The following is a 128,472-nucleotide window of genomic DNA, read 5'->3' as shown; positions in this document are numbered from 1 at the left end:
TTGGGGCTCAACCCTAATAACCAAAAACAAGTATTAATTTATGAAGACCATCACATTTTCATTTCACATCAATGTTGGACTGATTTTTTTAGAAAGAAAATTCAAACATAGAATATACGATTCTTCAATAAGACTTTTTTCTCTCGAGAATTACACTTTAATTGGAACTCACAAGTAGACTACACCTTGGAATATTCTCATCAAGGTAAATTAGAGGAATAAAACACAAGAATCATTAATAAATATTTTTATTATTAAAATACACAACATTAGATTTCAAGAAGATATGCATCTCTTCATGTAAGTCTTACTTCATTTAATTTGTCTTCTTTCTCATCCAACCTTTTTGGACATCTCTCCTCTGTCTGAAACTTTGTTTACGGTCCTTCGTTTATATTTTAGAGATTCTATGCTCAAGAGGGACTTTTTTGACCTCAAATGACTTTTGAGGCTCTCCATCAAACATACGGTTATGATAAAAGGAAAAAATGTAAATTTTCTAGCAATTAGTACTAATTTTCTAGGAATTAGTACAAGTTTCTGTGAGCTATTTTTTGGCTTGCTCCTTCATAAAGATTCATATTGTAATTGATGTATTCATCTCTGGCTATAATTGGCATATCTCTGATTGTTTTTGACGACAAGGTGGTTGAATTTTGGGTTGTTTTCTTCGGTGGCTTAGCCTATAGAAAAGCTAGTGTGGCATTGACTTACGAAACTCCAACGATCAAGTTAGTGATCTATAAGTTCAGAATTTGATTCCTCTTTATGGTAGAGTATGCCACCTTTTATAGACTTGAACCATAATGCATTCGGAACACTAAGATCTCATTTGTAGTTGCTCTTCTATTAACTCATGCATGCCTACAATGGAGGCACTTGCCCCAACAAGAATTTTCAAAGTTTATATAGTAATGAGTTATTACAATAGATATTAGTAATGAGTTATTACAATAGATATTAGCGGCGAATAAAAAAAAGAGAACTATTATTATCACACCAACTTTTACTAATGCGACACTAATTATGTGCAGTTCTTTGGGTGTTGATTGATTCAGCTTCCTGAATTTGTTTTCAGCTTCTGCTGTCAAAATCTGCTGTCAGAAGCTGAAACATTGAAAAGCTTGTTTGATAGAGCTTTGTGAAAGTGTTGTGCTGTTGACCAAAATCTGGTAATTACTGTTTGATATAGCTTCAAGAATCTGCTGTATTAGGGCAAAATGATCAGAATACCCTTAAGGTTGATAGTGCACCTAGAATGCATTAGAAATTACTAGAATACCCTTATAAATAGATATAATTACACTAATCCAAAATAAGAGATAGAAACCATTATGTGTTCCTTTAGAGAATCACAATTTGAAGTTCTAATTTCTAAACTCGTAATGACTGATTTTTTATAGAATGAGGTTGGAAGTTATAGAATGGACTGATTTTTTATAAGGATGATCTCCTCACCAAAAAGATCATCTTCCTAAAAAAAACTCGGCCCATTTGAAAACTTTTAACCCTATAAAACAAAGGATTGTCACCGGATCCCAACCCATATATATATACTCAATAAAATTGATTTTAATTTTTTTTTTTTATAGTTATTTAAGAAAACAAACAAACTTTACTCTCAAAACTCAATTACTAAATGCTACAATCACATAATCTCTTTTTAATATCAATAATGAATACTTAAAATCGAAATCATTAAAAAATACATCAAAGCCAAATTTTATTAAAAAGTGGCTAATTGATACCCGATCTCAAACGAGTCACGATGAAGTCTGGATTAAATCTCGAAAGTAATGTTCTTATTTCTCTTTATACATTGAGGTTCCAAGTCCAACTATCTTCAACAATCCTTTCTTTAATTAGAAATAAACAACAATATTCCAAACCAATTTTTTTCCTTGTCAAACAGGCCCCTGGTTTGGGTCATTCTATAAACCTTCAGAATCCAAACAGAAAATTAAAATTAAAATTATCAACATATAATTACATAAAAATAAACAAAATTCCTTAAAAAAATACGAAAGAAGAGAATACAAAGAATGATATTGTTACCTTGAACTTGCGATGAAGATCCTTTAAAGGCATTCAAATGGTGCTGCAGAGAGAACTCCCTTAAGTTTGATCTAAAATTCTGTAAAAATGGATGGATTCTGATATTTAAATCAATGGGCTTAAACAAATCTGAAGTAAAATCAATGGTGTTGCAGAGAGAACTCGTCTTCATCGATTTCGTCACCGTCGCTAGACATTTTCGGTTTTGCTTATTTTTCTTCTTCAGATCTGAAGTTTAATTACTTGCGCAGCTGTGTGAGATTTCTGCCGACAGAGAAGAGGAGAAGAGAGAGAGAGAGAGAGAGACAGAGGAGTGCGATGGAGGTTCTGTCGACAGAGAGAATAGAGACGAAGAGGGCAGGGGTAAAATGGTCATTTCAAATGAACCGTTTTCGGTGTTTAACTTCGTCCGCAAACGCGAAAAAAAAAAAAAGCGGGCTTCAACCGCATCTCGAATTTGCGTTTCCAAACGCAATTTGAAGATTGTGTGCTTTAAAACGCGGCTTTTCAACGCAAACGCAGTAAAATCTGCGTTTTGAAGCTGTATCAAACAGTTTGAATTGGTGTGGCATTAGTAAAAGTTATGATGATGATGTAGTGTATTAAGGTGCATCAAATGCATCAAATCATACTTACGGTAGGTAGTTATGCATTTATATAACTTCTTGTAACTTGTTCTTCCAAAATGTGTGTTTGGAAATGGTAGCTGGTGAGAGTTAGACTGACAACTCCCCGTTTAAAATTCTAATTGGTTGTTTGCTTGACCAATTCCAAGGAGTTGCAACCCCATAAAGTCCTCTAACTCCCATCTTTAAAAGAGTTACAACTCCCACCTACATAAATTGGATGTACATAAACTCCTCGCAAAAATCTATTGTCATAAAATACCCCAAAGATCACGAAAGCTTTTTTTTTTTCTCTATCTCTCTTCCTGCCTTCCCCTTCCACCATGTCTCTCATCTTCTCTATCTTTCTTCTTCTTCTTCTCTCTCTCTCTTCGTCCCCAATTTCTCACTGGATTTTTGCCTCCACTCTCTCTCTCTTCCCTTCCCTTCCCTTCCCCCATGGCTCATTGCCACCCCAACTTTTTTTTTATGCCCTTCGTCCTACTCTTTGATTTTTACGAGTAAGGCTAGACATAGTCTTACTAACTTAGTAAGATTTCAAAATTTATTAAGGATTGTTGAACTCAGCTTGTGGCATTCAATAGCATGATCTGATGCCACACAGATGAAAAGGACAAAATTCTATGAATTTTAAAAAAATACTTAAATTTCACCATTAAATTTTAATTTTAAATTTGGGAGTTTGGTAGCCCTCCATTGTCAAAACCTTGGATCAAATCCACAAGAAAATGTTTTTATTTATTTATTTATTATTATTTTTTTGTATGAGTTTTTCCATGAAATCTAAAGTGCTATGGTGATGGATTTCCAATGTGGTAATCCATTTGAGTTCAATCACCCTTGGTACAGTTTGAAATTAAATTTTACCAAGTTAGTAAGGATAGTATTTTTCTCAAATCTCAATATTCAATCTTATCCCAAAAAATGGGTTGACTCACCTAGGTCATCTTGTATATAAATCATTTAACTCACTTTATATTATTTATAATCTAAATTCATATTTAAATAATTATAATTTTTAATAAAATAAAATAATTATAATATTTTAATCAAAAAATCATATTTATTTAAAATAATAAATATTTAAATTAGCAACAATTAATTATTTTTATCAAAATATACAAACCCACTTTGACTCGGTTGAGTTTTATCGTCTAGGACGATATGTTTTTTTAAAGTAACAAAGGAGTCATATCGAATCTCAATCGGAAATCAAATACTATAGCTCATTTGACAAGTTAGAATGAACTCCAACAACTCCAATTCCCACCCCAACTCCAAATCCAACTAACTACCGCTTCCAAAAACACACCCTTAATGTAATCCTACGGAGAACAGGAAATAGACACATGGGTAGTGGGCTTGATAGCAAAATCATCGAAGTTGGTGATGATTTGTTTTCATGAGTTGACTCAATCAAAGTTGGAATCTTTTGAGTTCATATTGTAAGAGTTGATCCTACGTGAGGCTTATGTGTGAAGCCTTTGTGGCTGAGCTCTTATGGTCTCATCACTATTCCGTTGGAAAGTGCTTGGTCTCTTCGGGTTGAAATCATGGGACTAAATCATAGGGTCAAACCATAAGGTCAAATCATAAGTTTGAACCATGGATCGAGTCAGAGATTGAGTTATAGGGTCAGACCACAGAGCAGAGTCATAGGACTGAATATTTGATACAAGTCCCTTGACCTTAGTCTTTTTATATTTGATTGAGCCTTCAAGCTTAGTCAAGTCATAGGACAATTTAAGCACCCACATCTTCAACCTTAAAATTTTATTTCCTTGAGCCTTCAGGTTTTGGGCCTTTTTATTTTTATTTTTTTATAATTGAATATCCTTGTAGATGTCAGACCGGGAAGTCTCGGGGCATGTGCAACGCTCACTAGGGTAGTGAGGGTGCACCCTTGTAGGTGGCCTTTAAGGAATTAATGCTCATATTGGGTATCGAACTTTCAAATTTAAAATTGCGATCTAACAATGAAAATTAACTTTTTTTTTTTGTCAAAGGTCTAGGAATATTTTCCTCTATAACCCTATGGCATTAGACTATGAATGTTTTTAGATGCCAACAATTGATGGCGGAAACTTTCTTTATTAACTTAGTAAGGCAAGTGTTTTTTTTTTTCTTAACAAATCTTGACGTGAGATCTAGGGGCGGAGCAAGTAAGGAGTTGGTGGGGGCAATTGCCCCCACAGAACTTTGAGACACCCCTATATTTTCAACTACTTACATGCTCCATTTGTCCTCACTCCCTCACCTCTCTCCCTATTTGCCCCCAACACCCTTACCTCGCTCCAATTTTTGCCCCCCTCCCCTCCTTCAATTTTTTGTCGATGGCATTGCCTCTTGACTGGGCCTTCTCATATACTAATTGAAAATGACCTAAATATCCTTTTCTTCAACTTCTAAGCAACTAATCATAATTCATCCCCACTACACGAAAATCCTAGCTCCGCCCCTGGTGAGATCCACCTTTTCTTTTAATGTAAATACTTATAAAACCCTCGGTATAATGAGTATTTGATTAAAAGAAATGATGATATTATAAATATTTAATCATTTAAAATAATGTAAATCCCACTCCAAGATTTGTTGAGTAAGAAAGTTGATATCATAAGAGAGATTTTGTAATAAAAATGCAACAGATAGATATACTCAGTAAGCTATTAAATTGACTTGACTGAGTTGAATTCTCTAATTTTAAAGCATAATAGATTGAAACATGTTTCATTAACAATATGTAGTATTTAGTATATTTTATTATGTCATTTATAATATATAAAAATTAATCTTTGAATTCTTCTGAATGGTTGAATAAAAATATCACTTATTTCTCCTCATTTAGATTGCTAAGCAAATCAACTAATATTTTTTATTGTTCACATTAAAAAGAAAAAAAAAATACTAATTATAGTTCACATTTCATTCTAATGACCCTAAAAATTACAATAACTTGTATCCACAAGGCTAGAAATGGTCTCAACATTAGCTTCTTTGAAGCTTTCCAATTCCTTGAGAGCCAAAGATCTCAACCTCTCCACCATTTCTAACAACCCCACCTTATCCTCTCTTCCAACCCCATACAACATCATCCCATGTATCATACCAACATAGAGCCCATACTTCCTCAATTTCTCAATTTCCTCCTCACTACCCCCTCCTAAGATGGCCCCACATGCAGCCCCACATGAGTAGAGCCCACCTTCCTTCTTCTTATAAACTTGATCCATCCATCCCTCCTGGCATAATTCACCACCTTCTGATCTAGTACAAAGCATTTGTATATATTGACCATCTAACATACCTTCTGAGCCCATGGCACGTGTAATCTCGAGGATCACCCTTAAAATCTTATCTGAATTATTGCCCGTGGGGTCATCCGATCTAGCCAATAACTCAAAGCCAAATGGCAAGATACCATCGCCTGTGAGAAGTTCAATGTTGGCGGAAAATGCATGATGGGCAGTGGGCTTGGACTTAGGCTTGGGCCGATCCGTTAGTGGGACGTGCTCATGGGTGAACGCTGCAGCATGGATGAGATGTAGTGCGGAGGCTGCTGCAATGGCTTGCTCTCTTTGGCCTCCGACAAGCTCGCACGCAGCGATGCATAAGGCCGGGGCCATGTTTCTTGGGGCAGCAAAGACTAGATGGTGCATAGGCTCAAATACAGAGAGCGGTGCGCGCAACGGGATGGCCCGTTCAAGATGGGAGTCGAGATCGGTGTTTATGGTGGTCCAATAAGATTGGTTTTGGGCCATGGAGACCCTCATGGGCCTATAAGATTGTAATGGACATTGGAGATTGGTTCTAGAGAGAGAAGAGAAGCTTAAGCTGTTGGTGACATGAAGCAAGGGTACAGCCATGGATGGAGAGAGGGCGAGAGAGGTGAAGTTTGGTTTCTAAAGATGGGCTCTTTAAGGTGTTAGGTTTTATTATTTAGAGAGTAGAGAAAAGGTTATAAACGTGTTTATGAATGAAAATATCTTATATTAGTAATGTTTTAGGTGGGCCGGCCAATACTTTTCAATCAACTTTTCTTATGAGGAGACCTGTCGTTTGGTTGATTTAGACAGACATATACCCTCAATATTTTGGTGAATATTTGAGTTACCCCGTTGTATTTTCAAACTGATGATTTGCCCCCGTTGACCTCGGTCGTCACTATAAACTTCTGAAAAAATTAATTAAATAGGTTCATCTTTTACTTTGTACCAAAAAATATTTTGATTTGTCTTCCAAAATCAGGCATCTTAAGTTTATTGGGTAACATTTTTTTACTCAACTCTTCAACCTAAAGATTTTATCTCTTTCGACCTTCAGTTTGATTTTATTATCTTCTTCAATCCTGAGATTCTATTTACATTAACTTTCAAAGTTTTTGAAAATGTAAAATATTTGGAGTAGAAGATGATGGAATTTTGATTGAAAAATCAAGAGTTTTCAACGACAAATTATGCTGAGGTTGAAAACAATGGATAATGGATTAAATTTTAAATTCAATAAAATAAAAATAATTTACCGTGGAAGTTTATGAACTTAAAAATGATTGATATTGAGAAGATAATCGAGATTTTGAAAAGAAAAATCAAGGATTTTTTTTTATATAAGTATAATATATTGCAAAGAGGAAAAACGAAAACAAAGAGGCCGAGAAAGGCTCACAAAGAACAAGGAAAAGAAAAACACAACACCACTAGTTACAAAGAGAGTCTCATTTAAAAATAAAATCATCAAAAGAAATCCTTGCGAACTCTATGTTTAGCTTCGACCTTAGGTATAGGAAATCCAAGATCTCTTAAAAACTTGCATGAGAGCTTCTGGTCTTGTCATTGAACACCCTGTTATTTCTCTCGTTCCAAATCCTCCAAGCAATAGCTGAAGGGAGCATAGCCGACAAGTAACGTTTTCTGGTGTGAAAGACGTTATTGGACCACTCATCCAACAAAGAGAAAAGTTACGAGGAAGGACCCAATTAATACCAAATAAATCAAGGAAGTTTGACCAAATATTATAGGAGAATGAGCAATAAATAAAAATATGGTCAACCGATTCCCTTTCCATCAAGCAAAGGGGGCAACAGTTGGGAGTGATCCAATCCCGAACAATCAAGTTATCCATCGTAGAAAATCAAGGATTTACAAGTATTGCATGAAGTTAATGGGCATTTAGGTCATTTTCTAATTAATGTATAAGAGAAGAGAAAGGCTAGCCTTACTGTCATAGTAAGATTTGAATCTTACTAAGAGCTGTTGAGCTCACCTTGTGGCATCCAAAAACATGATCTGATGCCACAAAGATGTAGAGGATAAAATTCTATGACTTTATAATAATAAAAAAACTTTAAAAACTTATTTTTCTTTGTACAAATTTTAATTTTAAATTTGGGAGTCCAATGGGAGTTTAGTATCCGTCTGTTTTCCAAACCTTGGATCAAACCAAAAAAAAAAAAATTGTTTTTTTTTGTTTTTTGGATATAAGTTTTTCAATGAAATTTAGAAGGTTGTGGTTCGGGTTGGCAAGGATCAGTTCAATATTGGATTAGTGTCACTTCCATACCAATTTGAAAATTTTTAAAGATTTATCTGATCTGAACGGATTAATGAATATGTGAACAAAATCCGATCTATTTCATTCTTAATTTGAAATATAAATTTTTTGTTTAAAAAAAAATCTATTTTCCTATGACAAATATAGAGGGAAATCAAAAGACTAAAACATTTTATCTATATATATTTATATGAAATTAAGAATAATAATAATAAATTATTGAAATATGTTCAGATCGGATTGGGGTACATCCAAATCCGATTTTCATATTTTTTGGATTGGATCTGTTCAGACATCAACTATATTTCGGATCATTATCAACCCTAGTTGTAGTGTTGGATTATCCATTTGGTAGTTCATTTGACCTCAATGACCCTTAGCAAGATTTGAAATCTTATTAAGTTTGGAAGGTGTTACTCATAAGAGAAAATTTATGTCTTTGACAGGGGTGTCTCAAATATTCATCAAAATGTGAAGGGGTCTTTATAAATTATGTTGACTAAGTCGAACAAAATTTTAAAATTCTAAAATCGATTGAAACATGTTTCATTATCAAAAGTTTTTCTTCTCTTTACTACTCTTCTTGGACTATAGTGTGGTGGACCTAAACCCATGGGATAAACGTGGTCTTGTTTGGGGTCTCCACAAGATAATGTGTACCAATCCCTAAAAAGCTACTTTTAAAGACCATTGGAAACGTCGTTTTATTAAAACTTCCACATTTATCACACTCTAGTTTGGGCCCACTATATTTTAGAAATTAACGTTGTGTTTGGATGGAGAGAAATAGAGAGAGAAGAGAAAATGAATGAATTTCTCTTAATTCTCTTGCTTGGATTGTTAAGTGGGGGCAGAGAAGAGAAAAAAATATGAATTTTCTTTATCTTTAAAAGTGGAGAAAAAAATGAGAAATCCTTTTAAAATATTTTATAATTCTAACTTTACCCCTAGATCTCTTTTAAAATATTTTAAAATTCCAAAGTTGTCCCAAGTTCTCCCCTATCAATCCAAACATGATTGAGAGAAATTGAGTTTTTCTTCTCTTCTCTTATTTTCTCTTGTCTTAATGAGTTTTCGTCTCTCCACTTCTCTCAATTCAAACATAACCTAACATTGTGTTTAGATTGAGAGAAATGGACAGAAGAAGAGAAAATGAATGAGTTTTTCTCCATTTCTCTTGTTTGGATTGTTAAGTGGGGAAGGAAGAGAAAAGAATTGAAGAGAAGAGAAAAAAAAAAGTGAGTTTTCTCTCTTAAAAGTGGAGAGATTTGGAGAGAAATGCTGAGAATTCCTTTTAAAATATTTTATAATTTACTCTGCCACTAGATCTCTTTTAAGACATTTTAAAATTTCAAAAGTGTCCTTCTCTCTTATCAATCTAAACATGGTGGAGAGAAATTGAGCTTCTCTTCTCTCAATCAAAACAAAATATAAAAGTAGATGAAATATCACTCTATCTATACAATCTGTTGCATCAAGAAAGAGATATATCCAACTAAAAAATAATTCTTTAATTTTTGTCAAATTCAGGGTCAATCAAGCAAATTGATAGTTGTATATTTGATTTCTTTTAGAGTGAGGGAAATCAAACCGTAGATTATCTAAATCTTGGGGTTTTATGTTGTTGATCTTATAAATCTTCATCTAGATTTGATTCATATTGTTGAATATGATTCATGTGTAACTAGACACAAATGTAACTCTTGGTGATTTTAATGAAAGGAGGGTATCATATCAACCGGTCAACCCCATCTTATCGATTAAAAAAAGATTAGAAAAATCTAATTTCATTATGTATAATCTTTGAAATGATGCTATTTGGATCCTACATGGTTGATAGCTCTAAAAATTATGGGCTTTTTAGTGTTTTGTACTTGGAATCGTAAATGAGCATTTCGGACTCCATCGATTGGAAATGTGGACATAAAAATCCTTAGAAGCACCTTCTTAGCTTCTAATAATTGTTTCAATTCTCCCCGTCGATGTCAAATTTGTTAGCTTCTTTACCTTTGGTATTAGCCATTTCAAAAGATTTGGCCACTTATGTTTTCGTAACCAATCACTGCCTACTTTCCTTTTACGAAAATAAAATTAGTTGTTATATATTCGAAAATCAACTTCTTCTACTTCATCCAATCCTACTTCTTATGTTTATTATACATATGTGATCAATGTTTTCACATGTGTGAGGCTTATGTCTCAAGACTTGCCTGATAGTGAGGTCATTAAAACACCATGGGACGTGATGAAAGAAATATAAAAACATCAGACACATATTTGGAAGAAGTTCCCAAAAGGTTGGGACGTAGCCAACATTTTCTTATAGGATAGACGAGATTGAAGAGCTTGAAGATGATTGATTTTACATAAACGTCAAGAGAGAGGATCTTCTATAGCAATCTTTCAATACTTGAGAGAAAGCACCACCTTTGGAAAAGGAAAAAAAAAAAACCTAATACTTTAGTCATATAAATCAAAGGTTGATGAGGCATAGGGATACATCACACCTTTTTAAAGTCTAGTGTCGACGAATCAATTTCATTCCCCCTTTATCCTTATTTTTCTAAGACTAATCTCTTTTATTTTAGACAACGTAATCAAACCAAATATTAATCTTCTTTGTTGGCAATGATCCCTAGGACTAACGATATTATATACAAAGAAATAAACAAAAAAAATAATCAAGAAACCCAAGATTAATTTGCATGGCGTGACCAGATGATTATGAGATCCTTTTACTATTTTCATGAGAAAATGGTTAAATTCTCTTAATCTTATTCCCTTTCAGAGAATTGAAAGTCTTCCTTAATCCTAAAACTAGCTAACTATGAATTTGTAGTCTGGACAATTAAAACACGAAATTATTCATAAAGAAAATATTACAAAATTGAGGAAAAAGTCAACACTAAAATAGGTGAATCACTCTTGTGTAATATTCATTCTATCGAGTTTAGTCTTACATCGGATACTCATTGGCTTGTTTCTCTCTCCTCAAGAGCTCCTAGGACTCTCCACTCATTGCAAATTGGTTTTGACTTGTGTCCCAAATTTATCACATTCTTCCAATATAATACCATCGAAGAGAATACAAAGCACAAACATTACGTTTTCCATAGTTTTTCCAAAATCAATCATATTGTATAGAGTGGTGTTCGGAAGCCTTAAAGAGAGCCAAGCATTTTTTCAATGTATGGGTTAAGAGTTTTGGAATGGGCTGATTTTTTGTGAGAATGATCTTTACAAAAAGTGGCCAGTCCATGATTCTTCAACTTGTAAACTAGGGTTGGAAGTTTCGGAACGAGTTGACTTTTGGTGATGATGATCTCTTCTAATCATCCTCCATAAAGATCATCCCGAAACTTGTAACCCCTATTTTGAAAAATGTTTGGCTCTCTTTAGGGCCTCTAAACGCTTCCCTATTGTATATTGTTTTATGATGCTCTTTCACCTAAGAGCCTTACAGACCATTAATGTGCCTCGGCCCACATCTCCATGTTTAGAAACATTGTCAGGAACCATCATTTAATGGTTCATTTTAGGACATGAGAGACATCCCTACAAAATGGATGGTCCCTGGTCTTGATCATCCAATTAGATCAATTTGTGTCACAATAGGTCTTTAAGGTGGAACCCATTGAATGATGGGTCACAGTCTCCATATCTGTGCCACATATAAGTCTCTGCTGGTGGTAGACTATCCTTGGCCTTCAACAAGTAGGTATTGTAGGTTTTTCTTCGTAGTTAATTTGTTTAGTTGAAAAAAAAAACAAAAATGGGAGCACCAGAGGACAGAAGTGGTTGTCCCAACTTATCAGAAAAACCAAAGTATCACACAAGAGATTTTGAAATTTTCAACACTAAAACCTCTCTAGACTTTAGCAATTATTTTGTTTCAAAATTCATACATTAATGTCATCAATTTGAGAAAACTAAAGATATAAAACTGAAAAAAAAAAAAAATTACAATATAGAGTTATAGAAAGAGTGAGAAGGACCCCATAGCACCAAAAAGGAAGAATGAAATTCTTGGAGACCCATTTTGTATGTTAGTTTCATGGATACTTAGCTCCATAATATTAGATTTTTGTTGTAACTCATAAAATTATTAGATTTTCTCATAGAGTGTTGAGTGGTCTCATTTTCATAATTGCAACTTTGAAAAATCAAACAATTTGTTCTCTTTCCTTCACTTGAATCCTCATCTATCATTAAAATTATGTCACAAAAATATGGGTTTCACTAAACGAATCCATTAATTCTATCTAAAGCAATGTCATTAGATAATTTAATGTAAACCAAAAAGAGTAACCACAAGGGCTCAAAATTATTACAAAACTAGGCACACGGAATGATTATAATAATCAAATTAAAATGTAAATAAAAAAAGTATAAACGCAAAAAAGGATTTACGTGGTTCTATAAGATTGTCTACTTCCACGGGCGATGACGAGATCCTTTCACCATCTCTGTGAAAACCAGGATTACAATTTATCTCAATCTCACTTCCTCTAAAAAATGAAAATCCTTCATAAAAATCCTTGAGTTTGCCATGGATATGTAGACCTCAAAATACAAGGCTCAAAACATAACAAAGATTAATAAAGTTATCCTTGAGTTTTCATAAATTCTTTGGTGTGCAAGTGTTGAAGATCTCCATGTGTTAAATCACTAGAGAAACAAATAAAATGCAACTGGAAGCAAAATAGAATTACCTTTGAAGTTGATTGGTCCATAGGACGGAAAGAAAATTTATGAATTTCAAACCAGTGGCACGTGATATTGGCACGGCTCAATCAAATAACAGGACTTGCACCATGCGAGCACCGTTTTCTAATTGAACCGGACCAATATCCCGTTAAACCGATTGATTTAACATCCTCGAATTCATCATTTGGTTTCTAACATTACTCGAAGTCCACCTGATTCATAGAAAATAAAATCCCAAGGAAGAAACACAAAATAATCCTTATAAAACAGGACATAAAAAGCACAACAAAAGATGGAGAAAAACATGGGTTTTTGACATACAAACAAATTAAACTTTCTTATATCTAAACTAAAACTAATAATGTGTAAATGACTAAAAATCGACAAAAAGACAGAGAAGGATGATCCCTTCAATGATGCAAAAGAAAAAAAAAAAAAAAGAAAATTAGGAGAAGAGGTGTGTGGGGGAGATGGTCCATGAGATTCACTTTATGAGAATGGAGAGATGTGGCAGATGGGGTAGCTTTGAAGAAGCTGCATTGAATTCTACAACGACCCAACAGCAATGGAGGTTGGAATATTTATTTTTAAAGTTAGAAACAAACTAGAGCTTTAAATTTGTATTTATGAGGTGCAGAGGGATATTGTACTGGTTTCACGGACCAAGAACCTATGATCCATTTTTTTTTTTTTTTCTTTTTTCAATTTTGGCTGTTTGTAGATTAAAAAAATTTGCTATGAGCCTTATTTTTCTTTCTCAATAATTTAAGTTTAATAAAATGGTAATTTTCAAATCTCTGTTGTGTAAATGTCATGTATTTTATTGCGTTACCCAAAGTTGCCGGGGGGTGGATCCCCCTTTCCGAATTTTTAAAAGAATATGAAAAGGGTAATCGTGTAATATTTTCTTAGGGAATTTTTTATTTTTGGAGGTTTTCTGTTTTGGGGAGTTTTACTTATTTTAGTAACTCTCAGTTATATAAATAGAGATCTCTAAGACTATAAAACTTAAGAGAGAAAATAGTAATTGTTCTTATTTTGTTCCTTAGACGTTAGCACACTGCCAAACCACATAAATCATTGTGTTATCTTTGCTATTGTGATTTTTCACAATCTCTTTTAAACCATCTCATGCCATATTCATGTGCAATCCCATCTCGATTTAAAATCTCAATTTGCATCTCATTTGGATCTTGTTCATAAGTGATACGTCTTGGTCTCTAACAATTTTTAAAGCCCATTTCATATTTGTGAACCTTACTAAAATAAATAAATATATATATATATATATATATATATATATATAGGGTCCCTTTCAGCAACAAACATTTTGGCAAAACATTTTTCAAAACATGGGTTAGAGGTTTTGGAATGAGCTGATTTTTGGTGAGGATGATCTCTACGGTGAGGAGATCATCCTCACCAAAAATCAGCTCATTCCAAAACTTCTAGCCCCATGTTTACAAGCTAAAAAATCGTGAACCGTCCATTTTTTGTAAACCATTTTTGATGGGTTAGAAGTTTTGGAATGGGCTGATTTTTGGTGATGATGATCTCCTCACCGTAGAGATTATCCTCAACAAAAATCAGTCCATTCCAAAACCTCTAACCCATATTTTGAAAAATGTTTTGCCAAAATGTTTGTCAAAATGTTTGTTGCTGAACATTTCCCATATATATATATACATATTGATGCAAAAGAAGAAGAAATTAAATTATGGTTTTAATATCTCATCTCCTTTACAAATGATATCATGATGAATTAAGCGAACCATCTCACTCCCGGGAGATTTTTAAAATCATTCCCTTCACCAATTAATTCTATCTCTAGAGCAAGTGGTTTTATATATATTAATGTTAGTTATTGTAGGGAATTAGAAATTCACTACTAATCTCGATAGTGTAACATATCAATTCCAACATGTCTGTTGGGCAACGTGTGTCTTTGTTTAAATTAAGAAGGTTTAGCCTTATTCAAGAGTAAGTCAAATTCCCCCGTTCAATTCTACCTAACATTACAACAAGAATGATGTAGCACCCCAAAATTGCACAATACCAGAGACCGCGATCTGAGGAAATTGAGAAAAAACAAGAAATAGTAAAAATAGAAGAAAGAGAAAATCAAGAGAAAAATTATAATTTGAAAAGAGCAAATGATCGAAAATTCAAAAAAATAAATAAATAAATAAAGTGAATGTAATAATTTTTTGCGTTTAGTAGGAAATCGTAGATTGATTTCCATTAGACATTTTATTTGCATGAACACTAGTTTTCATCTCCAAGAATAACTCGAAGATCAATTACTATGTACTGTTCACTCATCCTTGCATCATTCCACGTCTTAAAGGTTAATCCCGAAACCTACTAAGAGGGGTCCTAAAATTATATCATTTAATAAAATTAATCATTGAATTCTTCTGAGTGATTCCGTCAATAAATATTGATCTAGTACACAACATTGGTAATTAAATATTGATCATTTATATATGATGGATTTGTGTTTTAAACTTTTAATGATGTTTATTGTGTTTGATCTAATGTTTGGTACCACATTTTGATTGGATTAATGGATTTTGTTGGAGCCATTTCGATTTTAGTCTCTCTCTTTTTTGGACATTAATGTGTCTGATTTGTTTCTTGAGCTGCGATTGTTGTAAATTTGGTGTTTGATCGGATCGGATCTTTTTAGATTGATTAAACATTTAATCAGATCAGATTCAGTTAAAAAAAGTATTGATCTGATTGGATGGGATTAAATCTCGATCATAGGATAAAAGCTTTGGATTGGTAGAAATTTGACACTGATTTAGTACCGATCCGATCCATTGTTAGCCCTATACCTGGTCCTAACAAGTCTAGATCGGGCTTCAATTGATTTTCGGATTCTACAAAAAATTTAATTCATGCATTATTTTGAAATCATTTAGAGTCATTTAATATATTTTTTAATTAAAATATGAATTCAATCTCTATCGTAATTGAAAAAATGGTTAAAAATAAAAGTAAACATTTTTATTTATAATATATTTAATTATCTTATTTGAATATAATTTATATAATAAAACACAATGGTGGATCCCACACTCTTTATCCCACACAAGAAGAAAGGTGGGGATTTAATTTTCTTACAAATCTTAAAGATACTTTAATTTTATCGTCTTCCTCATTTCTTCTTTTTCCACGAACACTCTTCCAAGTTTATCATCTTTTCTCTTCTATCTCTCTTTCCAAGAATATTCCATTTAATTTTATTATATTTCATTTACTACCTTTTTCCAATAATACCTTATCAATTTCCTCTTCTCCCTCTTTTCTAATAATGTCACTCTAACTTTATTATTTTTTCCTATTTTACCGCCTTTTAACTTCAAAGAGATTATGAGACATTAGCAAACTCTATTATACAAATAAAGTATACTAGTGAGTTGAGTTGTTAGGTCCTAGTCCAATCCAGATTTAACAAATTGAGAAATTTTAATTGTAAGATCAAAATCTAGGCCCTAATCTCTTTTGTGTTTTTTCAATTGGATTGGATTAGGTTAGCATGGTAACTAGGTTAATAAGTATCAATTTTGTTTTGGAACTGAAGTATCCATACCTCTTAGAGTGCTTGACTAATCCTCAGGGTGCGTGCAATCCCCCTCCCGCCCCACATGCTTCAAGTAATTTCTGGGATAAAACTCCGATGTGGCTTAAGGAAGGATTCAAACTTTATATCTCTACTTAGTGAGGCTCAATAGACATTATTAATTTAAAAGAGAGATGATATTGGCACCTCAATTTTTACTTATTACATCCTAATTAAAATAAAGAAAATAAGTGAATGATTCAGAAAAAGTAAAAGTTGAGATGCTAAAAGAAGTTCTCTCTCTCTCCTAGATGATTAATGCTAGAGTGACCTCAGTGGGGGACACTTCGACATGGTGGCACGCACATCTCCGTAGATGCATTTTCTTGAGATACAAGTAAAAGCATCTACGAACATGTGCGAGCCACCATGTCAAGGTGTCTCCCACTGAGGTCACTCTAGCACAACTCTTTCTAGATTTCTATTTTTGTAGGTTTAGGATCATTTATGAGTTAACGCCGAAGGATTGGCTAAATGGCAATTTTGGGGATAAGTAATTAATGCATATATGTGATGAGTTCGATACCCAGTATGAGCATTAATTTCTCAGGCGTTACCCGTGAGAGTACACTCTCACTTACCTGGTGTATGTGATGTGTGGGTGTTGCACATGCCCCAAGACTAATCCTTGACAAGACCATGTTTTGTGGAGGGCAAAGCCTAGATACAAGTCGGATCCGCTCTCTACACGGATGCATGGTTATAAATATAAAAAAAAAGATTATTTCTTAGCCCAATCATAAATCGTAAACAATTATTGAAATTGTTTGAACAAATGTTGTATGTTGGATTGTTTAAGGAGTGTATTTTAATCTTTAATTGGGGGTGTGATTAATGATTAAAGAAATCTGGGGTGTAATAAGTAAAAGTTGTGGTGCCAATAGCAGCTCTCATTAAAAAACAGGTTTTCAATTATTGGAGTTATTTTGTACTTCAGGAGTTAGTTTGCAATCAAACTTCCGATCTCCTTTGCGCCCGGCCTCGTGGGCCCTCGTTTCGAGTGTAGATATTAACCTGAACAGATATTCTGGCTGTTGGATTCAACCAATATCATCCATGGCTTTAAAAAAATCCAAGATAATTAAAGAGTCCAGATCGTATACACCTTGGGTGGACTGTGGAGGAAGGGCAAAAATTCATAAGAAAATGCCACGTGGCCATATTCCGAAAGTCGTATTGCAATATAACTCTCGTAAGTACTACATCAGATATATATAGAAAGAGGTTTCCTTGTTTCATAGGCAATCCATCTTCCCTTTCGCTTACGTCTTGGTATCAGAAACCCTAATTTCTCACTTAAAAATCCCCAACTCCTCTCCATTGACATTGACAAGGCAAATTCTTCTTTCTTTTCGTTTCGAATTCGATTGTGAGTTTTTTTTTTGTGCTTTTGTCTCGTTTGGATTCTTAGGGATTCTGAATTCTTGTTTCTTTTTCACTCTGCTTTGCTTGCAATCAATCTTGCCTTAATATTCTTTTAATGTTTGAAAATTGTAGCAGAGATCATCCATGGCGTCCAAAAGCCCCTTCAAGTTGGAACATCCCCTGGGTTTGTTCCCTTTTTTTCCCCTTATCTATTAAGTATTTTTGTTGGATTTTGTCTGCTCCTCTGCATAAAATTGCGATTTTTCTTGAAGAATCCCAAATTGGGTATTAAGGAAAAACTAGGATTAAGGAGTTGGAGTTGGAGTTGGGGATTCTTTATTGTTGTTAAAAGGGAAATTTGATTTGCATGTTAAAAGCATGATTTATTTATTGTATGTGTTCAAGATCCATCTTCATCCACTAAAATTTTTCATGTTTTTGAAGCTTAATAGATGATCGCATCGATCGGAAATTGATCTTTAGGTAATGTTTTGGTTAGTGAACAAACCAAAACATCCATCAAAGCCAGTATTTTAGTGATAAATATTATTTAATACATCTTTCAGGTTATAAAATTGTTCTTATAATTATTTGTTTTAAATATTTTATATTTTTGCATGTTTATACAGAGATGGAGACAACAATTTGTTGAGAATACATTAAGTTTGGAGAAACTTCTCAATTTCATTATGAGTTAAGGTTCAAAATTTCGTCTGGAATATTTTTCAGGGACAAAACCTTGGTTCAGAGTGACCTAGTCAGCATGGTCACTTACTAGCCACTAGGCATGGCCCTTACTGGCTTAGGCTAGACTGGGCTTGCCTCTACTGATTTAGAAGTCATAGATCATGAAGATTTTGGTGCCCTTTGCTGGGCTAAATATGCATTGGTTAATAATTCCGTTTCTGTTTAGCTATCCAACTCCTTCAAGTAGAGAATCAAATGTTTCTCATGTATAATGATTGAAGAGCGGAGAACTACCTCTCTCTTAGCTTGGTTGGTCTAGGACAGCATGAACAAAGCCAGTCAGACATCTCTCATGTGTCTATCCAACATCTTCTTATTCAATAAGTGATAAGCTTCCACTTTATAAAAATAAAAATAAAAACTGATTAACTTCTCTCTAGTTTTTTGTTTTTTTTTAATGTGATAACACATGGTTACATAAAGGTTTTCTTTGTGAAATGTGGAGATATGAAGGCAATTGATGCATTATTAATCCTTTGGATATATATATATATATATGGGGGGGGGGGGGGGGGGGGGCGTTCAATGGCTAACTTTTTGGCAAAACATTTTAACATGAGTTAGAGGTTTTGGAATGGGCTGATTTTTGGTGAGGATGATCTCTACGGTGAGGAGATCATCCTCACCAAAAATCAGCCCATTCCAAAACTTCTAACCCATGTTTACAAGCTGAAAAATTGTGGACCGTCCATTTTTTGAAAACTGTTTTTTATGGGGTTAGAAGTTTTGGAATGGGCTGATTTTTGGTGATGATGATCTCCTCACCGTAGAGATCATCCTCACCAAAAATCAGCCCATTCCAAAACCTCTAACTCATGTTTTGAAAAATGTTTTGCCAAAAAGTTTGCCATTGAACGCTACCCTAATATATATATATATATATATTGCTTTTTTGCTGTCTAATTTGAGCTATACCACATTGGTGAGTGGTGATTTTGAAGAGCTTTAGTGAGTTATACCTAAATAGTTCCATATGGCCAGTGTGCCTATATCCACGACCTTTGCTGGCTTAGGCTAGGCTGGGTTTGCCTCCACTGGTTTAATAGTTCTGTGATGAAGCCCATGATGCAAAAAACACTTGTGCTTTATGATATAATACCTAAATAGTTCCATATGCCCAATGTACTTATATCCACATGACGCAACACATCAATATGCCCAATTGAACCATTTAGGTACCTATAACACCTAAATACTTCTTTTCTTTTTCAGAAATACTACACGATACTTCTATGTAGTATTTTTTTATATATTGTACATTAGTTATAAGTTATTTCTTAACTCCTAACAATTTGCTTGTTTGTCTTTGAAAAAAATGTAAATAACGCCTTATAACATGTGTTATTGTAAATCTTTGCAATATTAGAGGTTTTGTTGCTTTTGGCTTGATGTGGATACAATAAGAAAACGATACTTAGCTTTAGATATAAACTTCTCAAATCCTAACAATTTACATGTTTGTCTTGAACAAAAATGTGTAAACGATACATCATAACATGTCTTATAGTAAATCTTCGCAATGTCAGACGTTTTGTTGCATTTGGCTTGATGTGAATAAAATAAGAAAATGATACTTAGCTTTAGATATATAATAAAAGTTGCCACACGCAAATCAAATGAGAGACCCAAAATGCAAAGAGAAACTGGTAAAGCTGTTTTTTTCCCCAATATGGGTTTGGGTTTGAGCTGTTGAACACCATGAAAGGTGGTCTTTACTAGAGCAACACACCTTAATAAACTAGCTATTTGTCTTTTTGATAAATTTTACTTGTTTTATGTACATAAAGTAATCAGTTGAATCAACAATTGGTCTCACTGACTTTATGATAAAAACAGCCAGCTAAGTGATTGACTCTGTAATAATAGTCTTGTGAATTTTCTCTTTCTAAATTGGTTGATTAACCATGTTTTGAATCAAACTGTCATGCATCTGACATATTTGGAACACATCTCATGACGCATGTGGTGCAGTTTTCGACATCTTTTGTTAACCTCAAACCTCCTTTGAAAAAACTATGCTAAACCCTTCGAATATGTGTGCTGGAGTAGCTCCCTTTTTGTACCAGTATTGGATGGATTAACATCCTGAGTTCAAGGAAAGGTTCCTTGATATATGTTATTTGTAAATAGTTTAGTGTTGGTGAGTGAAACTAGAGAGTCATTTGAATTGCAAACTAGAACCATGAGGTCATACATTAGAAAGTAGGGGTTTTAAGATAAGCAAGATGAAGATAGAATAAATAGTGCAACTTTAGTCTGGACCCGTCTAGGGATGAAGCACTAGCTAAGATTGGTAGTCAAACAATACCTCAAAGAGATCAATTCCATTATTTAGGTTAAAATAAGAAGGATAAATTGATGAGCATCTGACATATAGAATGGTATTGAGTGGATAAAGTGAGGGCACTTCTGGAGTGTTATGTGATCGATTTGTATCCATTGAAATAAAGGGGTGATTTTGCAACACAACAATAAAACCAGCTGTGTTTTACGGAGCTCATTGTTTAGCACTCTGTGAAGGAACGATGATGCAAACAATTTTTTACAAAAATGATTGGACGATTGAAAGACCAACGATGCACTTAGAATCATAACTGATCAAAACAAACTCAAAGACTGGAAAGGAAAGTCATTAACAAGGGAAAATAAAGGATTACATAGGTAGATTGACTACCGTAGCTGTCAGATATGTTGGACTGCAGCCTCACTAAGATGATTCGGCAGAAACATTATGAGAAAATTCTCAAAAGAAAATAGCTGAACTGGTAGGGACATCCATCCCTTTGCTCCAATTTATAGATGAAGCAGATGAGAAAAATGATCTAATTTGAGGTAAATTGGATTTCATAATTTCCCTTTGATCTCATTTTCTAGGATTCCTAAGTTCAACTCACCAAATACTTTTTTCAATCCCCATAAGAGTTTTTATGACGAGTTTCTAGAATTCTTAGAGAATTCCTCAAAAAATTTCCCAAGCCATGCTCTCCAATTGGCTCCATGTCCTCACTTGTGTCTTCTTGGTGCTCCCTTGAGCTTTGACAGTGTTTGTTATCTTCTTGAACATCAAAATTTTGATGCTGAGGGAGGGAGGGAACTGAAATGATGACTAAATTATTAATTATTTTCAAGGATTTATATGTTATATGAAACCATTTACACCTAATCATGGGACCACCGTTGGATCTTTGGATTGAACTAATATCTTGAAGAGAACAGCTTGCCCCCTGTTTTGTCAAAGAATCGAAGTCCTAGAAAATCCAATTATGTGAAGAAGTTGGTTAAATATGGCCTTTGTACCAAACATGGGCATTAATTTTATGACATCTATACTGTAATCATGCCAGTGTGAGCTAAAAAATGTAAAAGGTTTGTTACTTAGTATGACTTTCTTATTTTATTGTTTATATTTCTGAAGTTTGTGTTCTTCTACATGTCAGAGAGGAGGCAGGCTGAAGCTTCTCGCATCAGGGAGAAGTATCCTGACAGAATTCCAGTAATTTTTTTTTTAAGACAAAAAACTAAAAAAAAAAATCTTGTACATATACTGCGCTCATTCTATATTATTTCTCATCTAAGTGATTTTGATATATAGGTAATTGTGGAGAAGGCGGACAGAAGTGATATCCCAGACATCGATAAGAAGAAGTTAGTCGGATCTTTACTTCTATCATAACTTCTGAAGATCTATCCATTTCAATATAATTTTTCTCTATTTTGCTATATTTGCATTCATTCTGTCCAAATGCTGACTATTATGCATTGATGATGTATTGCTTGAATTGTTTAAATCTTTTGACACGATATCTGTCTGGCACAAGCATCTATTGATTTTTCAGTCCTATTTTATTGGGAACTATGCTACTGATATGACTGTTAATATGCTTTTTTATTTTTAATTAGTAGAAATTTTATTGAAGAGAGGACGAGGTGTCCTCAAGGAAATACAAGCAAGTCTACACTCTCTCGTTACAAACAAGATCCCACCTAAACAAAAATCTTCAAAAAGGGAACCTCTAAACTGCTTTTACACCAAAAGAACACTAAACCCAAAATGCTTGAGATTAATTAAGCATAGTCTCTTGGACAAGACTATTGTTTTTTTTTTTTTTTTTTTTTCTGTCGTTTCACATATATATTATTTTTATTTTTTTATGAGTAAGCTGGACTTGAGCAGACCCTAAACCGTTTGGATTTTTTTTTTAATGATGTATGCAGATATCTGGTTCCCGCTGATTTAACTGTTGGGCAATTTGTCTATGTGGTCCGGAAGAGGATAAAGCTGAGCTCTGAGAAGGCAATATTCATATTTATCAAGAACATTCTTCCACCCACTGGTGAGAGCAAATACAGTTATTACTTATATTCTGATTAAATATCCTCTTTTTTTTATAATGATGTAATTTGAAAACATTGTTATTGGGTCATTGCAGCTGCTATGATGTCGGCAATCTATGAGGAGAACAAAGACGAAGATGGTTTTCTTTACATGACTTACAGCGGTGAAAACACATTTGGTCTCCAAGTGAAATCCATATAAATAAAAAGTGATGGAAAAAAGATACAAAAGAGAAGATGTATATTCTCTGAAATCCCCTCTTTACTTACTCTTGAGACATAATCTGTGCAGCTCATCGTTTCTTATTTTAAATATGGATAGAAGACTTACTTGCTTAGTAATCTTTTGATAACAAAGGAAGCAGTTTGAATGTTCTTATGGCTTTACAAGTTTGATGTCAATGAATGAAATTGGTTAATTCTTCTAGTTACATCCATTTCTTTCGGTACTAACCTCTTTATACAGGGAACTGCCCAAGGATTCTGATTTCTGAGATTTGCGCTCCGCTTTCATGTAAAGCCGAGAAGGGTGATCTGATTGCCCCCTCAGATACCAATTGAAGATGTTTAATGCACCTGTAAATCTCTCAATGTTATGGAATATTTGTCAAATTGGTTGGATGACTGTGGACTATGGTTTAATTCTTAATTCAGTTGGACTAACGTATATTTATTAAAAATTCCAAAATATAAGAAGAATCGATTTTTTTTAATATACAAAACATGGAGTCTCCACTTTTTTGGTCTGGTTTTTGTAACACTGCAATGAACCAATTCTGAGCTATGTGAGAAAGTTTAGGAAAGACTCACAAAATGCACCTCAATCGGAACTTACTTGGCAACCCTTTTGAGAACATGTGGAAGGCAACAGAGTGCGAGTAGTCTGGAAAATGCCCTCTTAGAACCATCGTTTTTAGTGCAATCTCAATGTAAGCTCGTACACCAACAACAAGTTTGTACTAAGAAATCAAAAACCTAAACATTATTATAAAAAAAAATTGATTATCATGGGTATCCTCACCCTTCGAGTGAGATAAATCCCAAGGTCGCACGCACCGCCCTGCACCTAAACATTTCGGTTCAATATTTGTTCCATTCAATCTCGCTTGAACCGGAGCCATCCTTATAGCCTCACAGTGGTAAACATGTACTAATTTAATTTAAATATAAGTTTGACTTGATGTGTGGATGGATCTTTTAGCAAATGGAGTATTGGACCCATCCACAAAATACCTCAAGATACACTCTTTTGGCCCATTGACCCATTGATTTTTTTTTTGGATGGGTTAATATCCAACAATGGAATCAAGCCATTTTTAAAGAGTGATTTTTAGCAATTAGATTTTAAATGGGCCAAAAAGATTAGGGTCCGTATCGAACGGTTAGTTTATCATCGTATAGGGTTCCGTTAACTTACTATTTTAATTTTTAATTGGATTAGAAAGAAATTAGCAAAGTGGGTTGTTTTCCAAAGACATGTATAATTGAGTTGCATTAGCTGTTATCAAGAAAAGTAAACCTTAGTGGGCAAAAGGTTCTCCAAAAGGATTAAGGTTGAAACACAAAAGAGTAGAAAATTGGCGTGAGAAACATCGAAACCAATCAAAAAATGCAAAATAAAATAAAGAGAATATGACAAATGAATTTACATGGATTGACAAGATTGCATATGTCCACGGACGATGATGAGATTCTTTCATTATTTCTATGGAAAACCAGCTTACAATATCTTGATCTCACTCGCTCAGTAAAACTGAAAATATCCCTTATAGAAACTCTAAAACAAGTTTACAAGTCACTCTTCATATACAATCCATTCTACCCCCAATAATTTCACCAAGGCACAATTGTAACACTTTTTGAGTTTGGAGGGGTTTTCATCTACTTTGTATGATAAATATAGACAGATAAATCCATTGAAAATAGTTTTAAGAAATAAGAGTGCTACTATTGCTGCGCCAGCTTTTTCTAACGACACACCAACGGTGTGCAATTCTTTAGTGATTTACATAGGAATTAATGTGGCATTAGTAAAAGTTGGAGGGGCAATAGCAATTCTCTAAATTAAGTCTCCAAAACACTTACTTTAGCTTAGAGCAATAATAGTTAGTAGGGCAATGGAGAGAAACTGATGACATACATCAGTACTATCCAAAAGTAGGGGAATATGTTAGTTTTAAGCGCAAAAAAAAAAAAAAAAAAATTTGATTTTTCTGGTCGAAGGCAGTTAGAATCATCCCAGTGGGTAAGTTAGTAGGTCCAATCCATCTTTTTTGGTCTCATGATTCTACTCAGTACCACAAAAATGAAGTACTTTGCTCTTATAGGGCACTATACCTATCTCTGCTACATTTAGAACAAAATTAGAAATTTGAGAAGATTCCCACATGTGGAGAGAGAGAGAGAGAGAGAGAGAGAGAAAAGAGAATTGAAGGAACACAAGGGTGATGTGAAGCTCATTTGTTTAATGGCTTAAAGTGATGGGTGTGCCCTAATCATTGCATGTATTCTGCATGGAACCATGGACACCTTTTTACCCTTTAGTCATGCAACCTTCATGCTTCTTGAAAACTTTTGAAGGAAAAAAAATAGCCCTAAATGGCATTTTAGGAAATTTAATTTGAAAAGCATTTTTATAAATAAGTTTATTATGTTGAAAATTCTTTAAAATTTTTAAAAAAGAAAACAATTTCTTTTAGAAAATATTTTCAAGGAAAAAAGTTTATAAGACAACCATCCAAGCTTCAACTTATTATTGCCGCAGCTAGTGGTCAAGCGCTTAGATATGAAAAATACATATAATACCATGGTTTAAAACTCCATCGAGACATTCCGATTTTGATCAAGGCTGAAATAATACATTGATCTAAAAACATTGAATATTTCTGAAATGTTACAGATTTTCATAAATTTGTCTTTTAAGTATTTAAGAATGTTTCAGTCGAGATCATCTTGATTATTCTCTTAATTGAAACATTTCCTCGAGATGAGATTTTAAACCATGTATACCACATTCACATTTTTTTTTTATATATATATTTTATTTTAGTTTTATTAGTTTCACAATTCAATATAGGGTTTTACACTCATAATTTCAATCCTCTAATAATATAATGACTTTCATAATACAATTGAAAATTACAAATCAAATCCAGACTTTAATGAATAAGCAAACTAATATATTATAATATAATCTTCTCAATTGTTTCAAACAAATCATTCTCAACTCCCAAGTGTACCTTAAAAAAAGATCAATAAAACTGATTAAATAGGCTTAGAAGATCCCAGGCATGTTGTTCCATGCACCGAGACTCCAGTCGTGATCCGTCGTGGTGGTGCTAACTGGTGGCAAGGATGATATTAGTTGCTGCATTTCAAGGCCAATGTCGTCCTCTGTCACAGCTGAGGATTGCCCATTGGAGGTCTCGCCACAGTTGCTGTACCCCAACTCAGGAATTGACACGTTAGATGGGATGATATCAAGCAGGCTCGCCAACTCATCCTCCATCGAATAGAACTCGTCCTCGGGTTCTTTCTTTCTCTTCATCCCTGCATGAATCAAAGAAGAAAACTCCATTTTTTATGTATCTAGGATTCAAACAAAAGGGAAGAATGTATTTGAGTGTCACATTTTTACAACAGTAACAATTATTACAAAAGAGGACTGATGAGAAGAGATTCTGATAAATGAGATATTTTAATAGTGTTTATGGAATGATAATGGTTAATTGGTTACTACCCATCAAAGAAAAAAAAGGTTAATTGATCATACAAATTGATAGATTTGGTTAGTTAAATGAGCTTCAAGTTAGAAGTTCAAAGAAAGAGAACATATAGAACAGGAACAAAAACATTCCATGATGAGGAGAGAAATAAACAATAAGAAAAAAAATAAAATCAAAGAGATTATGAAATAAAAAATAAATAAAAAAGAGTTCAATTTAGAATCATGGAAGATTGATATAAATTATAACAAGTTGAACTAATTCATCACAAGGAAATACTTTTCATGATATTCTAAAATCAGTTGAATCTGCCATGTGAGAGGACTCAAAGTAATCGTAAAACCAAGAATCAGAAGAACTCACCAACGGAACAATGCGTGGGGTTCAAATCATCCCACTGACTCGCAGATCCTAGAGGTATCGTATCAAGGCTCTCCCCGAAAAAAGAACTATATGGTGGAGCATCGATGATCGATCCATTTAATCTGAAATTTCCTTCTATCTTTGAATCTTGACAACCCAAGATAACTTGATTCTCCTGCAAAAGAGCATCTAATGGCTTGCTATCATCGCGTGTCAACGGCATGAGAATGTTATAATCATTGGGGTTGCCAAAGGCAGCGGCGTTGACCGCTGGCTTGGGCATTTGGCTTGAAGGGAGCTCCAATTTTGTGGAGAAAAAAGGACCAAAAGAAACCAGACCATCATCGGGTTTGAAAGGGTTTTGGGGAATTGGCGATTGATTAAGGCCATATCGATGTGTCTGAAGACGTGGCATATGGGGAGCATTGCCCCCAAAGTGCTTAAATTCGTGAACGGGAGGCACAGGAGAAAAAAGGGTACTATTGTGATGAGTGAAGAGAGGGGTCGTGGTAGGAATAGTGATCGGATCGAATAAGGAAAGAGGATACCCGTAATTGGGTTTCAATTGATGGGATGATGAGAGCTCAATTGGAAGTATTGGTGATGGAGAATTGAAGGGCTGGTGAAATTGGAAATGGGTTGCTTGTTTAGGTAAATCTTGTGGGTATGGTGATAGCCCGGCTCGTTTTCGCCGCTTTATTCTTGTGTTCCAGAAGTTCTTGATCTCATTATCTGTCCTCCCAGGTAACTTCAGAGAGATTTGCCAAATAAAAAGTAATTAATGAACAGAAGAATACAGGGACAGAAACCCATAGGTAGAAAAAAAAATGGAGCAAATCAGAAATAAACAAAAATAGAGAAAAAAGTTATTAAGGATTTAAAGTTAACTAGAAATCAAAGAAATTAGAAATTGAGAAATTGATTGAAAGACAGATAGATAATAATAAAATTTTATTTTTTATTTTTAAAAAAGTAATTAATGAACAGAGCAAAACAGGGGCAGAAACATTAACACATAGAGATAAAACTAGAAAGAAAAAAATAATGGAGAAAATCAGAGACAAACAGAAAAACAGAAACAGTTATAAAGGATTTAAGGGTAACTAGAAATTAAAGAAAAATTGGTTGAACAGATAGATAATAATAATTTTTTTTCTTTTAAAAAAGATGAAGAAGGAGAGGAGATGACATACCAGAGAGGCCATTCGAGCCCATTTGTTACCGAATTTGGCATGAAGTTCAATAATAACATGTTCTTCATCAGGACAGAAAGAACCCTTCTTGAGATTAGGCCGAAGATGATTAGCCCAACGAAGACGACAACTCTTACCACATCGAAATAGTCCAGAATTCTTCTGAACAGAATTCCAATTACCCTCACCATGCTTCTTCACATACTCTATAAGAACAGCATCCTCTGCAGCTGTCCATGGCCCTTTCTTCAACAACACATCACCCTCACAAAGAACCAAAGGTGCTTCATTTGTCTTTGTTTCACTATTGTTGGGCATCTTCCTTCTTACCCTCAAAAACCAAACCCCAACACTTTTTTCTCTATTTGAAGATGTACTTGTTATGGGTTTTCTGCCTTTTGTACATTGGCGGATTGGGTTTTGAGAAACTCCAAGAGATTAGTCTGAGAGAGGAAGAAAAATAGAGAAATGGAGAGAAAGATAAACAGAGTTTCTCTGTTTTATTGAGATTTTGAAGATTGTTATCTGTGGGGTTCTTCAGATATTCCTTAGAAATTAGAGACGTGTAGGACCCACAAGAGCTTCTTCAGAGGGCCAGCTATTTCGAGGTTGCAAAGCTTTCATCTAGCAGTCATTGGTCAATCCTCACCGTTCATTCTAGACTATTAGGGTTTTTTACGCGTTTTCTTCCTCAGCAGTTTTGATTTTTCCACCTCTTTCATTTTATGCTTTGATTTCAAATTTCAAACATATACTTTTCATTTTTAATTTTCTTAGGTTGTAACTACGGCTGTCAATGGATCGGTTCGGATCAGATTGGGGTTGATTTGGTAAAGGTCCAATAAGGATCGTACCCTATCAGATCAGGTTTTTTTATTATCAAAAACCAATATTAAGATCCAGGATCGATCTATTAACAATTGGTTCAGACCAAATTAGATTTTATATACAAAATCTAAATAAATTTTATACATCTTAACAAAAATATAATATAATTTATATATTTTCTAATATATAATCAGAATCCAAACCATCGGTCCAGACCCAAAGTTATCAGATCATAACGGACGAATTTCGGGTCTGACAGATCCATTGAGAACCCTAATTGTAATTAAGGTTATCAATGGATTGGATCCAGTTCAATCTTTAATTTCTCTCGGTTATCAAAACCATTAATTTTTCTCAATTCTAATTTTTATCGGTTATGATTTCATTTTTAAATCAATAGAGTCATAAATGTCAAAAAAAAAAAAAATGGTTTTGATTCTTAATCCATTTGATTCCAAAATAAAAAGGGGGACCAAGACCATTTATCAATTTTGATTAAATTTGTAGTCACTGACACCCTTAATTATAACTTTAGGCTTTAAAAATTATCCGAGTTTAAATCATCTAGTAAGATTATCAAATATGAATCGTCCTTCATATCAACTCTTCCAATATTTGATATTTTAAGATTATCAATTTTGTAATTTTTAATAATGAAAGTGTTTATCATCGAAATAGAAATATGATCTTATGACCACCTTTTCTCTAAAATGATCGGACTATATGTACATATATATTTCATATTTGTTAAAAGTCAGATTCAATGGATTATGGGTCGACCCAATTCATTTGCTGCTATAGATAAGGATGTGAAGTCAAGTCAAGTCACCATTCAAAAAAAAATGAAGTCAAGTCAAGTCAAGTCAATAGAAGCTCACCTGTTCACCAAACACACCATGCTTTTTTCTTGAAAAAAAGTCCGAAGTTCAATATTACATCTTTGACAGAGTCATTCGTTCTTTGTTATCTCTGAATTTGAAATTCAAACTTTCCCTTCTTACCATGTGGGTCCTTTTTAGAAATTTGTTGGGATAATAAATCAACCCAATGAGATAATCACAACCATCCGATCAGCTGGAATCTTTTTAATGATCAAGTCCAACAATATACAAAATGGTATTTCAATGGTTAGGATTCTATGATTTGTTATGTTTTTCAATTAAGGAGATAGTCCAAGCAAGCCCCCTAATTAACAAGTTAGCTTAGGATTTTTGTGATCAAATTAATAACTTTATCTTACTCTTTTTTTTTATAATCATTTTAAGAGTTGATCTATTATATTATTTTTTTCAATAATACTCTTATTCAATTTATCTTCTAGTGAAAAAGGTAAATATACGTTAATATTTTACATAATAAATATATTTATTATGTTCTTAATAAATGTATTTGTTATGGAGCAATTGATTATCAAAATATTTACTACAAACAAAGGATTTAAAATGTTCATAACTTTTATTAAGTAAAAGACAATTATTTATTAGAATAATGTAAGTAACATTGTGACAGACATCGTGGGGGACATTGGTGTGCACAGAATCATAGATGTTTTCATCAAGATCTCACTTGTTTCTCGATGAAAAATATCTATGCTTTTACCACGCATTCACGCCAGTCAATGTCTCCCACAATTTTACTTCAGTACGATTTTATTTATTATGCAAAAGACTAACATGTCCTTTCTTTTTTCACTACAAGACAAAATGGATAAATGTATTATTAAAAAAGAATTTGGTGAAGAATGATAACGTCCAAATAGGGTCTTGGACGTTAGCATTCCCCATAAATATAATATTCAATATTGGAGTTTTTATCTTCGAGATAAGTATCAATGGAATATGTATTATAGGAATAGATATAAACTAGAATTCACCCGTGCCTATGGCATAGGCATTCTCTTTAGAGTAAGGGAGTAAAAAAGGAAAATAATAAAATTGGAGGGGTATTATTAAAAATCTATTTGAATACTCACATTACCCCCATTTTTATTTTACTTTTACCATTTAATTGAAATATAACTCTTCAACATTAAAGAGTTAGAAAAGTCTTTAGCAAGATTTAATTAATTCTTAGATTACACCTCAATTTGTTAGTAAAAGAATGAGTTTTAAACAACAATTAGGTAATTTGGTTTTATATGGTGGATAAAGTCCCCCTACCTCAAGATAACATCTGTATTTTCAAGTTGATGACATGCATCTTGACATCAGTATTCTCTTATAGACTAATGAAAATTGATTTAAATACCCAAATTTTCAACTTCTAATGAAAAGCCCTTGATATTATTATTGAACGCTATTATCTTCAAGTTCTTCAACCTTAATGGTAAATTATTTTTAGTCTTTTCAACCTCATCTTCTATCAGAGATTCAATTGAGCCAGCATATGGAGAGACATGGTTTGCTAGGGCAAGTCAGGCAATAGAGCAGTAGCTTTCTTTCCTTTTCGCTTTTAAAAGAGATCTCTTATGGGCATTCACTTAGCATACTTTTTAAGGATTGTATGTGTGATCTCTATATCGACACTCTATTTGCTATGCAAAACTTATCCTTTGAACGAATGGGTCATTCCTTCAATTTGTCCCATAAAAAAAGGGGAGCGGGAGGAGCCTTACTACACTACACCTGGATCATAGCTTCATTCATTCATTGAACCTTGGGGATAACTATTAGCATTCAGACCGACTTTCATGCTAGTTCTTGCTCCAACATGAAAATGAAATTTCAGGGAAGGACAACGTACCATCATACTTTTTGTTTCGTCGAGCCTTGCTTTGGTATCTAGTTTGATGGTTGCACGTGCAAAAAATATAGTAGCTCATATGCATTTCCTACAAGAAAAACTTAGTTAGCGAAAGCCTATGCGCGCTAACTAGTTGACCACACTTTCTGATATGTTTTGGCCACGTTCGTTTCCACTTTGAAGAGGAAAGTTTGGATCTTTCAATCTTATGTCACATGTTCTTTAATCCCTTGGGTTAGGATCAAAGCGTGGTTTTGCACACTATTGATTTGAAGCCAATTCCATGAATTTCTTTCCCCTACCCCCTTTTTAGTAAGAGATAGTTTGGGAGCATTTTCAATATGATTATTTTCCTCTTTGTTGAGACGAAAAAAGAACCTAACAAACGGAGGTTGAAAAGCTGCTAATTTCATTGGCACTAATGCTAATGGAGAGTTACAGGTAAATGCTCAATACCCAACTAAACTTACAAATTTGATCATGATCAAATGGATGAGAAAGAAAAGATTTATAAGAGCAACCCCCCATATATAATAAACATAAATGTTTTACCTTTACGGGAGTCAACTTTCCCTTACATGAATACGTTATCTTCAAAACTGCGTAGCTTCCATCACTTTGATCGGGGGTGAGCGTCGTCAAGTTTTGTTGAATATATATATAATAAGGGAAGGTATTTAGCGGCAAGATTGTAAATATTGTTTTTATCACAATGGGTTTGCTTTCAGAAAATTTAGAAATCTGAAACTTGAATGGGAGTTTTGAATTCCCATAGAACCGTAGTCTAACTAGACATGGCTTTTTACAGAAGTGTTTTAAAACTTGAGAACTTGCTCATTCTGACTTCTAGATGATACTCGTTTCTTTGTGTCTAGATATCTCTTCCCCTCCTTTTTGTCGATTCTTCAACCCAAAAAATGATTGAATGCGCTTCCTCCCCACATTCAATTGTTTCTTCCTTAGTAGCTTCTCACCACTCCGTAGAAGGCAGTTTAGCTAACGAGAGGGGATTATACGATAAGGGTGTTGAGCGTGGCTTTTGAGCCTACGCCCCCTACATACACCACTTCAATGGATCTCTAGCCCCCGTCTTCGGACCAAAATAGACCCGTTTCCAACCACACCTAAACCTCTTTAGAAAACTTAGGATTTTTCTACTCAAAATTCCATCTTCTTCGACCTTTTCAAAAATCTTATCTTGTTCTTGAGGTTTGAAAGTTGAAATAGATAGTATTTTGGGGAAATTATTCAATAGGTTGAAGATAACCTAGTTTTGAGAAGAAAAATCAAGAATTTTGGCTAACATGTTGTAGGCATTAAGGTCATTTTCACCGTTCTATTAGAGGATACCAAGATCAAGGGGTCATGCCTTCAGCTTAAAATCATAAGAGGTATTTCAAATATTCACCAAAATGTGGAGTTAGAAAAATTAAAATTATCTTTAAAATGCTTGAGTAGCATTGAAATTGACATCGTTTCACACATTGGTGTGCACATAACCATAGATTCTTCTCACTCGTATCTCAGTGAAAAGCATCTATGATTTTATACACACATTCACGTCAGCAATGCGTGAAATGATGTTGATGTCAATGTCAATATTACTTCAACATTTTCATTTAGGTAACTGTTGAATCAACAATCCTTTCAAATAATCCAATTTTATATGAATTGAACCAATTTTCTTATACAATCATTCTTAATAATATTGGATTTAAAACAACTTCAACATAGGGACAATAGCATCATTTTCCTACAGATTGTGTAGGCACCACTTGTTTTAACTTTGAGTACTAAGATTAATATCCATTTCCGAAAAAATGATCAACTTTTAATGAATTTAGGATTCCAGCTCACTGTTCATTTCAATTACCAAAATGTGAACGATAACCAATTCGGAGGTTTAAAGTGACTAATTGTAAATAGTCATTTTAAATCTGCAAAATTGTCACTTTAAAACAACTAAATTCGTTACCGTTCTATTTTTTTTTATATACTGAAAACGTGGTCATTCACGTTTTGGTAATTCAAATGAACAGTTAGCCGAAATCGTCAATAACTCATTTTCAGCTCACGAAATGGTAATCCACCCAGTGGTCACATTATCACGACTCATAATTATTTGTCTTATAAATGTGTTTCACAATTTTATATACATGAAATTATAAGCAAATTTAAAGAAGAATAAGAATATTAACTAAAATAATTTTTTTTTATAGTAATTTTCAACAAAAGAAAACATTTAAAGTTTTAATATAATCTTTGTACGACAATACAGTATTACAGTTAAACACAAAAAAAAAAAAAATGAAGTAATTATTTATTTTAAAATATTTTTAAATTATAATCACATTAAGTTTCGGTCGAACAAATCGGGTTAGCCGATACTTATGCTTGAGCCCAACCCGATTTGAGTCAGACATTTTTTTTTATGTGCAAACCCAAGCTAACTATGCCCAGACCTGACCAAAGGTCTGGTTCAACCCAGTGGGGTCAGGTTTGGCCCGCCCAAATTGCATCCCTAGTCCCAACCCCCACTGATTTAAATTAAATATCATAATTAAATTTTTAATATTTATATAATATGAAAATTTCTAGGTCGGGCCGGTCAAACTTGTCAGCCCAACCCATCCCAACAGTTACACTGGCCGGGCTTGGTCTAGGAATTTGAGACCCAATAAGGACTAATTGTTTCAAACCTAGCCCCACCCAATAAGGACTACAAGTAAAATGAAGTCTTTTATCTAAAAGTTAAAGATCTAAATCTTTCAACAAAAGTTTAGAGCCTACACATTCACGTCTAAATTGTTTAATTACAACTCTTTAACTTCCACAAAAAAAAAAAAATATAATAATAATAAAATAAAATAAAATTTATTTTTAATCTAATTTCAAGCCCGACATGAAACCCAACTTGATAGGCCCTGTACCAAGTCCGAATCCAAATGGGTTTTAAACTTCAGTCCAACTTTTTTGCTAAGCCCGACCCAAACACGAGCTGGCCCATTTACATAGTTAGTTGTGAGGTGGTGTGCAAGTTAAGCAAACATTAGGCATCTATAACTCTACCCACAATACCTTTTTAATGGCAAAACAAGAATTCGATGAGTAGAAGTTACGAACATGGGAACATTGATTGAAATTCATAAATTGTAGCTTAGTATGTGGAGCACTAAAAATAAAGTTTGAATGGGCCCACCTAAACAGGTTAAATCATAAAATGATCATCAGTATTATTGATGATTTGATAGGAATGGTGTACATAGGGATATAGATGGATTCATGGCCAATTGAAATACCAAACCATATAATTAAAAATAAAGTTTTTGAAGGATGATTTTGGTTGTTTTTTCACTTGTAAATAAAAGGACACTGATAATTTTACAGAGATTGAATTGTCACACATAGTCACCAAGTCGGAGAATAGTGTTATTTTGGTTTTTTTATTTTATTTATAAAAAAAAAAGTGTTTAAAATGTAAAAGTCGTGTTTAAAACATTAAAATGTGTTTTTTTTTTTTTTTTCATAAAAAAAAAAAAGTCAAGTTTATTTATTTATTTATTTTTATTTTTTTAATTGTTAAGAGGTACGAAACGTGTTTTAAACAAGACTTTTTTTTTTTACTATGGACACACCAACAACCCAATTCATATGACACCAATAAAGATTTGACATATATCTTGGGAGGCTCTAAGTAGAAGTTGGTGTGGTAATAAAAGCTCCCAATTTTTTTCATAAGTTTAATATAATTATTTATCTATATTGTTTTAAATAACATTATAAAACAGTAAATAATGACCATTACATATATATAATACATGTGAGGTTACAGCTTAAGGTCACTCTAGCACGATTCAATTTGGATTCTTTGTCATGGAAAGATCGATTTGTAAGTTTTAACTTCCAAATTTCAAAATAAAATAAAATAAAGTAATCTTTACAAAGAGAGTAGATGGAGTGTAAAAGATAAACTTCCCAAGGAATTTGTTACTTTGCTAGGTTTATTTTTATTAGGTATAAAAAAAATAAAAAAATAAAAACAATTTCTTAAATCTAAAATCTAATTATTAAATATTTAAAGAGTGGTGCCGGAATGACCTCATATCGCACTTGTTGAAGTCCAAGTGGATACCAATCATAGATGTTTTTCACTCGTATCTCGATGAAAAGCAATTATGACTCCCATGCATTTTCACTTCAACAAGTGTGATACGAGGTTCCAGCCTAAGGTCACTCCAGCATTATTCATATTTAAATCATGCAATCAGACCATCATCCTATTCATTGACCCAGCCAGCTCAGTTGAGTCACCGGTCCAGTCAATTAAATCATACGGGTCAATCATTTTTCGGTAAAATGGGTTTTTATCATTAACCCGACCAATAAAGATTCGTAAATCCAAATTAGCCAATCCGATCCGAGCCAATGTTTCGATCCGAGTTTTAAAACATTTCTTCAAACCATGTTGCAATTGTATAATTTATTAGGAAGTAAAATGCACGACGATGGTAGTTTGAAAGTGAAGACTAGCCTTACTAACTTAGTAAGATTTCAAATCTTACTATGGGTCCTTGAGCTTACCCTTGTGACATCCAAAAGCATGATCAGATGATAAAGAACAAAATTCAATGAATTCCAAAAAAATAAAAATCACCATTGAATTTCTATTTTAAATTTGGGATTTCGATGGAAGTTCAGTAGTCATCCATTTTCAAAACCATGGATCAAGCTAAAAAAAACTGTTTTTTGAAGTTTTCTTCTTTTTTACCTGAGTTTTTCCACTAAATCTAGAGGTGTTGAATTGCCGATGTGATAGTCCGTTCAACCAAACCGATCATTAGTAAGATTTTAAATCTTACTAAATTAGTAAGAAAAGTGTTTTTTCAATCAAAATATCATACCCCATTATAAGAATTAAGAGCATTCGCTTATTCAATACCAATAATTGATCTCAACCACCAAAACTCCTAATCATTTTATATTAGAAAGATCCTATTGCCACAGCAACTTTTACTAATGCCACACCAATTCCTATATAAATCACCACTTTAGTAAAAGTTGGTGTGGCAATGGTAACTCTCTTATATTATTATATAGACCCACCACCCTATGTAAACAAATGCATTGCACCCAAATTCATACTCCTTGGATGAGAACTTTCTAATTCCCTCCATAATCATGGAATGTCTGAAAATTTAAATTATATTAATAAATTGTCACACAATTTATCTTTAAAACACTACTTATTTTTAAAATAAAACTGTCAACCTCCTTCATCCCAAAGTCAAAAACCATTAAAGAAATGTTTTAATACATTGATTATAATAAACTAAATCCACAAAAAACCCAAGATTTCAGGTCCCACTCTTCTTCCCAACATTCCCTCTCTCCTTCTTGTGTCTTTGTATATATAAAAATACTCCCTCTCCCAGTCTGTTTCAGCATATCTTTATGTACATTTTTATTGAGTGGGGCCAATTCTAATCAAAATCAATTACTCTATTTGGTCTTCCTTGTGGACTTGGATTTCTTCATCTTTCGACCCTTTTCATCGATACTTGTCCATGTGTAATCACTAGGAATTGCAAATGGGTCAGTTTGATTAGCTACTGAACACCGTTGATTTTGCTTACTTGCGAAACTGTTTGTCCTCCTCAACCAAGAAGATGATGATGACGACGACGACGAGAATGATGAGTATTTCTCTGTTTGTCTTTGCTTTTGTTGTTGTTGTTGTTGTTGTTGTTGTGGTTCTTCAGGAAGACTTTGAAGAAAATGTCTGGGACTCGAGAGGGGAGTGAAAAACTGTTCAGATGGTTGTAAATCAACAAACTTTGTGAATGTGATCACCACTCTAACTGTGGGTACCACTGGAATCGCAACCTGCATCACAAATCACCAATTAAATAAAACAAATGTAGGATCCACCTAATATAACCAATAAATGAAATTATGCATAGGGCTGTCAATAGGCTTTAGATTAGCTCTGTAACTCGATTGGGTCTAAGTCGACTAAACCCAAACCTGATTCTAACAGAATTAAGCTGATCTCCCATTGATTTTTCGGAATCTACATAAAAATGTTAAATTCGAACATTTTCAAAATCATTTGAAGCCATTTGAGATTGTGTTAAGTTGAAAATAGGGACCCAATCTCTATCCTAGTTGAAAAATTGACAAGAGTTGAGACTAAACTTATTATTTTATTATAATGTAATACAATTATTTATTTCTTGTTATAAAACGTCTAATTATACATAATATGCATACATGAAACGGGCTGTGACTACTAACCCCAACAGTATAAATATAAATACACAATACAATGATAGGGATTTATGCATATCACGAAAATACATATCTTGAAGATGCTTATCTTGGATTACTCATTTACATAAGGGGAATGCTAAGTCCAAGACCTCATGGGGAAGGTTAGCATTCTCCATTATATATTTTTTTCCAATAATATCCCTTATCATTTTGTCTTATAGTGAAAATGATTAAGATATATTAATCTTTTACATAATAAATACATTTATACATTTATTATGCCCTTAAAAAATGCATTTATTATGTTGGCAGTGATTGTCAAAGCATTTCCTTAAAAAAAAAATATTTAAATAAAAAAGACTAAAATACCTTTGACATTTATTATATAAACAAACATTTATCATATAAAAGACGAATATACCCTTATCTTTTTCACTAGAAGACAAAATGCAAAAGGGTAATATTGGAAGGTGAATTTGGTGGACAATGCTAAGGTCGGCGTGACAGCTTGGACATTAGCATTCCACTTTACATAATTGGGCATCAATTTAAGAGAGCTTCTATTAAAACACCAACTTCTACTTTTAACAAACCAATCTAATGCAGAAGATCCCTTTAATTTCAAAAGGGATTGATGTTCCAACAATAAAAGTTGGTGTTCCAATAAAATCTCCAATTAAATGGTGTAAAATTTTTGTAAGCTTAAGATTAAGACTGAGAATCTTTTCATGGGTTGGCCGGATTCTTACAGCTCACTGACTTGTCAGTGAACCCTGTCACACTGGATATTCACTCGATTTTGAAAAAGTGAGGAATTTCAGGATGACACGGCAGATTAGTATAGATTAATTCTCCTCGAGATTCTATATATCTAAATCTAAGTGCCATCCCAACAGCCTGCACTAAAGTAAGGGGTTTACTCGAGAACGACAGCATTATATTTAATAAATGATCCCCAAACACGCAATTAAATATAATTAAGACAAAAACATACCAAGTAGATGGTCAAGGTTTTTAAAGAGCCCAAAAGCGAATGAGGGGTCCATCGAAGAAGATATTATTTGTACGGTCTTGATCAGAGATCGCATAATCTCCATCAATTTTATAGGAAGTTGAGCCGGTCTAGTACACCCAAAGCACCAGTCAACGACACGATACGACACGAAAAAGACAAAAAAAAAACCGAAACGTGTCGGGATCACGAAATATTCATCATTAGGTCCCACATCTTATGATCGTTGATGAGACATCAATGTCCCATCACACTAATCAACGGTGCAGATGGACCCCACTAAAACTTCTGATCTCTCGATTATCAAGAAAAGTATCGAAAGAAGTTAAAAAAAAGCAATAGTCAGAGATTCATATGTGGACCCATTTTTGTTTTTATAGTTTTCCAAATTTACCCTTACCTTTACAGGAAATGTACCGGGCGGGAACTTCGTTGTCAGCAATTCTCTGAGACGCCGTACGGCCTTAACCTTGTTGGCCAGAATATCAAGTAACGGCAGAAGTTCCTCCGTCTTTAACGGAAACTGTTCCGTTAACCAAACTGACGGCCGTAAACTCTTCACGTATTCTCTCTCCTTAGTTGGTGGTGGTAACACTGACGGAACACGTTTCCGTTCCGTTACGGGCGCCGCCACATCGAAGCTTTTCCTCCCTATCGAAACCCACTCTCTCTCCTCACGAACAAAGCTACTGTGTCTTCGATGATCTGACGAGAAACCGAAATTTGGATTCTCGGCAACCAAAAACCCATCTTCGTCCTCATCGAGCTCCAACGGTAAAACCTGTTCACCACCGGCAGAATCTCCGGCTGTTTCTCCGGCGACTTTCCTTGTTCTGAAACTGAACACAACGTTGTGGATCTCAAAAACCTTAGCTTTCCACTCTCCGACGTTTTCCGTCCTCTCTTGTCTTCTCCAGTTTGTTCTTCCGACGAGTTCTGCTCTGGTGACATCCATTCCAGGCCGGTAGACACTTGTTTGGGAACAGAATCCGGCAATGTCAGATTCCGACATTGGACCTCCGGCGTTCTCGAATGCATCGAAAATCTTCCGATCGTCGCGATTGAGTACTAGTAGTGATCCGGAAGGGAGATCAAGGTCTCGATCTCCATCTCCTAGAAACAAAAAACTCTGATCTGCACGTTGGATCTTCAATCCATCGAATCCAGCAAGAGACGTATCTGCTCGAAGATTACCGTCTCGTTTCCAGATCTTATACGTGTCTGAAGGAGCGATCTTGCCAACAAAGGGAACGATCGAGCTTTCGAAATGGAAGGAAATCTCCATGTAGAAGTCTCGCATTCTGCGAAGAACAGCGACAAGGCGAGGGAGTCTCCGGCGCCATTTCGACCAGGCGGATCGGTGATGAAGTCGGAGGAGAGTTAAAGAGATTTCCGAGCTCCGGCGACAGACGGCTTCTTGTAAGGGATTCCAACCGACGGCATTCTGGAGTGAAATGTCGGCACCGGCGGAAGCGAGTGTACGTGCGGCGAATGAATCGTTGAGACGAACAGCGAGATGGAGAGGGGTTTCACGGTTAGGGACATTACGGGAATCGAGGATGGAGGAGATCTGATCAGCGAGTCGTTCTTGTGAGAGTGAGTCTGACTCAGTGTGAATTTTGGATGGATCGGTGAGTCTTGGGAGAGAGGAGACGAGTCGAGAGAGGGTTGTGTGGTCTCCTAATGCTACGGCGTAGTGGACCGGACTGTGAGCATAGTCTTCTGTCCGAATCGCCATTGAGAGAGAGAGAGAGGTCTGATTCGGTATACTGATCAGGTTTTGAAGGTTTTTTGGGTTTTATTTTTGACTGTTTTACAGTTGTTGAGTTTTATAGAAGAAAGAGGAGAAGAGATGATGGTTTTGTCTTTATCTTTTGGACAGTGTTAGCGTTAGTCTACGGCAGACTGTCGTCTCGTGGTATAGACCATTTGAATAGCCTCGAGATTCTACACAAAAGAGATAATGGTACAGGAGAAAGGACGCAGTCGAACGGACGGGGTGGACAAAATTTATTTTCTAATAACAGGGGGGAGGGGGGGACTATTCGGCGCGACTTTTTGGAATTAAGGGTGAAACCCTTGGTTTCATCATAATTCTATTTCAGTACCTCATTAAAATGTGCCCTTCGATACAAAGTATATAGTCTATATATATATATATATATATATATATGTGGGGTCCCGTTCGGCACCCTAAGTTTTACCACACACTTTAACAAACGCGTTTTGTCCTACATGGGTTAGAAGTTTCGGAATGGGCTGATTTTTGGTGAGGATGATCTCTATGGTGAGGAGATCATCCTCACCAAAAATCAGCTCATTCCAAAACTTCTAACCCCATAAAAAATGATTTACAAAAAATGGACGGTCCACGATTTTTCAACTTGTAAACATGGGGCTAAACATTTCGGAATAGGCTGATTTTTGGGGAGGATGATCTTCTAATCATAGAGATCATCCTCACCAAAAATCAGCTCATTCCAAAACTTTTAACCCATGTAAGACAAAAAACGTTTGTTAAAGTGTGTGGTAAAACTTAGGGTGCTGAACATTTCCCATATATGTGGGCATTGATGGATGTAGCAGTTGAACGACAGGCATCTCGTGTCCATTACTAACTCATCAATCATGATTGAGATTTGTAAATCTTCTAATGATTAGTTCTTCATATATCCAATCCATTATTATATATCTTGAACATAATGTTGTATTTGTCAAACAGACTTTCCGACGATCAAGTTAATAAGTTAATATTCAGTAAATAAATAAGTAAAAGTATAATTATCAAAATAAGATATTAGAATGCAAGAGCGAGAAAATAGAAATGTGTTTTTGTTTAAATCCCATTTTACCTCTATTGAACATGCGTTGCTGTTAAACTGATCATTTATTGATGAATTGATTTTCTACCATAAGAATGTTCTTTTTCACGATTGTCGATAAATTTGTGTTTTTGTGTTTATCAATGAAAGATCGTAAATGCCAATAAAATGTGGTTTTGATATGAATAAAATACTACTTGGTATCTATCATAGTTTTTATTTTTTGATAGTATAAAATTATATTCCAAGTTATTGACGAAGTTGTTTTGCTTTGAGGGTGTAATCGAAACTATCCTTAGTGTTATTTTTGTAAAAGCTTTTAACATTAGACCGAACATATAAAAATACTTAAACCTAGGAATAATTTTTCTGATCTACTTTAAAAGAAAGTTTTGAGGTAACCATTACATCTTAGAAATAAATTAATTTCTAGGTATTTATTTTTATAAATTTATTTGTGTTCTTTGATCAAGTTTGATTTATTATTCATTGGTGAGGAAACACATGTCTCAATTTGAAAAAGCTTAGAAAAATATAATCTACAAATTTCTTATGGGCCCAAATCTTTTTTTTTTTTTTTTTTGTTTTTAGCATTACTTCCCCTCACAAGGAATTTCTTCTTATTTCAATCGTTTTCAAATAATCCATTGGACATTAGAGTGTTCTTAAATTTTTTATGAACTGGAATCCACAACAAGATGATTAGCATTTTGATGACGAGTATGTCAAAATCATTCAAAAATATCCTAATTGGATAAATACTAATAAGTTGTAATAATCTAAAATCTTACTTTTCTTTTTCATAGAAAAGTTTTACAATAATTCTTTTTTAATTTGTATTTTAGTGAAAAAAAATGGAGAATTTTATTATCTTTTAAGCAAATTTCATTTCCATTAAATCTAACCACCATTCCGCAACAATTGTTATTATAATACACTTTGGACCTAGAGTTTATGGGTTTTCTTTCAAAGTTGCTTGATATTTCATCTTACACACTCTTGAGGGCTGGTGCTATTAGACTCCACCATCAAGACCATGAAAAAAAGATGATTGTTGATGAGTATAGTGTCATGATGTTGAGTACAATTAACAATTTTGACGAAGAATTTTTTCTATAAAAGTCTTGAGGAAGAAGTGGATTTTGAGAGCATTGTAATTGACTTTGATATTGGATTTGTTTCCATTTCGAGCGATGCTATTTTTGGTGAGGAACGTATCAATAATGATTATTATATGCTACCCTTTCATGATTTCTCATACAATAGTCCTTAACATTGATATTTACTGCATCAAGGGAAATGAACAAGTTAAAATATCTATTCTAGTCCAATGTTGAAAAAACCCACCGAATCATTTCACTAGGACTGAAAGAAAATATTGGATAGGATTGTTGTAAGACTATAGGACTAATAATATAATCATCATTTGAAGATGCCAAATTAGCAAGTTAGTAAGATGTATAGAAAGTGTTCCCACGCCTTAGGTTCGACTCTTTTAGTACCCGACTTCATGATTACCTTCCAATATATATAGTATCATCATTTTGTAATACGTAGGAGCTTTTTGTAATTACTTTAAAATAAGATGTTAAAATTAAGGTTGGAGTTCGTTCTTCCATCACCATCTCCATCGGGTTGTCTAAGCTTAGCTTCATGATCATAATTGTAATTGTAGATCTATCTCTTGATTCATCACCATTTAATTTTACATCATAGTGGGTTTTTATAGGAATATTTTTAAAATATGAACATGAAAGGGATTTTTTATGAAAATCCGTACAACTCTAGGATCTTCATACTCTATGATCGAAGAAGAATCTTTTGTTTTTACTTCTATTAATAGTAGAAATTCGTTAACAGACAATCATTCATTAGTCAATTATTATTGTCATCTTTTTGAGTATGTTTACAACCTAACGAAAGACCACTATTCTTCGATAATCATTCATTAGAAGATTACTATTATCTAACTTCTAAGCACATGACCAACCCTTGATCTTCCTAATAAACAAGAAATTATAGATTTTGAGTTTGCTAATCTACAATGTTCCAAGAATGTCAAAGAACTTATTTTACTTCTATTGATAACATGCATCATTACTTGCAGTCATTTGTTTAAATATTATTATTATTAGTATGGTGGTGATGGTTAAATTACACACATCCATCGAGATCTGTGTAGCTCCTAATAATTTTGAATTATAACTTTTTTCCAACTGCTTCTTCATTTGTAGGTGAGTCAATGTAATACCTACCAAAAATGTTGAGATGCGGAAGTCATTGTTTCATAATTGAAAACTCAAATAGCAAATGAAAGTTTAAAAAGTAATTATGTGTAAAATGCCTAGATGATCAACCCCCTTAATTTTTGTTTAACTTATATTTATACTGGTAAAAGAAAATAATCCTTATGTAATGAGATGTCTTATGTGGAAGGCATGTGTTAGTTACGACATGTCTTGTGATATAAGCTTCATTGTGATCAAATATTCATTTAGCGTTTTCAGTAAACTTGTACAATTATATATAATGTAACATTAATGAAAATTAGACATTTATTTTAATCAATGTGTTTGAACACAAGGTGGTGTCAGAATCTTGTTTTATTTGGCTTAAGTTTACATCTCGAACTCTTCTAATCGGTATCTTACTTGCCAATTCTGAGTTGATCTATTCCCTTTTTACATCTTATTATATTTATGTTTTTGGTCGGATATCTTATTCTCCAAGTTTATTTTTGTCTTCAAAAGATGTTTGTTCACTTAAGTGAGGAATTTATTTTGTCAAGATGATAAAAGTTAATATTTCATTCTTCAAGTAAATTACTTTGTCAAGGTGATTATTATCAATATTATTTCAATTATCGTTCCCTTTGATATGCTCAATGATTAATTTTTTTGAGCATTATGATTATCTTATTTCCTCTAATGAATATTCAACTCAAATTGGTAATATAATTAATTCAAAATTATCTTACATGTGTTATCATCTTAAGGTGCTCAGAAAAATGGTATCCACAACCTTTTTGAGCACATGGACAACCTTGATCTTACTAACAAACTTGAAATGCACATATTTTAGGTCTGCTAGCTAATCGACCATGTTGAGGAAGAATATTTTTTTCCTTCTGCTGATAACAAGCGTCAGTTGTTGATAATCATGGATTTTGAATTTATTGATCTATCATTAGACAATTATTATTATTATTATTATTATTGTTATTATTATTATCTTCCTTTTGAGCACATTGTCAACGCCAATGTTACTAATAAAAAGAAAAATCCATGCATTATAGTATGATGATCTACCATGTACATTATGAAAATGAAGAAAAATAACTTTTATTTCTATTGGAAATTGTAGATACTAATTTTCAACCACATTGGAATAGTGATATGTATCTCATTGGGATTAGTGTTTTTATGAACATCTTTCTTAATGGGAAAATGTTGAACGGCCTTCATTGGACATTGTGTTCAACACTGAGATGATGTGTTGGTGCATAGAGAACCTTAGATTTCCTTATTTGTATCTCAATGAAAGAAATGTGTGGTTATCTGTGCACTATCATGTCAGTTCAGTGTTGAACATAGTGTCCAATGAATGCAGTGTAGGTCGGCTCTTCTTAATAACATTCGTCTTGATACTTATGTAAAATGCCATAGCACGTCATTATGCTTATTTACTATGTGGTATTAAAGACATTAATTAGTTCAAAAAATCTACACCTACCAAATAAGACTATATTACTAGAATCTTATTGTGCTTATTTACTTATATCAACATTTACGTTCTTTTCTTAATAAATATGCAAACTTCTCAATAGCTAAACTTAGACATTCTTATGGCAGAAAATTAATTATATATTAATGATGTGTTTGAAAAGGAGACTTCACTGTGAGAATTGAACATTCAAGAGTTCAATTCTCATAGTTCTCTCAAATGTTGAGGATGAGAGTTTATTACAGCTTTGGTCTTTGGTTGGTTTGAGAATTAAACCTATGTTTCTTCCCCAAATTGCAAAATCAGAGTTAGAATTAAGGTTTATCATGAAAACCCATTAGGGTTTGAAGGGTAGAAGAGTAGTTTGAATTAGGGTTTATCATGAAAATCCATTAGGGTTTCAAAGGAAGTTGGGATCTTCTTGGCATTGGCATATGTGATTGTGAGATATTGGAGAGTAGATAGAGATTGTGCTTGGTGATAGACGTGAAACAAAAACCAGAGAGAGAGAGAGAGAGAGAGTGTGTGTGTGTGTGTGTGTGTGTGTGTGTGTGTGTGAAGTGTTACCTGTGTTGTGGAAGGAGATAACTTGAGAGTTGAATATACAACTCTCGCACAAGAAAGTTGTCAACATTCACCCCTTAGGGGTGAATGTCGAGAAGACCTTTTCTAGAGAGTTGGAGGGTTTGGTGAGTTGGTAACTTGCACCGGTTGACCATCCCAAACACACATAGAATCAATTGATATTCGCTAGTTACAGACTTTCACGCATAACAAGTTATTATCAAGCATACCCTAAATGATTTCACACCAAAACCCATATGGAAAATAATTCACATGACATTGCTATTAGAGGTCTAATATTTGCAATAAATATATTTTGCAAGAATGAAGAAATGTGTTTAAAACTTTCCACGTTAACTTCTTTCATTATTGTTCAACTTCTACATTCATTTCTCAACAATTCTACTAATTTCATTATCATAGTTTATTTGGCAAGCATCACATTGGTGTCTCATGCAGTTGATGAAACACTGAAATATTAATTGAAAGTACCTCATCAGCACTAACACAAATTTTGAGAGGAATGCAACTTGCAAAATTCGACAATAATGACCATTATTAGTTAATAATGATTTATTAGACAATTATATATTATTATATACTTTTTGAGCACTTGGTTAACCCCAGTGTTACTAAGAAAAAAAAACACAAATTCATGGATTTTGGGCTTGTTGATCCACCATGTTTCTAGAACAAAGAATAATCTTGATTTAACTTATATTGATAACGAAGATAGATCAATGGTTGACAATAATTCATTAGCTAATTATTATCACCCAGTTTCACTAATAAAATGAATATCATTGAAGAATAATCTCGCTTCCATTTTATTAATAACAAGTATCTAAATAATGTATGATAAATTAAATGGTTAGGATAGTTCATTGGACCTCTTATTCTACCCATCATATCAAGCCTCATCTTCTACATCTTCCTGAAAACCCGTGGTTTTTCTTTCCAAATATAAAGATATCATCTTCAACTTCCCCTTAAAGTCATACATGTCTTGAGTTTTGAAGGATGAAGGAGATAGAATCTTAAGTTCTAAAACAAGGGTAACCCTAAGGCATAAAAATTAGGATTTTTAGAAGAAAAATAAAGGTTTACTCGATAAGAGGTTGAATATGAGATCACTATGGTTGTTTTTTTATTTTTTGTTAAGTTTCTCATAATAGACCTCAGATAAGAAGGGTAAGTCATAAGTTTGATTGTATAGGGGATAACTCAAATATTCACTAAAAAGTGGAGGAGTATATATATCTGAATTATCTAGTCAATTATTGTTATGGGGTCTTTTACCTTATTTGATCCTCATCCTCTTTGTTACTACCTATTTACTGGTAGACAATCCTCTGATGATCAAGTCAATATCAATATATATATATATATATATATATATATATGGAAACGGATCAAGGGACATATGAAAAAACATATGTAAAAACAATGTAACATTAATAAACTTTCAAAATATGGTTAGAAGTTTCGGATTGAGCTAATTTTTTGTGAGGATGATCTCTATGATGAGAAGATCATCTGAAAAAAAAATCTAATATGAAACTTCTAACCCCATTAAAAGTGATTTAGAATGTGGATCGTCGATTTTTTACCAATTTTTGCCAATAATTTATAAATCACTTTTGATGGATTTAGAATTTTCAAATTAAGTTGATTTTTTGCGAGGATGATCTTCTCATCATAGTGACCATCATCGCAAAAAATCAGCTCAATCCAAAACCTCTAACCCATATTTTGAAAAATCATTGTTTTTACATATGGTTTTACATATGTCCCATGAACCCCCCCCCCCCTATGTATATATATATATAATGGAAGATCCAAAACTTGCTTAGTGGATACCTGAAAATCTCTTAAGTAGTGTCGGTGATTGCAATTATCACATTAAATGCGAATACTTGAGCTCGAAGGTTTCCAAAAATGAAAAGTACCAGAGATAGGGTCTTGTTAACATGTGCCCTAAGGGCACACATTAAAGTGCATTAAATACACCTTGGGAACAAGCACCCGAGGGTATGTTTGGTCAAACAAAAAAAATTGAGGGCAGTTTCAGTACAAAAAATAGATCCCAAAGTGTATTTGGTGCACTTTAATGTGTGCCCTTAGGCACATGTTAACAAAATCCGCTAAGATAGTTGAAAGCGCCCTCGATCCGCGGGGTGCGCGGATCCGCTTTTGACCCTTGAGGTTTGGGAGTCGCCACCTAGTTATTAAGGTCTAGGAACCAAACTGACTCTAAAAAAAGGCAAACTAATCTACGAACGAGAAAAAGAGTCCGGGATCACGTTACGAGGTTGGAAGGTGTTTAGGCACCACCCCGCCGGCCAAAGCCGGTCTCTACTAACTTCCCAAGTAAATTACATTGCTAAAACCTAGATAAAAATAAATAAAAATAAAAAATTTACCTTTCCGATAGCAAGGACTTTGTTCCCTCAGATCTGACAAAAATAGCTCCTTATACCGTACTCCCTTGCTTCGTTCTGTCTCCGGATTTGATTTCGGATCTCCGAGGCAAGGTATCTCCTTATTTTTGGATCTGAATTCTTCAAGTTTGTTATGGATTTTGGAATGTTTTTGGAAGGCTTTTAGGCGTTTCTTAAGCTAAAACGAAGGAGGGATGTTAGGTAAGGAGTTGGGGCTTCAAAACTAGGGTTTATGGGAGGCTAGGGGGGCTTTTAAACCTACTTCTCTTAGGGTTTATGATTTGATACGAAAATAGGGTGTGAGCACCTCTATTTATAGATGTTTTTTAGGGGTTGATTTGGATAGAGTTAATATTTAATTAGAGTTCTTTTAATTAGAGTTGTGTTTTAGTTATACTTATTTTAGGTAGAATTGTGTTTTAATTAGAATTATTTTAGGTAGAATTGTTTTTAAGTTAGAACTCTTTTAGATTGAGTTATTATTTAATTAGAACTCTATTATGACTTTTGGTCTTATTTGATTAACTTTTATGTTTTGACTTTAGTCTTAATTGATTGACTTTTAATATCTTGACTTCAGTCTTGCTTAATTGACTTTAATTTTGACTTTAGTCTCACTTGATTGACTTTAATACCTTGACCTTAGTCTTGCTTGATTGACTTTTAATTTTGGGAGAACCCCCCTCTAAAATATCTTTAATTCTTTGGACCCCCAAATGGAGGGGTCCTTAAAGAAATATCTCACGAACCCTCAACAATTTTACTTGAAAATCCGATTGATCGATTTCTTCGGTTCAAAATTTTAAATTAATTTCATTAATATTTCACTTTAATTATTTAATATTTTATTTATTAATTTCAAATTTTTTAATTATAAATTTTGTGAAATTACCGTTTTACCCCCGGAGAGGACTTTTCACGTTTAAGTCGGTTTTTAATGTTCTAGGATGTTTTAGAATCGATTTTTCGTAAGGAATTCAATGGAAATATTAGTTTGTGTCATTTATGAAATTTTTGTGTGAAAATGGTCATGAGCTTTATGAGGGGTATTTTCGTAATTTTGTCGAATTCTGTTAAAAATTGGCGAAATGATTTATTTGGTTCCGATTTGTTATTTTATGTGTTCGAGAGAGTTTTTCTAAGCGTAACGTAGGCTCTAGGGTTATTTTGAGGTTAGGGGTATTTGGGTAATTGATCAATTTTTAGTGATTTTTATCGTGAAACTTCTTTTTGATCTGCAAAATGATGAGTTTCTATATTTCTGTTCTGGGTCGTATTCCTAACGTAGCGTGGTTTATAAGGTTTTGTCAATTCGAGATACCTCATCTGGATTTCTGAAACATATCGGATAACAAAATAAAGCAATGGAATACACATCCATCATTGGGAATCATTGCGATCGGGTTGACGAGTTGATTAATCAGGCGGATGCAAAAATGGGGTGTCTACTATGTGAAACTGAGTAAAAATGTGTCAGGTCCCAGAGATCATCTCTCACTGACAATAATGATTCAAAATTGAAATGTGCTTATGCAACGAAAGCAATCATGGCAAGGTTGAATAATAAAGTAATTGGAGTCATAACAATGTAGGAACTTCGTTAAATCCTATTTGAAATTCTTTTTTAGAGTTTGAAAAAGTATGAGTCTGTTTATCAGACTTGAGCATATTGTAGCCAAGCTTCTCGGGCTAAAGAACTTAAACAACCCTGTTAATTTAATATGATTCAAACAAAGCTGGAGTCTCGTTTCTCGGACTCTGGCTAAGGTTTACAGGAACTTAAACAATCCTATTAAACATGGAGTCTTGTTTCTCGGACTCGAACTAAGGTTTGTAGGCACTTCAAAAAGCCTATGATTCAAAATATTGGAGTCTCGTTTCTCGGACTCGAACTTAGGTTTATGGGCACTTCAAAAAGCCTATTCATTATATGATTCAAAAAGTTGGAGTCTCGTTTCTCGGACTCGAACTTAAGTTTATGGGCACTTCAAAAAGCCTATTCATTCTATGATTCAAAAAGTTGAAGTCTCGTTTCTCGGACTCAAACTTAGGTTTGTAGGCACTTCAAAAAGCCCACTCATTCTATGATTCAAAAGGTTGGAGTCTCGTTTCTCGGACTCGAACTTAGGTTTGTAGGCACTTCAAAAAGCTCACTCATTCTATGATTCAAAAAGTTGGAGTCTCGTTTCTCGGACTCGAACTTAGGTTCGTAGGTACTTCAAAAAACCTATTCATTTTATGATTCAAAAAGTTGGAGTCTCGTTTTTCGGACTCGAACTTAAGTTTGTAGGCACTTCAAAAAGCCTATTCATTCTATGATTCAAAAAGTTGATGTCTCGTTTCTCGGACTCAAACTTAGGTTTGTAGGCAGTTCAAAAAGCCCACTCATTCTATGATTCAAAAGGTTGGAATCTCATTTCTCGGACTCGAATTTAGGTTTGTAGGCACTTCAAAAAGTCTATTCATTATATGATTCAAAAAGTTGGAGTCTCGTTTCTCGGACTCGCACTTAGGTTTGTAGGCACTTCAAAAAGCCTATTCATTCTATGATTCAAAAAGTTGGAGTCTCGTTTCTCGGACTCGAACTTACTAAGTCACGTTTCTCGGGCTTAGATTTATAAGAATTTAAACAATCCTATTAATTCATTCTATGATTCAAAATCGAGCTCAAAGTTTAAAAGATCAGGCCTTTATTGGCTTATCATGCATTTGGATTCATAATTATCATTGGGCTTCGCCGGACTTTTAAGCTTTTGTATGATTTTCTTTTTATCATGTGATTAAGAACAAAAATTTTGGAATTAAATGACCTACAAAAATGCCCCTAGTTTCAAGGTTGGCTTTAACTGGGACTTGACTACGAGATTGATGGAATGGCTTACTCTTGAAAAATACGGACTCTGATGTATGACAGATAGAAGAACTGACATTCTCTTAAATTTAAGACTCTTAAGATTATCATATGTGCAATAAAGAATTGATAATTATTTTTGAAAAATGCTTGAGCAGGACTTAAAAACTCTTGATAAATATTAGAATAGAAGATCTTTCTCTTCAAAGTGGTTGATGATTCTACATCTTCCATTAGCGAACACTTGAACAAGTAAACATACTTTTGAAGATCCTACAATGTTCAAGATGATTTCTGATTTTTTTGACTTCAACATTGTCTTCGTTGGATGTAAGCTCTTGGTTAAAAAATGAATATTGTGGCTTGAATGGTTATGCATTTTCTAGTTTCTACACAAGCTTCCTTCTGAGTTTTTCTTTTTGATAGGACATTTCCTCCCATTTGATGATGCCCTAATTTTTGCCTAGATCGCCTCTTTAGGTTTTCAATCTAGCGAGATTTATTTTTCTTTTTCTGATGATGCCTTGATTTTTGCCTAAGTCACCTTTTTAGGTTTTCAACCTAGCAGGCTTTCTTTTTTTATGGTTATGCCCTAAATTTTGCCTAAGTCGCATTTTCGGGTTTTTGACTTAGCGGGCTTCTCTTTTTTTCTTGATGATCTTGAATAACTAACTCGACAACTTCTTAGTTCCTTGCACCTTAACCGAATCAATTAACATTCAGGAGGACTTAATAGGTAGGCTTAGGACATGGTTTAGAAGAAAGGGTAAAAGGCTCAACTTCCCAAAATGCCCCTAGTCTAATATTCTCTTTTTTTGTCATTATTTTCTGTAAATTCTTTTGACTCTTTTTTTTTATGCCCCTAGTTTGGCATTCTTTTCCTTTTTTTTGCTAATGCCCCTAGTTTGACATTATCTTCTTTTGAACCTTTTAATAGGGGATTTTCCTTTTGGATGATACTTTCCTTAAGAGAATATTTTTTTTTTTTCATGATCGGGCCTGAAGTAACTTCTCAGGTTGCCTACGTACCCCAAATATATTTATTTTTTCTTTTGGGATCAGGTCAAAACGTAGTTCATACTAAGATTCCCTCCCAAGGTTGGTCAGTATGGTTTAGAAAGAAGAGGTTATTGCTTTTATTTTTTTAAAGACTTCAAGGGGTTAAAGAAGGTTTTTTTTTTCTTTTTTGGTAAGATAGGATAATTGTTCGACCAAAGAAGGCCTCCTTTGATGAATGCAGCTTAACTTGGTCAAAGTTTCAGGAATTCGATATCTGGATTGCTCTGTCGAGTAAGGTCTTCTTTTAGAATGAATATTCTTAAGTCTTCTTTTGAGAATGAATATTCTTCAGTCTTCTTTTGTGAAATCGAGTATGATCGAATTTTCTAACTATTCAACTCTGCTAAAACTTCGAGATAATCTTTTATTCTCTTATGAATGAAAACTCTCCTCTTTTAAGTGAGAAACATGGTAGATTCACTTGTAAGTCTTAACATATTTGTTGATGCTTTCAGCTATATCATCTTTTACCGATAATCTTTGATTTTGAAATCACTCTTGACTTGATCTATGTTTTTGTGTAATTCATCCATATATCTTTATGAGACAATGCAAGAACATTGTTTGAATTTCTCAGGTAAGTTTACTATTCTCTCATGTTATCTTGAGGATAACGTATCACCAATTTGCACTTCTTGAGTGTACTCTTTAATTCCAATATTTATCAAATTTGATTAGTGAGCTTTAAGTCATTTCTCATGTTAGATTTTATGTTCATATCATTATTGCACACATGATAATCAAAAGCTTCTTTATTTATTGAAATTGAAAAGAACATAGACTGACAAACCTTACTAAAACCCAAAAAAATGAAGAACTGAATTCAAAGACTGACGCAACTAAAGGTAACAGAAACTAAAAAGACTTAAAAGACGACATCATTCTGAATGGAGGGACACAATTCTAGAGTCTATGCCACTTCAGTTATCTTCGATGGATGACTTGAACTTGTTTGCTTTTATTATCTCTTCATATTCTGATTCAAGCCTATCATATGCTGGACAACCCGTTGCTTTAATAATTTCTCTGTTCTTCAGTTTTGTCACTGTCTTAGGGTAGTTGAGCTCATTCTGGCAAGGAGCGAATGCACTGTTAAGACCGATTGAGTGAATGAAGGAAACTGGGTCAACTGATTCGGGTTTGGATATTGATATTAGGTTTAGAGTAGGAGGGGGTTGATTTTGAAAGGTAGGCAAAGGGTTAGTCTTAACATTGGAAGTAGTAGGAGTGGGTATGGTGACTTTTCCTTGCTCAATAAGGTCTTGGATAGCATGTCGGAGAGTAATACACCTGTCAAGAACATGACCAGGCATCTGATGGAATTCACAGAATTGCCCATTATCCATGTTTGGGGGAAGAGGATTAGGCAAAGGCTTAGGTCGTAAAGGTATTAGCAATCCCTTTTTCATCAATTTTTGATAAGCAATACTAAGGGACATTCCAAGATTGGCAAATTGTCTCCTAGGCTTATCTTGTGAAGGCGGAGTAACTTGAGGAGATAGTGCGAAGGAGGTGTTGGCCACTTGTAAGGAATTGACATTATGTTTGAAATATTTGGATTTTGACTAAGACGAGTTACCAAAAAGTCCCGAAGAATAGGCATCCTCAACTTGATTTTCAGCCTCAAGGAGGGATTGAAAAGTAGGAAGGTACTGAGGCATCAAGTACTTGGCATAATTTGGAGTTAGATTCCTGAGGATAATCTTGACTTATTCCTTCTCTTGAGGTCGGTCCCACAATTGAGCGACTTTAGCTCTCCATCGAGCAATGAACTCAGTGAAAGTTTCCCCGGATTTCTATTTAGTAGTTTCTAGATCTCTTCTTGTAAGTTCAATATCCGTGTTAAATGAATACCGACTAATAAACTCCTTCATCAATTCATGCCATGTTCTTACCCGAGACGAGTCCAATGACATTAACCAGCGTAGGGCAGGACCTGTAAGGGTTCTTTGAAAAAGTTGAGCCATCTGTTCTTCACTTAGACCCTGAGATTGCATGATACCGACATATATTTTTAAGTGAGTCGTAGGGCATCCAGTCCCATCAAATTTATCCTTATCTGGCATTGTGAACTTTTCTGGCAGACGGACTGTAGGAAATAATGTCATTGCCCCTAATCCAAGGGCGAGATCGTCAGGGTCTTTGATATTCTTCAAAGCAGTTTCAACCTGAGTTATTCGATGAGCTAGGACAGGGTCGACGTGTAATTGATCATCTTCTTGGTTTTCAACGAGGTCAAACACATCCTGAGGTTCTATAGCTTTATCTTTTCCCTTTTCAATTTTTAGGGATTCAATTTGTATTTGGACAGAAGCAATAATCTGTGCTTGAAAAGATTCTAAAATCTGACGGAGTGCAGCTTCATCCATGGTACTCGTTTCTTCTCGTGGCAAAGACTGACTACTTGGCAATGGTACTCTAGAAAGACGACTATTTTCACGGACCCAAAGTGGTACAGATGGAGGTTTAGAACGTTTAGGACCAATTATCACCTAATTGGAAGTAAACCAAGGTTAACCATTGACTCTAAAGGTTTGACTCTTAACCACATGATTAAAGTTTTGACATAAAATAGCCCAAGTTTGGCGAAAAATATCGAATCCAAATGCACCATAAGTCTATAGTGACCAAGAAAGTGAGAAAGATTAAACGCGGGTCTACTCCTGATTGGGATTGAACCTTTTATCAGACAAACTAACTTAATCCTATGATCGAATCTTTTTATACAAAGTGGTCTGGATCCTTAAAAGTGAAACCAATTAGTCCAACTGATTTGGTATTGATCAGTTTGATCCATTTGTCAATTGGGCCAACCGATTTAAATGGTTCAAATTAATCGGTACATTTCACGGATTGGGTCGGACCGATATTGCGGGTTTTATTTGATTATTCTGGATCGGTCTGCCCACCTACCTGTTGGTTGGATTGAATAAAGCAATCCGGGAACACCCATAGTCAGCTCGGGTCATGACCTATAGGAAGGCTTCTAGACTCTAGGTTTACTACGTGCAATGCATTTTTATCTAACCACCCTTGCCCAAGCACACCTATATACCTCTCGATACATGGTGACTTGGTTTGATATACCGTATAGGTGATAATCTAAAAACCTCAACTCACTCCTCTGAAGCCAAAAACAACCAGTTTGATCTCCAGTTGAGAAGTGGCGCACAATGCTGAACAAGGGCCCACTTAAATACCTCTCGTCTAGAATAGACGTAGTCTATCCCCCTCGTACAGTAGGGTACATCGGGGCAAGATCTTGCTTAGGCACCGGTTTTGACCAAGAAGTGCAATTGATATACTTGGATTATCTTTTATATACCTAAGGGTACGAGTCAAGAGTTGTAGCTTTCATAAATGGTTTGGCATCCCACGAGGGGACAGACCACGTACTAGTACTACGTTGGCAATTGGGACATGTGACTGTGTGGCTCACAATAGGTAAAAGGCTCAGGTCGCTCCAGCCTGGGTGCATCAATATATCTCTCAGAATCACTTGATCAGACGATATTGATGCCCCAGTTTGATATACCTTAAGGTACGTGACTGGAGTTGTGGTTTTCATGAATGACGTCGCATCTCCAAAGAGATCGGGCCACGCACTAGTGCCACGTTGGCTATATAGGACGTGTAAGTGTGCAAAACAGTAAACGTGTATGTGGTGTGTGCAAAACAGGGTGGGGTGTGCCCGGGGTCTTTTTCAAGCACATGGGCCCATGGGCCAGATTATGTCATCACACATGGATATCAAATGAATATTGATCAAGAAAATAATACAAAACCCATCGCATCTAAGTTAAGATGAAAGCAAACACATCACAAATATATCTGTAGAGATCATGACACATTATATGGGCATATAACACAAATAATAATTAATCTTATCCAACATTAAAAAGGCCCACAAATTTGTTGTCTATGGTCCAATCAAGGGTTACTTTTGGGTGATCCAAAATAAATCGAGATTCCATTAGGTGTTACATTGATGATAGAATGACAATGGTTGAGATGAGCTCACTCTCAGGAACATTAATTGAGCTAACATTAGATAAATTCGGATTTTCTGTGAATTAGGAAAATACAATCCGAACTTGCATCGATGATATCTAAGGCTCCCGATAACGAAATCGAATGAACTCAAGTTCTAAATTAATCTACTCGATGAGATCTACATTTTATTAATAGGTGCCCAAACTTAGTTCTTACTAAAATGTTCTGTAAAAACGTTTTAACATTGCTGTCCCAACCTTCATTCAGAAATAATTTCAGATTTATAGATTGAACTTGTATCGATGATATCTAAGACTTCCGATACCGAAATTAAGTGAACTCAGATTCTAAATTAATCTACTCGATGAGATCTACGTTTTACTAATAGGTTCCCGAACTTAATTCTCACTAGAATATTCTGTAAAAACGTTTTAACATTGTTGTCTCAACTTTCATTCATAAACAATTCTAGATTTACAGATTAAACTTGCATCGATGATATCTAAGGCTTTCGATAACGAAATTGAGTGAAATCAGATTCTAAATTAATCTAATCGATGAGATCTATGTTTTATTAAAAGGCTTCCAGACTTAATTCTCACTAAAATATTCTGTAAAAACGTTTTAACGTTGCTGTCCCAACTTTCATTCAGAAATAATTCCAGATTTACAGATTGGACTTGCATCGATGATATCTAAGGCTTCCGATAACGAAATTGAGTGAACTCAGATTCTAAATTAATCTACTCGATAAGATCTATGTTTTAGTAAAGGCTCCCAGACTTAATTCTCACTAGAATATTCTCTAAAAACGTTTTAACGTTGCTGTCCCAACTTTCATTCAGAAATAATTCCAGATTTACAGATCGAACTTGCATCGATGATATCTAAAGCTTCCGATAACGAAATTGAGTGAACTCAGATTCTAAATTAATATACTCGATGAGATCTATGTTTTATTAAGAGGTTCTCAGACTTAATTCTCACTAGAATATTCTCTAAAAACGTTTTAATATTTCTGTCAAACCTTCATCATTCCATCATTTTCATAAGTCAATTTGAATCTTTCATTATTTAGGAATCATCAAAAAGTGATCCTTAATTGGAAAAAAAATGCAATACCCAAAATCATCTACAATCAAGACAAAAAAATAAATAAACAGAAAAAATAAATAAAATAAATCTAACTAAATAATAAAAAAAAACTATGTCATCTTGGCAATGCTCCCATACTTGGGATTTTTCAAGTTTGATCCTCAATAGTCCCCAGTGGAGTCGCCACTGAAAGCGCCCTTGATCCGCGGGGTGCGTGGATCCGCTTTTGACCCTTGAGGTTTGGGAGTCGCCACCTAGTTATTAAGGTCTAGGAACCAAACTGACTCTAAAAAAAGGCAAACTAATCTACGAAAGAGAAAAAGAGTCCGGGGATCACGTTACGGGGTTGGAAGGTGTTAGGCACCAACCCCGCCCGGCCAAAGCCGGTCTCTACTAACTTCCCAAGTAAATTACATTGCTAAAACCTAGATAAAAATAAATAAAAATAAAAAATTTACCTTTCCGATAGCAAGGACTTTGTTCCCTCAGATCTGACAAAAATAGCTCCTTGTACCGTACACCCTTGTTTCGTTCTATCTCCGGATTTGATTTCGGATCTCCGAGGCAAGGTATCTCCTTATTTTTGGATCTGAATTCTTCAAGTTTGTTATGGATTTTGGGATGTTTTTGGAAGGCTTTTAGGCGTTTCTTAAGCTAAAATCGAAGGAGGGATGTTAGGTAAGGAGTTGGGGCTTCAAAACTAGGGTTTATGGGAGGCTAGGGGGCTTTTAGACCTACTTCTCTTAGGGTTTATGATTTGATACGAAAATAGGGTGTGAGCACCTCTATTTATAGATGTTTTTAGGGGTTGATTTGGATAGAGTTAATATTTAATTAGAGTTCTTTTAATTAGAGTTGTGTTTTAGTTATACTTATTTTAGGTAGAATTGTGTTTTAATTAGAATTATTTTAGGTAGAATTGTTTTTAAGTTAGAACTCTTTTAGATTGAGTTATTATTTAATTAGAACTCTATTATGACTTTTGGTCTTATTTGATTGACTTTTAATGTTTTGACTTTAGTCTTAATTGATTGACTTTTAATATCTTGACTTCAGTCTTGCTTAATTGACTTTAATTTTGACTTTAGTCTCACTTGATTGACTTTAATACCTTGACTTTAGTCTTGCTTGATTGACTTTTAATTTTGGGAGAACCCCCCTCTAAAATATCTTTAATTCTTTGGACCCCCAAATGGAGGGGTCCTTAAAGAAATATCTCACGAACCCTCAACAATTTTACTTGAAAACCCGATTGATCGATTTCTTCGGTTCAAAATTTTAAATTAATTTCATTAATGTTTCATTTTAATTATTTAATGTTTTATTTATTAATTTCGAATTTTTTAATTATGAAATTTGTGAAATTACCGTTTTACCCCCGGAAAGGACTTTTCACGTTTTAAGTCGGTTTTTAATGTTCTAAGATGTTTTAGAATCGATTTTTCGTAAGGAATTCAATGGAAATATTATTCTGTTAAAATTGGCGAAATGATTTATTTGGTTCCGATTTGTTATTTTATGTGTTCGAGAGAGTTTTTCTAAGCGTAACGTAGGCTCTAGGGTTATTTTGAGGTTAGGGGTATTTTGGTAATTTGATCAATTTTTAGTGATTTTTATCGTGAAACTTCTTTTTGGTCTGCAAGATGATGATTTCTATATTTCTGGGGTCGTATTTTCCTAACGTAGCGTGGTTTATAAGGTTTTGTAAATTCGAGATACCTCATCCGAATTTCTGAAACATATCGGATAACAAAATAAAGCAATGGAATACACATCCATCATTGGGAATCATTGCGATCGGGTTGACGAGTTGATTAATCAGGCGGATGCAAAAATGGGGTGTCTACAATAGTCTATGGGATGCTCCATCCTATACCCATTTGATAAACTATCACATCTAATGTTAAAATTTGGGAGGAAAAAAAGAACTAATTTGAGTGAGGCCAACCCTTTTTCATAATAGTTTGTTTCATCTTATTTCCTTTTGTACTACCGAAGCAACACATGTCTCTTTCTCAAGGAAGGAAAAACAAATGGATCTTGTCAACTATAATCACGTTGTTGATTCATCAATTTTTTTTGATAATCAAGTATCCCTGTAGAAAGCGGACCAGGCTCGTTTCTGGGATTTACCCAATTCATAAATCATGGTCTTATCCAAGGACTAATCTCGAGGCACATGCAACACCCTCACAACACACACACACACACACACACACACACACACACCAGGTTAGTGAGGGTGTGCCCTCGTGAGTGGCCCTGAGGAATTAATACTCATACTAGGTATCAAACTCAGGACCTACGAGCATTAACCGCTTAATCCGAAACCGCCATTGAGCCAACCCCATAAGGTTTGTTGTTTGCCTTTTGAGCACATGGTAATTGGATTTCATCAATAGAAAGGAAATTCAAGAATTTTGGGATCTTTGGATATACCCCCTTCTGGAGAATGAAAAAGAATCTCATTTTATGTCTACTGTTAGCGAGCATCAATAATTGACAATCAATGATTGGCTAATTATTATTACAATCCTCTTGAGTACATAACCAACCTTGAAATTCACAATTTTGTTTGTTTATTGATCTACCACGTTCTAGGAATGAAGAAGAATTTTGATTTATTGCTATTGATAATTATCATCACTAGTTGATAATCCATTAAAATAATTATGATACCTTTTAAGTACAAGGCCAACCCTATTTTACCAATAAAATGAAAATTCATGAATCTCGAATCTACCATGTTCAAGAATGACAAAGAATCTTGTTTACTTCTATTAATAACAAGCATCATTAGCCAATTATCATTATCTATGTTTTACGGACTAGATTAGACTTGATCTCACTAATAAAATGGAAATTTACGTATTTTGGTCTTGTTGATCTAACATATTTCCGAGAACGAAGAAAAATCTTGTTTCCGCTCCAATGATAATGAGAATCACTAAAATGTAAAATAAATCGATGGTTACGATGGTTCATTCCAAAGATCCAAAACATTATGAGTCTCCCTAACCTTACTAAGTTAGTATTATTAAGGGTCTTTGGGCTCATCTTTTGACATCTAAAACACATGATCCGATGCTTCACAATTGTAGAGGATGAAATTCTATGAATTTAAAAAAAAAAAAAAAGAAGTTATTTTTCATCGTTGAATTTCATTTTTTAAGTTTGGGAGTTATGTGAAAATTCGATAACCATCCATTTGACCAAAACGACTCTTAGCAAGGTTCAAAATCTTACTACATTTGTAGGGAAAGGGTTTCACAAACATTATCCAACATTAAAATTCCCAACACAAGCTCTAGGCTCATCAATGGTGTAGATCATGGGAGTATAGCCCAATAGGGTTGGTAATATCTTGTTTTTTTTTATTTTTTTCCAGGTTTGGTTTGGGTACACGCACTTGACGCGTTTGCTCACAGCCAACCAAGTTGGACATGTAGTACGAATGACATCAGCAACAGTGACTTTCTCTCTCTTACCCGGTGCCCACATATTTATTTTTGGAAGATTTATGGGGGTGAATCAGACTAGCACGCCTAAAATAGTAAGATTTCAAATCTTGCTAAGGGTTATTGGGCCCACATGAATCATTAAATTAACAATCCAAACTACCTTCTTATAGATTTCATGTAAAAACTCAGATTCAAAATAAAACATTTGAAAAAAAAAACCCTTATTGAACTTGATCGATGGTGTTGAAATGAATGACTACCGATCTCTCAAATTTAAAACGAAAATTTAATACTGAAAATTAACTTTTTTTTTTTTTTTTTTTTAAAAGTACTTAAAATTTTGTCCTTTCTAACACTGGGCCATTAGAACATGATTTTTTATGCGACAAATTGATACGATTAAAATTCACTCTAAAATGTGTTAAGTGACAAATTAATATCATAAATTTGAATTTTATTACATGGATACGACTAACAAACTTAATAAAGTGAGATTTAGTGGGTAACAAACTTTATAAGGTTAGATTCTTTAGGAGTTGTTAGAACTCTAAGATAATTTTTGTAATAAAAATGCAATAATTAGATTTGTCCAATAAATCTCTCTTATAATAAAAATGATTTATTGGGCTCACATTGATTATGGAGTCTTTTAGATTTCATGAAAATATTTATATTAAAAAATATTATTTTTTGAGTTTGATTGAAAGTATTGAAAATAGACGGTTAATGAACATCTAAATTTAAAAATAAAATTCAATGGTAAAAAATATATTTTTGAAATCATGCAAGGATGACACAGAATTTACTGTGATTCTCACAATTGTGACATGGATATATATAATTGTAGATAATTTTTACTTGTATCACGAGAAAACACATCTATAGTTATGTGTTTATCCCAAGACAGACTTGTGAGAATCGCAGTAGATACTTTGTGTCGGTTTTTTTTTTTTATTTTATTAAGGACAGGAGAGAAAAAATGACGTCAGGGGAAAAACTGCGTCATATGGTCAAGATTGTATTTATTGTCTCGCAACTGATTGGTTCTAACTTTGAGCTCTAAATGGCAATAAAGATTTTCTTCTTTCTCTCTCTTCCATTCTCGTCATCTCCATTAACGTTACATACTACCATACAAAGTACAATCAAATCTCTCTCTTTGGCTGTCTGTTATACTAGGAAACGTGTCGCCAAGATTATACTCACCTACTTCCAAGATTCTTCTTTTCTCTGCTCTATCTCTGTATCTCTGCCACCTGTTCGTCTCAATTCCTCTATGAAAATGCCACTCTGAGTTCTTCAAATACTCCTCCAAAACGCTCCCCAAAGGCGTTTTGGACGAGTTTGTTTTTGTTTTCGTTTTCATTTCTATTTCCATTTCCATTGGGACGAAATATACTGTTTTAATGGCTTTGAAGAATGTTCTCAGTTGGTGTTCAGGTGTTCCTCAGTTGGGTTGGGGAGATTTATACTCTAGGCGTTCTGGGATTTCTTTTAATTGGAGAAAAGAAGTTGGAGGAGTTTGTAAATGGGAATCTTATGGTGTTTTGAGGCTTCAACGACCGATAATGTGCATTGAAGACGAGAACCAGTTGGCGCCCAAGGTTGAAGTGGAGAAGATTGATGATCAGAAGGAGAATTTCAAATCTGAGGAATTTCAGAAAGATTTTAGCTCTCTTCCAAGTGGGTGATGTTATTTGACTTTGTTTCTTTTATTGTTATTTTAGTTTCTACTAATATTGATTTTAATCTTAATTAGGAGTGTTTTTATTTCTAATCCACTCTGCTTTGTATTGGCTGTTTCATGCTTCTATGTTAACAGATTTAGTCTACTCTTTATATCAATAGATTACAAACTGCTTGGAGGGTTTTATGAATTTTTATAATTTTATTGATTGTCAATGTTGTTGTTTGTATATTAGTAGATTTCTAAAGCTAATTCTATATACTGTTTTTTGTTTATGTATTAAAAGATTTACTACAGCCATCTTGTGTTAATTCGTGTGTGTTGTCAAATCCGCTCTCATTACCTCAATCCACGTCCTTTTTGGTCTTTCTTCCACATTTTTAGAGCCTTATGTAACTCAATATATGTTGTTTGTAAAAGGTGGTCATCCATTGATTGGAGGAAGGAGATGTGAGTTCAAAATATACTCTCATATGACATTAGAGAACATCAAGAATGCGGAATAAAATCAATATAAGTTTAGAATCTCTAATATTATTCTATCGTTGAATCCAATTCATCTCAAGAAAAATTATTAATGCTGGTTTAATCAAGGAATAGAGCGTACCTTGTGCCATTGCTTTTGGAGAAGAGGATCAAGACTCACCTACTCTCTCTCCGAGACAGCTAGGGTTCTGTAAGTGTTGGATTGAAAAACATACCTCCATAGGGGTGCCATCCCATACCTTTACAGATTAGAGAAAAGGGTCTAGAAACCCCCAATAGTAAGTTTTCTAATTGTCGATGTCTCTTAGTAAAATTGTATGCAGAATTACCCCTACAATCCTAATTGGGTTGGACTCTCTAATATTGGCTCTTTTTAGGAATCCTGAAATCCACTTTCCAAAAACATAATCAAAAGGTGGAGGCAAATGCCACCCAAAAACAAAAATGTGGGTCTAACACAAGATTCATTCAACATACCCCATAATTTTGGGACAAGGCTCTAATGATGATAATTGGTTAGAAACCTTAGGACATTCTACGTTGTTAAACTAAAATTAACTCAATTTTTGACTTTTAATTAATGTAAATTTACTATAATGTTAATACATACAAATATAGCTTACATAATTGGGTTTTCTTCCTAATAGTATTTTCCACTCCTTCATTGAGAAGGCAAGCAAAGTGGGAGTTAATCACTCTTTTTTGGTGGAGGCTGTTAGGATACGTTATTTTAGGCTATGTTATTTAGTAGTTTAGGAGTCTAGATGCTAATTAGGTATTTTCTTAATTAGAATTCTTTCTATTTTACTAATTTTGGAATTCTTATTAAATTAAGAGTCTAATATTTGTACGTTGGAGTCAAAATCCTTCCTTTATATATATTGGAGGATGTAATACGTTTTTGGCAAGCAATCAATAAAAATAAATTAATTAATTTAGAGGAAAATCCCCTTGAAGTGGATGAAAATTGTCTATAGGATCTAGGATCCTATCATCTGGTATCAAAGCAAAAAATCTTCGTACCAAAGATGGTGACTATTAAGGAGCTGAGTGAAAGAATCGACTCGTTTGAGCCTCGATTTGATCAAATAAACATTGATATTCACGAGTTGAAAGAAGGGATGCAAATAATTCAAGCAACCTTGGAGCGTTTGGTTGCAGATCTACCGCCAGTTTGAGAAGCGTTAAATGCTCCTGCTAATGTACAACAAAGAGTACAAAATCAACAAGGCAGCATAACAATACAAGATCGTTCGATTCGTATCAATTTTCCAAGATTTGACAGAGATGATTCGGAAGACTAGATTTTTCGAGTTGAACAATATCAACAATTGAACGGCTTGCCCAATGAATAGAAGGTTTCCTTGGCCTCAATTCACCTAACCGGAGACACTATAGCATAGTATCGTTGGATGACTCGTTCAATTGGGTTAATGTCATGCACCCAATTCACTCGGGCCCTATGTTCTTGGTTTGGTTCTCGGGAGTTTGCGGATCCAGGTGTGGCGTTATCTAAACTCAAACAAACTGATACTGTTTGTGAATTTCAAGGCCTATTTGAAAAGCTTGCGAATCAGGTTACTGATTTACTAAAATCATTTTTAATTAGTTGTTTTGTCTCGGGCTTACGTGACGACATACGTACTGGAGTTCAGTTATTTAGGCCTTGTTCACTAACCGAAGCATTCGACTTGGCTATTTGCCAAAAATAAACGATTAAGATAACCCAAGATTTTTCATTGTGCTATGCAACACCTTTTGAGCCAAAGGCACCTTTCGGGCTTCCTCTTATTAATCGACTTTCTCTGATAGAGCAAGCGGAGCGGCGATCGAAAGGTCTTTGTTTCAATTGCGACGAACTTTTCAAATTGGGATATCGTTTCAAAAAACCTCAACTACTCCTTTTGGAGACCGATGCAGACATGTTAAAGGACGAAGTTGCTTTTGAAAAAATTTCGACTTGAAGACAAGTCGTTTTGACAGGGGCATGGATGTTAGGATCCGTTATTTTAGGCTATGTTATTTAGTAGTTTAAAAGTCTAGATGCCAATTAGGTATTTTATTATTTTAGGATTCTTTCTATTTTACTAATTTAGGAAGTCTTATTAAATTAGGAGTCTAATATTTGTACGTTGGAGTCAAAATCCTTCCTTTATATCTATTGGAGGATGTAATAAGTTTTTGGCAAGCAATCAATAAAAATAAATTAATTAATTTGGAGGAAGATCCTCCTTGAAGTCGATCAAATTTGTCTATAGGATCTAAGATCCTATTAGAAGCAATTTGGTATGATCATCACCATTCATAATCTTCTTGCTGGCGACAATAATGGCTTATTGTTGTTTCTCTATGTGCAAACATGAGCTATTCTTTTCTTCTAGGGATATGCAAAGTGCAAACAATTGTGTGCTAAGCATGATTTTAAATTCCTTGAAATTTTTCTAAAATTGGGAAGATTTCGCTTTCAGGCATCACCAAAAATAAAAATGTAACAAATTCTTAAATTTTGTGTCCACTCCTCAAAACTAGTAAAGAGAGAATATCAAGGATACCTATTCATTAATGAAAGGCATAATGAAGATTTTCTTATCTTTTGGGAGAATATAAAGAAAGAAAGAGATGATATTTTATTTCTATTACTAAAGGACATTAATTTGTATTGTTTCCAACAATGTGTATTGTTGCAATTAAAAATAAATCATGGAAAATTTAATGTACTTTCTTTGGAAGTCAAACTTCCTTGAAGTAGATTTGATTATCTCGATAAAGCATGACAACATGGAGTACAAAGACTCAATATGAGGAGACTCATACTCTTGGGACTTGTTGTTGGCACGTTGGCTTGGATGTAAACTCGTCACGTGCTTGGTGAAGATTCGGCTTTGGCACAGTATCAACGCCCCTCATTCAAAGTGTATGCTAAGTCTTTTACCCCTCACCAGAAGGAAACATCAAATCTTCATACTAGGCTTTGTTGTGGCCATTATCCATTCAAAGCCCAACAACTTCGCCAATTTACAAAGGACTCATACAAAAGAATATATACAAGGACTCGACACACGTATTTACATTGACACATGGGGATCAAGACTCTCAGTATATGACCATGATACCACAGCTCGTGCTGTGTCCCATGACTCAAGCATGACCCGATTTGGTTTGGTGTGGTCTACTTGCACACATGTGTGTGGCTACAATGGTTCTACGAGTACTACAACTTACCCATAGGAGAGAAGAGCAATCTTATATAAACCGCATGAGCATCTTTTATTTGTTCCATATGGAACTAAAGATATAACACAAAACAACAAACACAAGAAATTACCAACTAAGCCTTTCTATCAAATAAGAGATTTAAAAATCAACCAAAAACAAAGATATCGAAACCAAACTATATAAAATTAAAATGAACCCATAGACTAATGAGTTGGATCTCTAACCCATCTAAAAGTGGGTCCCACTCATCGCATGAAACAAGATTTATTGTTGATGACTTTTAAAAATCTCTATTAGGACATACTTGTTATTTAAGTTTCTGTTTTCCAAATCTTTACCCAACATTTGATTTTTTATTTTTTTTCAAAGTTTTGAATTTCCTTCAATTTTGGCTTGGACCAATATCTAGGTCAATATTGCACTTTAAAACCTTGGAAATCTATTGATGGTTATGAAAAACCACTCAATTCCTCTTTTACTATTATCTTATTTGAATAAAGATATCTTAATTTTGTAAGCAAAACTGAAGTTTTACTTATTGTTTGTCTTACCAACTGTGAAACTAGTAAATATAATTTTATAGTTGCCTAACCGATGCTTACGATTGAGGCACTAAGGATTCCTTATTGGTTGTTTGTTGCGTGGCATTTTTCTCTTTTTTTTTTTTTTCTTTTCTTCTCTTCTTTTATTTCTTTGTTGTTGCTCACATGCAACATAATTGGATAATTTAGAAATAAAATCAAATAAAAAAAATAATTTATACAAAGAAAGTTATTGACTTGATTTGATTTATAAATGAATTTTATAGTAATAGTATTATGCAAAGAAAATTATTAAAATATAAATTTAGTATATATATATATATATATATATATATATATATATTGGCAATAAATATAAAACTTTTGTAATACAGGAACTTTTAATTATTCATACATAAGATATTTATTTCCTGCTAAAATATTATTGTTGATGTAGGGGATTGAAGTTTGAAATTGATTGTGAATTTGAAACTAAAAATTTGGAAATATATGATGGCTACCATAACTTTTTTAATCTTCAATACTAATTATTTACATCAGTAAACGAGTCAGTTTCCACAGATCACAAACCGTGTCGTGGTTTATATATATTTTTATAATTTTATTGATTGTCAATTTTGCCTCTTATGTATTAGTAGATTTACAAAGCTAATTCTATCGAATGTTGATTTTGTCGTTTATGTATTATTACCAGTTTTAGATACCTCATTTTTCAACCCCAAAATTTTGGGACATGGCTCTTATCATCAAAATTCGAAACCTCATCCCAAAAATTTCTGGTTAGCTGGAAAATCACATTTCTCCACTCATTTCTATTTAAATCCACCTTCAATTAATTTATATGTGTTCTCATATCCTCTCGCCCTACCTCAATTCATGTCCTTTTTATTATTCCTCTTACACGTGTAGAACCTTATGTAAGTAATTATGCGTTGTTGGTTAAAGGCCATGCATTGAATGGAGGAACATGATTCATGCAATTGACTCCAAATTTTTGGGACAAGGCTATAATGATGATGATGCCAGATTAGGATGCACATAGAACATAGCTGAAGTTAACTCAATTTTAGACTTTTAATTAATGTTGTACTGAAGTTAGTTTCGTTAATAATTTCAAATATAGTTTACGGGATTTGGTTTTCTTCCTACTATACACTTTTCCCCACTTCTTCAATGAGAAGGCATAGCAAAGCAGGAGTTGGTCGCTCCTTTTTTGGTTGAAGTAATATGGTATGATCAACTCTGTTCATAATCTTCTTGTTGGTGACAATAAAGGCTCATTTGGTGCTTTTCTATGTGCAAACATGAGCTATTCCCTTTTTTTGGAAGCAATATGCTATGATCATCACATTCATAATCTTCTTGCTGGTGACAAAAGTGGTTTATATGCAAAGTGCAAACAAGTCTGCTGTAAGCATGATTTTAAATTCCTTTAAATTTTCTAAAATTGGGAAGATTTTGATTTCAAGCATCACCAAAATAAAATTGTAACAAATTTGTGCCCACTACTGGAAACTACTAAGGAGAGATTATAAAGGGCACCTATCCGGTAATAATGCACAATTAATATTTTCTTATCTTTTGAGACTACATAGAGAAAGAGATGAGATTTTATTTCTATTACTGAAGGGTATTAATTTTGACATATTAGTCATTTATGATTTTATATTATATTTCAACACTTCACCAAAATTTTGAATTTACTTCAATTTTTTACTTGGACAGAGATCTTGGTCAATATTGCACTTTATAACCTTGGAAATCTGTTGATTATTCTGAAAAACCACTCAACCCCTCTTTTATTATTGTATTATTTGAATAAAGCTACGTCTTGTGAGGTAATAATGAAAATTTTCTTAATGTTATGACTCTTACTAATTAGGAAACTAGTAAATATAATTTAAAACATTAAGAAAATTTTGGTTGTTTGTGGCATGGAACTTTTGGTTACCTGCTCTATGGAGAAAGATTTTAGTTTGGGCTAAGTAATTTATCTCCATTATCTCTACCAATCCTTTTAGAGGATCATCACTTGAAAGACATTGTAGATGGTTCTGGTTTACAAATCTTCAATCAATGGGCGGCTTGTTGTGTGTAACTGCGTGTATTTGATTATTGTTCATGTTTCTTGGAGACAACTCATTGAAAATTCCAAAAACTTTTATGAACAAGTTCAGGTGGAAGATGATTGAAAAAAAAAAAAAAAAGTACTCCTCAAGGTTAAAGATTGGGGTGCATCCATGGTCTAGCTTGAGTTGTCCCGAGATGTAGATTCAGTTTCACTTCTTGTGATTTAACAACACTAAATCATGGATTCTAACAGATATACCTGTTATCATGAATTGCAGGACCATTATCTGCAACTAATGTTTCTGTTTTTCCTAGCGACAGTTCAAATATTCGTGTAGCATATCAGGTATAATGCTTCTTATCAGTTCATGAACCTATATGATATATTTCTTGGTTTTTATTCTTATAGTTCTTTAATCAATAATTCAGGGGATACCGGGCGCATACAGTGAGGTAGCCGCCCTCAAAGCATTTCCTCAGTGTGAGGCTGTTCCTTGCGATAAGTTTGAAGCTGCATTCAAGGTTCAATTAGGTGTTATTATATATAGTTTGTAATTATATAAATATACCCATATTTGCTACCTTTATATTGTTGATTTCTTTTTTTCCAGGCTGTCGAATTGTGCCTGGCCGATAAAGCAGTTCTTCCCATTGAGAATTCCTTAGAAGGAAGTATCCTTCAAAATTATGATTTACTCTTTCATCATAGTCTGCACATTGTGGGTGAGGTAAAGTTGGCAGTTGATCACTGCCTTCTAGGACTACCAGGTGTAAGAAAGGAGGATCTGAAGCGTGTTTTAAGCCATCCCCAGGCAAGTTCTTTGTCCCCTCCTCCCTCTCTCTCTCTTGAAATAGGACACCTGGCACAATTGGGTGAGCTATGAACAGGACCAGTTCTGTTCACATTGTTGAGTTGTATATTTTCCTCCACTCTAGTATGTGGCATACCCTAGTTAGGCCCCGTGACCTTCTTATATTCATAGTTCTCCCTCTCCAACAGATTGGTCTTTTGGAGTAGTTGGTTGGTTAACATTGGGGTTACAGCCTGAGCCTGCCATTGGATAGTGAGGCATGAATGCCTTCACTTTCCATTTGTTTGAACAGACCTTGGGGTACAAGTTCTTAAATTTGAAGTTTCTAGTCCTCAAAATTTTAAATTGTTGTCTTACAAGTTGAAAAGTGCTTGCTTGCAGGCACTTGCACAATGTGAGCTCACTCTAAGCAAGTTAGGTGTTGTCAAAGAAAGTATGGATGATACCACTGGGGCTGCTCAGGTGATCTTTAGACATCTCTTCTTTACCTTTTTTCGTTATACCGAATCCTCACTAGAGAATATTCTTACTTTAACTCTGGAAAACTATGGACCAGTTTATAGCCTCTAACAAACTAAGGGATACTGGAGCCATTGCAAGTGCTCGAGCTGCATTATCATATGGACTAAACATACTTGCAGAAAGAATCCAGGTGGTTGTTTTTTTTCTTTTTCATTTTTCCTTCTTTTGGCTCTCTCGAGTCCATTAATTTCTTCATATATATTTTTGACAAATGTATGCTGGTGCTAGCAACATAGACTTTGGTTGATATAGACACCATAGACCTACATATTTCTCAGTGATTCAAATGCAGATTGTTCATTTGATGGGATACCTCATATCTTCTTTTTTATCCAAATATTTATACCACAGTGGTGTTGGCATAACGGAGGTTGGGGTGCTGGGCACCATCTTTATGCCTCACTGATTCATCAATATACAAGCGTGATTCAATGGGCTTCACTTATTTATGGACTTATTTCCTGATCGCATTTTTTTATAGCCATCCAAGTTTTCATTCTTTCTCAGAGGGTTAACATTACTTGATTGTACGACTTTTGGAATATGGTTCATCCTACAATCTCTCCCCTGCACATTACATGTTTTGATTAATGAATAAATAAGCAATGGACGCAATCCACGATGCCTAGCCGCACTAACCCATATTATTATATGCTAATATATCATCATCATTGATCGAAACCTTGTCCCAAAGATTTGGGGTCTGCTAAGTGTATGCTAGTATATGATTATGAAAAATATGTTGTCAAATCATATGCAGAGAATATAATAAATGGCTAATTCTATAACACAACAAAGAAGATTTATGAGAAGTGTGGGCATGTGTTGTACACTTGCACGTATATTGGTAACATCTCTTGGACGTCACCTTTTTTTTTTTTCACACAGATTGAAGTCTCCTCATCACATAGATGAAGAATCACGAACTTAGTTTTCATTATTCACATAAATAGTTCTACTTTGCTTGCTTTACTTACACATAATATACCGGTCAGGATGACTCCAACAATATTACCCGCTTTCTAATACTTGCAAGGGAACCAATAATTCCAAGAACTGACAGGCCTTTCAAAGTAAGGGTTATTTTTTCTTCTAAGTTTGTTCATTTATATTTATAGTCAAAGAATCAGAGAAGAACTTGTATTTCTTTCTAGACAAGCATTGTCTTCACTCTGGTAGAAGGCCCTGGGGTACTCTGCAGAGCGCTGTCTATCTTTGCTCTAAGGGACATTAATTTGACTAAGGTAACTCCTAAGTACAGTTTAGTTTAATTATTTTATCCTTTTTGACTGAAAGCTTCAGACACTAATTTCTTCTTTGTATGCAAGCCTAGATAGAATGCCGGCCTCAGACAAAGCAGCATATGTCGAGGATTGTTGATGATAACAACGGGAGTTTCAAGTCAGTATCATAGAATTTATAACATTGGAGTTGAACTAAACATTAATTGTTGCTTACTGCAAAACTTTCAATTATTCAAATATAAAATATTATGCTTGTACTTTTACATTTGTTAAGAAAACGGTTCTTCCTGAATTTTAGAATATACAGCTTTCTGATTAAGACGAGATTCTTCTATGTCCTTTAAGTGACTAATTTCTGATGGCAGGCTTTTTGAATCCATTTTCTATATCGATTTTGAAGCATCCATGGCAGAAGTTCGTGCGCAAAACGTTTTGGAACATTTGCAGGTCTGTGCTTTCGTTTACATGGCATATGCTTACGTATAACTTTCTTATTGTGTTTTTGTTCCATGATCACATCAAAATCCTTATCTAACAAGACACTAAAATGATTGCGTTGTCATCAAAGCCTTATCCAAAAAAATTGGGTTCCTCTCTATATGCCATTACCAAAGTTGCACTACATGTACGCCGTCTTGGTCCTACTTACTCTGAATCCCATGGATGCAAAGTGGTGTATATTCTAGTTTTGCGGTAATTACCTCTGTAGTCTCATCATCTCATGCCACCATGTGGACTCAAAGCTGATCCCTAATAAGTAAACTAGTTGTAACTAAGAATTTTTTTTGTTTTCAAACAATTTGATCTGCACTAGTCACAACTGTCTTGAACATATCTTTAATTATGTTGATAGAGTCTCTTGGGATTCATTTCTTTAACAATGCCCACCAAATTAACTCTCTACTTACTTGGGCTTTCTAACTTAATATAACCCATGTGGATATTCCTCTCATTCTCTCCATTTTTCTCCTTCATTAACTCTTTGTTGAATGCTCTAATTCCACCATTATCCTTAGGTTTCCTTCTTTACTTTTGCAAACCTATTTCTCACCTATGCAAACTTCGATCGGTACCATTCCTTGAAAGTAAATATTTTTAAGTATGCCATTTGCCTAATAATCTGCTCCAAATGATCATAACACCTTTCTTATTTACTTAGTATGAAAAATGAGTGCTACTAACGCCACACCAATCATGTGAGATTCTCTGGTGATCTACATAGGAATTGGTGTGGCATTAGTAAAAGAGGGTTACTATAGCTTTCCGATTGTGTTTTTTTCTGGTCATGACACCTTTCTCCGTTCTGTGTAGGAATTTGCAAGCTTTCTTCGTGTCCTTGGTTCCTATCCTGTGGATACAACTATATAGAAGGCCTTCCTTGGAGGCAGTTTTCTTATATCTTTTTAAGTTTCCTGAACTCATAAAACGAAAAACAATTCATTCTTCTCTTCCATGCATATTAGATTATGCTCGTGCTAGCTGTGGAGAGTTTGTTGGGAATTGTTTTCAAAGTATTTTGTGATACTCTGATTGTGTTATAGTGTTGGAACTTGTAGGCTTAATTTATATAGGTTACTTGTTGGTGGGTTATCTCTTTTCAAAATTTACAACATTTTCTTTGCAGATGTGAAGGATTGGGATCTTAATGCTATATATTATGCTTAGCTTAACAGCTTTTTATCAAGCAGCAACTGTGTTTTTTAAGGCTACTCTTATGATTTTCTTACATGAAATATACTTGGGTGAGCTAAAAAAGAAAAAAAAAAAAAAAAAACATTCCATTTTAATTATATATTCTTCATGTTTGCTTAATCTCTGTCAAGCTTTAAGTGAATAGTAGATGTTTTTTTTTTTTTTTTTTAACCAACAAAGAAAAATGCTCAAGGCTCTTAACATGAAATTCTATGTTTGGTAACACTTCCGAAGTCTGAAAATTAGAAATCAGACTTCAGATGCTTCATCCAACGTCTTCCTATTATTGGTTCAAAATTTCTAAATTTCGATTCTAAAGTCTAAAATTTAGAACAAAACAAACAGAAATAAAACTTCTGTATTTTAAAGGTGGATCACCTTCATTCAGACTTTAGAAGTGTTATCAAACACACTAAGTGAGAGCATGAGAGAACGATATGATTTCTCCCACTTTTAAAAAATTAGTGTTGATTTGCGTCAACAATACTGACCCTTCTCTCCTCTCATTATAATACTAAAGATAATAGTGAAAAAGTTTCATAGGGAGTGAGAGTGATATGGCCGAGGAGGTAGGATCAATGTGAAATTATTTTGGATAATTTGTCTAACAATGTGTTATGTGCCTAATTGTAGGGATAGGAGTAGCGTAGTTTAGAGTACTTATGGTGTATAGAATATATTCCTTGTAAATGGTAGAATAGTTAAAATAAGTTGAGTGTCTGAGATCATAATCTTGCATCATGGGAGAAGTTGAGTTGTGTATAGTTTAGAGTAGTTGGTGTAGGAGTGGGAAAATGGGTCAATGAGTAATTTTATTTTCTCTTATATTTAAATTTATTTGAATCTTAATGAAAATATGAAGTAATTATTATTAAAAATCCTAGGATTCTGGAGATTCATCATTTCAAAGTGGTGGTTTAGGAGGCTCGATCTTCTTCAAACGAGATCTTTCTCTATCTTTTTCTCTCTTTTTGGCAAGATGATCACAAGTTAGAAATATATGTCTCTGCAAATATATTGTTCATCATCTTCCTTGTATTCATAAGTTTGTTTATTCTTTTGTAACATTATACTAACAAGATAGTCGGAGGAACGTTGACCGACCTCACATCAGGGCCCTTACTTCTTACCCTCACTTCATCTATCATTCAAGAGCCTTGAAATAGTGGAGAAGATCCAAACCATTGTCAATAAGAAGAAAAAACTGAGAGAGTGGAATAAAATTCAACAAAAAAATGATCCAAATAATTTATCATCAACGATGAAAAAAAAATCAATCTAAGAAGAAAGGAGGAAGTCATAAGTCAGTAAGAGAAGACAAGGGATTAACGAACCAAACAAGGAGACAGAAGAATGTAGTTCAAAGCCAAGTCTTTTGATGTAGGGAGGCATTTGACCTAAAACCGGTCAAGGAAGAGGAGTCAAGTTGTCGTCAGAAGAGAAACTCCAATCGCTCCTAGTTCAAGCTGGAAGTAAATCAAGACTCAACAGGAAGAGAAAGGTGAAGATCAAGGGCGGAAGTCAAAACCATCAACCAAAAAGGTTGGTCATGGCGCAAGAAGAGGCACCTTAGGCCATCAATCGAAGTGAACGGAAACCTTCTGCCCGAGGTGTGGAAGGCCAAAAGACTTTTGAGAAAGTTTGAAGACAGTAGACAGAAGGCCTTGGGAAGAAGAATTCAAAAACGAAAATCTTATCAAAACAGCCTGAAACCGAGCTCTTCCACCTCTTCCACCTCTTCATTCACATTCGACTAAGAAAACATTAGAGGGGCAGAAGGATGTCAAAGTTTGACTATTTAAAGAAAAATATCGAAAAGTCAAGATCGACCTCATCATTTGAGAGCTACATACATCTCGAGGAGTGGAAAGCCTAAAAACCTCTCCACAATTAATAAATAAGTAACAAAATACTCATAATTTTGGAGATTTAGTCGAACATGTGATCCTAGTGTCCATTTCTCCATAATAATATGTGTATTATGGAGATGTTTCAAAAAGAGGGTTCAATTCAACCGTCAAAAAGGTCACGCTGGATGATAAAATGTCATTGAGACATTTTAAAGGATCATTGTCTGTTTCTCCATAATAATATGTGTATTATGGAGATATTTCAAAAATATCTATCTAGTCTCGGCCTCGATTCAACCTTCCAAAAGGTCAGGGCTCGATAGTAAAATGTCGTTGAGACCCTTTTAAGGACCGAAGGAACGAGCTTCGACCTTTTGCTAAGGGTGGATGTCGTTGTCAGAAATTTGAGTTAATTAATTCTTTTATATTAGAAAAATTCCCTCACATATTATATACACTTTAGACACACAAAAAATAAAAATTAAAATGGACTTTATATCTTTCCACAACAAAATACTCTTCTTTTATAAAAATGTTATTTCATAATTTCTATATTTTACCAAGGGTGGATACTGTTGACTGAAATCTATTTTCTAAAAAAAAAATCCTTAAATTTGCATTGATTCGTTCTTTAAAAATACAAAAGATGCAAGTCCCTCTCCTTTCCCAATTAAACATATCATTTTATTGCCACACCAACTTTTAATTAGAACAGTCGAAGATGTGTGTTAATTCTTGATTGAAGTTATATGAATTGGGGTGTTCTGAGTGACAGTTGTTGTGGCAATAGAAGCACTATTCATTAGATCACTTCCACTATTTTATTGGATGCTCAATTGGTCAATATTTTAGAAAAAAATTGTACGTGATTTATGTATATTTTTTGTAGTTATTTTAAACAAAGAAGTCACGTTATCTTCTTGCTTTAATTTTCAGCTTTTTATGAAATAAAAAATAAAAAATTATCAAGAAAAATAAGAGAGAACCAAGCAAATGCCATTGCATTAGGACACATGGCTGTTCGTGCTTAGTGCACCACATTAAAGAACTTAATTTTAAAAAAAAAAAAAAAATGCTGAAGTAACATTGAAAGTAACATCATTTTGCACATCGCTGACGTGGATGTGTGTAGAATCATAGATGTTTGTTTTAAGATTTATCTTAAAAGTTCATTTAATAAAACTTTCTTTTTTAATCAGTCCTCAACAACCCTCATTCACCACATTTCTTGAATGCTCGACATTCCAATCAAATATTTGACTCCATTTCATCGGAAAAAGATTTAAGGAGGATAAATAAGCCATTTTCAAACTTTTTAAAGACATGTTAAAAAATTAGGATTGTTAAAAAAACTCTTCATTTTTAGACGAAAATTGACCAAGAATTGTTCTTTTAATTTGAAATCATCTAAAAAAGTCATCATCTCTAATTTTTTTTGCCAATTTTTCCTAATATTTTAATAAAAAAATCTCAAAAAAAGAAAAAATGTGAATTTTTCCAACATCAAATTCACTACTTTTTATTGTCAAGTACGATATTTTTAAAAAATTATCAAAAATAAAACATTATGAGCTTGACAATAAAGTGGTGAGACTGACAAAAATAATATTGACCTTGACAATAAATAAAATTTGTAAAGCTCACCTATAATGAGGGACCATAAAGATTTAAAAAAAAATAAAAAAATTTTACCAAATGGATTATTCAAAAACCACCCAACACTTGTGGACCACTTTGAAAGAAATCCCTCCGCTATGATCCTTTTAAGTAATGGTTCAGGATAAGTAAAAGGTGGGATGCCAATAGAAACTCGTTTTTTTTAAAGATTTTTAGTGTTTAAGATGTTATATAGCTTAATCATAATTGTCAACAATTGCTTCAATCGGGTGTTCTAATGTTTTGTAACGTTGAGATTAAGATGAATCCAAGAGCCCACCTTTTCTCCAGCGCCATACCTGTTATCTTCCTTCCCCAGGCCTGAAAATAGCATGCACATCACATACAAAGGACATATAAAGATACCAAACATCACTACAGCTGATACGAAACCCATGAGCCCAAATATCAAGTAACAAAACCTACTATCGGATACTTGACGAGTGCACCCGAATTTACACGCCACCAAAAGAGAACTACATAGTTTGATAAAATCCCACATAGTTGCAGTTCTATGCCGAACAACATCAAGACAGGTATATACAGTCTGATGAGATGGACGCAAAGAAAACTTTATTCCATTTAGTTACGTGTGGAGCAAACTATCACCTATACTATGGTCTGCTTTCCTTGGTCACTATTCCTTCTTCAGCTCGTTCAGGAAATCCTCATTATCAACCAATACCTACAAAGAGACAACAGGAAAAATATAACACGAGCTAAACCACATTCCTAGAGATACGGCAATTGCAGCTGGTTAACAAGGTAAATTAAGATTTGAAAACTTGTAATCCAACGTCATTAAGCTAATGAAATTCAATTCCAAGTGTGATTAGAGAATTAATCAAGTGCGTGATCAAACCAACAGATGTTGACTAAGTTATGTCTAGATCAATAAAATAAACTAGAGAAGAAGAAGACCAGATTAAGATTTTCTATTTCGTGTTTTTTTTTTTTTTTTCTAATAAACTCTATACTCATCCAAAAAGAAAGAAAGGAATTAAAAACACCACATGAAGTTGCATTCTAAACCAGATAAGGGTATGAGATTGATCAGGAGCGTAATCACCAAGTTGGGGTTTGGGAATAAATCAGCAAGGGAAAAATTCAGTAAAATTGGGAAACATTGGGAAAAAAATCAAACAATGTTAGGGCTATGAAATCATTCATACTAGTGGGTGTTCTCATATTATATCATCAAGTTGTATATTAAACTAGAATGCTAAGTCAAGAATTCCCAAGTTGATATCATTTATGCATCCAAAACAGGTAACCACAGATCCACAACATATTCAGGGTTTATACTAATCAAAATACAACGAAGGTCACAATCATTAGTCCGAATTAGGATTCATTAACAGATCAAAAACATTAAATTAATGTCAATTCTCATTTGCATCCTCCTTATTTTACGCATTGTTCACGATTTAATTGCTAGGTTCGTAAAAGTCACTTTTATTCAAAAAAGTCGTGATTAAATCAGTGAAGGAAAAAGTCACTATTTAATCGTGATTTTTTCAATAAGTCAGAGACTTTGGTGACTATGATCAGGAGAAGGCTTCCAATCAATCAAGGATCTTGCAAAGAGAAAGCGGTAAGCAATTCAGTCGAGTTAAAGGTGGCCAGTGGCCTTGAGCATGGAATATATTATAGTCTCTACTGGTCATCAGGTAATTTATCCTCAATTACAGAGTTATCTATAAATAGAATTACACAGCAGTGTGGCCTTCAAAGTAATTCTCCACCATTACAATTACCAACTGGGAAATAATTGCACGGTGGAATAGAATACCATAACGGTACGAGAAGTACAAATTAAAAGAGATTTATTTGCATTGGAAAGACTCACCGTTTTCCAGCCATCTGGATCAAGGAAAGAGGTAATTTTGGTGTTGAGTCCAGGAATTGGACCGGGTTGTCGAGTTATCTTTCCACCCAGCTCTTGTGTAACCAGGTTTACAACCTCAGCACTTTTATATACATCATCAGTACCTATAGCAACCTGGAAATGGAAATTACTTGTGTAAGAGAAAAAAAATTTCTTCTTTGAAATAGGTATTCATGAGTGTTAATTAACTTACTTGAGCGTATGCATTTCCCTTAGTGTATTCAGTCACACCATAGTTATATGTCAACTCCAGAACAGTTGTCTCGTATTCGTCTGCATATCCCATCATCGCTATGGTATACTGTCCGACAGACAAAACAGTGAAGAATGCTTCAATGGCACATGAAAACTAATAATACATCAATTCACAGAGGAAAATAGTTTACCTTGTTTGCAGGGTTGTCGGATTTCCTCAATAGCTTCATCCCCAAGGCCTGCGTGGTGGTAGAGCTAGTTAGTTACAAACATCTAATTTATATGAGAAATATATTTGGAGATATTAATATTTACTCAGATTGAAGCATGAGGCGGGAACACATTTCTGTTACATATTTACAAAATACAAATTAAATATGCATATCCAATCATCACCTCCTGCCTACTGTCAATGACATACTTACCATTTTAACAGTCAAAAGAAGGATTTCAAAATTTATAGTTTGTTAGTACTTGTTATATTACATAACTCACCTTAAGAATTTCTTCATGGGTGTCTCTGTCACCATTGTATATTATTTTAAAAATACTTAATTTCGATATATTTTGATGTTAGACACCAAAATATTTCCATTTCCTCAAGGGCACAAAGCAAAACATTACTAACATATTTCCATTTCTGGGAAACTTATTCTCTATCTTTTATAAAACTATGCATTTTTGCATGCATGATCTACTTCTTGAATTCAAAATTAAAATAAATTTCAAATGTTAAGAATAAACATACGCTTAAGCAAGCCATACCCTTAAAATAAATTTCTATGCGGAATTTAGAAAGGAGGTATTTCTGTCATTGTATAGGAAGAGGGGTATTCTCTCTCTCTCTCTCTCACACACACACACAACCAACCATTCATTTGATGGAGGGGAGGGAGCCCTCCATCTCGCTGTTTTCATTTCACATGACCTTTACCACAGTAATAAAAAATTGAAACACTGATTTTGTTTGCCTCTTAATCCTCGCCAAAGCCTGCCTAGGGCTTTTAACAACCTTGTTCCTTATGTTGTATGACAACTACTTTTGATTTTATCAACTTAAATGACATTATAAGGAAGCTCCTTTAATAGATTCCAAAACTTAAAAAATACATTGTGAACCACAACTAAATCCCATCATTCCCCAAGTTTACAAGAACATTAACTAAATTGTATCAAAATAGAAACTAATCAACGAAAGAATACTTTAGCAGTGCACAAAAATCAGTCAGTCTTTGTATTCAACAGCACACAAATGAAAATACATGTCAGCCAGGGAGAGACAAACAGTATGAAAATTGAGGAAGGAGAAGAGAAAATAAATAAAGGAACCCTTAAACATATTTTAATTATGTGAGCTTGGAAGACCATTACGAGCCACAATCATTAAAAAGTATGGTATGCATTTTTTTCATCGTACAAAATGGGAATCTAATCGTATGAAACTATGAATTCCTATCTCTATATTTGATCAGCACATAAACCCAAAACACAACATGAGATCACATTAAATTACCTTTTCATAGAACTTAATAGCACGATCCAGGTCACCCACACGGAGCATAACTTGACAGAGTGGTTCAGGAGTTGGGCCCCTCTGAATAAGCTCAAAGATGTAGCCATCAGGATCCTTCACGAAGGCAATGACTGTCTTCCCTCCTTTAACTGGACCAGGTTCCCGTGTGATGTTTCCACCCTTGGCCCGAATGTCTTCAACCAGTTTATAAATCTGGGAGTCCATAGATAAGGGGTTAAGTCCCACATCAGACAATCATAACCATATGCGTTTAAATTTATAAATAGAATTATACACACATCTTCGGTTGCAATTGCAAAATGTCCAAAGCCAGTTCCAATGTCATAACTATCCACTCCATAATCTGTGTCAGCAGAAAACAATGAGCAAGTCAAACAATAGCATACCGTGATAGAGAAGACAATAATATAGCAATATTTAATCAAGGGCAGTCTAGGAAGCAGACGGTTAGCATTTTTTCTATCTCCCTCTAAAAAAGAAATCAACATTAAAAAAAATCAGTCCAAATAAATAGCTTCTAGATCATTCGTTTGATGATTGAAGAAAAGTACCACTTTTATTAGTAAGAAAATTTCCATTGCTTTGCATGGGCTGGAGGGCTACCCAATTCGCTAGTATGGTACCAAACCATGAATCGAACTGTGTGGTACAGTTCGCTTTGGGTTCATGAAATGCAGCAAACCAAACGAACTTTATTTTACCTTAATTTTTTTTTTTACATCCCCTTTCACATGTTGATAATATTTGAGATATCCCCCTGAAATTTCAAACTGATAGCATGCCCCTTTGACCTTGGTCTCTATTAATAGACTAATAAAAATGACCGAATACTTCATCTTCAACCTATAAATAAATAAAAAAATTTAAAAATCTACCATCTTTATCTCTTTTTTACCCTACTCATCACTTCAATCTTCAAATGCCCTCATCTCTTTCTACTCCTAGGAATCAAGTTCATTCTTGAGTTGCAAATCACGAACCCAAATTCAAACTGAGCGAACCCACGAATCAGGTAACATAGGGCAGGATTAGTCAAATATCCAATCACCTTGATTGGGTATCTTGATCGCTTAGGTGGGGTCAATCAGAAATTTTACAGTCAACACTGTCATGGATGCAGGTGTGCCGTGTGGTGTAACCAGTGGAATGGATAGACAAGATTTAAACACAAGATATAAGTTTATCGTGAACTATACTGTGAAAAATACTAACAGGAAAATTTATAAATGAAGAAATTTAAATATATTCCCAAAGTAATCTAGAAAGTTAGAAACATACTGTATGTCAACTCTACTACAAAATGAGAGTCTTCAGGACCAAACCCAAGAAAGGCATTCGAGTATTTCTCTTCGGGAATGTCTCTTTTCCTCAACAGCTGCATCCCAAGGCATTCAGTATAAAACCTGATATCACAATAGGTTGTGGTTGAACATCACCCCAATAATTTACATTTTTGAAAGACCAAACTAAAAAAAAACAAAAGACAAAAGGACATACTTAATAGTGCGATCAAGATCGCCAACTCGATAAACAGCATGTAGGAACCTGCGCTTATCTTTCTGTGCCCATTCCAAAAGATGATCACTGGGAACAACTGCTTCAGCTTCAGCCATACTTGATTAAGTTCAATTATCTGTCTTTGATCCAAAATTAAACTAATATCAGCTTCAAAAATTATAATTTTACATTAAATTTGCACCAAAAATCAAGTTTTACAAATCCAGGTAGGTCTTCCCAATTACCTGTCTTTGATCCAAAATTAGATAAATATCAACTTCAAAAATTATGATTTTACATCAAATTTGCACTAAAAATCAAGTTTTTATGAATAGTAATGATTTTCTGATGCCCCCCTCTGACACATGCCCCCTGACATGGCATGTGCTAAAACAATAGATTGTTTCCTCGGGATACAAACTGCACATTTTATGGTGATGTGCAGTTGTGTATCCCAAGGAAAAATATCTATTTCTGGTTCATGCCATGTTGGAGGAGGGAGACAGATAGGGGGGTTGGGTTAATGTCAAGAGTGGTATCAGAAAATACTACTCTTTTACGAATCCAGGTCTTCCTAATTACTAGTCTTTGATCCAAAACTACATAAATATCAACTTCAAAATTATGATTTTACATCAAATTTCCACTAAAAATCAAGTTTTTATGACTCCTAATAAGGGGGTATTCCCATTTACCTGTCCTTTATCCAAAATTACATTAAAAAAATAGGGTCGCGTTCGAAGGCCCTAAAGAGAGCCTTAGAAGTTTCGGAATGGGCGAGGAGGTCATCCTCACCAAAAATCAGCCTATTCCAAAACTTCTAACCCCATTAAAATTGGTTTACAAAAATCGTACGGTCAACTATTCTTCAACTTGTAAACTTATAAAATCAGCCAAACATTGTGCTAAACATTTTTTCAATGTAAGGGTTAGAAGTTTCGGAATGGGCTGAATTTTTGTACGGATGATCTCTATGATGAAGAGATCATCCTCACAAAAAAATCAGCTTATTCCGAAACTTCTAAACCCTATTTTGAAATACGTTTAGCACAATGTTTCGCTCTCTTTAGGGCTTTGGAACGCTTCCCAAAAATATATGATTTTACATCAAATTTCCACACAACAAAATCAAGCTTTTTATAAATCCAGAGAAGGGGATTTTCCCTAAATTGACGATCGGCCCTTGGAAGCCTTAAGGATCGTTTCTAATAACAGATCAGGTGAATGCACAAGATCTCAACCCATAAATCCGACTTTCGGATAAAATCGAACGCGAAATGTAGAGTAAATCTGGACGTTTGAGTCGACTGAGTGGAGTACCGAGTCAACCAAAACTCAGAGTGTTAGGCTTTGATAATTAATGTGAGCCCTACGAGAGAGAGAAAGAGATCCAGATTCCATTAAAAACAGTTCATCCACATTCAAAGATTGCTATCTCTCTCCTGAATCTATCGAGTGAACAAATGGACTTGCATCCTACTCAAACCAAGTCGACTCGATCAAATCACTAACTCCAACATAAACAGGCGAAGAGATCAAACTGATTAAAAACAAAACCCTAATTCTACACAGAAACATACAGAGTGAGAGAGCTTACCAAACCCGGGAAACGGAAGAACATACACCCTACATTATTGGGAACTTTTACACTATATACATAGGCACACAGCACACTCGCTATCTTTTTAATTTTTGGGTAATTGACAGACAAATCCCTGGAGTCTGGTGAATAATTGAGATACCTCTTGAGTTTTCAAACTGATAACGTGACCCTTGACTGTGGTCTTCCAAAATATACTAATAAATTAACCGAAATACCCTCACTTCTTATCTCTTGAAAAAGCCATTGAATCGCCTCACCCGACCCCACCAACAGTCTGTTTGGAAAAGCTTTCCCATGACTATAATCATGCCGAACTCACTCCATTTTTCGAACTTTAGTGTTTGGGGTCAAATAAAACGTTTTTTAGCTGCCAATTCAATCAAAAAAAGTGCCGATTGTCTCGACTATTAATACTTCAACGAGGCTCCGCAAATCACATGAAAGTAGAAAAAATCATCTTTCTTTCTTTCTCTCTCTCTCTTAGAGATAGTTTGGTCGATGTTGGTGGTGGCGGTGATGGAGATCAAACATGGTGGAGGACTGGTTTTGGGGGCTTTTTGTTTTAGAGAATTTGAAGTTGGAAAAGGAGACTGGACTCCATTATACGCCACAGCCACAGCCACATGGTTAGAGACGGTTTGGTTGATGTTGGTGGTGACGGTGATGGAGATCAAACATAGTGGAGAACTGGTTTTGGGGGCTTTTTGTTTTAGAGAATTTGAAGTTGGAAGAGGAGACTGGACTCCATTGTATGCCACAACTACAGCCACATGGTTAGAGACAGTTTGGTCGATGTTAGCGGTGACGCTGATGGATATCAAACATGGTGGAGGACAAGTTTTGAAGACTTTTTGTTTTAGAGAATTTGCAGTTGGAAGAGAAGACTGGACTCCATTGTACGCCACAGCCACAGAACCATGTGGTTAGAAACAAAGTAAAAAGAGAGTTACTATTGACACACCAATTTTTGTTAATGCTACACCAGCTGTAGCAATTCTTTCGTGATTTATATATGAATTGATATGCAATTAGTAAATGTTTGATTGATAGATTTTTTACTTGACATCACAACCGTTGGATTGAGAAGGATCTAACACGATGATTCGGATATTTATCGGATCGGATTGGGTATCAAAAAAATTTTGATTCATTGTTAGGCTCAAGATTTCCATTAAAGGGTGGTTGAGATAAGTGGAGAGATTAAAATTTTTCAAAGATGGGTTCTTGTTTTTTAAGAATTAGTTTAAATCTACAATTTTTTGAAAATCCTTGGGACTATTCACCCATCTCAACCATTTATTTAATGGACATTATCAGAGCACCTTTAAGACTAATAATAATTAAATTATTTTTAAAGAGACTCTACTGTCTTGACAACTTTTACTAACATCACATGTTAACAAGACTCGTGTTTTTATTATCTCAATTTATTTTTTTATTTTTAGATTCTTTTGTTTTAGGTTTAAGATTTTATATGAATCTTTTTTTTTTTTTTTATTGTAAAAGACTATTGAAATTGTTTGAATGATTGCTATAATATTTTATTTTGTTGAAATTGTAATTAGAGGCTAACCTTAATAATAAATAAAGAAAATATGTGAATGGTTGAGAATAAGTAAAAGTTGGGGTGCTAATAGTAACTCTTATTTCTTTTTCTTAGATTCTTTTGTTTAAGTTTAAGATTTTATATGAACATTTTTTTTTTAATTGTAAAAAACTATTGAAATTTTTTGAATGATTACTATAATATTTTATTCTATTGAAATTGTAATTAGAGGCAAACCTTAGTAATAAATAAAGAAAATAGGTGAATGATTGAGAATAAGTAAAAGTTGGGGTGCCAATCGAAACTCTCATTTTTTTTTCCTTAGATTTTTTTATTTAAGCTTAATATTTTATATGAACTTTTTTTTAATTGTAAAAAACTATTGAAATTGTTTGAAAGAGTATTACGATATTTTATTCTGTTAAGATTGTAGTTAGAGGCAAACTTTAGTAATAAATAAAGAAAATAGGTGAATGATTGAAAATAAGTAAAAGTTGGGGTGTCAATAGAAATTTTCATTTTTTTTTCCTTAGATTCTTTTATTTTAGGTTTAAAATTTTATATGAATATTTTTTTTTTAAATATTAAATCCTATGTTTATACCTATTGTTAACATATTTGTACTTATATCAGATAAATAATATCTTTTTTTTAATCTTATTTTTAATTTCATCCAGTAATTTCTAAACAGCGGGTTACTAAACAGTTTAACATCTTAACAACACAATTAGACAGCATGTTACCCAAACAATATACTCAATTCAGCAAGTTACTTCAACAACAACTTTCTCTCAGCTTCAGCAACTTAATTCAGTATCAACAACCTTGCATACAGCTTTTCCAAACAAAACACAAATCCTTCGTCTTTTATTAGGGGTGACAATGGGTCTGGTCATTGTGTTTGTGTCGTATCCAGATAAGAGTATTATGAAAATTTACAAAACTCAAACTCAACCAATTTAATAATTGTGTCAAAAACTTAAATCCAAACTCAACCCATTTATACTTGATCCAACACATATTTCACATGTTTAAAATAATTTTAATCTTAGCATTATTTCATGTTCACATTTTTATCTTTTAATAGTTTTAAAATTAATAAATTTTAAAAAGAGAAAAATACCCTAATTGAATAAATTTTTATTTTGATGATTTCTATGTTTTCAATTTTTAGAGAAATATTAAGGCATTTGAGCTCTGCATCCCCTCCCAATTGCCATATTGGAGAGCCAGAACCTTATAAAGGCACTTCAATGTGTTCTGCATCTAGCTCTTTATCTTGAAATTTTTTGAAGAAAGAAATTTTCAGTAGACAAAAGAAAAGTGTGAACTTCTCTCTAACTTCGGACAATACATAAAGATGACAGTTAAGTAAGATTTTTGATATGGCTGAATTTTGGTTTGAATTAAAAAAATATTAAAAATATTTATAAAGAATGATTTTAAATAGCACGGTTGAAGTGCGTATCCCTTTAAATATACAAAATGGCTCTGTATAACGTAACTCTTAGTCAATATGCCCAATATTTATGGAGAACCCCATTGGAGTTGCTCGTTTAAGGGTGGCAAGGTCTTTATAAAAAAATAAAATACATTTATTAACTATTTTTATAGGTGAAAAATATATGAAATGAAATAAGCAAACTCATTTGATAATTTTAGGAATGACACCTGGGTGGGTTTAGGTAAACTCGACTTTGGCCATAAATATATTTGTTTGTCCCGAATCTGTCCCAACCCTAATTCAAGTCTGATTTTTATCACCCATCCCCATTTCTAATAGTTTTTTAATCCCCACACGTATCCTCGCCTTTTCTAATATTAATAAATAAAAGAACTACGGGTGAAGATTTGAATATAAGATATGGGAATACTTTTCCACACATCTTACAATTTTTTTTTTTAACTTTGATAGGTCGTAAGTACCATTTCATGTGACACGTGTGCAATACTTAATTACCACCTCTCTAATGGAAGTACATAAAGAGATTTGAAGACATATCGAACAAATCCAATCAATCTTATCATCTCAACTAACGCTAGTGATTTGCATATCTTACCACTTACTTAGGTGACACGTACTGATAATAGTTCTAATACATATAATGATGATAAAATGGATTGACGGGGTGGGATATATTAAAATCATCTCTGCTCCGAATTGAATCGATTTTTAATTTTCAATATCATAATCTTCCGAAAACCATTTAAAATGATGAACACCGTCGGGCAAGGCAAAATTGCTATGCAGGATAATTTTAACGTTAGTTGGTTCAATGGGGTATATGGAATTACGCCAAAATATAAGGATTCAAAAATGTAATTTATCCTAAATGAGACGAAGAGTTGGACTTTTCAGAAAGAGAGAATCACATACATCTTCGCTGACGTAAGCGTTAAAAGAGACTTTTAAAATGACCAGTAAAATTATTCCACGTGTCAAGGGTAAGGAGGCAACTCTCTTCGAAATAGCGTCCAGGTTCAATGAACCTGAAAGGATGTCTATTTCACTCCATTATTTAAACTTGATGATCCATTTAATCAGAGAGAAACCAGAACCCAAACACAGAGAAACACAGAGAGAGAGAAAGAAAGAGAGCGAGCTTTCCGAGAGTTCTCTAATGGCGTTGGTTTATTCTTCTTCGACTTCTTCAGCGATTTCTGCTTCGTTTGCTTCTCGATCAATATCTAATCAGGAACTCAAAGGTACATCTCTCACATCACATGGATTTATTTTCTCTACTCTTCACAATTTTATTTACATCTGTTTCGTCTGGTTTTAACTCCAATTCTACTGTTTTTTTTAATGAATCTACAGCTATTTTTAGGTGAGTTTTCAAGATTTAAGTTCAATTTATTATCTTTCTTTCGGATTCCTTCTCTATTGGTTCAAATCCATATATCTCTATTCGCTACCAATCTCTATTCAAGAGCTCGAACATACATCTCTCACATGGATTGATTTTTTTCTCTTCTCAACGTGGCTTTATAACTGTTGCATCTGATTTTAACTTTAACTCTCCAAATCCAAAGTTTTTTCTTGTTGAATCTTCACTTTTTTCCTTTATAGGAGAGTTTTCAAGATTTAATTTCAATTTCTTCTCTTTCTTTGGATTTCCTCTTAATTGGTTCAAATTCGTATTTTACCCAAAATTTTAGTTTTTTAGTTTTTTAAGTTTTTCTTTTCTGCTATTTGGAAACTAATCTCTTTTCGGTTCTGCTTTCGGCATCTACAGCTCCACAGATCGGTTCTTTTCGACCGTTGGATCGATCTCTCGTTCCATCAACGGAATCTAATTCATCGAGGAGACGATGGTTTGTAAAGCCAGTTTTTGCAGAGCCGACACGAAGCGATTCGATTGTTCCTATCGCAGCAACCGCCATGGTCGCTCCAGGTACGCTTCTGATTCCAGTTTTCTCTCGTTCGTGTGGAGGGTATTTGCAGGGATGTGTAATGACGATTTTGCACTTTAATTGGTGTGATATTTGCAGATGTGGTAGAGCTGGAGAATTACGAGAAATTGGCTAAACAACTTGAAAACGCTTCTCCTCTCGAAATTATGGACAAAGCTCTCGAGAAATTCGGATCTGACATCGCTATTGCTTTCAGGTACTCTCAGTAACATATCCTAATCGTTGGTTTATTTCAAAGAGAGACCCTTTCCTTACTAAGATAGTGAGGAAGAAGGCCTTACTAAGCCTCATCCAAGAATTCGAGATGCGCAAAACAAGACCTCGAAATTTGTTACGAATCTAGAGGTCATTTTGAAGGTGGATGAGGCTTACTAAGGCCAGTTGGACTCTATTTCAAATATATTCCTGACTATAAAATCTGGGATTCTCGTTCTCAGTTTTTTAATTTATTTTTAAGGGAGCTACTTTTACTAATGCCACACTTCCTATGTAAAGCGCCAAGGAATTGTACGCAGTTGTTGTGTCGTTAGTAAAAATTAGTGTGGCAATAGTAACTCTTTTTACATTTTTTTATATTAAGTTAAATACCATCACTTCAGCGATAAATTTCAAAAATGCCACTGGTTGAACGAATATTCCTTGTATCTCTCTAATATCTTTAAGAATCCAACTTTATAGTTGGATTCCCGTGAGGACCAGCCGACCAGGCAAGTAGTATTTCCTCGTATGAGAGAATCTGTGCCTCTAGTTTGATGCTTAATTACGAATATGCCATTACAGTTGAAATTCCAAAATTGGCAATGAATGGTGGTGGGCCACAATTAGGTCATCTGTTGACCAGCTGATTGTTTGTACAATCTCTTCTAGATTTCTTCCAAGTTGACTCAGATTGAATTTGGGTGGAGTGGAAAATTCTAAATTTTAAAAATATTTCTAATTTTTTGGGATATTTAACAATTTTAGCATGGGTCCATCTGACCTTAAATCTAACTAATGATTGGACAGAGAATTTGTCAAATTGGTTTGCACCTTGGTTCATTTTAGTTGGAACGATTTATATCTATTAACAAAGTTAAAAATATGAATAGATTTATCCTAAATTAGCTTTATATATAGTCGTAAATGGATGATATTTGCGAAAACCCTGGCTTTTCTTCCCAAAATCAGTCATATCTATCCATTTGGGTAAAAAATTTTACCACCATCTTCAACTTTTAGATTTTATCAACTTAACCTTCAAGCCTCAAGGACAAGATAGGATTTTTGGAGAAGTAGAAAACAATAAAACTTTGGGTAGAAAAATCAAGGGTTTTCATTAACATCGGGTTGAAAACAATGGATTGAAGATGAAGAGCTTGAAGATGGCTGGTTTTGGGAAGAAAAAATCTAGGGTCTTTATTAAGGTGAGTTTGAAAATGATGGATTGAAGATGAAAAGTTTGAAAATGACTATTGTTGGAAAGAAACAATTAAGACTTTCCTTAAGGTGAGATTGGAGATGGAGAGCTTGAAAATTATTGATTTTGATATAAAAAATCAAGGATTTTCATTAAGGTGAGATTGAAAACGATGGATTAAAGAAAATGAGCTTGAAGATGACTGGTTTTGGGAAGATGAAATCTTGGAATGTGTGGAAATTTAGGTAACAATGCAATTTTGGGTAAAAAATCAGAATTTATGAGGAGGTTGACAAGGATGGATTGAATAGATCAAAATTATGGAGTTTTCTATCGAATTTTTAAATATCATGGAATGTCTATTGTCATGGTAAATAAGATGATTTCATGACAAGATTTGGTAACTTTCCCTTTTAAAACTCCAATCAACTCTGATATCCAACAAGACGAGTTGAATTGAAGGCAATCCATCTTTTTCAATTTCACCTTAATCCCTAGTTTTTCTATCCCAAATTCCATTGTTACCTAATTTTTTTTCAACCTTTAATGGCGTTCTTAAACCTCCTTATCTTCAATCCATAGTTTTCAACTTCACTTTAATGAAAACCCTTCCAAATCAATCATTTTTAACTTATTTAATGAAAACCCTTGATTTTTCTATCCAAACTAATCATCTTAAACTATTCATGTTCAATCCATCGTTTTCAACCTCACCTTAACAAAAACTCTTGATCATTTCTTCCTAAAATCAGTCATCTTCGAGCTCCTCATCTTCAATCTGTCAATTTCAACCTCAACTCAATGAAAACCATTGATTTTTCTACCCAAAATTCCATCATTTTCACTATTTCTCCTAAAATCCTATCTTGTTCTTGAGGCTTGAAGGGGTTTAGTTGATAAAATCTTAAGGTTGAAGATGTGGGTACTTTTTTTTACCCAAGTGTTTGAAAATGACTAGTTTTGGGAAGAAAAATCAAGGGTTTTGTCCAAAGGTTGAAGATGATGGTATCTATAATATTGGACAAATTAGGGGAAAAAAGAGATTACATTTAGGGCATATTGATCTTACTAAGATACACTCTCATATTATATCTTTATATTTCATATTAAACTATAATAATATACCATCAAATCTTATATTTGTCATCCATACACTACCAAAGACAGCCATAGGTAACTATAAATAATAATTAAAAAAAGCAACCATAAGTTCACAATACATTCAAGGTTTATATTGTTCAAAATATGGTAAAGATTGCAATCATGAATCTAAGTTAGGATTTGTCAACCAATAAAAAACTATCAAATTCAATTGTCATCACCATTTGCATCCTAACCATCTGATTTTTCATCAGTAAAATGGTGCCACCATCATCTTATCAATGTCATCTCCTCTTACTAGTGCATCATATTGAAAATGTTGCAATTAAATTGTGGTTTAATCTGTGAAGGAAACAAGTCACAACTTAATATCAACTTTTCAATCAATCACAGAATTTGGTGACATTAGTATTTAGGCATTTTTCAATTAGTCAATAAGAGGAGATCGAGCTCAAGGGACGCATGTCATCAGTTTGAAAATCCCAAATATTCACCAAAATGTGGGGACCTATGTTTGTCTAAATCACCCTAAAATCACAACAGTAAAACTCATGATTTGTAATTATTTGGGAATGGGTAATGTCCCTCTAATTTTGAGATCTCTTGCCTGTGAGTTGGTGAAATTCCTTTTAAAAAAACATAGCTTCTCATAGATAAATAATCATAGTCTTTACTTCCAATTAGTCAGGTTGCCGCAAAGCTGAGTTATTATGTTAACCCATGAAATCATACTGATCAGATAGCATTAAGTGTATTGTTCTGAAACTAGAACTTGATCTTATTTTGATTTGTGCAGTGGAGCTGAGGATGTGGCCCTGATCGAGTATGCACGATTAACAGGTCGACCCTTCCGGGTGTTCAGCTTGGACACTGGAAGGTTGAACCCAGAGACATATAAGTTCTTTGACACTGTTGAAAAGCACTATGGCATCCACATTGAATATATGTTCCCTGACGCGGTAGAGGTTCAAGGCCTGGTTAGAAGCAAGGGTCTGTTCTCTTTCTATGAAGATGGGCATCAGGAATGCTGCCGAGTGAGGAAGGTAAGACCCCTGAGGAGGGCCTTAAAGGGTTTTCGTGCTTGGATCACTGGACAAAGGAAAGACCAATCTCCAGGCACCAGGGCTGAAGTCCCTGTCGTCCAAGTGGACCCATCGTTCGAAGGAATGGATGGTGGGATCGGTAGTTTGATCAAGTGGAACCCGGTGGCAAATGTAGAGGGACTTGACATTTGGAATTTCCTCCGAGCCATGAATGTACCTGTCAACGATTTGCATTCACAAGGTTACGTCTCAATTGGGTGTGAGCCGTGCACGAGGCCAGTCTTGCCTGGGCAGCACGAGAGAGAGGGAAGGTGGTGGTGGGAGGATGCCAAGGCTAAGGAGTGTGGTCTCCACAAGGGAAACATCAAACAGGACAATGTGGCCCAAGTCAATGGTAACAGGAATGGATCAGCTACCGTCCCTGATATCTTCGATACTCAAAATGTGGTGAATCTCAACAGGACCGGGATAGAGAATTTGGCCAGGCTTGATAACAGGAGAGAACCATGGCTTGTTGTTCTCTATGCTCCTTGGTGCCCCTTTTGTCAGGTAAAAGTTCTTATAAACATTTACGTAAGTCGAGAAGGCAATGAATGTTATAACAACTACTAACGGTTTTGATGTTTTATTTTATTTTTCGGTTTGGGCAGGCTATGGAAGGATCATATGTGGAATTGGCAGAGAAGCTGGAGGGGTCAGGTGTAAAGGTGGGAAAGTTTAGGGCAGATGGGGAACAGAAGGCATTTGCACAGCAAGAGCTCCAACTGGGGAGCTTCCCCACAATACTATTCTTCCCCAAGCACTCCTCTCAACCCATCAAGTACCCCTCAGAGAAGCGAGATGCCGATTCCTTGATGGCTTTCGTCAATGCTTTGAGATAAGAACTGATGTTAGAATTTGGAAGGCAAGTAAATTGATGAGGTAGACAATCCGCCATTGGCCTGCTGTGGACTTTTGTCCCAAGTTGTCTGGTTCGAAGACAACTGTATAGCATTTTCTCCATACATTTTATTTCTTTTCTTCTCTTTTTTTTTTTTTTTTCATCCAAGTCTCTTGATGTAGCATGTTCAGTTGTTTTATCTTTTTTTTTTTTTTTTCACGTTGTTATGCAATCTTGTAGCGTCAAGGTGGTGCAAGATCATTAGTTTGGTCTCTGTTTCACCAGAAATAAAAGTTGTTTGCTTACATGCTTTGGTTATATGAAATTTTGAAGCCTATTTATTGTTTATTTATTTGTGTGTGTGTGTGTGTGTGTGTCAAGGAGAGACAAAAATGCAAACACTTGGGCTCAGAAATGATTATCCATCACACATTTCTGTAATCGTTGTAAGAATTTTTGTTGTTTTGTCTTTGTAAAATGTCAAGGAAACAGCAATCTATTTTTAAAAGAATAATGCTGAAGTGACCTCAAGATTGTACCTCACATCGCACATCCAATTGGACTCCACGACTTTTAACTTTTAAAACTATGGTCTTAGTATTGACTCTTGACCATAAAAAGGACATTTTTAATAATTGGAACTTCTATTGGCACCCCAACTTCTACTTGTCACACTTCAATTATTTAAATTATTTATCATATACAGCTAAACCTAACAATACTATTTAAAATTAGTAATAATAATATTTCCACATCATAATGTTCTCTTAATACACTACTAAATTAAAATTGTACAAGACAGAAAAAAAGAAATACCACTAACAACAACAATCATAAGAGAGAACATCAACCAACGTGAATCATCTACTCCAATTCTCCAACAACTTAATGATGATGATGTTGTGCTCTTCTCTCATCAATTTCTTTATCCGAAAGGGAGTAAAATATCAAACCTATTTCTCTCTTAAAGTGAGAATTCTACTATCATTAACTTATTTAATTTGGTTGAGTTGTAATAAGTAAAATCTGGGGTGCCAATAGAATTACTCTCAATAATTGTTGGTATACTATACTATATCCCACCACCACCTAAAGTATTGAGGTGTTACTTTCCTTCATCATTCAGCAAGCATATGCAACCCACCAAAACAAGTGAAAAGCTGCTGCTGCTCTCTCTTTCTTTCTTCTTCTTAAACATCATCAGTTGCAACTTGCTATCTGTTTGAGAGATTCCTTAAAAAGATACATAATGATGAACATGGCAGAATCTGCTGCATCTGCTTTCCTAAAACCTGTATTTGAGTTGCTTGGCTCAAAAATTGTAAGAGAGTTTGAATTGGTATGGGGTGTTAAGGAGGAGTTGGAAAAATTCTCGAGTTTCTTGTCAGCAATTCAATCCGTTCTTCAGGATGCCGAGGAAAAGCAAATCCACTCGTACCAGGTGAGAGATTGGATGAGAAAGCTTAAAGATGTCGCTTGGGATGCCGAAGACGTATTGGACGAGTTTGCAACCGAAGCTTTACGATCTAAATTGGAGGAAGATGAAAATCAAACTAGTAAGTGGAAGCAGTTATGCAATTTCTTCTTGTCATGTTTGGGTTTAAAGTCACTTAAATTTCGATATGAGGTAAGTCATAAGATAAAGAACATCAATGAGAAATTAGAAAGGATTGCAAAAGAAAGGAATGATCTTCATCTTCGTGATGGAAATGGAGACGGAGGCTCGTGGCTACCAGAAGTGATCAGGAAGAAGCCGGAAACCATCTCCTTGATACATGAATCAGATGTTCTCGGTAGAGATAACGATAAGGAGAAGTTAATAAATCTGTTGGTATCTGATGGGTCTGTTTCAAAGGAGCTCTCTGTTATTCCCATAGTCGGTATGGGTGGAGTCGGCAAGACAACCCTTGCTCAGCTTATTTACAACGACGAAAACGTTAAGAAACATTTCGAACTACAAGGATGGGTTTGTGTGTCCGATGATTTTGATTTGAAAAGACTGTCAAAGGCCATTATAGAGAGTACTTCCAATATATCACATAATTATGAGAAATTAAACTCATTCACTGAAGAAATACAGAAAATAGTGAGTGGGAAGAAATTTCTTCTCGTATTAGATGATGTATGGAACGAAGATCCCAAAGAATGGGAAATCCTAAGAGCTCCCTTGCGATGTGGAGCAAAGGGGAGTAAAATTATTGTCACTACTCGAAGTGAAAAAGTTTCCCGGATCATGGGCACTATTCATGATTATTCCTTGAAAATTTTGTCAGATGAAGATTGTTGGTTATTGCTGGGAAAATGGGCATTTCCAACTGAGGGTACCTGGGATGAACATCCAGATTTGGTGGCGGTTGGCAAGGAAATTGCGAAAAAGTGCAAGGGCTTGCCTTTAGCTGTCAAGACACTCGGAGGACTCTTAAAAGGTACAAAACAAGAAAGGAAATGGAATGGCATTTTAACAAGTGAAATATGGGAATTACCACAAGGAGGAAAAGATGATATCTTAGCTCCTCTGAGATTGAGTTATCATCATTTGCCTTCACATTTAAAGCAGTGCTTCCTGTATTGTAGTATATTTCCCAAGGATTATGAATTTGACAAGGATAAATTAGTCAAATTGTGGATGGCGGAAGGCTTTATTACATCCGAGGTAGGGCAAAGGGCAATGGAAGATGTGGGCAGTGATTACTTTGATGATTTGTTATGGAGGTCATTCTTCCAGTATGAGAAAAATAGGTTTGGCAGATTGATGTGCAAGATGCATGATCTGATTCATGATCTAGCACAATCACTTTCGGAAGGTGAATGTTTTAGAATGGAGGGTGACAAATTAATTCATTTTTCTGAAAAGGCTCGGTATTCTTCATTCATCACTCATAATGAAAATGATCTAACAATCTTTGAGCCATTTCTTAAATGCGGAAGGCTACATATTCTACTAGTTTGCCGGAGAGCTGGAAGTTTCCCCACTAATCTATTCCAGGAAATGAAATTCCTCCATGTGTTGGATTTGAATAATACAAAAATCACAGAGTTGCCTGATTCAATTGGCAATTTGAAACACCTACGATACCTTGATCTCTCTAATACCAAGGTACAAAGATTACCTGAATCAGTGAGTAGCTTTCATAATCTGCAGACATTAGATCTAAGTCAGTGTAATGAATTGGTTGAGTTACCAAAGGACACAAGAAACTTGATTAACTTACGGCATCTTATCTTCTGGGGGGCCTATATAATTAGTTCGACACCAAAGGGAATTGGGGGATTAACATGTCTACAAACACTGTCAAGTTTCATTGTTGGTAAAGAGAATGGGCATGAGATAGGACAATTGATGAAATTGATTAACCTCAGAGGTAGATTGCGGATTTCAGGGCTTGAAAATGTGGTCAATGTGAAAGAGGTCATATTGAAGAATAAAGAATACATTGACGAACTGGATCTTTCGTGGCGGTGTCTTGAAGATGATGATGCTATGAATCCAAGTGTTGCGGAAGAAGTACTTGAAAGGCTCCAACCTCACCATAATCTCAGAATCCTAAACATCAGTAATTACAATGGTGAAAGATTTCCGAGCTGGATAGGGCATCCTTCATTCTCCAAACTGGTGGATGTTACTTTATGTGATTGTACATCATGTCAAACCTTCCCTCCTCTCTGGCAACTACCTTCCCTCAAGAAACTTAGTCTAGAAGGTGGTGGTTTTCTTGTTGATGGCATCATGGTTACTAAGGTTGTTTTTCCATCATTGGAAGAACTTTCTATCGTTTCATTCCCAAATTTAGTAGAATGGAGAGGTGGCATTGAAGAAGAAGAAGAAGAAGATTGTTTCCCTTGCCTTGGTAAACTTGAAATTGATGGATGTAAGAGTTTGATTGCGCTTCCAAGATTTTTAACATCTGTTCGTGAGTTACGCTTGTTTGAATGCAATGAGAGGATATTAAGCTCTCTGTCTTACTTCACTTCTCTCTCCTCCTTGAGAATTGACTCTTTTAAAAATCTAAGGGTAATACCCAGTGGGTCTTTCAAGAACCTAAAAGCACTCAAAGATCTTACTATTTGTAGTTGTATGATGTTGGTATCATTGGTAGAGGATGATGAAGACTGCAAACACTTCCACTCTCTGGAACGTTTACAGATATACTTCTGTTTTCAACTCATGGTTTTACCAGATGAGGGTCTACAATACCTAGTATCTCTTCAACGAATGTATCTTACGTACCTTCCTAAACTCACATTCTTGCCAGATGGATTGAAAAACCTCATCTCCCTTAAAGAATTGGATATATCAAATTGCAAAGGACTCGCGACCTTGCCAAAGGAGGGACTGCCCACCACGCTTCAAACTCTCTCCATTTCCAGTTGTCCAATGCTAGCGGAACAATGTGAAAAGGAGAGTGGCAAATATTGGCCCAACATATCATACATCCCCAACTTAAACACGGTATGCTTTTTTTTTTTTTTTTTAATACACTAAAATACCCTAAACACCCCTTAATTATCTATGCGCATTAGCGGACAATAGGGTCAAAATCACAATTTTACCTTATAACCTTTAATTCTTTTCCTTTTATTGAAAAAATTCTTATTTGTCAAAATCATTTTTTATCGAATTTGCAAATAGTTTGTAACATTTATTATCCCAGTGAATAATATGATTTTGTAACTTGCCAAACTCAGCTCCAAACTCGTTGGAATCAGCTTCTCGATTCATAATGAAAATGCCTCGAGCTAGGTTACAAACTTAACCAAGTTATTCAACTGTCATTATATTTTTAAGGAAAACAAAAAATAAATATTTTATTTATTTTTAAATATTAAGAAATATTTTTTAGATATTATAATTTAATATATTTTTTTTTTGATTTGGTGGATGTTCGAAATCAGAGTTTTAAGCTTGTGGTTCAAACCATTTTTTTTTTTGAACCATATTTTTCTTTCTTAATTACTCCTAGATCAACTTGTGGAGATAACGATAACGAAAAACCAGATCTGAACTTTTTTGCAATAATTTTGATTTTTGATTTATTTATTTTTTAATTAAATTATAACACTTTCCATTCTTCAACTTTTCAAATTCCAAATTCTAACTTTTGATTTATACAAAGAATGCTTACAGTCATGAGTTGCATGTATCATTAATCTTTTGATTTTTGTAGTAATCATATGTCATTAGCTACACTGGAAGCCATGGTTTAAAATATCGAAATGTATCGGTCGATACCTATCGATATCAGCCAAGACCAATACAAATCATTGACAACGAAAGAATGAATTTTCTGAGTATGTATTGATTTGTATCAAATGTATTGGCCAATATCGTATTGGTTATTTCATTAACTTCACATTCAATCAATACAATATTTTAAACATTTCTGGAAGCTAATAATTTTCTTTTTCAGGATTTTCCGGATATATTTTGATGTTTTCTTCAAGTGTTGGTGCAAGTGGTTCTCAACAGGTATGCTTGAAAATGCAGATTTGACGTAGTGTGAACTTGTAACCTTAGTTTTGAAACTTGTTGAGTTGACTAGAGTCGGCTCAATCTCCGAGTCAACTTGTCTGAGTCAAGTTGCTTGTCATCAACTTGACTCGATGAACATCCAAGTTGAGTTTTAAAACTATGGATATAACAAGCAATGTTTTCAATGCTATATGGGACAAAAATAATTTGTATTGGTTGGGCAACTGTGGCATCTGAGTTCAATTTTTGACGATCAACTCATATTTATTAGACATTGAAAAAGATTGTGCAAATTTTAATCACTAAATTTTATCTTCATTTAAGCCCCTAAAATATGACATTAAATATATATTATTGAGGTTTGATTATTAAAGGATTGTTCGTTGATGAAATCATATTTTCTTTTCCAAATTCTAATTTGGAAAAGAGAATTTAGAATTTTATAAATTTAAAATGATTCACTTGGACCAGTGGTTGAACAAATCGACAGTTCTTTAAATAATTATGGTTCTATTTGAACCAGACCGACTTCATTGAAGTTGATCCATTTGTTCAAACCAATTCATAAAACACAAAGAACTAATTTTGGAAACAAGTTGAGTTCTAAATTGGATGGTTCTACCATCAAGTCAAAATTACCCATTAAATTTAATATGATAGATGATTCATAAGTAGGTTATGAGGTTCTCGATTATTATAATTTTGGTAATTAATTGATTACCTTTGAATTCTACAGGTTGTCATCTGAAGGCTCTCGTCTCTATATTTCCATCCATTTTTTTATTTTTATTGCTTTATTGATCGCTTCTTTTTGCAGATGCACAATGATCTTGAATTCTAATCCTATGTTGGACTTCTTACTTATCAACCAGAATGTGAGGGATCCCTGACAGATTGACTGGGGAAGGGTAAGAAAATAGGATACTGTTTTAGTTCTCAATTCTTATCTGCTTATTTTCTGATCATGTTGTCATCCTCTATCATTTGGGTGTGTGCAGGCCAAAAAAATGCTGAAGAACTTGAGGGTTAAGGCAATTCACAACAATATGAAATTCACGATCATAGGACTCAGCAAGCAGCCTTGCAACAAGCAATTGGATTCTTCTTACAATGCTAGATTTGCACCAAAATTTCTAAGAGCCTATGTCGCCACCAATATTCATCCTATGAACTCTATTTGGTATGCTGATTTTGGTGCAAGCAACCACCTGACTTCAGATCTCTCCAACTTAGAGTATTCATAATCCATATTACGGTAATGAAAAAGTAGTTGTGGGTAATGATAACACCCTTTCCATTCAAAATTCTGGTTGTAATATTAGCAAAAGACACAAATTCCCTCTTGATAGTTCCACTTCAACTGTTAATACATCTCTTGCTCTTGTACATTCTGATGTCTGGGGTACTTCCCCCTTTGTAATAGACTTGATTGTTTTTTCCCTTTTATTTATACTCTAATCTTTTAATAAGAAGGCTGATAGTTACTTAATTCGTTGTCTCCAGGTTCAGCCCAGCAAATGATTGAAATTTGTATGGGGCATCCTCTGATGGTACCATCAGTTGCACTGACTTGGAATCTGGAATGTCATTTCCTTTGATGGACCTCAACCTTGGTGGATGGCAAGTGTGTGTTTATTTTTAGTATCTGCTTTCATTCATTGGATCATGTTTATTATGTTAAAGAGTTATCCACATAATGTGATATCTCACACAGCCTTGATGGAAGCATATGGAAGAGGAGGGCAATACAATAAGGCCGAGGCGGTATTTCGAAGGATGCAGTCTTCAGGTCCTGAACCATCAGCTTTAACATATCAAATAATTCTTAAGATTTTTGTTGAGGTAAACCTTCTTCAGTATACCCTTTTGTTAGAGTATGTTTCTTTAATACCTATGTCACAAGGCCACGTATCCAAATATGATCATGTAAGAGGGTTTCAGTAGCATTTTTTATTCAACTGGTATTTTTTCATTGCTCAAGCTAAATCACACTCTGGAATGAAAAAGGTCATTGTCTGGAATAAGAACTTTGTACCCAATATATTGACATTGATAATGACCATGGTTCAAAGTTTCATTCCATTTCAAAATGTTCGGTGTAACATTGTGATTTTGGCTAGACTAGAATGAATCATTGACCCCAAAACATTGAATCTTTCGGATTGTCCTGGAATGTTTTGGTTGAGGCTGTTCTGATTTTTTTCCTGACAGAAACATTGCCTCGAAATGAGATTAATTTTAAACCTTGATTTTGACTTCCTTGCACATTTGGACATCTCACATAAAGACTGTTTTAGGAGGAGAGATGAAAAAATTTCCCTCCTTGGTTTCCATGTGAGTCCTTCATGATACATATGGGCGGCTCATTACTTCAATTAGTCCCCGTGGCCTATTTTGATGCTTTACTTTTTCCATTGAAAGATCCATCTCTTATCAAAACTAGAAAAAAATGTTCATGTTTTTTATTTCATTGTACATTTTTTTAGAACAAAAATCAAAGGTTTGATCTCCGTAACATACATCTGGTTGGGGATCAATTATTGTAGTGATAGCTTGGAAGTTAGTTGAATGTACTTTCTTTAGCTGGGGTGCACTTTCGAGCTGATATGTGGCAGATTCATACCAATCAAATTAGAAGGAAATTTTTATAAGATGGAAAGAAGAGTAGCTCTGTTTTATCTTTTATGAACTGTCTTTGGCTAATGTCTACCGTTGCTTTAGGTTCTGTTAGTTGATCCCATTGATGAGGTTGCTATTCAAAACCTGAAATCATACAAAGAGAAGAACTTCATTGACATCAGCAATTATTGGTACTCATCCTTTCTGTTAATCTCCATCACTTTCCAACTTTCTTTTTATCTCTTTAGCTTCTCTTTCCCTTTAAATTTGAACATTTTTTTGTTGGTTTACCTTCAAGAGTTCAACAAAATTGGAGTTAAAGAAGAATGGAGAATATGTCAGGGATTATTAAGGGAGAAGATCAAAGTCAGATGGATTTACAACCTCCCCAAAACAACTAAGGTAGAGAGATATATCTCCTTATTTTATTTTATTTTTTCCTATTTTTGTTTTATTTATTTATTTATTTATTTTGGCAGAATGAGTGGGTGATTTGCAGAATATTTAACAAGAGTTCTGGTTGTAAGAAACCATATGTTTCAAGTCTTGTGAGATTGAACTCTTTAAGTGATGAAATGGGTCATTCTCATCTACCACCATTAATGGATTCTCCAATCTACAACTCCAAGACTAAACTCATTGCATCTGAGACATCTCATGAGACTTGCTTCTCCAATTCAATGGAAGACAATTGTTTCAATCCTCCACTTGTCTCTGATACTTCAAATCCTTCTATTATTACCAACCCTTTGTCATCCATTTTATCTAAAATCTCTCTTCCAAACTCATTTTACTCAACTCAAGATCCTCCAAATTTAGCCAATTTACAATACCCAAATTCTGTATTAATGCAAGATCAATCCATATTACATGTTTTATTGGAGAACCAAATGGAGCAGAGTCGTAAAGCAGAGAGCGAGATGATTAGTATCTCACAAGAAACAAGGCTGACTACAGATATGAACATTGAAAGCTCATCAATTGTTTTAAATCTTCAAATGGGTAGGAATTCTTTTGAAGATTAAGAAGAACCATCTACTTCAGTAGGACCAGTTGATCTTGATTGTATTTGAAATTATTGAAAAATTCTATAAAAGAAGAAGAAAACAAGAGCTTCAGTTACTATTAATGTTTAAAATAGATGGTGTATATAATTTTTATGGATTGAAATAAGATTAAGTTAAGGATTTAATCTTACATCTCGAGGAAAAAATCTATGACTCACTACCACGTCAACATAGAGTTGAGAGCAGTGTGGAATGAAGTCAGTTTAGAATAACTCTATTCTCAAATTATGAAACCAGAAAATTAATGTTTTTTTAATTATAAATTCATAAAAATGACTACCATTAACAGTCATTTTTTCCGACTGCCTAGAACTGTCGTTTTTTTCGACAGTTGTTTAGACGGTCTAAAGCCGTCGTTTTGTCCAACTTTCTTTGGCAGTCGCATTCTAATCGCGATTCCTTTTAAAACGATTGCACAAACGACTGTAAAGGCAGTTGTTTTTGTCAAAAACGATTGTTCAAGACAGTTGTTTATCCCGCAATATGACGTAGTGAGAGACTCTTCAAGAAGTACAAATGCATAGAACATTTGATTTCAAATCTGTGTATGGGAGCTGTTAATCTTCTTATTAGTTTATTTATTTATGTTGGATAACAATTAATTAAGAACATTTATGGTACTAGTGTGGGACTTGGTCTTAATTTATAGGGTGTTATGTATGAGTGGTGTTTGGAGTATACCAACATGAATTACATTTGTTTAATGTTTTGGATTTCTTTCATGACTATGTTTTACGTTCCTTATAAATTGAACGATTCAAAGTTATCACCACAAGAAAATGAATTTTTAGCGACACTTTGGTTATTCTGTGTTGAAAAGTAAGTTATCATATTTTTGTTGTAGATTGTAACGTGGTGGTAGTGTCGGGTTTGCAGCTAACAAGCTAGAGGGTTCACGTTGGTATCACCACTTTTACCAATATCGGAAATAAGGCTTGGTCATGTTGGAAGAGATGCTCTTGTACCCCGCGCTTTAGTTTTGCACTGTTGTGTTCCTATGTTATTTTGGTTATGTTATTGTGATCCTCAATATTGTTTTTGGTGAATAAATTCTAGTTATCTAGTCCAACACAAAAAATGTCAAAGACAATAAACACATGTCATATTTTATTCCGTAATTTTTTCCTTTTTGATTTTTTGTGATGCTTTTGCAATATTGCTAATTTTATTTGTTAATTTTTAACTTATTTAATGAAAACCCTTGATTTTTCTATCCAAACTAATCATCTTAAATTATTCATGTTCAATCCATCGTTTTCAACCTCACTTTAACAAAAACCCTTGATCATTTTTTCCCAAAATCAGTCATCTTCAAACTCCTCATTTTCAATCTATCGATTTCAACCCCAACTCAATGAAAATCTTTGATTTTTCTACCAAAAATTCCATCATTTTCACTATTTCTTCTAAAATCTTATCTTATTCTTGAGACTTGAAGGGGTTTAGTTGATAAAATCTTAAGGTTGAAGATGTGGGTAGTTTTTTTTACCCAAAACGTTTGAAAATGACTAGTTTTGGGAAGAAAAATCAAAGATTTTGTCAAAAGGTTGAAGATGATGGTATCTATAATATTGGAAAAATTAGGGGAAAATGAAGAGATTACATTTAGGACATATTGATCTTACTAAGATACACTCTCATATTATATCTTCATATTTCATATTAAATTACAATAATATACCATCAAATCTTATATTTGTCATCCATACATTGCCAAAGGCAACCATAGGTAATAATAATAATAATAATAAAAAGCAACCATAAGTTCACAACACATTCAGGGTTTATATTGTTCAAAATATGGTAGAGATTGCAACCATGAATCTAAGTTAGGTTCATCAACCAATCAAAAACTATCAAATTCAATTGTCATCATCATTTGCATCCTAACCATCTGATGTTTCATCAGTAAAATGGTGCCACCATCATCTTATCAATGTTGCAATTAAATTGTGGTGTAATCTGTGAAGGAAACAAGTCACGACTTAATCTCAACTTTTCAATCAGTCACAGAATTTGGTGACATTATTATTTAGGCATTTTTCAATTAGTCAATAAGAGGAGATCGAGCTCAAGGGACGCATGCCATCAGTTTGAAAATCCCAAATATTCACCAAAATGTGAGGACCTATTGTTGGAATTATTATTTATTTTTATTATCAAAATTATTTTGTGACATTTTTACATATACAAATTTTATATAAATACTGGATTGTAATTTGTTCAAAACATTAAGGATAAAATTGGAAACTATGTTAGTGGTCTGACATTGGTTACCAGCATCAAATATGATGGGTTAGTGAACATCCTATCAAAATTTAAGTGGTATTCACTTAATACTAGAATTCTACGATGGGTAGAAAATCTAGTATCCTCTTTTATAAATAGGTGGTCGTCCCCCCTCTCTACACACACAGATTATTTTATTATTAAGATAGAAGGTTTCCATCCCCAAAGATGTAGGCAGAGTTGGGGTAGTACGCCTATTCTTTGCAGATCAAGATCAAAGTATTCTTCGCAGATTATTGGAAAAGTGAATCCAGGTATTTTACAATTATTGTTTGTTCGATTCGATTATTCTATTTGTTGGTTATGTCTTCTATTCTTGTATGTGGAGGGTTGTTGTGGATTCAACCCGGATCTTTTGAGATCCGTTAACGACCCGCATGACCCGTTTAATGGGTAATGTGTGGGGTTTTCCCACCATTTGGTTTGGTTTTGGATCCGACCCATTTAACCTCTTTGTAACCTTAAGTATATAAAGGGTAAGAGATGAAACCCTAAAGGGTGGGTGAAAGATACGAGAGACAGAGAGAAATTGTAACTGCGTTCTTCTTTGGTTGATATAGTGAAATCGCCGTTTTTGCCCGTGAACGTAGGTCAATTCTTTGACCGAACCACGTATATTTTGTGTCGTGTGATATTCTTGTGTTCTTGCTTGATTTATACTTCGAATCATAGGGTTAAGTCTAACACTATTTTTCTTCAAGATCAAATCCTAAATCCATGAATATTATGTTCACAGTATTTTTCCCCAACAACTATGTTTGTCTAAATCACCCTAAAATCACAACAGTAAAACTCATGATTTGTAATTATTTTGGAATGGGTAATGTCCCTCTAATGTCGAGATCTCTTGCCTGTGAGTTGGTGAAATTCCTTTTAAAAAAACATAGCTTCTCATAGATAAATAATCATAGTCTTCACTTCCAATTAGTCAGGTTGCCTCAAAGCTGAGTTATTATGTTAACCCATGAAATCATACTGATCAGATAGCCTTACGTGTATAGTTCTGAAACTAGAACTTGATCTTATTTTGATTTGTGCAGTGGAGCTGAGGATGTGGTCCTGATCGCGTATGCACGATTAACAGGTCGACCCTTCCGGGTGTTCAGCTTGGACTGGAAGGTTGAACCCAGAGACATATCAGTTCTTTGACACTGTTGAAAAGCACTATGGCATCCACATTGAATATATGTTCCCTGATGCGGTAGAGGTTCAAGGCCTGGTTAGAAGCAAGGGTCTGTTCTCTTTCTATGAAGATGGGCATCAGGAGTGCTGCCGAGTGAGGAAGGTAAGACCCCTGAGGAGGGCCTTAAAGGGTCTTCGTGCTTGGATCACTGGACAAAGGAAAGACCAATCTCCAGGCACCAGGGCTGAAGTCCCTGTCGTCCAAGTGGACCCATCATTCGAAGGAATGGACGGTGGGATCGGTAGTTTGATCAAGTGGAACCCGGTGGCAAATGTAGAGGGACTTGACATTTGGAATTTCCTCCGAGCCATGAATGTACCTGTCAACGATTTGCATTCACAAGGTTACGTCTCAATTGGGTGTGAACCGTGCACGAGGCCAGTCTTGCCTGGGCAGCACGAGAGAGAGGGAAGGTGGTGGTGGGAGGATGCCAAGGCTAAGGAGTGTGGTCTCCACAAGGGAAACATCAAACAGGACAATGTGGCCCAAGTCAATGGTAACAGGAATGGATCAGCTACTGTCCCTGATATCTTCGATACTCAAAGTGTGGTGAATCTCAACAGGACCGAGATAAAGAATTTGGCCAGGCTTGATAACAGGAGAGAACCATGGCTTGTTGTTCTCTATGCTCCTTGGTGCCCCTTTTGTCAGGTAAAAGTTCTTATAAACATTTACGTAAGTCGAGAAGGCAATGAATGTTATAACAACTACTAACGGTTTTGATGTTTTATTTTATTTTTGGGTTTGGGCAGGCTATGGAAGGATCATATGTGGAATTGGCAGATAAGATGGAGGGGTCAGGTGTAAAGGTGGGAAAGTTTAGGGCAGATGGGGAACAGAAGGCATTTGCACAGCAAGAGCTCCAACTGGGGAGCTTCCCCACAATACTATTCTTCCCCAAGCACTCCTCTCAACCCATCAAGTAACCCTCAGAGAAGCGAGATGCCGGTTCCTTGATGGCTTTCGTCAATGCTTTGAGATAAGAACTGATGTTAGAATTTGGAAGGCAAGTAAATTGATGAGGTAGACAATCCGCCATTGGCCTGCTGTGGACTTTCGTCCCAACTGTATAGCATTTTCTCCATACATTTTATTTCTTTTCTTCTCTTTTTTTTTTTTTTTTTCATCCAAGTCTCTTGATGTAGCATGTTCAGTTGTTCCATCTTTTTTTTTTTTTTCACGTTGTTATGCAATCTTGTAGGGTCAAGGTGGTGCAAGATCATTAGTTTGGTCTCTGTTTCACCAGAAATAAAAGTGGTTTGCTTACATGCCTTGGAATTCGCTGCTGAAAGATCCCGCCCAGTGTCCCCCTCCTTCTCCCGCCGCCTTCCGACCCGCGGGAGGACCGGATTTGTCGTAAAATTGAGATTATTTCGTTTCCTTCCTTATCAGAGAGGGGCCCCTAAAAGAGCTCTCTTTCTTCGATGTAAGGGAGAAGTAAAGTCCATTGTGGAGCCGTATGCAATGCACAAAGGTTATATGAAATTTTGTAGTCTATTTTTATTGTTTATTTATTTCTGTGTGTGTGAGTGTATGTGTGTCAAGGCCAGACATACAAATACTGAAACTCAGCCAAGAAATGGGTTCGCCAAATCCAGACAAAAATGCAAACACTTGGGCACATTTCTGTAATCGTTGTAATAATTTTTGTTGTCTATAAAATTTCAAGGAAAGAGCAATTTATTTTTAAAAGAATATTGCTGAAGTGACTTCAAGATTGTATCTCACATCGCACATCCTATCGTGAAAGTGTGTAGGAACTAGGAATCATAGATGCTTTTCATCGAGATATGAGTCAAGAAGCATCTATGATTCTTACACGTTGTCACATCAAGATGTGTAATAAGAGGTACAATCCAGCACGACTCTTTTTAAAATAGAGGTGACAATAAGATTCAAAAATGACTACAGGGCATGAGACATTTTTGTCTTCAAGAGACCACAACTAAGTAATAGAGACATTTTTGTCTTCAAGAGACCACAACTAAGTAATAGAGTCGATCTTTTTCTTTCAAAACATTTGATTGATTTCACAGGCACACGAGATGCAACAAATGATGTTTAATTGGTCTCTTACTCAAACATTTACCGAACTACCTTGTTTACACATATATGTAAGAGTCGTATGCAAGAAAACAAAATTATATTTATGTGTATCCCGAGGCAAATGATCTATGATCTTATGATGGGGGTGTATGACTGGGAGTGGTCAGAAAATCAATAATAATATAGAAAAGATAAACAAAGATGCAACACCAAAAAAAAAAAAAAAAAACACAGAGATTTATGTGATTTCCTAAAGATTGAGGTATGTCCACGATCCAGACCAATCCTCCACTATATGAAGATAAAAATCTCTGCTACAAATTATACCCTCTCATCAAGTAAAGAGAAATATATACCCGAAGAAACATAACTAGGATTTTTATTTATGGGGTTTTGTGTGCCTTAAGGGCACACATTAGAGTGTAATAAATACACCTTGGGAATAAGCATGTATATTACCTTGAAGCCCCTTATTTAGTGTAATAATATAACTGCCATATCTTTAGCATCAAACCCTATGTTCTATGCATAAATGGAACATATGGAAATTGATTACCATTACGTTCATAAGCAAGTTGCTAGCAATGCTCTTGATGTTTGATACATTGCCACACAAGATTTGGTAGATATCTTCACAAAAGACCACTAATCCTAGCAACAATTCAACATTCTTAAAGACAAGCTTTTGATTCACAGATGTTGATGGTAGAACATTGAAAGATTTGTGAAAAAGCCAATTTCCAAGTGATTCGATCAAAGTAAATCATACATAGTAACGGATTCTAAATGCACCAATTTAATTATAATCCAAAGATTACCTTTAACGAGAAAGATTCTCGATCAAAGAATTTACATTTTTTCTTAAAGGATAAAAATGATGGAGAACGAAAAAAAAAGAAAACATAAATGTGGTGAGCGTGGATTGAGCATGCAACCTTCAGATCTTCAGTCTGACGCTCTCCCAACTGAGCTTGAAAGTATATTCCCAGTTTTATTTTAATTTATATATTTTAGAAACATATACACCTCAGATCAAATAGGGCACTTTAAAACCACAAATCCTAACTCATATGTGATAAAAACAATTATTGTCGATCAAGAAGAATAATTGGTACAAAAGGCAAGATACATTTTGATTAAAAAAAATGTGCTCCAAATAAAAATAATATAATATTTATCATGTAAATATATATGGCATTTTCTCAACAATTATTCAACGGCTACAATTGATCCAATTCAGTTGACTTTGACTTTGAGGATGTCCTAGGTGGACACTTTCGAATTGAATGTTGTGTTTTCAATCATTGATCATACTCAACACTACCCCTCACCCATAAGAGTGGAAAGAATCGAACACGTGACTTATACGAACTAAATACTCTGATACCATGTTAACCAACCAACAAGTCCAAAAGACAGATCTTTTGGAGAGGGAGAAAACTATTAATATAAGCACGAGGCTTAACTAGAGTATGACATATCAGAGAGTGGAGGAAAATTTACCCAACACTAATAGAACTCAAATATTTAAGTCTTGGGCCGGATTCATTTTATGAAGGATAAAAATGGAGATTTTATCGAAACTCTGGGCAAGGTTAGGGCATGTCTACTTCGGGCCCTCTAGGGACTTAGGGTTGGACTAAGACTCGATCAAACCTGGCTCGAGTCCACTCAGTGACAGCCCTATACCCATCTATAAGTCCAAACTTATATAACTTATACTTTATAAAAATTAAACTAGCCAAAATTTAATAAATAATAAAATATATCAAATGATGGGCTACCAAAATATCAACACAACTTTAAAATCAAACATAGGAACTTTGAAAGAGGTACGTGGCGCCAAATTTTTAAAAACCTCAATCTACATTTCGAATATATATTAAATGCAATAATTGATTATTTAATTTAAGAGATTTATGACCTTAATTGCACAATCCATTAGATATAGATGTTGTCTACAAACAAGTCTAAGATATTCTCAATTTCTAATAGGAGAAAAGAGCATGCAAAGATGAACATTATGTGCCAAATGCACATGGATCAGTGGGCCCTCAAATCCTTAAAGAGACTGTTTTGGGATCCACAGTATTTGGGTCCATATCACATTTATAAATTGGACATTAGTGGAGGATATAAATCTTATAAGTTTCCCATCTTCCAATCACGTAGACTGCATGTCTTAGTCACTCCAACTTGGATCTTTGGCCTATCTCTTAGTGGACCTACAAACAATTTTTTTTTCTTTCTCTTATTTGATTAGTAAGGGAGGAAGGTGGGCTATTGAAAGTCTATCTAATTTAAAGTCCTTGGAATAGTGATGGTTTTTAAGAAGGATCATTGATGATTTCTAGTTGTTAGATCCATGATTTTTAAAGCTTTGTCTCGAAGGCATTGAAGCAGGACATTCGTGGTCAATTTTTGATAGAAAAAATATATATTTTGAGGGCATTTTTAGTAGGAAAATAAATTTTGGAGGTGTATTTAAAGCATCTTAACGTGTGTCCTTAGGACACATGTTAACAAAACTAGGGCTAGCAATTGATAAGTTCGGTACCAGATCAGTACCACTCCAATTCAATCTCCAATTTGAACGGATTAATGAATGTGTGAGTTGAATCCAATCCCTTTCATTTCATCCTTAATCCGAAACCGATCCGATCAGAACACATGCCTTATTTTCAAATGATCAATGTTCAAAAAATTTTAAAATATAAATCATATAAAATTTCTAGAAATTTACTTTCCAACTACAAATATAGAGAAAATAAAAAAAAGACTAAAATGTTTTATCTATGTGCATTTACATGAAATTAAGAATAATAAAAAATTATTAAAATATATTCGGATCGAATTAGGTAGATCCGACTCTAATCTAAAATTTTCATATTTCATATTTTTTCGAATTGAATTAGTTCGAACATTGGTTATATTTCGGATCATTGCCAACCCTAAACAAAACCTATTTTTCATTTACTAGTTCAAGAATTAAGATTGAAACAGAAACTAGGTTTGCTTGTGAGTTGTGATTATTGATTATGGCCAATCTTGGTCAGAATCATTCATGTGAGCTTAAAATTGTAATGCATGTGATTTGATTTTTATAGGACCCTGTTTGATAACGCTGTCAACTTTTGCTGTCAGATTCTATGACTAAAAACAGTTGTAAAAAGTTGGAACAAAGAAAAGCTTTTATTTGATAGTCTTGTAAAAGTGTTATGCTGTTTACCAATATTTGGTAATTATTGTTTGATATAGTAACTCGATTCTACTGTATTTTGATAAAATGACCAGAATGCTCTTAATGTTGATAATGCATCAAGAATGCACTAAAAATGATCATAATACCTTAATAAATATATAATTACACTATATATATATATATATATATATAGGTGGTGGATTATAGTACATATATAAAAATAATGGTTTTTCAAAATATGGGTTAAAGCTTTTGGATTGAGTTGATTTTTTGTGAGGATGGTCACTATGATGAGAAGATCATCCTTACAAAAAATCAGCTCAATCTGAAACTTGTAAGTCCATCAAAAGTGATTTACAAATTATTGGTAAAAAATTGATGGTCCACATTCTAAATCACTTTTGAAGGGTTAGAAGTTTTAGATTGGATTGAATTTTTTAGGATGATCTTTTCATCATAGAGATCCTCACAAAAAATCAGCTCAATCCAAAACCTCTAACCTATATTTTGAAAAACCATTATTTTTACCTATGTCTCATGATCTGTCCATATATATATATATATATATAGGGTAGCGTTCAATGGCTAACTTTTTGGCAAAACATTTTTCAAAACATGAGTTAGAAGTTTTGGAATGGGCTGATTTTTAGTGAGGATGATATCTACGGTGAGGAGATCATCCTCACCAAAAATCAGCCCATTCCAAAACTTCTAACCCATGTTTACAAGTTGAAAAATCGTGGACCGTCCATTTTTTGTAAACTGTTTTGGATGGGGTTAGAAGTTTTGGAATGGGCTGATTTTTGGTGATGATGATCTCCTACCGTAGGAGATCATCATCACCAAAAATCAGCCCATTCCAAAACTTCTAACCCATGTTTACAAGTTGAAAAATCGTGGACCGTCCATTTTTTTGTAAACTGTTTTGGATGGGGTTAGAAGTTTTGGAATGGGTTGATTTTTGGTGATGATGATCTCCTACCGTAGGAGATCATCATCACCAAAAATCAGCCCATTCCAAAACTTCTAACTCATGTTTTGAAAAATGTTTTGCCAAAAAGTTTGCTAAAAATAAAAAGTTTGCCATTGAACGTAACCCATATATATATATGGGTCACGTTCAATGACAAACTCTTTGGCAAAACATTTTTCAAAACATGAGTTAGAAGTTTTGGAATGGGCTGATTTTTGGTGAGGATGATCTCTACGGTGAGGAGATCATTATCACCAAAATCAGCCCATTCCAAAACTTCTAACCCCATAAAAAATAGTTTACAAAAAATGGACGGTCCACGATTGTTCAACTTATAAACATGGGTAAGAAGTTTTGGAATGGGCTGATTTTTGGTGAGGATGATCTCTACGATTAGAAGATCATCCTCACTAAAAATCAGCCCATTCCAAATTTTCTAGCCCCATGTTTACAAGTTGAAAAATCGTGAACCGTCCATTTTTGTAAACTATTTTTGATGGGGTTAGAAGTTTTGGAATGGACTGATTTTTGGTGAGGATGATCTCCTCACCGTAGAGATCATCCTCACCAAAAATCAGCCCATTCCAAAACCTCTAACCGATGTTTTGAAAAATGTTTTGCCAAAATGTTTGTTGCTGAACGGGACCATATATATAATGTTTTAAAAATTATATATATATATATATATAACTGTTATTTATAATGTTTTAAAAATTATTTTCAAACTCTAATTAAATAAAACTAATATAAGCGCTTTAAGCTTATTTCATGACCTGATTTTGGTCATTTCCCGACACGAGTTTTAACTTTTAAAACTGTGGTCTTAGTCTTGACTCTTGACCATAAAAGTGAGATTTTTAACAACGGGAATTTCTATTGGTACCCCAACTTCTACTTCTTACACTCCAATTATCTAAATTATTTATCATATACAACTAAGCCTAACACGCTATTTAAAATTACAATTAATAACATTTCCACATCATAATGTTTTCTTAATACACTAATAAATTAAAATGGTACAAGTTAGAAAAAAAAAACATTACCACTAACAACAATCATAAGAGAGAACATCAACCAACGTGAATCGTCCATCTACTCCAATTCTCCGACAGCTTAATGATGATGATGTTGTGCTCTTCTCTCATCAATTTCTTTATAGGAAAGGGAGAAAAATATCAGACCTATTTCTCTCTTAAAGTGAGAATTCTACTATCATTAACTTATTTAATTTAGTTAAATTGTAATAAGTAAAATCTGGGGTGCCAATAGAATAACTATCAATAATTGATGGTATACCATACTATATCCCACCACCACCTAAATTATTGAGGTGTTAATTATTCAGTAAGCACATGCAACCCACCAAAAGAAGTCAAAAGCTGCTGCTGCTCTCTCTTTCTTTCTTCTTCTTAAACATTCATCAGTTGCAACTTGCTATCTGTTTGTTCTTCTTCTTCTTAAACATCATCAGCTGCCACTTGCTATCTGTTTGAGAGATTCCTTAAAAAGATACATAATGATGAACATGGTAGAATCTGCTGCATCTGCTTTCCTAAAACCTGTATTTGAGCTGCTTGGCTCAGAAATTGTAAAAGAGTTTGAATTGGTATGGGGTGTGAAGGAGGAGTTGGAAAAATTCTCGAGTTACTTGTCAGCAATCCAATCTGTTCTTCAGGATGCCGAGGAAAAGCAAATCCACTCGTACCAGGTGAGAGATTGGATGAGAAAGCTTAAAGATGTCGCTTGGGATGCCGAAGATGTATTGGACGAGTTTGCAACCGAAGCTTTACGATCTAAATTATTGGAGGAAGATGAAAATCAAAATAGTAAGTGGAAGCAGGTATGCAATTTCTTCTTGTCATGTTTGGGTTTAAAATCACTTTATGAAGATGAAAATCGTTTGCTTTTAAAATCACTTCAATTTCGATATGAGATAAGTCATAAGATAAAGGACATCAATGAGAAATTAGAAAGGATTGCAAAAGAAAGGAAGGATCTTCATCTTCGTCATGGAGATGGAGATGGAGGCTCGCGGCTACCAGAAGTGATCAGGAAGAAACCGGAAACCATCTCCTTGGTACATGAATCAGATGTTCTCGGTAGAGAAGACGATAAGGAGAAGTTAATAAATCTGTTGGTATCTGATGGGTCTGTTTCAAAGGAGCTCTCTGTTATTCCCATAGTCGGTATGGGTGGAGTCGGTAAGACAACCCTTGCTCAGCTTATTTACAACGACGAAAAAATTAAGAAGCATTTCGAACTACGAGGATGGGTTTGTGTGTCCGATGATTTTGATTTGAAAAGACTGTCAAAGGCCATTATAGCGAGTACTTCCATTATACCACCTAATTCTGAGAAATTAAACCCATTCACTGAAGAAATTCACAAAATAGTGAGTGGGAAGAAATTTCTTCTCGTATTAGATGATGTATGGAACGAAGATCCCAACGATTGGGAAATCCTCAGAGCTCCCTTGCGATGTGGAGCAAAGGGTAGTAAAATTATTGTCACTACTCGAAGTGAAAAAGTTTCTCGGATCATGGGCACTATTCATGATTATTCCTTGAAACTTTTGTCAGATGAAGATTGTTGGTTATTGCTGGGAAAATGGGCATTTCCAACTGAGGGTACCTGGGATGAACATCCAGATTTGATGGCGGTTGGCTGGGAAATTGCTAAAAAGTGCAGGGGTTTACCTTTAGCTGTCAAGACACTAGGAGGACTGTTACAAGGTACAAAAGAAGAAACGAAATGGAATGACATTTTGAGGAGTGAAATATGGAAATTACCAGAAGGAGGAAAATATGATATCTTACCTGCTCTGAGATTGAGTTATCATCATTTGCCTTCACATCTAAAGCAGTGCTTTCTGTATTGTAGCATATTTCCCAAGGATTATTTATTTGACAAGGAGAAATTAGGCAAATTGTGGATGGCGGAAGGTTTTATTACATCCGAGGTGGGGCAAAGGGCAATGGAAGATGTGGGTAGTGAGTACTTCGATGATTTGTTATGGAGGTCATTCTTCCAGCAGTATGAGAAAGATTCGCTTGGCAGATTGTGGTACACGATGCATGATCTGATTCATGATCTAGTAGAGTCACTTTCGGAAGGTGAATGTTTTAGAAAGGAGGATGACAAATTAAATCATTTTTCTGAGAAGGCTCGGTATTCTTTATGCATCACTCATAAAGAAAATGATCTAACAATCTTTGAGCCGTATCTTCAATGCAAAAGGCTACACACTCTACTAGTATCCATGAGAGCAGCTGGAACTATAAGTTTCCCCACTAATCTATTCCAGCAAATTAAATTCCTCCATGTGTTGGATTTGAGTTATACAAAAATCACAGAGTTACCTGATTCAATTGGCAATTTGAAATACCTACGATACCTTGATCTCTCTTATACCGATGTAGAAAGATTACCAGAATCAGTGAGCAGCCTTCATAATCTGCAGACATTAGATCTCAGTCGGTGTTCTAACTTGGTTGAGTTACCAAAGAACACAAGAAACTTGATTAACCTACGGCATCTTATCTTCGGGGAGGCCTATTACATGAGTTCGACACCGAAGGGAATTGGGGGATTAACATGTCTACGAACATTGTCAAATTTCATTGTTGGTAAAGAGAATGGGCATGAGATAGGACAGTTGATGAAATTGATTAACCTCAAAGGTCGATTGGAGATTTCAAAGCTTCAAAATGTGGTCAATGCGAAAGAGGCCATATTGAAGAATAAAGAATACATTGATGAACTGTATCTTTCGTGGTGGGGTCTTGAAGATGAAGATGATGATGCTATGGATCCAGGTGTTGCGGAAGAAGTACTTGAAAGGCTCCAACCTCACCATAATCTCAGAATCCTACTAATCGGTGGTTACAATGGTGAAAGATTTCCGAGCTGGATAGGGGATCCTTCATTCTCCAAACTGGTGGATGTTACTTTATGTGATTGTACATCATGCCAAACCCTCCCTCCTCTCTGGCAACTACCTTCCCTCAGGAAACTTATTATCGATTCATTCCCAAATTTAGTAGAATGGAGAGGTGGCATTGAAGAAGAAGAAGAAAATTGTTTCCCGGGCCTTGGTGAACTTAAAATTCGTAACTGTGAGAGTTTGATTGCTCTTCCAAGATTTTTAACATCTGTTCGTGAGTTATGGTTGATGAACTGCAATGAGAGGATATTAAGCTCTCCGTCTTACTTCACCTCTCTCTCCTCCTTGAGAATTGATTCTTTTAAAAATCTAAAGGTAATACCCAGTGGGTCTTTCAAGAACCTAAAAGCACTCAAAGATCTTACTATTTCTACGTGTAAAGAGTTGGTATCATTGGTAGAGGATGATGAAGACTGCAAACACCTCTGCTTTCTGGAGTATTTACAGATACAGTATTGTGATCAACTTATGGTTTTACCAGATGAGGGTTTACAATACCTAGTATCTCTTCAACGAATGTCTATTTTGGAACTTCCTAAACTCACTTTCTTGCCAGATGGATTGAAAAACCTCATCTCCCTTAAAGAATTGGTTATCGTAAGTTGTAGAAGACTCGCGACCTTGCCAAAGGAGGGACTGCCCACCACGCTTCAAACTCTCGCCATTTACGGATGTCCATTGCTAGAGGAACAATGTGAAAAGGAGAGTGGCGAATAAGATATCATACATCCCCAACTTAACAACGGTATTTTTTTATTTTTTTTAATACACTAAAATACCCCAAACACCCCTTAATTATCTATACGCATTGATGAATAGTACGGTCAAAATCACATTTTTATAACCATTAATTCTTTTCTTTTTCTTTTAAAAAAAAAAAAAACACTTATTTTTCAAAATCACTTTTTATCGAATTTGAAAATAGTTTGTAACATTTATTATCGCTGTGAATAATATGATTTTGTAACTCAGCTCAAAAAAAAAAAAAAAAAAAAAAAACCACTTATTTTTCAAAATCACTTTTTATCGAATTTGCCTATAATTTGTAACATTTATTATCCCTGTGAATAATATGATTTTGTAACTTGCCAAACTCAGCTCCAAACTCGATGGAATCAACTTATATTTTTAAGGAAAATAAAAAATAAATATTTTATTTATTTTAAGATATTAAGAAATATTTTTTAGATATTATAATTTTATATATATTTTACTTGATTTGGTGGATGTTCGGGTCAAATCAGAGTTTTAAGCTTGTGATTCAAACCATTCTTTTTGGAACCATATTTTTCTTTCTTAATTACTCCTAGATCAACTTGTGGACATAACGAAAAACCAGATCTGAACTTTTTCGCAATAATTTTGATTTTTTATTTATTTATTTTTTAATTAAATTATAACACTTTCCATTCTTCAACTTTTCAAATTCCAAATTCTAACTTTTGATTTATACAAAGAATGGTTATAGTCAAGATTTGCCTGTATCATTAATCTTTTAATTTTTCTAGTAATCATATGTCATTAGCTACACTGGAACCCATGGTTTAAAATATCGAAATGTATCGGTTGATATGTATCAATATCAGCCAAGACTGAAACAAAACATTGACAACGAAAGAATGAATTTTCTGAGAATGCATTGATTTGTATCAAATGTATTGGCCGATATCGTATTGGTTATTTCATTAACTTAACATTCAATTAATACAATATTTTAAACATTTTTGAAAACTAATAATTTTCTTTTTCAGGATTTTATGGATATTGAGGATATAGATTGATGTTTTCTTCTAGTGTTGGTGCAAGTGGTTCTCAACAGGTATGGTTGAAAATACAGATTTGACATAGTGTGAAGTTGTAACCTTAGTTTTGAAACTTGTTGAGTTGACTAGAGTCGGCTCAATCATTGAGATTTCAAGGTGACTGTGGCATCCGAGTTCAATTTTTGTTGATCAATTCATATTTATTAGAAATTGTAAAAGATTGTGCAAATTTTAATCACTAAATTTTATCTTCATTTAAGCTCCTAAAATACGACATTAAATATATATTAATGAGGTTTGATTATTAAAGGATCATTCGTTGATGAAATCATATTTTCTTTTCCAAATTCTTATTTGGAAAAGAGAATTTAGAATTTTATAAATTTAAAATGAATAACTTGGACCAGTGGTTGAACAAATCAACAGTTCTTTAAAAAATTATGGCTCTGTGAATCAGACCGACTTCGTTGAAGTTGATCCATTTGTTCAAACCAGTTCGTAAAACGCTAAGAACTAATTTTGGAAACAAGTTGAGTTCTAAATTGGATGGTTCTACCATTGAGTCAAAATTACCCATTTAAATTAATATGATAGATGATTCATAAGTAGGTCAAGAGGTTCTCAATTGTTATAATTTTGGTAATTAATTGATTACCTTTGAATTCTACAGGTTGGCATGCATTTGAAGGGACTCTTCATGAAGAACAAATGCGTGGAACTTCTGATTTCAAATCTCTGTGTATGGGAGCTGTTAATGTTCTTATTAGTTTTTTTTATTTATTTTGATGAAATCTAGAGGTTGGATAAAAATTAATTAAGAACATTTATGGTACTAGTGTGGTACTTGGTCTTAATTTATAGGTTGTTATGTATGAGTAGTGTTTGGAGTATACAAACATGAATTACATTTGTTTAATGTTTTGGATTTCTTTCATGATTATGTTCTGCGCTCCTTATAAATTGAACAATTCAAAGTTATCACTACAGGAAAATGAATTTTTAGCGACACTTTAGTTACTTTGGTTATTCTGTGTTGAAAAGTAAGTTACCATACTTTTGTTGTAGATTGAAATGTGGTGGTAGTGTCGGGTTTGTAGCTAACAAGCTAGAGGGTTCACGTTAGTATCACCACTTTGTACCAAAATCGGAAATAAGGCTTGGTCATGTTGAAAGAGATGATCTTGTTCCCCGTGCTTTAGTTTTGCACTGTTGTGTTCCTATGTTATTTTGGTTATGTTATTGTGATCCTCAATATTGTTTTTGATGGATGAATTCTAGTTATCTAGTCCAAACAAAAAATTTCAAAGACAATAAACACAGTGCATATTTTATCTCTGTATTTTTTTTTTTTTTTTAGTTTTTTGTTTGTTTGTGATGCTTTTGCAATATTGCTAATTTTATTTGTTATTTGAAAACAGTAAATTAGGATACTCTATTATCATCATCATCATCCATGCATCAAAACAGTAAATTACACAATATGAAAAAAGCCCAAATTTGACGGCCTTGGTCCGTTAAATTTCATAAAATTTGATGGACCAAGAGGTCGAATTGGCGTCGAATTTTTTATTTTCAAATTTTTTTTTTCGACAGGCCGAATCCGTCAAATTAATGAAGGATGAGAGAAATTTAACAGCTCTAAACCGTGAAATCTGGAAATATCAAGAATTTCAACAGTTCTAGACCGTCAAAATTCAGTTTCTAAAATTTGTGAGCCTTGACTAGTCAATTTTTGCTGTAAAATTTTCCAATTTTCACATAATGTTAGTTTACTGTATTTCTTCTTCTTTTTCGTTTATAGGTACTGTATCATTTCTTTTGTTAAAATTATATTATGATAATGTAGTTAATTAATTTATTTGAAATAAACACAAGGGCCATTTTAAGGGGGTTTCCTTAGTCAGAATGTAACATTTGAACTCTTACATTCTTGCCAAGGGTCCTTGAGCTCAAATAGATCAGCACATCACTAACACTCTCCTTACTAATCTAGTTAGATTTTAAGACTTACCAAGGCTCATTTTGCTCATGTTCGACTAGCCTTACTAAGTTAGTAAGGATTTCACCCTTACCAAAAAACATCATCCGATGCTTCAAGGTGGTTTGGTGACTGGACCATATTTTAATAGCATCATGTTCTCATGGTTAGCAATGCAAATGCGGTTTAGAGAATTTAAGGATTTGCTTTTTGAAGACTTTTTGTTTAGATGAGAAAGTGCAATTAAGGAGTAGTTACTTCTTTGTTCCCATTGCTTTTTTGTTTTTTGCCTTGAGGAGTCCTTGTCATCTTTTCAATAAAAGACTTATGAAATCAAACATGAGGAAATTCTCTAAATTCAAGAATCAAACATGAATTGAAAAATAACACAAAGAATCACAAAAAATCACAGATTTAACATGAATTAGGCTTAGGGTTTCATTTCAAATGATAACAAAAATCGCAAACAATACACAAGAACAACACATTACATACTTGATCGGAGATCGCCTTCGTTAATGCCATCGATAGGAGATTCTTTCATCAATGCCGTCGATCGCTGGGACTTCACTGTGTTTCGATTTTGTTGAAGGAAATTTTTTGAAACAACAAATGAGCCTTTGGTTTGGGTTTTAGGTCTTGGGATGTAGCTTGTAAATTTTTTATTTGATGACGGATATTAAGGTTATTTCATTTGAACTGTTTTTACGGTCTTCGCTTCTCTCATAAACACAATTGTAAAAAGCTGCTATAACCCACTTGTTAAAGTCGCGGTCAATAATGGATAAAATCAAAGAATGCTTTTGTTATCAAACATAAATCGCGGCACTAAATCCAGTCTAATCTCAAAAGCCACAAAAAATATGATTTTTTACCAATAATTTGTAAATCACTTTTGATGGACTTACAAGTTTCAGATTGAGCTGATTTTTTATGAGGATGATCTTCTCATCATAAAGACCATCCTCACAAAAAATCAGTTCAATCCAAAACCTCTAACCCATATTTTGAAAAACCATTGTTTTTACATATGTCCCATGATCCGCCCCCCAAGATAATAGTCGCCTCGTAAATTTCTTCTTCTTTCTTTGTTTTATAGTTTAATAATAATTTTTATTAGTTTATTTTACTTAGTTCAGTATCCAACCAAACATCAGATTTTATGTCACTTATTTGACTTGTTTCTGGTAAATCTAGAGGACGAATTAATGGTCTGGATCTAATAAAATTAAATAAATAAAAAAGAGAGAAGTGTGGAAAAAGACCTTACTAAGCCTTAAAAAGACCTTGACAAGAGGACTTATTTTACAAATCTTGGGGCCTTTTGACGGTGGATGAGACTTAATAGGGCGTTTTTTTTTTCTTTAGTATCTTAATAACGCTAGTTGGACTAAAATAACAATTTTAGGTGTCGGTGTTATATTTTAATAATAAAAAATGGTCTCACCTGATTATATATGTATGCGTGCTTTAAATATATTTGAGATGTAAATTTTTGGGACCAAGCGCTTCTTACTTTTTTTAAGTATAGTGGACATGAAAACCCTGAAATGATCTTCATCAATTGAGGATGGGCTTTAAAAGTAGGGACCAAATTCCAATTCTAGACTCCAAAAATGCATTTAAGAATTAAAATTAGTCTTCATTTAAGAAAATTCCTCAAGACCATCATATGTAAAGATGCCTACGAACACATTTATGAAAGAATGTAAAGGCCTTCTGTTTTGTGATTTGGGGGTCTACCTAACCCAGCATTTAAGAATTACTTTTACATTTTTAACTTTAGTTTCTTAAACAAAATTTTCTTTTTTGATTTTTAGCCTCATCGAACATTTTAAACCATATTTAGCTTCTCTCTCTCTCTCTCTCTTTTTAACCATTTTTTTTTTTGGGAATAAATATATATATATATATATATATATATATATATATATATATATATATATATATATATATATATATATTCATTAGTCAATGATTAAAGTGTAAGCATTAATTTTGTTCATCATTCACATGCTCACATAATCTTTAACACGATTACATAAAATTACTATGCATAATTTAAATCAATTGACTATTTTAGAATGATTAAGGATCGATTCTTTAATTGATGAATATTTACCTACAATTATCCAAAGGTTTTTGGATACCTACCTGGAATTGTAGTTGCTGCCACTGACTCAATTTGTTGCGAATGACGAATCCACTTAAATAGTACCTTACTTGATGGAATTTGATGATCTCCAAGTTCTCTATACCCTTATCACATCGTCAACGTGGAACCATATAGGACTTCTTGGATTTCTTGATTTTCTTCTTTGAAAATCTTACATATATAGAGGAGTTGATCCATACATAAATGAAAATTTTATTTAAAATATAATATATTATTTTATAATTATTAAAAATATAATAATTTTTTGAGAACTTATCAAAAAAGTAATAAAAAAGCGGTCCAATTGTCGATTTTCAAGTGGATGAAACTACCCCTCAAAAACCAACAGTTGGATCATTGATTTTCAACCGTTAGCTTTTGCTATAACAATCAAATTTAAGTTTTTTTTCTCCGATTTATGCTCTAACGGTCACATTTTCCACTCTATTCCCAACAGTCATCAACAATCCCACTATAAATAACACATTCATTCCCCATTTTGCACAAAACTTACAACCAATTCTACTTATTAATCTCCGTGCTTTCTTACTTTCTTATTTTTCTTAATTATTGGTATACTCTTTTCAATTTTTTATAAGAAATATTTAAATTTCTGAGATAGCTACTCGTAAAATGATTGTATGCCGATATGAAGATTATTGTGAATATCTGATGTATATTAGTGGTAATATTCAAATTTTAAAGGTAACATTAGAGATTACATTGTTCGAGTTACAAAATCATGCACAAAGGGAAATTCCAATATTTGCGTCATCAATTCAACATTGTCCTGATGATGTAAGGTTAATAGATGAAATACAGATGTTGAAGATGCACGACCATTGCGTTGTAGTCATTGTGGAGCTATTGGACATAACCGATTAATATGTAGAAATTCTATTTAAAAATTATTTATTATTATTATTTTTTCAATAATACATTATAACTAAAATATTATATTACTTTATACACTAATATTATAATTTAATACATAATATCACTTTATATACTTTATAATTTACTATATTATTATATATAATTTAATATATCTATTAACATGTAGTAATCAACTGATCAAAAAACATGTAGAAATCTTATTTTAATATTAATTAGAATTTATTATTATTATTATAATAATATATAATTTAATATAAATTATACTTTTTATTATAATTTAACATATATATATATATATATATATATATATATATATATATCTATATATCGTAGGTCCAACATAATGTTGATCTGTTTTAGCAATTATCATTTGAACGTTGGATTTTGGCAATGGTTATATATATAGATTTTGTCATTGTTTATATATATATGATTATTTTTTTTAATTTGTGTACAATTATATTTTTGTATTGTTTTATTTATAGATCCCACAACAAGTAGTTCAAGACATAGTATTTGATTTTAGAATTAAAGCTAAAAATATCAATTGTTACTTCGTTTTGCATATAAGAACATTTTGTATACTTTGCCCAAGTCTAGTAGTTTGAAGATGTTTTTAACAAACAATGATCCTAGCTTCTGCCCACATAACAACTCTTTCTATGATTTACAAATGCCCATATAGTTCAACAAGAATTCTTTCTCGGTATCTTTTAACAACACTTCATCTTTTAAGCCTTTAATCAAATCTAGGTGTCGATACCCAATTTAGTTGGTAAAGTCTTTGGGTTCACGAACCTGAGTTCAAATCCCGTTGGTATTGACTTACTGAATTCATTAAAAATAGGCTTACCAATGATAATAATAATAATAATAATAATAATAATAATAAAACCTAGGGATAGAAATGGGTCGGATCTCCATTGATCGAACTTGAATAATAATGAACTAGACCTTTATGCCAAGTAGGGGTGCAACTTGGTTCGGTTTGGTTCAATTTGAGGTCAAATTAAAACCGAACCGACATAGGTTGACTCTACTAAATAAGAATCAGAACCAAATCAAATTCTATTGGAACAAAACCAATCCAAACTGAACTAAAGTTGGTTTGGTTCGGTTTAATTCTATAGGTTGCCAATATTCTATAAATTGTAAGTAATATTTTTTAATGAAAAAGTCAACATAAAATTTCATACAATAAATCACTAATCTATTAATAAAAAATCATTAATTTATCCATAAAAAAATCATTAACCTATGTCCTAACTCCTAAAATAATTCTTAATAATTATATATACATTACACAAGGGTTCGGTTCTCGGTTTGATTCGATTCTATACAAGCTTGATCAACCGAACCAAATTGATCGGTTCTCCATTTTCGTAATCTGGAATCGAACCACAACTTGTTCCAAATCAAACCAAACCACCCCAAAGCAATCGATATTGTTTAGTTCTCGGTTTCAACTAGACCAAATTGCACCCCTAGAATCGAACCGGACCAAACAGACCTCTAGAACAAGATTGGTGTGGACAAACGCCCCCAATTGCATGACATGAAACAATTTTCCAATATAATTTGTAGTATATTAGTTTAGAAAAGTTGTGGCACCTAGTCGAAACAAGTCATCTGTTGTAAAGCCCAAAATAATAAAATAAAGGGTGTTTTAGTAGTACACTATGCAGTTAAATCCCTACAAAATGTAGGATTGATTTAACCCTTATCAATTGGCAAGTTTTCTTTGATTCATGATCTAAAGGTGAAATTTTGATTTTATTCAAAACATCACTAAAAGCTTAAATTATTAATCAAAATTTAATTCATCAACAAAATGAGACAAACCCGTGAATCTTGAATTTTGCAAGGATAAACCTTTATCTCCAATTTCACATAACACATATTTGAGATTCTCCTAAATTTTAAAGTTGATCACCTATACCTTGTCTTGGATCTTCTCTTATAGAGTTCGCTTGCGCCCACAACACGAGCATTCTCTTTGGTGTTTAGAAAGGAAAGATGAAATATAATAAAATTGGAGGGATATCATTGAAAATGGGGAGGGGAGGAGATGAAAGATAATAAAATTGAAGTAGGTGAAAAGAAAATGCATCAATGTAATTGAGGGGACGTCTATCCCCACAAGTGTGCTTCACCATTGTGGTTTATGATATATATAAAAAGAGTCATGTTCCGCAATCAACTATTTGGCCAACGTGTTTTGTCATACATGGGAGGAGATGAAAGATAATAAAATTGAAGTGGATGAAAAGAAAATGCACCAACGTAATTGAGGGGACATCTATCCCCACAAGTGGGTTCCATTGTTGTATTTTATGATATATATAAAAAAGGAATTATTTACCAAAATGGTAGAGTTTTCGAAATTAATTACCAAAATGGTATATTGTAGCAATTCATTCCGAAAACGGTAAATTTACCGTTTTCGAAATTAATATTTTTTACCAAAATGATAAAAACAGTAAAATATTTTTTTTTTCGAAAATACCCTTTTTGTTTTACATATATATTTACAATTTTACCTTTAAAAAAAATGAAAATCCAACTAAAAAGATTCACTCTCTTTCAGTAATCCAACAATCATATGTATTTACAATTTTTTTTTTTACCGAAATCAATTTTATTTTCGTAATTTCAGTTAAAAAATAAAAAAGGGCATTTTCGATAAAAAAAAATACATTTTACTATTTTTACCGTTTTGGTAAAAAAAAATAATTTCAAAAACGATAAATTTACCATTTTCGGAATTAATTGCTACAGTGTACCGTTTTGATAAATATTCGAAATGTTGTGCATGTTTTGATAAATCTACCTATAAAAAGGATCATGTTCTGCAATCAACTATTAGGCCAACGTGTTTTGCCATACATGGGTTAGAGATCATCTCACCAAAAATCAGCCTATTCTAAATTTTCTAGATCATATAAGAGAAAACAAGTTGGATATTGAACAAACCCTAGATAAAATGATGTCATTAGTGACTTAATTAATTTATTTTTTTTAAATTTTCGTACAATCATCTTCAATCTCTTTGTTAGGATGATGACCAATCATTTTTTATCGGCAAGAGGTCAACCATCATATCATCACTTTCAAAATGTGAAAGGACTATGTCTCATGTGAAGAGACACTAATAACAAGAAAATAACAATATTATGTGTTGTAGATTTCATAATATTTACATGTCTTATTTGGAGACCATTCCATGTATATTTTCTTTGGACAACGTACAGGTGTCAAAATGGGAATTAAGCCCTAGTCAAATCTTTGTCCTATATGGCTTAAATTTTTTTAAATGAGCTGATTTTTGTGATGATGATTTCAATGATAAAGAAATCATCTTCACAAAAAAATAACCTATTTTGAAACTTCTAACCCATCAAAAGTGATTTACAAATTAAAGATAAAAAATTAACGATATACGATTCTTCAACTTATAAATTAGGATTAAAAATTTCATAATAGGCTGATTTTTTTTTTTATGAGAATGATCTCGTCAGTACATAGAACGTCCGACAAATAATCAACCTATTCTGAAATTTTTAGCCCATGCGGGATAAAATAATTTGAACCCGACCCATTTTCTTTAATACGTTTTATGAGTTAGTTTTTTATAATTTTCGTCTTCTGTCCAATTGTTTTCAGGATTTCCACTTCAATATTTCCACCAATTTTATGAATCATTGGACGACAGAAGAGAGAAGAGAGAGAATGCAGTATCCAGTAGTGGTAGTACTGACTGCACGTGAACTCTGTACATGGAAAAGGAGCAATTTTTGTACTCTCAGTAAAAAAGATTTTTAAGTAATTTTTTTTTTTTTTTTTGTTTCTCTCTTCGTTGTTTCTTTTCTTACATAAAGCTGCAATTGTTCCCTCAAGAGATCGACCTTTCCTACTCCACCAAACCCATTCTTGTTTCTTTGTTTTCTTGTGCAGAATTCTTTACAACTCCTTCAATGGCGCCATAGAAGCTCTGTTCATCATTAGATCTTTCCCTCTTTTTTAACCCAATTCCAAGTTTTAAAAAGATAAAATAAAATACAGAGAAGGAACCAAACCCAAAGAAGGAAGTGAGATTTAAAAGGGGTGGTCTCTGTTTTCTTTTCTTCTTCTTTTTTGTTTCTTGCATTAATGGCGAAGATCCTTATAGGTTCTTCACATGGAAGGTTACTTATGGTGATATTTACCCACTCGGTGTCAAACAACAGGTAAAAAGATCTAAAATCAAATTTTTTTAGTGAAAAAAAAAGAGAATGTTTGGTGAGATAATGTGTATGGGTATTGTGGAGGGCTAAAATCTATCCGGATCATCCATTCACATCATCAATGCGCATCTCGAGGTAGATACGTGGCATCATATAAAGAGAATTCTATCTTATTAGAGAATATTCTAAGTTTAAAAGGAATCTTCTCTTAATTATGTAATTGTTAATTTGGATAAGGGGCATTGTGATAATTTCTAATTAATTAGGGTTAAGACTCTAATTAGGGTTTCTCTATTTAAAGAGTTGGAGGCTATTGTAAAAGGAGGTAAAAGAGGGAGAGAAAAAGATAGGAGGCTATGTAACTGGAGATCTATAGTGAAATGGCTCATTGAGTTCGTGGAATAGGCACGTTTGCCGAACCACGTAAAAATCTCTTTGTGTTCTTTCTCTTTTTCTTTATTTTTTCTATTATTTCTATGATGTATAGGTGAATGATCTGGCTAAACATTAAATCTCGAGATCAATCACAAAAATGACTTTCTCAATCAAGTCAGAAGTATTTCTCGAAGGCGGATCTTGATGTGTCAATCTTCACTTTCGAGAGGGGGCTGTGTGGAGGGCTAAAATCGTCTTCCATCCGGATCGTCCATTCACACCATCAATGCGCATCTTGAGGTGGACACGTGACATCATATAAAGAGAATTCTATCTAATTAGAGAATATTCCAAGTTTAAAAGGAATCTTCTCCTTATTATGTAATTGTTAATTTGGATAAGGGGCATTGTGGTAACTTCTAATTAATTAGGGTTAAGACTCTAATTAAAATTTTTCTATTTAAAGAGTTGGAGACTATTGTAAGAGAGGAGGGGAGGGGAGGGGAGGGGAGGGGAGGGAGGAGGAAAGAGGGAGAGAAAAAGAGAGGAGACTATGTAACTGGAGATCTATAGTGAAATGGCTCCTCGAACCCGTGGAATAGGCACGTTTGCCGAACCACGTAAAAATCTCTTTGTGTTCTTTCTCTTTTTCTTTATTTTTTTTTTTATTTCTATGATCTATAGGTAAATGATCTGGCTGAATATTAAACCTCGAGGTCAATCACAAAAATGACTTCCACAGGTATGGTGCAGGGGATCTTGATAAATGGGTAATTTCCAGGTCTTATAGTCGATTCTGTTACAAACGATAACTTGATTATCAGTGTTTACAACTACTAGAACGAACTATTTCTCATCTCTTGGTAAGTTTCTAGTTTATTGTATTTTATATATTTTTAATATTAATGCTGATATTTGTAAATTTTTATGAGTTAGATTTTAAAAATTCTATTTTCACACCAACTTTTACTTACAACAAACTAATTCTTTTGAAATTAAGAATTTTTTTCCGAAACGTGCGCAAGTTGGGTGGAAATTCCGGTTTCGGCACGTGCACACTATCCATTTTAATTCTCAAAACATGCATTTGAACTGAATTCAAACTTTTATAATAAATAAATTCACTGGTATATCTACGAAATCTTAGATATTAAAAGTGACGAAATTTTCATGAGTTTGTAAGTATAAATGTGAACAAACCTATACAAGATCTCAATTGCCACTAGTCATCAGGAGTCAGAAGTAATCTCCTTTTTATTG

The 128,472-nt window shown here is 34.0% G+C and overlaps 9 protein-coding genes and 2 pseudogenes across 15 annotated transcripts; 7 read left to right on the top strand and 4 right to left on the bottom strand.

Annotated features, from left to right (window-relative positions):
- Nucleotides 1-5,521: 5,521 nt before the first annotated feature.
- LOC147391958 (heterodimeric geranylgeranyl pyrophosphate synthase small subunit 2, chloroplastic pseudogene) lies at nucleotides 5,522-6,593 on the bottom strand (annotated as a pseudogene).
- An 11,183-nt stretch (nucleotides 6,594-17,776) lies between these two features.
- Nucleotides 17,777-23,441, top strand: LOC147391957 (autophagy-related protein 8C-like). Of its 3 annotated transcripts, none has more exons than XM_086458615.1 (6): nucleotides 17,777-17,932; nucleotides 18,064-18,112; nucleotides 22,113-22,168; nucleotides 22,268-22,320; nucleotides 22,891-23,009; nucleotides 23,106-23,441. In XM_086458615.1, exons 2-6 carry the CDS (start codon nucleotides 18,073-18,075, stop codon nucleotides 23,210-23,212), a joined length of 375 nt encoding a protein of 124 aa, XP_086314741.1. In that variant the 5' UTR covers nucleotides 17,777-17,932; nucleotides 18,064-18,072; the 3' UTR covers nucleotides 23,213-23,441. The 3 variants fall into 3 exon arrangements, with proteins under 3 accessions (XP_086314741.1, XP_086314742.1, XP_086314743.1); XM_086458616.1 differs by having other exon boundaries at nucleotides 17,778-17,932; nucleotides 18,061-18,112; XM_086458617.1 differs by having other exon boundaries at nucleotides 17,838-17,897.
- Nucleotides 23,442-26,167: 2,726 nt separating this feature from the next.
- On the bottom strand, nucleotides 26,168-28,976 carry LOC147391956 (transcription factor MYB97-like). The gene is made up of 3 exons (XM_086417263.1): nucleotides 28,292-28,976; nucleotides 27,099-27,846; nucleotides 26,168-26,559 (listed from the first exon to the last, which is right to left on the bottom strand). The coding sequence occupies exons 1-3, from the start codon at nucleotides 28,607-28,609 to the stop codon at nucleotides 26,285-26,287; spliced, it is 1,341 nt and encodes a 446-aa protein (XP_086273389.1). The 5' UTR covers nucleotides 28,610-28,976; the 3' UTR covers nucleotides 26,168-26,284.
- Nucleotides 28,977-37,155: 8,179 nt separating this feature from the next.
- On the bottom strand, nucleotides 37,156-41,016 carry LOC147391955 (Ankyrin repeat family protein). Its single transcript, XM_086459880.1, has 2 exons — nucleotides 39,544-41,016; nucleotides 37,156-37,744 (listed from the first exon to the last, which is right to left on the bottom strand). Exons 1-2 carry the CDS (start codon nucleotides 40,879-40,881, stop codon nucleotides 37,361-37,363), a joined length of 1,722 nt encoding a protein of 573 aa, XP_086316006.1. The 5' UTR covers nucleotides 40,882-41,016; the 3' UTR covers nucleotides 37,156-37,360.
- Nucleotides 41,017-62,134: 21,118 nt separating this feature from the next.
- LOC147391954 (arogenate dehydratase/prephenate dehydratase 1, chloroplastic-like) lies at nucleotides 62,135-73,407 on the top strand. The gene is made up of 11 exons (XM_086459865.1): nucleotides 62,135-62,835; nucleotides 69,432-69,499; nucleotides 69,583-69,675; nucleotides 69,765-69,965; nucleotides 70,347-70,427; nucleotides 70,522-70,617; nucleotides 71,483-71,560; nucleotides 71,642-71,731; nucleotides 71,821-71,888; nucleotides 72,097-72,178; nucleotides 73,043-73,407. The coding sequence occupies exons 1-11, from the start codon at nucleotides 62,559-62,561 to the stop codon at nucleotides 73,097-73,099; spliced, it is 1,191 nt and encodes a 396-aa protein (XP_086315991.1). The 5' UTR covers nucleotides 62,135-62,558; the 3' UTR covers nucleotides 73,100-73,407.
- A 3,879-nt stretch (nucleotides 73,408-77,286) lies between these two features.
- Nucleotides 77,287-83,959, bottom strand: LOC147391953 (lactoylglutathione lyase GLX1-like). Its single transcript, XM_086458539.1, has 9 exons — nucleotides 83,641-83,959; nucleotides 82,044-82,183; nucleotides 81,825-81,949; nucleotides 80,825-80,889; nucleotides 80,526-80,738; nucleotides 79,204-79,251; nucleotides 79,011-79,118; nucleotides 78,779-78,931; nucleotides 77,287-77,614 (listed from the first exon to the last, which is right to left on the bottom strand). Exons 2-9 carry the CDS (start codon nucleotides 82,157-82,159, stop codon nucleotides 77,567-77,569), a joined length of 876 nt encoding a protein of 291 aa, XP_086314665.1. The 5' UTR covers nucleotides 82,160-82,183; nucleotides 83,641-83,959; the 3' UTR covers nucleotides 77,287-77,566.
- A 3,774-nt stretch (nucleotides 83,960-87,733) lies between these two features.
- LOC147391952 (5'-adenylylsulfate reductase 3, chloroplastic-like) lies at nucleotides 87,734-93,331 on the top strand. The gene is made up of 5 exons (XM_086459805.1): nucleotides 87,734-87,898; nucleotides 88,429-88,587; nucleotides 88,685-88,802; nucleotides 91,900-92,695; nucleotides 92,797-93,331. Exons 1-5 carry the CDS (start codon nucleotides 87,814-87,816, stop codon nucleotides 93,025-93,027), a joined length of 1,389 nt encoding a protein of 462 aa, XP_086315931.1. The 5' UTR covers nucleotides 87,734-87,813; the 3' UTR covers nucleotides 93,028-93,331.
- A 113-nt stretch (nucleotides 93,332-93,444) lies between these two features.
- LOC147391951 (putative disease resistance protein RGA4) lies at nucleotides 93,445-100,120 on the top strand. 4 transcript variants are annotated; one of them, XR_015183177.1, is made up of 5 exons: nucleotides 93,445-97,476; nucleotides 98,435-98,493; nucleotides 99,314-99,404; nucleotides 99,495-99,751; nucleotides 100,000-100,120. XR_015183177.1 is itself a non-coding variant. In XM_086459801.1 (3 exons), the coding sequence occupies exons 1-2, from the start codon at nucleotides 94,276-94,278 to the stop codon at nucleotides 98,453-98,455; spliced, it is 3,222 nt and encodes a 1,073-aa protein (XP_086315927.1). In that variant the 5' UTR covers nucleotides 93,445-94,275; the 3' UTR covers nucleotides 98,456-98,493; nucleotides 99,233-99,247. The 4 variants fall into 4 exon arrangements, 2 of the variants coding, with proteins under 2 accessions (XP_086315927.1, XP_086315928.1); XR_015183178.1 differs by lacking the exon at nucleotides 100,000-100,120 and having other exon boundaries at nucleotides 99,495-99,805; XM_086459801.1 differs by lacking the exons at nucleotides 99,314-99,404; nucleotides 99,495-99,751; nucleotides 100,000-100,120 and adding an exon at nucleotides 99,233-99,247.
- A 95-nt stretch (nucleotides 100,121-100,215) lies between these two features.
- On the top strand, nucleotides 100,216-102,237 carry LOC147391950 (NAC domain-containing protein 100-like; annotated as a pseudogene). The gene is made up of 4 exons (XR_015182957.1): nucleotides 100,216-100,338; nucleotides 101,270-101,306; nucleotides 101,414-101,517; nucleotides 101,595-102,237. The product of XR_015182957.1 is annotated as an NAC domain-containing protein 100-like (transcript).
- A 3,294-nt stretch (nucleotides 102,238-105,531) lies between these two features.
- On the top strand, nucleotides 105,532-106,716 carry LOC147391949 (5'-adenylylsulfate reductase 3, chloroplastic-like). Its single transcript, XM_086459806.1, has 2 exons — nucleotides 105,532-106,305; nucleotides 106,407-106,716. Exons 1-2 carry the CDS (start codon nucleotides 105,658-105,660, stop codon nucleotides 106,578-106,580), a joined length of 822 nt encoding a protein of 273 aa, XP_086315932.1. The 5' UTR covers nucleotides 105,532-105,657; the 3' UTR covers nucleotides 106,581-106,716.
- Nucleotides 106,717-113,276: 6,560 nt separating this feature from the next.
- LOC147391948 (putative disease resistance protein RGA4) lies at nucleotides 113,277-118,518 on the top strand. Its single transcript, XM_086459804.1, has 3 exons — nucleotides 113,277-116,566; nucleotides 117,573-117,640; nucleotides 118,255-118,518. Exon 1 carries the CDS (start codon nucleotides 113,395-113,397, stop codon nucleotides 116,536-116,538), a length of 3,144 nt encoding a protein of 1,047 aa, XP_086315930.1. The 5' UTR covers nucleotides 113,277-113,394; the 3' UTR covers nucleotides 116,539-116,566; nucleotides 117,573-117,640; nucleotides 118,255-118,518.
- Nucleotides 118,519-128,472: the final 9,954 nt, after the last annotated feature.

This window comes from Akebia trifoliata, chromosome 11 (assembly GCF_017979445.1).
Source record: "Akebia trifoliata isolate Shusen 1 chromosome 11, ASM1797944v1, whole genome shotgun sequence".
In the NCBI taxonomy this organism is placed as follows: Eukaryota; Viridiplantae; Streptophyta; class Magnoliopsida; order Ranunculales; family Lardizabalaceae; genus Akebia; species Akebia trifoliata.
The sequence above is the reverse complement of the archived record's forward strand: the minus strand, read 5'-3'. Positions and strand labels throughout refer to the sequence as shown.

Bases quoted from the DNA above. Each gene is read 5' to 3' on its own strand.
- LOC147391957 (XM_086458615.1), top strand. From the start codon at position 18,073: ATGGCGTCCAAAAGCCCCTTCAAGTTGGAACATCCCCTGG. The intron at 22,169-22,267 runs GTAATTTTTTTT...TTTGATATATAG, and splicing joins AGTATCCTGACAGAATTCCA to GTAATTGTGGAGAAGGCGGA. The intron at 23,010-23,105 runs GTGAGAGCAAAT...GGGTCATTGCAG, and splicing joins GAACATTCTTCCACCCACTG to CTGCTATGATGTCGGCAATC.
- LOC147391956 (XM_086417263.1), bottom strand. From the start codon at position 28,609: ATGCCCAACAATAGTGAAACAAAGACAAATGAAGCACCTTTGGTTCTT. The intron at 27,847-28,291 runs GTATGTCATCTC...ATCTCTCTGAAG, and splicing joins GGGCTCGAATGGCCTCTCTG to TTACCTGGGAGGACAGATAA. The intron at 26,560-27,098 runs GTGAGTTCTTCT...TGATTCATGCAG, and splicing joins CCCCACGCATTGTTCCGTTG to GGATGAAGAGAAAGAAAGAA.
- LOC147391955 (XM_086459880.1), bottom strand. From the start codon at position 40,881: ATGGCGATTCGGACAGAAGACTATGCTCACAGTCCGGTCCACTACGCC. The intron at 37,745-39,543 runs GTAAGGGTAAAT...TTTGTGATGCAG, and splicing joins CCGGTACATTTCCTGTAAAG to GTTGCGATTCCAGTGGTACC.
- LOC147391954 (XM_086459865.1), top strand. From the start codon at position 62,559: ATGGCTTTGAAGAATGTTCTCAGTTGGTGTTCAGGTGTTCCTCAGTTG. The intron at 69,500-69,582 runs GTATAATGCTTC...TCAATAATTCAG, and splicing joins ATATTCGTGTAGCATATCAG to GGGATACCGGGCGCATACAG. The intron at 72,179-73,042 runs GTCTGTGCTTTC...CGTTCTGTGTAG, and splicing joins ACGTTTTGGAACATTTGCAG to GAATTTGCAAGCTTTCTTCG.
- LOC147391953 (XM_086458539.1), bottom strand. From the start codon at position 82,159: ATGGCTGAAGCTGAAGCAGTTGTTCCCAGTGATCATCTTTTGGAATGG. The intron at 79,252-80,525 runs GTAATTTAATGT...ACCACCACGCAG, and splicing joins CTATTAAGTTCTATGAAAAG to GCCTTGGGGATGAAGCTATT. The intron at 79,119-79,203 runs GTAAACTATTTT...TCTGTCGGACAG, and splicing joins CCGACAACCCTGCAAACAAG to TATACCATAGCGATGATGGG.
- LOC147391952 (XM_086459805.1), top strand. From the start codon at position 87,814: ATGGCGTTGGTTTATTCTTCTTCGACTTCTTCAGCGATTTCTGCTTCG. The intron at 87,899-88,428 runs GTACATCTCTCA...CGGCATCTACAG, and splicing joins ATCTAATCAGGAACTCAAAG to CTCCACAGATCGGTTCTTTT. The intron at 88,803-91,899 runs GTACTCTCAGTA...TGATTTGTGCAG, and splicing joins GACATCGCTATTGCTTTCAG to TGGAGCTGAGGATGTGGCCC.
- LOC147391951 (XM_086459801.1), top strand. From the start codon at position 94,276: ATGATGAACATGGCAGAATCTGCTGCATCTGCTTTCCTAAAACCTGTA. The intron at 97,477-98,434 runs GTATGCTTTTTT...TTTCTTTTTCAG, and splicing joins ACATCCCCAACTTAAACACG to GATTTTCCGGATATATTTTG.
- LOC147391949 (XM_086459806.1), top strand. From the start codon at position 105,658: ATGTTCCCTGATGCGGTAGAGGTTCAAGGCCTGGTTAGAAGCAAGGGT. The intron at 106,306-106,406 runs GTAAAAGTTCTT...GGGTTTGGGCAG, and splicing joins CTTGGTGCCCCTTTTGTCAG to GCTATGGAAGGATCATATGT.
- LOC147391948 (XM_086459804.1), top strand. From the start codon at position 113,395: ATGATGAACATGGTAGAATCTGCTGCATCTGCTTTCCTAAAACCTGTA.